The sequence below is a fragment of the Scomber japonicus genome, chromosome 3 (genome assembly GCF_027409825.1).
Source record: "Scomber japonicus isolate fScoJap1 chromosome 3, fScoJap1.pri, whole genome shotgun sequence".
NCBI classification, from domain to species: Eukaryota; Metazoa; Chordata; class Actinopteri; order Scombriformes; family Scombridae; genus Scomber; species Scomber japonicus.
Window position 1 is genome coordinate 8,563,146 of NC_070580.1, and position 144,179 is coordinate 8,707,324.

Below are 144,179 nucleotides of genomic sequence, written 5' to 3' on the forward strand. Positions count from 1 at the left end.
TTGTAATTTGCATGGATGGGGCATCTGCCATGACTGGATGCTAGAGTGGGGTGGTGAGACGGGCCAAGGAGCCCAATCCAATGAAGTTAGCCACCCACTGCATACTGCACAGGCAGGCTCTGGCGTCAAAACTATTGAGTCCTGAGCCACACTCTGTTCTCAGTACTATGGTGACTGTGGTCATCAAATCAAAAATCACTGCAGTCTAGTTTATTCGGCCAGCTCTGCAGGGAGATGGGCACAGGACAGGACAGTCTACTGTTCCACTCAGAGGTGTGCTGGCTCGCCTGTGGAACAGTGCCACAGCGGGTGTACATACAAACTGCCCTCAAAGCTGTGCAAATTCAACCAGAATGACAAGCCTACCACTACAACACTCTTCTAAGACCTCGAATGGATAGCACAGCTCACCTGTCTCACAGATGTGTTCAACTCATTGAACCAACTCAATTTGTCCTTTCAAGGGTGATATGCCTCTATCCTGTAGGTAAGATAGAGGACAAAATCAAAGCATTTCGTGGGAAAACGGAGAACTGGAGAAAGTGGGTGCCAAATAACATTACCTACATGTTCCCCCAACTCATGGAGGTTTTGGATACAAACCAAATACCAGCTGAGATTGAGAAATAAAAAATTGGTTTGCATCTTGCCTCCCTCAGTGACTATTTCAATAATTATTTCACTGACGCTGACACTGATGCCTGGGATTGGGTGCGTGACCCCTTCATTACCCATACATCAGCACAGGGTCTCAGTGGAAAAGCAGAGAAGGAACTGCTGGACCTAGAATGCAACTGGACATTGACAATCCGATTCAGCCAAGGGGCGCGTGTGGAGTTTTAGCTTCTGGGTAAATGGGAGTATCTGGAGCTCCCTGCTGTTGCCGTGCAGGTGTTGCTCCCCTTTCCAACCACATCACTGTGTAAGTTGTCATTCTCAGCACTGACCACCATGAGGACCAAGTACAGGGCTCACATGGGAGTGGAGAATGACCTACATGTATGTCTCATATCTATTTCTCCATGGTTGGAGAAATAGTGCAGCGATAGATGGGCTCATCCCTCACATTAATGGTAAAAGCACATTGTCTCTCCCTCTCTCTGTCTGTGTGTGTGTGCATGAATGTGCATGTGCTATAGAGATATCACATACGTTGCATTTATTGATTTATTTTATGTATGTCTTCATTTGCAGAAAGAAGCAATCAGCTTCAGGGACTACTCCTCATCAGTGTCCAAAGTCTGCTGCCAAAGCAAAGTAATGGTTTTAGATTGTAGCAATAATGTAGATATTTTACAATCCACTTGATACATATCTTGTAATGCAGGCATTAGTTTGTTATAGCCTGCTTTTATTTTATGATTACACTTTTATCAATCATTACCATTTCCATTACATGAACAGTTTCATAGGCCAATCACATTCAAGTCCCAGGATAGGCCTATTAGTGTTCTTTTTTATGTTTTTATTATATTATATGATTCATGTTTTGTTTTTTACAGTATATTTAATAAAAACCATAATCCATGTTTTATTTAGCCTATGTATGCATTAAGAGTGAAACACTTATCTCAGCTATATTCTGTGTTGAGATAGAGCAAATAGCTTTTTTTTATAGCTACTGTAATATCTCTCTAATACATTTCTCTTGTGTTGTTCTTTAACGAAGAATATAGAAGTTTACAAAATAGGTTATGTCCGATTATTCCAAGGGACATACAGGTTAAGTCAGTTTTTATTTATATAGCCCAAAGATCAATGTATCAATGCCCCCAGGGACGTCCATGAGGGGGTCCCTAGTATATTCTCTATGTGGTAAGGGGTTGTTGGCTGAAAAAAATGAGAACCTCCGGGTTAGAGTGCTACACATGTACTCATAGAACTGGAGTTACATCCATGTAACTACAATTTATGCTTAACTGGCTTAAACATCAAGGTACCAGGAGTTTTATCTACCCGTGGCTTTTTCCCTGACCTGTTTTTGGGGCTGGCCTTTTATTTGTTGTGCCCACCGTGCCCCCCGCCGTTGCCCAGGCTTTTACTTGACTACCATATTTTATTTGAGTAAATACTAATTTATTACTAATTATTTATAAAATGTTAGATAAACTGTTGACACAACATAAAGAATTGGCTAGCAGGATATTGTGAGTGCTGGAGTGTTAATGAGGAGGGTGGGTTTGGGGCTCACTGTGGGCTAACTAACATCATTAAGTCTCACTGCAGCCTGAGCTGATACAACTGTATACTTGCAGTCTCTCTGTATTCACATACAAATACAAACATATAGTTAATAAGCAGCCCCTCTCCAAAGTGGTTTAGTGCTACCTTGACCTGCATGACATTCCAAAAGTGGGTATCTACTCATATTCAGCAGCGTTCAACACATTGAGCTGAAATGGAGAGCAAAACACTGGAATAAAGAGGTGGCACTCAGAAGATATGGATTAAAAAGAAAGAAAGAAAACATTGAAGCAATATGTAGACAATGATTGTGAGGGTTTCATACAAAGAGAGAACAGGTCATGCATACACACACTTAATGATTCAAGACCTACTGCTGTCAAACAGCAATACTGTCTCTCACAGCAAGTGAATAATCAAAGCTGTGAAAACTGTCTATTTTACAAATTGAATGACTCATACTCAGTTTGAAAATGATTTATATTACAACTTAGACTTCCAGAAGTATACTGCCATGCAATGAAAGCAAATACATTTTCTAATATAGCTTAAACCAAGACAGAAAAGCATGCAGAGCAGTGAAGCAAAGAGGAAACACCAGAGGACACATGCAGTGTAGATTCAGGACTAAAACTGTGTGTACGCACAAAGACAGAAATATGCAAACGTATTCTTTTTTTGTTATTTTGAAGCTGTGTGTATGCATGGTACTGTTTTATAAATCTCAGTCATTGATCTCACTTTTGGGATTGCAAACAGGAACAAAATTGCAGAATTGCAAAAAGTAAGTTCCATGCAAGTTCTGAGCAAAGGACATTGGCAGAGGATGTTAAAAAAGGGCCAAAAAGTGCATCAGTCTACACAAAGAAAGCATGAGGACAAAAAGAGGAGGGCCAGCAACCTCTGCTTTATCTAGTATGGATCAACGCAGCGCTTCTATTTTGGGCCAGTCAGCTTTGTGTGGCATCGTTGATGACCACGAAGAAGACACACATGGAACATGGTGTGTTGGTTGTTTTATTAAGATGGTTACATCAAGCTCAACAGAATAGTTTAATAAACACAATGTTCCACAAATTCAGGCAATGTCCACTAAGGATGGGCATCTTTAGGATGTTATTGATACTGAATTGATACTGCTTATACCAATACTTATTGATACTCTTATTGATACTACTCTCTAACCCTAACCCTAAACCTAATTTGGTGCATAAAATAAACACAACATGAAAAAAGATGTGAGAAGATTGAATATTTATTATACTGTTACTGTCTTGCAGAAATAAGTTGGAATTGTGTCCTTCAATAATGAAAGTTGTGGCTGCTGCTTGACTGACGTTGTCTATGGGATAATTTAAGAACATGAATTGGAAGTGCTCAAAACTGATGCTTACTGTGTCTTCAGTAAATAACAACAGACTTATTTTTAATGCTAACGAATGACTTGATGAGTCATGAGAGACAGTCGCATTTTTAGTTTGCCAAATCCCATCAGCATCAAGGCCGGAAGGCTGAACTCTGGATGACAGTGAGGCAGCTGCTTTGTTCAAACAGTCAAACACACTGCTTTGTCTTAGATTTATAGAATGTTGAATTTTTAATTGTTTCATCAGGTTGCATTTTTATTAAATTCAGTGAAGTGAGTCTACATTAACGGTTTGCCCTGTTAGCCATGACTGAAGAGCACAGACTGTAAACAACGTCAAATGTTATCACCTGGCCTTGATATTTACCCAGCTAGCATGTCCATGTGGGCCCCACGTGGGTTAAATGTAGGCTACGTGGTTACTGAGTGGGCATGAGCTTGAACTGGAGAAATGTTGCAGGTCCCACATGGTTTCAGTAACATGGGTCCTACATGTGAAGCCCACATGGGCTGACTGTATGAGTCCCATAAGGCAGGCATGTCCAAACTATTCCACAAAGGGCCATGTGGCTGAAGGTTTTAGTTCCAACCGATCAAGAGCACACCATTTGACAAATCAGCTGTCTGAAGACTGAGATTAGCTGATTAAATGAATCAAGTCTGGTGTGCTCCTGCTTGGTTGGAATGAAAACCTGCAGCCACATGGCCCTTTGTGGAATAGTTTGGACACCCCTGCCATAAGGAATGTAAGTGGGCTAAGCGGGCATGGGCCCCATATTGTTTCAGAAACATAGGCCCCACACATGTAACTCACGTGGGTCCCACCTAAAACCCAGTCAGAACCCACTCGAAGCCCATATGGTCAAACATGTGGGGCCACCATGGAAGCTGTAGACAAACCCACATGGGACCCTTATTGCAGCCTAAATTGAACCTTTATGGAGCCCACATGGACATGCTGGCTGGGTAGGTGATTGTTAGGAATTTGAAACTATGTTAGAATGAATTAACGTTACATACATTTTGATCGTGGGAGCTTATCAATTTTTCAGTACTGTCCAGTCAGGAACCAGTACCAGTTCTCGAAACCCATCAGTAATGATCACAGTGGTTCCCCATGGACACAGGAGGTTGCGGGTGGAGCGACTGCATTACCAGTGCACATGGGCAGGCTACTTTCACTGCTTGTGTGCAATCTGTGCCATCACCTAACCCTACAAGTCGGTCTTGCGTGCATATTCTTCCAGATGATGTTGGAGTCACAGAGAGAGATTATGAATGCAATCGACAATGTTGTAATGGAGTTGATGGAGTTCAGGATTGTTATGTCTGACATATGTAGCAGTTTAAAATAACTGGTAAGAAAACACACACACAACTTGAAACTACTGACCTATGGTCAACGCATTACATTATGAAGCTTGGCATTAACCGTTATCCCCTATAAATGAGAAGCACAACAGATTTTGAATAGTAGACTATGAAAGCTCAATGTTAAGCTTGTAGTTTCACTGGAACAAATCTTACCAAGAAGCTGCCCATGCGTTACTCCAACAGCTTGCAGTAGTCTCCCAACACTGCTTTAAGTAAATATAAATGAGTCATGGGAGGGCTTTTGTAAGCACTATTTGCGCATCACAAAATATCTGGACATTGACATAATGAAAGTGTTTTCTGTTCACAAATACATACTGATCCTCCCGAAGGTGCCCATATCATATTTAGAAAATTGGAAAACAAATTCTATTTTAATGATGCCCTGCCCACTCGTGTCTTACTGGAATGTGATGTATATCTGATTTAGATTAATAATGTCTAATCTTCCACTGTGAGCATAACACAGCTTAATGTTCAATGAGAAATCCCAAACCTGTCCGCAAGCTCCTTCTGATATGTCTCTGTATATCCAAGTGTTGTGAAAAACCCGGAGACTGACAGGAATTGAATGCTTTCTTTGGGTTTGGAACTCTAAAGCTGGATCCAGTTCCTCACACAGCCTGAGAAGAACAGCCCTTGGAAGCCTAACATGACACTTGAGCCAATCATCATCATCATTATCCAGAAAATCAGAACGATCTCTGAATACTCGTTCCTGTCTTATAGCCACGTTGGCAAGGTACTCCAACGACGCCAGAGCCACCACCCTTTGCCACGCACGCTGCTTCTATTTATAACACCAATAGTGTCTGCATCGTCTGCAGTAATGTCTTAATTATCAGCAAGCTGAGAAATGATTAGGTCATTAAAATAGTATCGAAACAGTTTACTGAATACTTCATTATGATGGATAAGGATATAGGATAAAACAATGCATAAGTAAGCTAAATAAGACGAGATCTGATTAAATTTAGCACACAAGCACAATTATTTAAAATAAAGTTTGTGAATTGTACAAGTTTACAGAGGCTAAACATGTGTATGCAAGTTCTATGAAGTTGGCTATTCTTTTTTTGTTAAATTTAGTGTTAATTTATTTTTCACTTTCACTTCAATGTGTCACATTTGGCTCTAGGAAACTGTGTCTACACATGATTTACAGAATGCGAGAAGTGTGCACATTCTCACTGTATGTTCTATTGAAATGGTGCATGCATCATTTTTGTGTGAATGTATCGTTTATGCATGTGGCTCCAGGTGTGTCGCTGTATCAAAGAGTTTTTCTTTGTAGACAGTTCATATTAGAACATTTCAGACTCAGCTTGTCGCGCTCAGCTTTACTGTGTGAACAGTGGGCAGACCTGACTTTTATCAGCCTCAGAGGCACTTTGTTAGGTGCAGGTGTTCTTCCTAGGAGTCCACATCAAAAGCCAGACGTGAGCAGCATTTAAGCGCAATTGAAGCATTCTGTCCATTCAATCAACACCAACTCTGACCTGCGTTCAGCCGTCTCTGCCCACAGCTGTCTGTCAGCAGCAGCTCCTGAGGAACCGAGAAGACAGCTGAGGGCCGGACCGCCTTCACAAGGCTGACTGATTTTTATATAGGCTCCACAGGAAGAAATCAGCAGAGGTTGTATTTATTGATTCATAGGTTTTATTTCCCCGCCCACTGCAGCAAGCGAGGGGAATCTGTCTACTGTGAAACAGGCAAGCACATAGCCAGATTGGGAGCCTTTATCAGTCAATATAGATACCGTTAATAGATTCAGAACATATAACCAGTAGGAGATTTGTGTGATTTAAACAGTTGTCTGTGGAGATTACCAAACGAGAAAATAAACTAGGACTTGACAAATGCAGGGGTCCTGGAGTGACATGTGTCCCACATGTCTGTCTCAGAGTAAGTGTGGATTGATATATTTCATACAATATCTGTTCCATGAGATGTGTGACTGACGGACGTCAAAAACACTTCTAAGAAATGTTGACTGGCTGTCAGATTAAGCTGCGCTTTGTTCTCATAATAGATTGCTGATATGGTAGCATGTTACAGATGTGTTAACAGATGTTGTGACATCAAAACCAACATAGAAATTTAAAGTAGTAGTTTTTTTTTGAGTGCAGTGTCCATATGTTTTGTTGCTTTACAGCTGTCAAACTCATGCTTTTCATGTTAAAACCCAAGCTTGTCACGTTGCAGAGATAAAGAGCCCATATTTTCATATTCCTTTTGATTTTTGTATTCACAAAACCCACAAATACAGTATCCTGTCACTGCTCACACTACGTTTCTACATCTATGTAACAGTTCAACATTATGTGAATCTACTGTACAGTCATCAGCCGCGTTATTAGGTACGCCTGTACAATCTAATTCAATCCAATACAATCCAATACAACAGCTCTGCTTTCAATTTTTTTATTAATTATCTGACAGTTTTCTCTATCTGAAACACTATAAACAAATAGTCAGACCAGCAAATGTATTGTTAAAGAAAAGTACTTCAGCCAACTGTTTTCTACTCAGTATTTGGATTTTCCTCCATCCTTTGCATTGTTTTGGACCCATCATAGAGTGTGTAACAATACTGGTTTATTTTTCTTTGTATTTCCTTTCTTTTTTTAATCTACTTTTTTTCTCCACTTGTTCCACCTCTGACAAGTTCACCGTGAGGCGCTACCCACATCTCTCGTTGTTTTTTTTTCCTTTTTTTTCCTCTTTGCAGCACAAACCTAAAGTGCACCAATAAAACAAAGTGTTATTCTCGCCAGTGGATGTTGTTATACCCCCAACTTTAGAGAACTGGCAGTAACAACAATGAGAGCAGTACTGTATGCTGCCAAGCCTGGAGCTTAAAAAAACTCTCACTGGGAATCACTGTACAGCTTCAGGTGAATTTGGTCTTTCTGATCACTTTCCACTTTGTTTTCTTTTCCTCTAAACTTCTCTCCTCGTACAGTTTCCTTTCATAAGAGCAAATTCGACTCAGTATGAAGAGGAGAGGAGAAAGTGTGGAGCAGCAGCATGATCCTTTAATAATTATACATATTGCATCTTCTTTCCATGTGCAGAAGAATGTCAGTCAATCAGTTACAGAGCAGCATGGGATTCAGATTCATACTTAAGAGCAGCAAGCTGGATGCTTCCGAGCCTTTTGACCTCAGCCAATTTTCAGCTGATTTGCATATGTTTATGCCAGCATATGGCTTCTCAAAGAATTCCCCAATTTGGTGCAACAGCCCTTATCAACCCAATAGTTTGTACAGCACTTAGGAAGAGACAGAGCTGCTATTGGAAATGCGCTGCAGAGGAACCAGATTGATGAAATTTGCATCAAAATCCCCCCCCACCCCCACGCCCCACCCTCCTCTCAGAGTCCTAACTGACACAAATCGGAGCGTGTCAATCAAGTCAGTGTGACTCACTCTTTCCACTAATCCCTGTCTCTTTGTTTATCAAACATAAGCATCTGTTATATTACAAATCATAAAAAAGACACTATGCAACCTCTGCTCTTTCCTCATCCTCATTAAATGTAGATTTTTACTATCAAGTATCAAATATAACCCAAAGGATTCTAGTATAATACAATATTGATTCATGTTTAAGGTAAAAAATGGAGTTTGGGTATTGCCCACAGCTAATTCACTGGCTCTGTCTCCATTCCCACAAGTGGTATTTGTCAGTGGGTGCTGGCATGTTGCTGCTTGCTGTCAACAGTACCCAAGAGGTTTATGAGAGCAGCCTGGGACACTCTCGGTTAATGAGGCCATCCCGTCACTCACAAACATACAAACATGGCTCACTAAAAATCCATATGGTGTCAAAGATTTCTGCACAGAGAGAAAAAAAAAGTTGCAATAAACCACATGTACATTTTTAGAACACGTAGTTAAGGCAACACTGTTAGTATTACACTGAAAATTATGTGAATCAAAATGATTTATGTGTGTTGAACGGTGCTGGGGGAATCTTCCTGCTATGTTTTGAAGCCAGAAATTACAGTATGTAACAAGATCCTGTCAGTTATATGAGTTCAATAGAAAATTCAACCATACAGCATGACACTTGATGTAAAAAACATGTGCTAAAGAGCTGATGAAGGAATTAAGTTATAGAATAATGAGGCTCTGCTGCACATAAATACTAAATAATTGTCAAGTATATTATGTTTAATAATTACATTGATAATATTTATGTCATTATTAACAGCCTCATCAAGATATCAGTGGGTATTAGGTGAAACTGTGGATGCTCTTATTGTGTAGTGTTTGGATGTGAGTAATGATATTCATGTTAAATGCAGCATGACAGCTTCTTCATGTCTATTGATTCTCAGCTTATAGATGCATTACTGTCAACAGCTGGACTGCTGTGGCGTCAGAGCATTAGCTACATATTTTTTTAACTCTATTAAGTCACTGTCAAGCTCCAACAAGGATATGGAAAACTAACCCTGGCTTCTATCCATGAACATACACAGATAAGTTTTTGTTGGCTGTTTTTATCCTTTTATAAAAACTGCTGGATGACCAACACCAAATGCTTTTTCACAGTTGACCCTGACCACGATCATCCCATAACTTTAACCACATGGTTACTACGGTAACCACGATGACAAAGATTTCTCAATCCTTAAGGAATCAGTCACTTTAACCAAAATCATGGTCATGCTTTTTGTGCCTAAACCCTACCAATACATGGGCCACACATCCTAAAACATTTTTTCCTCTTTCACAGTGGACTGTAGCAGATTGAAGAATTTCTAATAGGCATAGACAAATGAAGTGGCCCTGCTGCTGTCAATAGGGTGTTCAGATCAGAAAAAAAGCTTGCATGAGTCATTCTGGAGTGCAGGGGACCAAGGATGTAGTCTGGCATTTAATTTGGAGGGCACATTTTTGGGGAGACCTTGTAAGGATTCTTGTTTTCTGTCATTTTCAAATGGTGAAATTTGACACGAAAAAGGTTTAGAGACTAAATGTTCACATATTCTTTGGGCATTGGGGGCATTTGGGCTTTGTGGCAAAGTATTTTCTTATTAAGATTCAGATTTAATAATAAAGGAGTTCTAGAAGTTTGTCATTCCTCCGAGACTCTCTGCAACATAAGCTCCCCACCTTAGTTATCTATGTATGCATGATGATTATTGGCAGTGGCGCCATAACTCTGCTGACCTTCAACTGTCATCTTTCCAAATACCGCCCCCCCCCCCCAAAACCCCTACCCACCCCCCTTCTCCTACCAACCACTCCACAACCAATAAGATACCAAATGACCTTAATTAATGGCATTTCACCTCCTCTATATTTTCCATCAGTCTCTCAGAAAAACCCCTGTGGGCTTCTCCTGTGCCCAGAAACATTAAATATTCATATCTTCATCATTTTAATATTTAAGTCAATCAAAAGGATTGCGCCAGATAAAACTAACAGCAATTATCTATGCAGTGATAGGGAGATTTATTTAGTGTGATGAGTGACAGTTGGTGAAACATGAGGCTGAATGTCTGCCTCTCTTCCTCTTCCTGGTGCTTATTTTTTATTTATTTTTATGTCTACTGTGCTTCTTCTTTCAAGGCTCCCCTGAACTTGAAAGAGAATCGCTGGCAGGGCTTATGAAGAGTTTTGAAAATGAAATAATCCACTTTTAAGAAGAAAAAAAAATTATACATACTCTTTTTTTAATGGGACAATATAATAATTGCAAACTGTAGTGCCGTCCTTTTTTAGATTGCCGTGGATAAAATGGATGATAAAGCCAAAGAGGAAGCTCAAGTTTTTTATTGAGATTTAATCATAATGAATTGCACATGTTTGATTCAGCTAGTACTCAGGAAGTTTGGATAAACACTCTTCCTTCACTGCACCCATATCAACCTCGAGTCAAGGCTATAGAATTTCCACATCTTAAATATCAGAAATCAAAGATACAGCAGGTAATTTAATTGTGTGTACTCCTGTCGAATCTCTCCGGTGGGAGAAAATCTTTTGTCAGTTGACCCCAAAATCGTGGCCCCTCAATCAATTATTCAGTACGATGATGAATTATATTGGTAGTCGGTATTGAATGCTTTTCAGTATTGATGGTGAAAGGTCTTGGATCACTTCCTTCTGCATATATCTCACAAATAAACATGATGGATATAATGAGAAATGTGTATAATATATAATTCTTGAGACCTTGATGTTAATGGAGATCACTTAGCAATACCCTGATACACATTTCTAGATACATTCCAACATAGCAGGTATAATAAGCGGCAACATATTGCTCTGAATCAGCTGGTATGACCCTTTAAGATCTGTGGTGGACTGTATGCTGCTGATGTGTGAAAATTTAAAGCTCACAAAGGATGAGAACATGTTCAAAGTAAAGCCGCGAGATACATTTTTAGGTGTAAATAAGTATGTTTGGAGCTGTTTGTATAGGAGCAATAAATCACATGTACATTTTTAGAACATGTGGTTAAGGCAAAACTAAGTTGTTAAACCAAGAATTATGTGAAACTCAGATCCTGTCATATTAGATAGAAAATTGAAGGCGCTTTGTTTTACGCTGTCCTTGGTGTCGTAATCCAGAGCTCATTCAGTGAAACTAAAAGAAAGATCAGTTTTTGTTAAAAGGAATGTTTTTTAGAATAGCTTTTGTGTTTCTATTCCATTACTGTGTAAAATATGTGTTTTCCTTTAGAAACATGTAGGTTGCAGTATATGATCTACAGCAATGATTAGTCTGTCTCTGAATGTTAATACCAGCAGCTTGAAGTGCTTGTTTACTGTTGGACATTATAATGGTATAACACTCATATACAGTACAGTTTTCTATGTGTGTCTCCATGTCACTGGTACTACCAAGACACTAACATAACTCTTATATATAGTACTGGACTGTGCTTGTATATATTATATATGTTCTGTGTTGAGGAAATCATGCACCAACGCCAGCAGAACATTTAAGACCTTGAAAAGAGCTGTGGAAATAGTCACAAAAACACAAATGATTTCAGATGCTTGCATCATGAAAACAATTAAATTGAAATCAGGTGACGCTGTATTTATAAACCTGCAGGCACTGAAGCACCTGTCCACGTGCCACTGTATACTTCTGGGTAAAGAGGTCCCATTCACACCCCTCAGAAAAGGCTCCGCGTGAGAAACACCGCACGTGAACTCAATTGGATTAAGATGATTATCGATTATTTGATTTTAAGTGTTAACCTCGTGAAAGCATCTTTGGTGATGTTTTATATTAATTGCGTATCACTTTCCCATCCATCCTCTCCTACTGCGTGCTTGCTGCAAAATTCCTGCATCAATTTCCATAAAAAAAACACTAAAAAAACAACAACAACAACAAAAACAACGTTTTCACTGACTGAATCTCAGAAATCAGGCTGCTGGTAATTATGATAAATTAGTTCATTTTCAGAGTGTCCCCTTGAGTCTTTCTTGCTTTCTTTTATTGATTGATCCAAAATATTTCAGCACATTTCCACTTTATCCTTTCTCTCCATGATGCTAAACATCCAAAGATCAAACGTGCACTCACTTAAAGCTGAGGAATGGCAGGTGCCCATAGGCTGGTGGCGCATTACTGTGTGTGTGTGTGTGTGTGTGTGTGTGTGTGTGTGTGTGCGTGCGCTGCGCTGCGATGGGTGTTTTCACGCGTCACCAGTGGGCGCTTCTTCCTGCGCACAAAGAGAGCAGAGCCCGGGGATGCGCACAATGTGAATCTCCGCTCAGAGGCACCGCTGTCCTCTCTCCCTCTCTCTCTCTCTCTCTCTCTCTCTCTCTATCCCCCTCTCTCTGCTTCTTGGCAGCATCTCGTGGAGTGTAATACGAGGAGGTCGAGGAACATCCTCCGGTGTACAGCCACCCCATCATCCTCATCCTGCAAAAAAATCACCGATTGTTGGAATTTACCGAGGCAGAGGCTATACTCCTTGTTAGTCACATCCTCAAAAGATCGAGAGACGCACTTATATAGAAACGGAGCACAATTAAGTGCAGAGCGCAAACACACTACTGGAGCACAGAACAACCTCTTCTTTTTGGCTTGTGAGAGGACAAGAGTTGCTGTGAAGAATGTTCTCCGCTCATTAGAGCCCGAAATAACACATCGGAACCGGTAGTGGAATTACAATCAAAGCAGTTTAATGAAGAGGAAAAAAACTGCATCCTAGGACAAGTAAGTATCCATCACGTCCATCAAGTATCCATCCATCATCCAGCATGCTTCCTCTGCTTTTCTTTTTTTAATACCCAAATAAACTGGATTGCTGCTGAGTTTGCCGCCTTTGCTTTTGCAGATTCATACAACTTAATACGACTCATGGAGCAACATAGTATAACCTCTAAAGCTATAAGCCCCCGGTGAGATGTCTTTATCTCATTCTCTATAATCGGAGGAAGGGGGTAGTGAGACAGTGTGTGCATGCTGATAGTGGTCACACATGCACGATGCTGATGATTGCGTTTCCACTCGAGCCTCAGAAATGGTTTGGAGGGTCCTACTGGGATTTCTACTGATGGGGCTAATTTCCCTCATCTAGGACAAAGTCCATATGGTGCTGCTCTGCTCAGTCACACAGAGAAGCACCATCAGGACTGCACGCCTGGAGAAAAAGCTCTCCCAAGTTGTTAAAGGCATTTTTTTTCTATCTCTGCAGAGTAGAATAGTTCATGTGGATTATTTAAAAACTGGTTTAATGTTACTGAATTGTAATTGTAAGCCATTTAATATCATACTGTTCTGATATTTGTCTAGCATCTTTCCAAAAATCCTCCCAGGATTATGATAGTTGCAGCCTACAGAGGAGCGTTATTAAAAAACATTATCTTAACAGCTGAGATCTGCTCACATTGCTCTGGAAAACCAAATATTTGGCCACCAGTGGTCTGCACACAACTATTCTTTTAATTTTTTATTTTCCCACCCAGACTGCAAAAGGGACAGACCCAGCAGCGAGAGGAAAAACGCTCAGCAATGCTGCATCTTCAAAGTATCCTACTATTCAGCGGGGATTGTAATCGTTCCCCCCTTCTATTCATGTTTATTTATAGATCCTTTGCACATATTTGGGGAATAACAAGCAGTAGCCAAATGAGAGGTGAAATGTGTCTTTGATGCCATGCAGCAAATTATTCTATAATGCAGCAACATTCAGCATGGCAGTGCAGGGATGAGTTTGTAGCACCATTTGCTTTGAAAACCCTTTTGATTGAAGCCGAGTGGCAATTACATTGTACAGCCAGTTTCTTTCCGGAAAGGCTGTGAAATTGATTGAATAGCAGGCGCACGCACGCACACACACACACACACACACACACACACACACACACATACATACATAAAAGAAAGAGAAAAAAAGTAAAGAGCCTGTGTGTGTGTGTGTGTGTGTGTGTGTGTGTGTGTGTGTGTGTGTGTGTGAGTGTCTCCTGCTCCTCATCCTTGACCTCCAGTCATGTGTTTGCGGCTGTATCTAGGATAAGGGACTGGGGCTGTGCCTGGCTTGATGATGGGGTTGAGAAATGGATCGCTGCTTCCCCTCTCTTTTAAGTGCACTTACTCCCTGCCCCTGCGTTAGGCAGCAGCTGAGGGATGCAGCCGTGTTTAACATCGGAGGGAGTCACTTGGGGCGTCCTGCTGTCTTCCAGGGATTCAGTGATTTTTCGCATGAAAATACACAGCTGTATGAGGTCTGAAGAGTGACCCAGCCAGATGTTTAGTTGTACCGTGGTGGACAGATATTTATTTTATTTTTTTAAGCTGGTGAAAAGAGGAGTTTGAAATGAATGGGGTATGGCTATATTTTATGTCTTATGTGTGAAAACAACATGTTGAGTGTGAAGTGCTTTAATGTCCCTGCTCTTTCACTGGAGTGGCACATCTCAAAAGAATATTTCTATCCATGGAGCCGCCTCCTATATTAAACATTCATACTTTACTATAGTCACAGTCCTAATCATGCTGTCTTATTCATATATGCAGTATGACATGTCAGACACAAGTGTGAAGTGGCTACTTTTTTTTAATTTATTTTTTTTTTAGCTTGGCTGTGGCTAGTGGCTCCTTGAAATGAAATAGAAGAAACATCACAAGAGAGAGAATATTCATTCAACCAGTTCTTTCATGAATGTTAATGTAACATCTGTTGTGATTGAGTTGGTGGTGGTAGTGTTGTAGGGAGGGGGGGGGGGGGGTTTAGGAGGAGAAAGACGAGGGGAAGGAGGGTGGGTGTAAATGAATGAAATGGCTTTATATTTGAAACCTTAATGCATAATTTGCCATGGGAAGCATTATTCACTCACCTAAGATAATGCATAGTTATGGCACGATCAATACGGAACAATTACTCCTTTGCTCTTCTTTTCATCAACTATTTTGCTGCAGCCTAAGCCGTGAAATACAGACATTAAGCTCTGCCTTTATTTGTTAATCACTCCACTTATTTCTTTATTTATTTTCCCATCTTCCCTGGCTCTTGTAAAATAGACTCGCGCAGGCCTTCAGTCACTTAGAGTAAATTAGAAGGCATCAGTATACGCTTGATTGTGAATTCTTCATTCATTGGCGAAACCACAGAGCAGCTGTTTGTTCAGATTGAGTCCGTCCCTGGTGGCAGATCCTTGTCTCCCAGGTTCTCATGCTGAGTGATTTGATGGAGATGGCAGCACATTGTCATAAAGACAATATCACAGTGGGAATGGATGCATCATAGTCAATGCATTATGCCACCGGTCTTCAATTTGAAAGGAGACTGAGCTTTTTTGCAATATCTGATATATCTGGTTCCTTCAGCTCAGTGTTGCTTGTGTGCTGCATGTGATCTGAATACAGACTTTGAGTGTGCACACCCCTATGATACAAACTCTCTCCCCTTTCCTCCATCCCTTATTAGATTCTTTCGCAATTATGCTGCCCTCTGGGGGGAAATGGATGCCTTTAACCACCTCTCCTATCAATTATGTGCCAAACAACAGCCCCACTAACCAAGAAGTCATCTCATTTACTCCGGAATACATTTAGCCAATGACTTCCATTAGGTTTAGCTTCTGTGGAGGTGAAAGTGTGATGCCTCATTACATTTGGCAGAGCAATCTTTTGTTCATCATTTCAGTTGAGAGAGCCAAGAAAGAAAATGCCACCTCACCTTTTATCGCCACAAAGCTCAAAAGGAGTTACTTTTACTTTTATCAGTGTCCAGTGCGTGTTTCTTTTTTGGATTTACCCAAGCTTCAGCTAATGAACAGTACTGCAGGATCTGACACCGATGCAGGTTTTGAAGGTCAAAAGTGCCACCCCCCTTTAAGACAACTCTTCATTGTGTTCCCTTGAATTATAACTTAAAACTGCGATTCAGCTGAGGCACACCCTTTTTAAACAATAACTGGAAAACTGGTATATATCAGACCATTTTAATGAAGCATTAATTAAGCAACAAATCAATTATGTGAAGAAAAAAATGTTCAAAAAATGAAAATGTCAGTGCAGGTTTTTACAGACTGCAGAATAAAGCTGTGCTCAAAGGAAAGCATCCCTTATATCAGTAGAGACACTAGCATGAGCTGTGTAACATCCAACTTGCAGAGAGTCTTTCTGAGGAGATTTTCCTCTCAGGATCTTGGAAGCTTCTCGGACTGATGGCTCGGGATGACGAGGTTGGATCCTCCAGAAAGCGGATGGTAGTTAATACTGCACTCAAACTGAAAAATGCAGCACACATTTTTTTTTCTTCTTCTTTCCCTCCAGTAGAATCTCAAACCGTGTAATCCAATGTGATGGGTTTTTAGAGTGGCAAAACGCCCCCTAAATTTTGAAAGACACCAGGAAATCCACTCTGAATCTCGCTGTGCCTGCAATTACACCAGATGAAGAACAATTACTGGCATCGGGACAGTTGAGCTAAGCCAACACTGGCCATTAAGTTATGATCAGGCAAATGGGATGATTTATCCCCCCCATGTAGACTCTCTACTGTGTGGCTGCTCAGTACCAATGATGCTGCCTCTTATTCTCCCCCATAAGATTATGTATCCATGCTTTTCATGTCAGACCACAGCCACAATCCTACAGTTACAAGTTGGTGAAACAAGTAAGTGGTGGTATTTAGGTCTGTTTCAAGTATTCCAAAGATAGCCCTGGGTTAATCTGCACAACAGGGGTAGTGTGTTGTAAGGATGAGGGGTTGGGTTGAATTCTTAATCCTGAGAGGCGTATCAGTTTCCACTTACTGTGATGTAGGTCAGAGCTTGAGCAAAGCCCCTCCTGTGCCACTACAATTACAGTCTTAAAGCTTTCGGTTCTACCTCCATATGAGAGAAGTTTTAAAGGCTATTTGGGTCATTGATTACCGGTTGGATGGGTTATCTGAAAGAATCCATTATCTCAAAACGCTCCACTTCATTACACCGATTGCAAACAGCCCAGTTCTTTGATTTGCAACATTGCCAACAATGGCAGAATACTTAAAGGAGTGGCCCAGAAATTTGAGTATCACGCTTCCACAAAGTTGGAGAAGTCACATCAGACATGAGCAGAAATAAATAATGCTTCAAATAGATGCAGCAGAGGCTGAGTTATTCTGACTTTGAGACCTTTGTATGAGTCAGACTCCATAATCAATAGATCTTGGTTGGGGAATTTATTCAAAAATTATAATTTAATGACCTCGTTCACACTTTTTAAATTCTTTGACAACTTGTTACATTATATTTAGAAGTCATGTAGTGATACATTTCTTTCTAAAGCCTAGTTCATTCAGCAACTCTGTGCCTGTCAACAACTGCCAACAACTCCAAAGCTACTATAGCCTTATGTAAACATGTGAATGCAACTCATGTAACTCCACTGATGTTCCATTCATTTGTGGTTTCTCTGCTGCTTCACCGGAGTGACAAGCTAATCATACTCTAAGGCAGGCGCACTTAACAAAGTCAGCAAGCACCCTAATTTCATGATGTCTCTGTTTGATTTAGATGTTACAATGCTACCTCATGCTCCTTCTCAGATGGTTCAGCATCAATATTATCCATTGGACACAGCTCTCTAGTTTCTTCTTAGCAATTTGAACAATAGCAATGTATGTAAAACATTAATTACTTTTAGAGTTTGAGTTAAGTTTGAACTTGAAGGTTTTAATTAAGATTATTATATATATATATTTATTTGATTTCACATTTAATGACCAACAGCTAGATTGCTCACGCCCACAAGTCCTGTCCTGACAGTGAAGCTGTGTGTGAAACCTGCTCCATCTGTGAACCTACATGCTTAAAATATCTCCTCTTTTCATAAGTCTCCACTGTCTTACTTGCATCATGTTGAAGTCACTAACGCTCACCCACAGACTCGTTCACTGACACGACATCCACCTACCTGAACTCCCTCAGACAGGGTCATGAGCCTTCTCATTCACTACCATCTGCAAATGAACGATTAGTAGTCTTATCTTCTCTACGAGGAGGGAAATCTCAATCCAATCTCTTCTCCTGTGTGCTCCCTTGCTTGTGCAATGAGTAATCTAACTCAATTCTGTCAGCAGAATCTGTTTTTGTCTTCAGAAATTGCTTGAAGACCTACCTCTTCTCAGATTACCTTCACTCCTAATATGCCTTCTCTCTTTTTCTCTGTATCTTTCTCTATACAGCTCCTTCTTTCTCTAAAGAAAAGGTAATTTGCTATACATTCATGTGTTACTAAATGTTGTGTTACTTATCCCTACTGTTGTCCATGGGTCAGTTTTGGCCTGGGAGGACAACATGTGTTAAGTCAAAAAAGAGGTATATAAGAGGTTTCATTTAAATGAGGCCTATTGACCATAATTTCCAAAAATATGTGTAGATCTTGTGGTAATAAATCTGAAGTTGGCTGAAAAGGTCTAAGACAGTATTGGGTGATAATTTAGACCTTATTTATACAAATTTTGACCCAGGAGGACAAAAGTTGCACAATTGACAGGAAGACATGAGGAGGGTTATTCTCAAAGGCCTCACCTTGATCCAGTGTTGCTTGGATTATACCTAATTTGTACTCTATGTCGGACAAAAATGTTGGACAATACAATTAGCCAAATGAAGAGATTTAAAGTAAAGAATCACCAGAATTTACACATTTTGGGTCAGCATAGGGGTTACCTTTACCCAGAACCCATGGACACCCATGGATACCCATGGAAACCCATGATAATAGATTGCTTTGACTTATAGTATAGTATGTGTGCTATTTTATGTAATATTGTTGTGTAAAGTACCCAAACTAAAATATGGCATGGGTCCAAACTGTTATAACTGAGCCGCATGTGTCAAATTGGTGGATTGCCTCTTTAAATGGATAGACAATAGTATTTTTCATTTATATTGCTGACGCCAATAGATGAAAATGGCGTTTACCATATTTATTGTTTCATTATGTGACCGTCTCATGTGTGCTGTTGATCTAAAGGAATATGATGCATGTGTACCAAAATGAAAACAGTCATTTTACTTACATTCAATCAACCACCAAAAACCCTTTGTTGAAGTATGTGGAGTGCTGTAATACACAGTCTGCCAGTTCCTATTAATAGTCAAATAGGGAGAGAGAAGTATCTTTTGAGGTCAATCATTTCCTTCCTCACTCCTTTTTTTATTAAAGCGGCAGAATTGAGCTTGTTAGGCGGGATGAGAAACACACGCACGCTAGAAGAAAACATACCCATTTAGCAGCTGCTGCTTCTTCTTCTGTGCCACCTGGTTGTATCCTCAGGTTTTTGTCAGCTGTTTTCTGCCATTCCTCTTCTCACTTCCTCAACATTCACTTCACGTAACTCCCAAATAATAAGAACCAATTATGTAACTTAGCAGTGCTATAATCGTGTTTTTTGCTGTTGAATGCTTGTCGTATTTGGATCAAAATGTCATATTTTAATCACATCCATAATTACTTTCCCCTCAGATTAAAATTCTTGTATTCAAGGGGGAGCATTCCATTCACAAGCAATTGGATGAGAGTCTTATTAGCCCTCGGCAACTAAAGATGATGTTACCATGGAAACAAATTGTTCTGCTATCAATCACTGGATGCCTTGCAGGTAAGATATTTAAACACGTATTATATTTGAGACTCGTAGCTCTTGTTGTCATGGTTTATGTCATGACAACGTCTCTGCTAATAAATGGGTATTTTTACAATGCATATTCATTACTGGAGGATATTAGTGATCTTGTTTTTCTATGTTGCTCCACAATGCCACAGACAAAGTGCATGTCTCTTATTAAAAATAACATCTCATTGTTAGTAAGCAGTGTTTCTATGCAATATGTAGTTTTATCCATTAGCGAGGAAAGAGACAGAATCAGAACAGTTGTAAATAACCTCTGAAACCTCTTCTTCTCCAACCAAAAAAGGTTACACTGATTAAGCTTGCAGTTATTACATGTACAGCATTCCAGTATGATGTCCTTCACCACTCCCTAGAGCAGTGTCCTGCTGTACATTTACAGTACACTGTCAGGGACAACTGGGAGTCCAATCCCATTCCTGTTTATGGCCTGTCCAGATCATTATCGGGATCCATGCAATGAATCCAGCCCCGCATTTTAGCACAATCTACTAACCGGCGTGCCTCACTCTGCCCTTGTGGCCACCTGGGATTCGAGCAGCAGAGACACAGACACTCCAGCAGAATGTCAACCCTTGTTCAAATGACATTGTAAATCCCAATGAATGTTATTCAAATTGGCTCATGGGTAATTCACACCCGACACTCGAGGGAGCGAGATCCGAGCAGTCTCACCTTCCTAGCGTATGGCACGTGTTTTTATTTTATTTTAAGCAAGGCTACTGTTACTACCCATAGGTGCTAGTTCTTATTCAGTGTTGTGATCGTACACTTGAAAACCCCTCGAAAATCACTGCAGCTGATAACAATCATTATGACATCTGAAGTGTCATATTGTCTGGCTCTGTATCCCGGGACAATGTGTCGGCCTTACAAAATACACTGGCAACCTTAGATGTAAGCCTGCGTGGCATTTTATTCAAATTCACATTAGGGAGAGGCTGTTGAATTAAATGAAGGCTGTGGTGAATTAATTTGATGTCCGAGCCATGATGGTGAGGCCGGTTGTTTGATCATTTATTAATTCTGCAATAATCTTTTCTGATAGTGTCAGAGTTCACCCAAATTTAACAATAATTTAGCTGTAAGTTGGTTTGAAGCTAATTGTAACATCTCCATACTTCTGAATAAACCACCAAGAGTTGCTGTGATTCATCGCTATATTTGGTTTCTCAATCTTATCCCACAGTGTGTTGATTGCTTGACGTAATATGACTGGTTAAAACCACGTGTGGAACTGTTAGCCACATGCTGCAATCTGTTAGCAGTAGATATTAATTAGGTCTACTCTGGCCCGTCTGCTGACTCTGCTTTCATTTACACCAGATTGTGTTCCACATCTTTTCCTTTTAAGCTGCTGGCAAATGAGTGCATCCTTATGGCCCCAATTAACCGGTGCATGTGGAGTATGACATAGAGGATCTAAAAAAAAAAAAAGATAACACTGCTTTATTTGTTGGATCTGTCCCTAACAAAGAATCATTCATTACTGAGGAAACATGTAAAAAATGACTTTCTACTTCAGTAGTCAACTAATTATAGACTTCAGCCCTCAAATTTAGTCCTCAATTTTCATTAACTATCACTTTGATACAGTTTCTGGCAACTTGATATGTTTAGCTGTATCACGCGGCACGGGTCAATGATTTTTTTTTGTGTCCAATGTCATTTTGTCAAATGTAAAGGGGTTAAAATTTGAAAATGAACATATGAATAACTTGCACACATTATTTTTTTGTGGACCCAGCATCAAATTTCTGCTCTTAATCCATTTTGAGAGAATATATTAGAGGATTATGGAAAAAATGTCTAAGTGGTGTAACCATAAAAAAAAGTAATTAAACTTGCTAAATTCTCAATAAAACAGCATATCAACTAGTTTGGCATGATCTTACATTATAACTTTTTATATTAAATAAAGGTAATGGAATACTATTGTTCTAAATATTACATTTAATCTGGAGAATAATGGAGATCAAGAACCATTTACATTTTTTTTTAAATTAAGTAATTATTTGTATAAGATTTAAATACACTGTAGGTGGATGAAATATTTGATATATATCATTCTTTTGTGGTTACACCATTTGACATTTTCAGTCTTACTAATGGTAAAACATGGTGCACATGTCATTTCAAATGACATAAATCCAACAAAAATACAAAATGTACATTTTAACAAACCTGATGCTGCTTTTAAAACTATTTTTTACAATATTTTTTAAATTGCTCATCTTGCCAACCCTCATTTGTCATGGACCCATATGTGAGCTCTGTGAAATTGCATAAAACTATTGCGAAACTCCTGAGACACTTAATATTTACACAGTAATCAAAGCATTATATGACATGTTTGCAGTAATATTATACAGTTGCATTCTTACATACATACATATATTGAAGCAGGGGATTAATCACCTCTTGCACGCTAGCAGCAATATAATGATTTATCATAATGATGAAGGGAGAGAGAGAATAATCCTAGCACCATGAAAAACAAGCGCTGTATGCAAAACAGGAGTATATACACACACAGCACATGTCAGTGTTGTTGTTTTTTTACCTTTATTATTTCAGGTGTCTGGCTCATCTGAAAAATGCAGGAGCATACAGTTAAACAGATACCAAATATGTCTTCATTAGCAGTTAAAGTCACAGATAAGTGGGATTTACTTTACTCACAGCGAGATAAACAAATACTGTACACATCACATCATGGGAATAGTCCTAAAGTATTTCGTAGCTTGTCGTTGTAAATAAAAACACTGCTCAGAGAATTGGAGTTGCACATACAGTATAGTATATAAAAAAAAACTATAAATGTGAGAGAGTGGTTGTATTTCAGCAAGATTAACTATTCCTCCTCCCACTGCCTATGATTTTACTGAATTCTTCCAGTGTTTTCTCTTAAGGTCAAACAGACAATTTTCTGGCTTGTACTACGACAGACTTTTCCCCCCTCTCCCCAGCCTGTATAGAGGATGTCATATTTCAAGGGCCAAGATGGAGGACAGAGCCAAGTGACCTCATTTTACCGATCAACTCCCCAGACCAGCAGGCTACCATCACGTGCGAGGCAGAAGGCAGCACTCCTCCACAGTACAGGTAAATTACCACATCAAACGTTACATCCCCCACGAGCCTCGGTTACAGTAGCCGTCTACCTGCTCCACGCTCTGCATTTGCATCACACGGTGAAAAATCCATCGCTGCTTAATTGCTTGTGAATCTTCATCGCTGCTTCCACGGAAATCAAAGATGGCACTGATAGTGTTGATTGCTATTGATTTGTTCAAGAACAACGTTTTCTGGACCTGAACGCTTGAGAGAGAGAAAGAAAGATTACGCTACCATCCAACAAAAAGACAGGCTTCAAAAGAGCGACTGCTTAATTGAGCATCCATTTCTAATTGAAAAAAGCTTATCTATTTTCAGCCTGAGCTGTGATGTAGAGTTAGAGTCAAGGGGCTGCTACTGTGGTTGATGAATATGCCAACTCCTCCGATATGAGTGAGGTTAACTTTATTAATGATAAGATTTAAGCCACTGTACTGCTAAAGCTGATGATTTATAATGTGGTGCATGGCTTAAGAAATCATTAGGAGAGAAAAGGAGATTCCAGCGGCTCATTTGCACCGCAGATCCTTTGATATCTCCCTGGCTATTCCCTGGCGGTGGAGGGGAGCCTGCTTGAAAATGGCAGCTGGCGGTGTGTTTTCTGTGGTAGATTGTGTTTCGGAGCTTGGTCAGCACCATGTAGATGCAGAGCAAACAGGAGAGAGAGGAGCAATAACCTTGTGAGTGACATTCTGTTAAACGCTTACATTTCCTATAATGCGTCTGTGCTGAAAACATGGTCCAGGCACAGCAGCGGTAAGGTGGGGAGGAGGAGGAGGGGTATCATGATTACTTGTTGTGCAACCGGAGATATCCCAAGGATGAAGTGGAAAGCATCACTTGCATTATTTCAGTGCAACTTAAGGCGTTCTGACATTCACTTGTGTTGCTCTGGAGGTTCTCTCATCCGGGTTCAATCGCTGGTGATTTCAGTATCATGTGCAGCTTTCCCTCCAGCTGAGAAAGCTGAGGTCTGATGTAACATTACAGGAGCTGTTACACTATGCACAGATTATTGTCATCATAAAGCTGCATTAGCCAATGTTTTATATGAAGAGTAGATCAGATGACGGTGTGTAATGTGGAAGGACTCTCTCATAGTGAACACAGAGAGAACTGCCATCGATAAAACTCTTCCATCCCATTGCTTTTGGTTTTACAACCTGCAACTTTAATTCCTTTAATGCTTTAGTTGAGTCTAACCACTCAGCACCAAATAGCACACAGGCATTAGTGACTAGCAGTTAAACATATAGCATTTAGACTCTTTAACAGCCATAGCATGTAGCAAATTTACATATTCCTGTCACAACCAAAACACAGCTAAAAGGAGTATTTGGCTCATTTTAACCTGAAGTAAACAGGTCTCCTAATTTATTCTGATCTTGCACAGTGTCTGCTGGATGCATAAATAAGCAATAGTTTTCTGGCGAATTAGCCGTGTTACTTAATGCAGCTTTAAGTTCTTTGATTTTAAAATCAAAGGCCTGCAGTACACAGTGTAGTTGTTCATTATAACCTTAAATATTTAAATGAAACCACACTACAAATTATGTACATCTTCTCATTGTCTTCTGGATAGTCATCAAAGTGGTTTTTATTATTCTTGTATTCAGAGCTGAAAAGATAAGTTCTTTAATCAAATAGACGATTGTAAGAAATGTTATCTGTAACTATACGTGATTAATTGATTCAGTTTAATTTCTTTTTACATTTGAAAAGAAAAACAATGTAACAACATCAGCTTACCTGTTAGGAAACTGTGATCATCATGTTTCTGACTTTTCATATGAGAAACAAACAGTCAGACACCCAATAACAGTGACATTAATTGACATTCAAATTAATTACAGCTCTTACTCTTTCTGTCGCTAGGATTTTAAATTAAATCCCTCATACCTCAACCTGCATCTGTCGTGAGTCTTCTGAGTGTTTTCTCAGAGTCGTACCTGGATTTCACACATTTTTTCATGATTTGGAGGAGACTCGGCTGCTGTTTGTAGGACAAAAACAACACATATTTCACACTGCTGATATTCATCTAGGTCAGCAGTTCCATTGCTCAGAGTCAGTGCCCTCAATTATGAATAAAAAAATCTGAAACCAGGTTTAGAAGGAAGAATTGGTGTTTGAGTGAGCAATCTCTCACCATCGTGGATTGACATTTCTGGAAATGCTTTTAAAGACACAAGACTCCTGCCCTTAATTTTACTTTGAGGTAGGAGTTATTTTTCTGAGCTTTATTTGGGTTGCATCAGTTTTTCTGACACTGATTGTCCTTGACTTGTTTCCCTTCGGGCAAGGACAGAACTGTTTTGTCCTGATGATAAAATAGAAAGCATACATTCTTGGCAATTTATTTCACTAACACTGAAATTAGAACCTCAAAATGTCCTGAGCTGACTGAAAAAAACATGCCTTGAGGAAGTGGTCATGCTGTGACTTTCACCAGAGCCTGAAAAACTATGTATGGGCCTAGACCCTGCAAATGGAGAGTATTTGTATAATTAGATATGCCAAGAAAGAGGGTATTACATTTAGAGCTCCACACTTAATTGCCTCAGTTACTGCAGCTATTAAGAAAAATTCATCCATTTGGTTTAATATCCATACAGAAAATTGGGCCAGGCAATATTGAATTTGTCAGAGCAGTTGATGTTAACCCTTCCAGCGAACCACACACATGCCTACTGCATCTACTGTAGCAAGGCAGTTCAATCAGAATGAGCTGTTTCAGCTTTCCTGTATACTCTATGGTTATGGATGTACCACCTTAAAATCCACCTTAAAACAGTTACTGCTGTTAAAATATGAGTTTAGTCATGTATGATCTGGATCTAATTTATTTTCAGAAGGGCCATATCTTATGTGTATTGCATAGTTTGTAGTAATACAAGATATGACTAAGTATAGTATAGTGTCGCATAGTGTAGTATTGTATCGTATCACATCATATTTTATTGTATTATATCGAATAGAATAGAATGGAATTGTATTGTATCTTATTGTATCATATAGAATAGAATTGTATCGCATCGAATAGAATGGAATCATATCGTATTGTATCTTATTGTATCCCATAGAATAGTATCATATCTTATTATATTATATTGTATAGAATAGAACGGAATTGTATCGTATCATATAGAATAGAATAGAATAGAATAGAATAGAATCACATTGTGTCATATCACATCAATTCACATCTTACATTGTATCATATAGAATACAATAGAATAGAATGGAATGGAATCGTACTGCATCATATCGGCACCTGTGTCATAATATAGGTGCCCAGTCCACATGGACTTAATTTTGTTGTTTAGACAACACGTTTGTAGTGTAGAGTACCATACAGTGCAACACACCATCTTTCAATTTGTGCTGCACATCATGAATATTAATGTTCTATACTGTACCTGTTTTGAGAAGTAGTCCAAGAATGGCCAGGAGTCAAAAAGTCATATTTTTCAAAAGGCTCAGTGAATTCCTGCAGTACAGCACTGTAGTTTCTAATAAAGATTATCTAGACTGAAGGAAATAGTGCATTTGTTGGGGACTATTTTTAGTCACAGACACATCTGATGCTCAATAGTGACTATTTACAGCAGGGTGCAGACTCAAAATAAACTACACTGTATGTTCACGGTTATGTAGGAACATGTCACTCAGTGCAACAGTGTTGATCATACAAAGGTTTTTTTGTAATGGAGCTCTAGGGAACAAAGGGATAAGATATATTAGGCTTTGGATACACAGACAGTGCTTGTTATAAAGATTAATTCCTCATTGATTTTTGTAGGATTTTTGTAGGATGCTTTGCAATAAGAAAAACAGAATATCAGCCTTATCCTTTAATTGGAGCAAATCATTACTGGTAACTCAGTGTTGGACTGTCAATCAAAGAACAAAATGCTTTACTGGCTTTACAGACTCATCAGTTTGCACTGATGCTCAGCAAGCATGGAAAAATCAATCATTGAATAAGACTCAGCAGACCAGAATGCAAGCAAGCTAGCATTATAGAACATCCAGTAAACCACTTACTGAAGACATAGATTCAGAAGAGTGAAAACAATATAAATTAAAAATAAAAGCTTCCTTAATTATTATTATTGTATCATAAGCTGTAGGGAGTTTAGTCGGCTTTCCTGGACACTGTGATGCTCCTCTCCACCTTTTAGCTCGCCCACACTGACACGGCAAATATACGAACGGGAAGCCTGACAGTTCTCCGGTTGACAAATAGTCCGGTGTAGTGCCAGAGCACACTCCAGGGCTCAGAGCTGTGCTTTATGAATACACCTGTCAATGTGTTTACTATGAATCTGCTGTAACACAGGATCAAGGGCACAGTAGTGATTGGAAAGGGGAATAAAAAAGTACTCCGGCTGGTGTGTCCTATCATGTAATGTGACTTTGGGCAGATGTATGACTCTACCTTTGTTTAGGGGTCAGCACAGGGTAAGAGAGACATAAATAGAACTGAGAGGATGATTCTAAGATATTGTTTTTTGTGTTGTGAGTTCAGTGGCAACATAGAAGAAGATAACAGCACAGAATCTAGAAATTGTTACAGATCAAATTTGACAAGTGACAAGAAAAGTGACCCATTTGGAAGGTCACTTATCTTGTTAGTCTCCTGGGTTTATGAGATCCCTTTAAAAAAAATCAACTAGATAAACTCAGGGCTGCTGTCTTAAATAAAAACTATATTTATCTTTTTTTCACTCATGGTTGCATGTATTCACTTTATTTTACTTTAATTGAAATAAAAACATCATATCCGGACTATAAATTGTAATAATAAAAGGCCTAATGGCAAATATTTGTGACTCAATGTATACATTGTGTGCACATGTTCTGTATATCTAGTAATGTTTCAGTAATTCCATAAGATTTTATAAGCTGACACACACAGATACACAAAACCACACACACACACACAGGCACAAAAACACTTACAATGATACAGGGCAGTTTTAGGAATATTTATTGTGCTACATTTAGCTTGAAAGTCAAATGAACATCAATCTGTTAAAAAGCAGGAGCACTAACCTACTAAACATAATTGTAGAGAGTACCCTGGTCAGCAGTTGAATCTCCATTACCAGCTCTAATCTCTGCACATGCATGTGCGTGTGTACGTGTGTGGATGTGTGTGTGCACAAGAAGGGTATGTGGTCTGTGTGGTCACTGTCGTCTCTGTGGGTGTCTGGCCTCAAGGAAAGCCAGGTGAACCAGTGCTGCAGTACAATCCCCAGTCTATTTGATGAGGGGAACTCATGCAAAATTGATGTGAACCTCAAGGTCAGGGAGAGTTCATTCAGAGCATGCTCAGATCAGCCTGCGCCTGCAGCAGCAGCAGCAGCAGCACACCGCAGCTAATGGGACTGTTCTCCTGGACTTACTGTAAGCTCCTCTCTGTCTGGTGCGGTGTTAGATTCAATGTGTCAGTTTGGGTTGCGCTGCCATCGAGACCTTTTGATCTGGCTGCTACACCTCGCTGTCTGTGAAGGAATTGTTAAATAGACAGAGGATGAATATTTCTCACAAATATTGGTAGAATGGCTGGAAACTAGTTATTGACTCTTGTTGTAGATACTTTGATTGAATTTCCCTCATCAAAAACAATAAGGTATTACCCTTAAATACAAAACTACACAAATATCTGCTTGGTGCTTTTTTTATTTTTTATTTGAAGGATTTTTTAAGGCCTGGTGAGGGGAATGTATTTGATATTTCACAAGAAAAAAGCAAACATTTGAGAATCTTTAATCATCTTGTGACCACTGAGGTGTCTGGGTTTGGAAGAACTGGAGTGTAGAGTAATGCACACAAAAAAATCAGTATGTTGATAGAAGAAGAACTCAATCTTTTATTCTTCGTCCACTAGATAATGAGTTCACCATTCATGTTGTCTGAATGTCTAGTGGGAAGTAATTATATCATATAGTAGGCTCAAATGATCCCACCATGTACAATTGATGGTCACCACCCAAGCTTCATCAGCACCACTTTCCCATAAAGCTCCTTATGACTGCTGTTTATCCTCCATCAGCTTGACTCTTTATCTGTCTTTTTAGTTCTTTAATTCATCATGAAGACGCCTTTAAATTTATTATAAATGATTAAACATTAACTTATTAACATTTATGACTGCAGACTTGGACTGCAATAAGAACCCTCTATTAAAAGCTTATTAAGATTAGAAAGTGAGAAACAAATAACCTGTTGAAATATTTAAAACCACAGACTTGATTGTATATTACATGTATACCCATTTATTAACTAATATTAATGGCATATAAATGATCCATAAATATATTAGTATAAAGACTGAATAATGACTAGTGTGTGTCAAATAGTTTTTTGATTTTGCCTTCTGACACACAATATAGTTCTCTGCACCACAGAAGTCCCTAGTGGGTAGTGAATAGTTAATAGTGAATGATTTCTACTACAGCTACAGTATAATCCCTTAGATTCATGGTTGTGGTTTTGCAAACAGACTGAAAATGAGACAGATATTTATCCCTTTTTTCCCCAAATTCAATAACGATGCTGTGTGTTGTCACTGCTGAGAAAATGTTATAACCAGTAGATGTGTCAAATTTAAACATATGCATAAAATTCAAATAGTAAACCAAACAGCAAAATAGCAGGTTACATTTCTCGCCAGTGGTGTTAGATTGATTTTTTTCCTTCCTGATTACAGACCACATGTTAAGATGATGTGTACAGTTTCTGCTGCTGATGTTGTTTTCACATGTTCTAAATGAGATGTTTCACGTTTTTTCCCACTTACTTCACACTGCTACCATGTGAGAAGTAGCCAATTGCAGGTTTATTCTTATGTTAAGTAGTCCGTAATGACAAAGACTGAAAAGGCATGTTTTTCACAAGAAGAATTATATATATTAAAAAATGGCACGAGGCAAAATGACACTACCCCATTAGCTCCTGTTTATGTTTCCTTCTCTGGGTTCATGTGACAGAGGTGAACACTAGCTTTCCCGTGACAGGTGCCTTCGATATTAAACTCACCATCCTGTCTGAGGTGTCTCTACTGCAATAGTAGGAAGGTGGCTTACTGATTGTGTCAATGGTGCAGAGACACCATCACGCCTGGCCAGCTGTCTGCTCCAGGGTTGTGTGATCTGTCCAGGCTACCCACCTTCCTCTCCCATTAAGTTCAATCATGCTGGTTGGCTGCAAGTATAACTAGTTTTCCATCCCTTTCCATTTAACCTCCTCCCCTCTCGCACATACAATAATCCTCCCTTCGGCACAAACAGACAGGAGGAGGACAACAGAGAATTCAAATCAATATGTACAAGAAACAGTGTAATAGTAAAATGTGCCTTTTGTTTTAAATACTTACACAGTATGCATTCTTAGGAATATGAGCTTTGTTATGACAAGTATTGGACATTTAAAAGTAATATTGTGGTTGGAACAGTGACAAAATCAGTCAGATTAAGTGACTGGCATAGACTGTTAGATGAATAATGCAGGCGACCAGATGAAAGACAGCTTTGTCTTTTGTAGTCTGTCAGGCAGGAAACTGGGGAGAGCCACAACTGGCTTTAAGACTGCGTGAAGCATCATTCTAACAGCCTGTTAGTTTGCCTGGGAGAAAAGAAATATTATTGATTTTCTTCACCTGCTTATCATTGGAATTGTCATTTTGTAGTCCTCTCTCTAAGGCAGGCTTACACACGGAATTCCGACAAAGCTTTGTCTCTCAAACTCTATAAGAAAAAGTTAGAGTAATCTATTTTGCTGCTAATGCTCTGAGATAAAGTCCTGTTACCCTCTCTCCTCCTATAGGTATCACTCAGTTCACATCTTCTTCAAATATGTCACCTTCAGGCTAGATTTCAGTAAATCACATCACATATAAAGTAGTTTCATTTTTCAGCATAAACATTATTCAGTGTTCTGTCTGTGTTGGAAGCTGTGATTAATAGTTGTCACTTCCTGAACTGAGCTCGCATGACAGAGTATTTTGTGACCTTTCTTTGAAGGAAATGGTGTGTAGACAATGCAATATGAAAGTGTCAGAAAGCAATAAGTCAAAAACACAAAACCACAAACATAAACTAATTAGAAAGCACTCAGACAGTGCATAACTCTGCCAAGGCGATGCAATTCTTTCCTTTTCTTTTAACAGTACACTATGTTTAGACATTTTTAATCTGCATTAGGAATCAAATCAACATCAAAGTTCATCCGGAAGAGATGTGTAGTTGTGAAATTCATTTTTCATTCACGTAGTGATTGATGAACACACAGAAAGAAGACGAAGAGTCTAGAGCCATGCCAGCAGCTCTGTGAGGGTTTATGACATTTATTTATTTAGGGCTGTGAGCTAAATGACAATGCTAACATGCTAATGTTTGCCATGTTCACCATCTTTGTTTAGTGTGCTAACATTTGGTAATTAGCATAGAACACAAAGTACAGCTGATGCTGATGGAAATTAGTTTTGGTTGCAAACTGAAGTTTTGGACCAATTTAAATTCAGACATGATGGTGCTAGATGAAATGATCAGTGTTACAATTCATCCTGACGAGAACAAGAGGAAAAGAAGGGATCACTGCAGTCATTAGGATTCATCCTCTAGTGATCATGTAGTATGTCTGCACAAAATTGAATCCAGACAATAGTTATTTTATACAGAGATATTTCTGTCTTGACAAATGTGGTAAACAGATAGACCATCCACTGAACCATGCTGCTACAATAGCATAGTTAAAAATAGCAAACATCCTCAAAATGCTCAATCTACTGTAACTATAAAACATCATTTCCTTGATATCTATCTGGCCTATGTTTACCCTACATGTAATGACGTCTGTGAACAAGTTATTTAGATATCCTGCCAACATTTCCACCAAATATCAATAAAATGTGTTAAAAATGTGTAAAAAACTGTTTTTTGAAATATTCTTCTAACTTACAAAGAGGATCAAAAGCATAACCTCTTTGATGATGGTAAAACTGTGATGAAATAGAAATCCACCTCAGTATGCAAGAAGGAAAATCAATACTCGCCACTGCAGATTTCCTCAGTTTTGGAATTTTGCCCAAATTAAAAGACAAACAAAATACTTAAAAATGAAGTGATGAAAAGTGGGAGCTACAGCTGTAAAGAAAACGCACAGCAGTCACCTTTCTCTGTTAATGTTACAGAACCCTGCTCTTATTATGCACCTTTTATCTTCTCTGCATGACGTGGGCGGACCGATCCAATCGATCCTCGTGATAAATACTGTGAGCGTGCATCTCCAGGGGCTCAGCTACTGATTGTGTTTGCGTTTTTCCAGATGGTCACTAAACGGAACACTCATTGATCTGGGGAATGACTACCGGCGTCACATGTCTGGGGGCAACCTGATCATTAGCAACCTGGACAAGGACCAAGACATCGGGATGTACCAGTGCACGGCTTATACCACGTGGGGGTCCATCCTCAGCCGCAGAGCCAGCCTCCAATTTGCATGTAAGTGATCCTACAGTTGGTATCATGCTTTTGGCACAGCTATGACATTCTGGCATCTCTTTGTATCTGCTGTGTATGGGCCTGACATGCATGTAATATGGTTGTGGCCCAGGCTTTCTTTCTTTCTTTTCTTCATTTGCTATTCCGATTTCTCATTTAGATTGCCTTGGAATAGATTTTTGAGAGGGGAAATGGTAATCGAATGAAATGTCAGTTGCAACAAACACAGTGGGTGAGGCAGCTTCTGACTGCCTCTGAACTCCATTGATTCTCATTAGTGGTTCCAGCTCTGACAGCATCTATGCTCAGTCCAAATTGACTCATATTTTGCCAAGTGATACGCCATCTCTTGTGATTCAGACTTTAAAAGAAACGAACACAAATAAAGCTTAAGAAGTGTTTGTATCTTTATAATCATCATCCACTCTTTTATTTATAATATACGGCAGGTTTTGAGTGGATGAGACAGTTGACAGGCTGCTTTTCTGCCAGTCTGCTGCCTAAAAACACAAAAGGGGGGTTGAAAAAAGATACTGTGGAGTGGGGTCCTACCTTCCAGACAGGAACTCTAGAGGTACCGCTTCTCTCTTGATCAAGCCTGCTGACTATTGATCATGTCCCAAGGATAGAGAGCCTCTCACTTCCTCTCAGGAGATGGACTGCCATTATCCCTATCCTGGTAATGAATCTCACTTGTGGGGACCGGGTGAAGAGCAGAGCTGCTTGACATTTATTGTCTTGCCTAATGCACAGTGAGGGAGGTCTTAGAGATCAGCATGGCTGATACTCCGTTTTTCCTTGTAATGAGGCCACTGCCCTGAGATAGAAATGCTATGCCTTCTTTCCGGCTTTGCTCGCCTTCAAAATTCAGCTGCACCAACTATAAGTTATCATCCTCCCACAGCTCTTATTAGTAATAAAAACAACCGAAATAATGTGTAGAATTATACAAACTTGCAACATCAATATACAGTACATATTAAAATTGATCTTTTCACACTGCCTTAAAGGTCAATTCTGGTTTTAAACAATCTGGCTCTTACTTTTATAGATTAGACCACCATCATCAGTTATGATAACATTGTAATCACCATATTAAACTATGAGATCTAGGAACACTGCGACACTGACACTGACAGTGCAAGACACTGGACCACTCAGATGATCACACAAGCACTCATCAAGACAATCAGTAAAATGATTATCCAAACTGTCTGCTTTAATAATACATCACAGTTCAGTTTGGATGTATTAGTAGAACTGAATACCGGAATCCGAGACAGCACCCATCCATTAGAATTAACTACTGGGCCAGCACATTAACCAAAAAAGTTTCTAGTCTCTTGGTTTGATTCTGCATTGAGCAGCCCACTATATGTTTCTCTCCCAGGCCCCCATCCACTCCACCCATTGACTTTACATTGAGGTAATGTTATGGTAAAATGGTAAATGGACTGTACTTTTACAGCACTTTTCTAGTCTTGTGACCACTCAAAGTGTTTTTACACTACATGTCACATTCACCCATTGACACACACATTCATACACTGATGGCAGGGGCTACCGCACAGGGTGCCAACATGCTCATCAGGGGGGAGCTAACATCCACTCACACATTAATACACCATCATTAGGAGCAATTTGGGGTTAAGTATCTTGCCCAAAGACACATCGACATGCAGACTGGAAGAGCTGAGAATCGAACCACCAATGTTCTATCTCCTGAGCCACAACCTACCCAGATGATGGCTTTGGGAAATTTAACAAATATGAGACCTTCATGGTTTAATATTTTAAAATACGAATACTAGAAATTGACCTTGTTTGCAGGTAAAGGTGTCCTGTCAACAGTTTTAGACATCTTTTTTACAATGGAGGTCTATGGGGAAAAAGCTTTTATGGACATAGTATTGTGGTCGGTCATTGAGGCAAAATATCAATACAAAGCCACATTCAGGTCTCTTTGTGCTTTTTGCTGTTTACTGATTGGCTTTTCTGCTTCATATAAAAAACGCATAGCAACTTAGAATAAAGAATAATAGCCAAAGTTGCGGCACCAAAATAAAACCCAAGAAGTTTTATTACAGCTGTATTCCGTTGCCTCTGGAGCAGGTAAAAGTAGATTTGCTCAGGCAGTCTTCTGGACACAATAAATAACAGAGAATGTCTATACAGCGGCGCCATTGCCCAGACCAATCATCTTGGAGCTGTAATGGTTGCTTTCTGTAATCTCTAGGCCAACCATTCATGTACAGCAGAGACTGATTCTGCTCACAAAGGAATCACTGCAGCTACAGTGAGTTTGGCCTCTAGCTCTCAGAGTTACAGTGTGTGGTCAGTTCACTCCAGTGAAGCCCATTATTCTTCTACTGAGAGGCCAGAGAAAGTGTATCCCCTCCAGCACGGAGTCCAGCTACATCTCTACCCTCCTCTGTGCCATTTTGCGCAATCCGGGTGAAGGAGTCATCCTTTCCTCGTCCGCTAAGTAATTATTAGTAGCTCTCTGATTCACCTCCCACTGCTTCAAAAGCGTTGCTGTTATAATTATCAACTGCAGTTATGCCGGGCTTTTTCAATCAGTCGTGTATGTGAATCTCGCTCCACCTCCGCTCCTCAGAATCATAAATGTCTTTAGGAGACAGACTCTGTATTTACTAAGACGGCCTGGCGAGATCAGAAGGACATCGCCTCTGTCTGTATTTCAAGTCAGCCATCTCCTCCTGTGGCCTCCTCAGTGTCCTGCCGTGACTTGGCTCTGTTTGATTCCACTGCGGTCATCAGAGAGCTGCTCATTAATCTTACCAACACTCTGTCCCACTTCTCTCCATAATCTTCCCTCTTCTAATTTCCCTTATCGGTCACACTGACTTCTTTTGTTTGTGTTTGGAAGGCTTACTCTAGGCTGTTAGCCAGAGGGTGCAGACAGAGTACAGAGCGGACTGCGGCAGCTTCCCTCCATCAGTCATGACGCCAGGGGTGGTTTATCACCCCAGGTTTAGGTTTTGTCTGCCAGCAACTGCTCATTCATTTGCAAGGGGATAGATTGTGCTGAGAGTATTGATGGGGAAGCTAATGCTTTTAAGTGCAAGATTACACCACATTTAATAATGATGTTACTTATTGCTGCTGGCACTGCAAACTGTCATTTGTCATGCACGCTTCTCCCAGTGTTTGTTCAGTTCATGCACAGTGTCACCCCCCCCCCCTTCTTGCCACACCCCCTCGCTCATTTTATCCCATTCCAGCCTAATCTCTTCCTCGTGCGAAAAGTGTAGCGTTGCAGGGTAAACGTCACCAAGTCAGATCTATCTACGCTATTTCATCAGCACCCAAGATGCCTTTGAAAGCTTCACAGGCTGTCAGGAGGTGTCCCAGGGCAATCAATGATGCCCTATTAAAGTCCCAGCGCTCAAAATGTAACATCAAAAACATGCCTCAGTGAATCAGTGAAGGGAGAGGAGGGAAAACTTATGTCCCCTAGTTTCAGAACTATCCTTTTCAAAGAAACCCTTGAGAATATACTCTATCTAAAAAAACAAACTTTCAGCTGTCAGATATTCACTCCAATACTATGAATAATTAACTTTTTTTATCCACAGTCTAATTCTATTTCAATATTATCTGACTCATCAGATCTCGATATCTTCAAAACCCAAACGGTGAGAAGTGCTGTTAATGTCCGCGAGGGCCAAGGCGTGGTTCTGTTGTGTGGGCCGCCTGCTCATTCTGGAGGTAAGTTTTACCACATGCCACTTTGTGTGCCTGTCTTCTGTTATTCATGCATGACTCACAAGAATTAATATCAGTTGTTTCACGTTGCATTTTTACTGGAGGAATACTTCCCCACTCCAAACTATGTTTACATATGCTCTTAATAATCGTCCCCTTATGAAGTTCATACAGAATATTATTAAACCAATCCCTACTGGGATGTTTTGTTTGTGTGTTTGTTTCCGTATCCAGACTATTTTTCGAATTAGAGCAGTCTTACAGGAATAGCTCAACATTTTAGGATATATATATTTACTTTCTTGCAGAGTTAAATGAAAAAAAGTGTGGCATAAAGACTGGAAACAGGGGGAAACGGTTAGCCAATGTCCAATGGTGACAAAATCTGGCCACTCGCACCTCTAAAATATCCTGATATCACAATGGGGTACACTGAAGTATGAAAAGTCATGTAGTGGTTTTACAGGGGTCATATCTTGGCACCAGTTAGACCTACACCTGGATGTAAGACCAGACTTGAGACAAAATGCACCTGAAGCCCCAAGTAGAATTATACCTGTTGCACCATCTAGGTGTAGTGCTATGTCTGAGACTAAATCGTACAGTCAAAGATAGGTGTGAAGTGTAAAGTCTTGCAACACAGTTGTTTTGCCCCACGGTTCACATGGTCCTCCACCAGGCATGAAGGAGTAGCGTTAACCGGCAGTAAAACACTAGATTTTATTCAAGTCAACTCAGTTTAGTGAATTTAATGTACGTCAAACTGTGAGGTGACTTATAATGCTTTATTCAAAGTTTTGCATACTGAAAAAGATTTTAAAAGAGTCTGGTTTGACGTTCCCCCAATACAAAAAAAATGGGGACAGTTTTGTCATTGTTGTCATTGTTGCTAGCTGTCAAATATGCTGAATTTAGAGGACTTTAGATATCCAATTTATTATTTATTTAAATTTACATCAACAGATACAGCAGGATGAGATTTTAGGAGGGGGTCCCACACCTGGGATTTCTGAGCAGGCTAGAGTCTCTCATGGCTGCCTGCAAAAGTCTTTGCAATTTTTCGCCGACTGTCCGACTTCCTACTCCACCCTTTACTTTATTGACTGCCGCTGTTCTCATTTGCTAGGCATCTTGTTCTTTCTTATTAGTTACGGCATTGCTTTGTTTACAAACTAAAATATGCATACTTACTGTGCCATAATTTTTCTTGTATCACAATCTGAGTAATTTAATTTTCCTTTCTTCGGCTCAGTAATCATATCTAATCTGTTTCTTGGTGCCAGGAAATGTACGTTTCTAATCATAGTAACGTGAATGGCGTGGCAATTATCACGTGTCAGTGTAGATGATGTACATCTACACTGGGAATAGCTGCGCCTAGTTGTAGTTTTAGATGGTGCAATAGATGTTCATATTTATCACCAGGCTGAGTGTAGCTAAGCCAGGCGTAGGGGTTACACCCAACTTTCATCAACATCTAACTGGTGAAACCAGCCCCAGGGGTCTCATCGTCACTGTGAGGTTGCCAGGCAACCACTGTAGAGTAAGTAATTGCCGAGAAATGGTCCAGCCTCCCCCTATGTAAAACCACAACCTGTTGTTTGAGCTTTAGAGGTGCTGGTAGGTGGATTTTGTCACATTTGGTCTCTCTTAATAAGGAAACCAAAAGATGCATTTTCCAAAATGTTAAACTCTGTATTTGTTGAATGCCTTCCATAAAAATGCACCTCCATTAAACCAAAACAAATGCTTTTATTGTTCAACTGAAAAGCTAGGCATGTGTTCTTTAAACAAGAGGCTACAAATAAGAGATAAAGATGCGTACTTTTCTGTCCCGCCTCTCTGAGTATCTGCAGAAAGCTTAGGACATGGACAATGGCTGCTGTCTAGCTTGTCTCCTTCCTGATACAGTAGCTTGCACATTGGAACAACCAATTTCCTTCACAAGAGAACAGTTTGTAGGGCAGTGCATTGTATAGCTGGTCTATGGGATAATTGGTCGGAGTACTTTGTGTGAAATACAGTTTTACAGCCTTCCTCTCTGACATAGGCTTATATGTAGTTGGCTGCTGTAACAGTAGCGCCATTGTGTTTTCACATTTTTAGAAGGGAATGAAAGTTAAAGTAGTGCGAGCCCGCTGTCCCTTTTTTCCTCTTTCACCCTGTTACTCCCTCTCTGGCTCTCTCTTTCTCTCCATTTCCGTCCTCTCTTTTTCTTTCTCGCTTGCATTTTGAAAGAATTGATGTGCTAAGTAACCTTGAAACTCAACGAAACTTCATCTAACATCTATGAGGCGCCCCTTCTGGTTTTCGCTACGCTTCATTAGCTTTGGCTTCTGCAAAAGCCTTCTCTGCTACCGTATTAGTTATCACATCACACCGATATGACAGATTAAATATAGTATTGTCACAAGCGAACATACTGTGTCACATCTGTTCTCCAAAATAGATGTTTGTTTACTCTGAGGGATTTTTTTTTTCTTGGCGCATAAGTCACGTTTTCTATTGTGTGCACTTCTGATCTTCACTTGACTTTTAATTGCTTGACAATACTCTATCACCACTCATTGTAGCCACATTTTTCACATGGAGGTTATGGTGGCAACAGATATGATTGACAGTCACAGTGTACACCTTTTTGACTCAGCTCCTCACCTCCCAAGTGGTAGATTACACAGAGCACCTCACACCTGCAAATCTCTGCAGCGTGCGCTTCCTCCAAAAGATACAGTGATTCTTTATGGCAGGTCTCCCCTTTTTTTATGGGCGACCTGCTGCTTGTGAAGGGGCATGACAATATATTTCTACTTCTGTAGATCAGTTTGTCCATCCACCCGTCCGTGCCGCCCACTAACAAAGTCACTCAATGACCTCAGGAATAGAGGGCATGTATCAGGGGAGATCCACTGATGCGACGTGATCTATTTTGTTTTGGTCCCTTTACTTAAGCCTCCTGTTTCTTCTTATTACATTTGCCACATCTTTGTATTTCATCCCAAGAAAACTGAGATAAGGGGAGAAAAATTATCATATATGCTAATATTCTATAAGTTCAGTACAATAGGCTTTGTTTTGTTTGCTTCAGCCATCCAATTCATAGTGGCTGATCAATATAATATGTGTAGAGTCAGTGGTGCAGAGAACAGTACAGTTACTATTTACAATTTCATTTAGCAGATGTTTTTATCCAAAGTAATGACAGTGGGCCAATGCAAAGTTCAATGGTTTCCTTTCTGTTCCAGAGCTGACTTTCGCATGGATCTTCAATGAATATCCATACTTTGTCCAACAAGACAGTCGTCGGTTCATCTCTCAAGAGACCGGGAGTCTGTATATCGCCAAAGTGGAACCCTCAGATGTGGGCAACTACACCTGTGTGGTTAACAACAGCATCACGAGGGAGAAGGTGCTCAGCTCTCCTACACCACTGGTCCTCAGAAGTGACGGTAAATGTCTTAAACTACAGGGCTCTTTTACTTTGTGGCCCCAACGGTTCGTCCCATTATGTACTGTTAATTTTATTAAACTTATTGAGCTGTGTGGCATCGATTCAAAAGAGATGTGGTAGAGGCGCACGTGCAGAGAAAGAAAGAAAGAAAGAAAGCAGGTGCTGGACCAAATAACAAGAATATAAGTAATAATAGCAAGAAAACTGGGCTTAACTGTTGTTACTGTTGTTCCAACAGCATTTCAGTATCTATTTTAAATTCAAGACCTGCTTTATACTCATTAATGAAACTCTGCCATGTAGCCTTTCCTCCCCTCCTGCACACAACTAAGATCAACAAAAAGGATTAGGGATGTCATGGGGTGTGGGTATGTGCAAGGCCAGCTTAGTAGCACCCTTTCATCAATTGGGAGCATTAACAATTTCGCCCACTCAGATTAGCTGTAAATGTTTCATATGGCATCATCAGACAGGGAGAATAAAGCTGGTATTATTATATATGTTTTATATTGTCAACATATTTCATGACAATTTCCCCACATGAGCCTGACTACCAACATGGAAATACATTTATCAATACTGTCTGATTGCCCTACCTATTGTGTTGCTATCAGTGCCACAAGCACAGTACCAGTCAAAGGTTTGGACACACCTTGCCATTCACATGATTGAGAGTTTTTTTTACTGCTCAATGATTCCATAAAACAGCTGGCCATTGTAATTTTACTGGCAACGGGAGAAAGGAGTGCATTTGTTAGGGACAATTTTCAGCTGTGGATTATAGTGCCAGGACTCTTTGACGAGTTTCTATTTAAAGAAGGAAAAAAGAAACAATTAATTTGGTGGCATACACAAAATGTTGTTAAAGGAACAATCTAAAAATTACTCACTACAAACAATAAATGATAAGTGGAATAAAGATTAGCATTTTAAAGGAGCCAAGACAAAATGGGAAAAAATGCTCATACAGTCTCTTACACATAACACTACTGCAATTAACAATTTACAGTTAATTCAATACAAATTATACTATACTAGATACAAACTCTTTCAATTAGTGTGTGAAGTGTGGCTCTCATCTCTCTTTTATGCACTCCTTCTGGGTTTGTGCAAAAAGCCTGTAATGAAAACCAAAAATGGATATCTGTTACCTCTAAAACTAAAAAATCAACTTACAGCTGAGCTGTGTATTTTTCAGGCTGCTGAAAAAGTAAGATATCCTATGGGATGGCAGATTATGTTCTCCTCCCTGGTTTACAGGAAGCTCATTTTAAAACACTGGAAAAAACAAAGGCACCTTCTTTACAGATTTGTAAAGAGTTGATGTGATATTATTTGGACAGAGACAAGACACTGAATGAAGATAATAACTAAATGAAGCAGCTCAGTGAGGTTTGGAAGTACGTATATATGAAGCTGTATGAGATTAAAAAGAATTTATAGCAAGGCTGGTAGGGGAAGGGGAGACTCCAAAGGAGAACACAAAGCATAGTTAGGCGTATGAGTGTGTGTGTATGAGCATTTTATGTTTTAGGATAGTTGGGTGTTATCTGAGGTATATCTATTATTTGAAGATGAATGAATGTGATAGAAATGTATCTCATGTCTTATATTTTTCATTTTTGTGTACGTGGATGGTTTAATTATTTATGTATTATGTATTTATGTATAAAATTGTAGGATAGGATAGGCCTATATTATATTGCACATCAAGGTATTATTGTATATCTATGTTGGTAATAGATTGTAAGCAAAGTTTCTTGGTGGAAAGCATGAAAGTAAATGGTTGCATGTAACCTTAGATAAATATTGGCCCAGTTGTAGACTCAATGCTTAGGTGTTGTTTGACCTGCACATAAAACCCTAAAATATCAAAGCCTTCATTAGCTGAGTTACTGTTGTGTTTTATTAATCAGAGACCTTTCCCTGTTTGAAAATGCCACCAATCATTACTAACTAAACACAGAGATGATCAAAGTCTTATATGTAGAAGATGCACTTCCATATTCTGGGTGTTTTCCAGTTTCTGTGTAAGACGCTCACACTTATCACAGCTTCTCAAAGTCTCTAACCTTTCATCTCTAGACTAAAACATTGCGTAGGACCGAATCAGCTCTTGGTGCCAGACTGTGAGGCACACTACTGTCTCTGTGAAGGAGTATTTGACCTGCTCTAGTGATGTGAATATAAATAAAGTCATAAATGAAGTCAAATTGCCACTGGTGATAAATCCCTACTAAGCAAGTAATTTCCTTGATGTGTTCCCTGAATCTTTTATAAGCCATCTCTGGTTTTTTCCCCCTCTTTAGCATCCTTACTCTTGGACCACACCACCTACCTGAGCAGCATGTGTGCTTTTCATTTTCTGTGTCTATGTTAACATGTTAGAGCAGCCACACAGCTCATGTGACGCCTGGCTCAGTGGCGTGTTACCTGGAGTCTCAGAGTTGAGCCTTTTTTTTCCCTCTGAATGATACACGCAGTTTTCAGCAAAAATAGACAGTGAAAATGATCTGTTGATATTCACTTTGACATCCTGCCAGAAATATTAAATATTTGACACCTTTCACGATACATGTTATGTCTCTATCTATAGAGTATGTCACAGAAGTGAAAAAATATTTATAGGACGAATTGAATGCCACATGTATTCTATGTACCATATTTCCTGTGGAGCATTCAGAGCAAAATATAAAGCACTATGGCTTTGCTTCTGTATACAGCTTGCACTAAAACAACACAAAAATACCAAGGAATGAATGAACCATATTACTATTATTTATGTGAATAGACAGGTAGCCTAAAACTATTTAAAGTAACATTACATATAGAAAGGAAAATTAACTGGTAACAGGCTTTTAAACTGAGCTAGACCAAGTAAAGAGGAATTGATGTATATTTTATTTTTATCATCATTATTATGTGTTTTTTATTGTTATTATGTTAATATGAAACTAAACATTATCTTATTGATGGCCACTGTCAAAGGTAAAATCAATGTAGAAAGGTGGTGATTCTCAGTCATCCACATCATGGTTATTCAAGGAGCATCGAATCAAAAGCAACTGGACTTAGTTGTAGATATTAAGACATTTCACCCCTCATCCAAGGGGCTTCTTCAGTTCTAACTGACTGGCAGGGAGTCCTAGGTATTTAAAAACCTGGAACTCCCCAGTGTTGTGGTCATTTGCAAGGTTATTGAGATACCAATTGGTTTGTTAGTGCTCCACACTGTTGTAACGACAATTGTTGGAGTTGTAACATGGCCAAATGTGAATGGTTGTTAAATCTCCTGGGAAGCACTGTAGGTGGGGGTTAAGTGGTGTCATGGACCTCTTCTGTTGAAGGATGGTTTCTCTACCATGATGTAGATAGCTTCCTTTTCTCCTCATTTAACCCATCTGTCCTCCCTATCCAATATATGTACGTTGTTGTCCTCAAAAGAGTCCCTTATCTTTAAGGTGTGGGTCTTTAACTGCTGAGTCTTGACCCGAGGAGTTGGCCTTGCTGTGTTGGGTCATGCGTTTGTTTAATGGTTGTTCATTTTCCTTGATATACAAGTCTGTAGATGGGGGAATGCAACAAACGCATGGTTTAACACACAACACCACGTATCATCCACCTACACCTACTCTGTTCTTTCATTCCTTTCCAGGAGATTTAACAGTCAGTCACATTTGGCCTCATGTGACATCTCCAATGACTGTCATTTAAACTTTGCCCCAGGTGACAATCATTGTTGAGATAGCCAGGAGCACTGACGAACAAAGTGGTATCAATGACCTTGATTACAACCCCGCAGAGTTAAACACCTGGGACTCCGTATCAGTCAGTTAGAACTGAAAAAGCTTCTTGTATGATAGGTAAAATGACTTCAAAGTATCTACGACCAATTCCAGTTGTCCTTTATCCAACCCTCCTTGGATATCAATGCAGAGAGAATAGGGTTGGCCGAGGCGGTATCAGCGTCACAGCAGCAATGTTATCTGTGTGGACACCACATGCGTGCAAGCTGCAGCAGTTCAACGAGGTAGCTGTCACACACAGGTAAAGGTGGGCGGTGTGGCTAGGGCTCTTCAGTGGTCTCAGTGGTGTCACCGTTTTCTTTTTGATGCAATGTGAGAGCCATGTGTGCTGTTAATCAATGGTGTAAAAAGCTTGTCATCTTTTGTCTCCCTTTTTTTTGTAGGAGTGATGGGTGAATATGAACCCAAAATAGAAGTTCATTTCCCTGATTCAGTTCCAGCTGCGAAGGAGTCAGTGGTGAAGCTGGAATGCTTTGCTCTGGGAAAGTAAGTCAGTCTCATTGTGTATGTGACATAAGCTGTGTGCTCATTCATGCATGAATGCGTGCTAGTCAAGATGATTTGAGGATGCACAAGCGTAACACTACTCATACTCAGATTCATCAATCCATAGGAGAGCAAGGGTGACAATATGACAAGACAAGGGAGCGGAAATCAGAGCTTCTCAAATCTGAGCAATCACAGTTATGATTTGTAGGGAACAATAACTCATAACACTTTTGCTCCGTCTCCTTTTCTTTTGTGCTTGATCACACTTTGATCACTACGACTGACAGCTGGGATCATCATCATAGGAACTTTTTGTCCCCTCTCTCTTGCAGCCCTGTACCAGAAATAAGCTGGAGGAGAACCAGCGGGGTCCCTTTCCCCAGCAAAGTCAAAATGAAGAATTCAAACGCAGTCCTTGAAATCCCCAATTTCCAGCAGGAAGACGCTGGGACATACGAATGTATGGCGGAGAATCGGCGAGGCAAAAATGCGGCGCGGGGTCGTATTTCATTCCACGGTTAGTGAACCATTTCAAATTAAATGACAGTTGATCCATAGAGACGCAGCAATCAATGTGTGTCTGGAACAGATATACACATTTGTACATGAAACATGCATGTGACCAGCAGCTTGAATCTCATTTGGTTGTCAGAAAACCTATTTTGTTCATAACATGTAGGGCACAATGAAATGACAGGATAAACTGTGGATCCTGCCTATGAAAGCAGAAAGAGAATATAAGGAAAAAAAGAATTCCCAGTCAATCTTCAAGCTTGGCATTGTGCTAAGAACATTGTTAATACTTTTGTTTACCAACCTGTATTTCTCATTGTGATGATAATCCACTTGTTGAGTTTAAACTTTGATGATTTAATGCAAGGCTGCTTTTACAGCTTGTGATTTCTGATACCGTTATTTACTAATCCAGTGCTTCTATAATTAAAACACATGTTTGAAAAAGTAATCCTCTCTTTTTTTCCAAGCTAAACCTCACTGGCTTCAGACAATGGCGGACACAGCTCTGTCCATCGAGGAAAACCTGTTCTGGGAGTGTAAGGCCAACGGAAAGCCTAAACCGTCCTACAGCTGGTTGAAGAATGGGGAGCAATTGATGGGCGAGGTATGAAGATCTGTTGGATTTGTCATACTATTGCACACAGAATTGGCATAGAAACATAACAAATGCAACTGCTTCCATAAGTGTTCTGTGATGGAGGGAATATCTTTTGGACGAATGATGTTCATCCCTCCACTTTTAAAGACTTGTTAAATTTATGCTAAGGAGTACTGAAGCAGTGATGAAGGCTTTCTGTGACCCAGCACCTTACTAAGACACTTAATGTTGGTTTTTCCTTTAAAGTCCATGTAAAGCAGTAATGAATGCATTCTGAGTTTGTTACACCACATCAGAAAATCATGTAATTAACCAGCCAGTACAATTTGAACTTGCAAACTATATAATATTAGGTTTCAAATTGTGGGAAAATAATGAGGGCATGTCAGCTAAAGGCGTTGAAAGCATAACCTTCTGCGTTAACAACACTCACACCAAAGTCACTTATAAAAATATATGATTTAAAATAGGTCTGGTTTGTAGGAGTAAGGCAACCAACATGGATGAGTATGTTAAAAGATTAAGTAACGTTAGCCATTGTTTAAGTCGGCACATATTTTGTAGGTAAATGTCGACTTGTGTCAGTAAAAATGACTTGTTAACAAGCGACTCTTCACCAATCAACAGTATATTAAATTGTTGTTTTTTCAGTGGAGTTTGGTGCATTAGTTTATGTCATCGAGCCACCATTTCAGGCCTACCAAAAAACCTGAACACAGAAATGCTGAAAAACAGTTTAAAGCTCTAACTCAACAACTCAGTACTTCATGGTTCATAGTCTTTGTTTTTATCCTGTATAATGTGATTTTCCTTTACATGGACTTTAAATTTTTGATGCTGCTTGATCTAGTCCAAGCCTTTTAGTACAGACTTCCTTCAGTCTCTTAGTGTCTGTCATAGTCACAATTGTTTTACTTCCCTGCATTGAGCAGTTCTCTTCTTTTTTTTCTGTCTAGTTTAATTTGTCACCCATCTGTACATCTGGCTCATCTTCTGTTGTACTCAAATTGTCTCTCTCTTTACACAATTGGTGTTAAAGTCTTAAATTGCCATTGTCCTGTCTTTTTGACAGCTTTGGTATTGTCTGTACTGTGTTTATGAACTAACACAACCACTGCTAGGTTAACTGAATCAAATTAAGAGAATGAACAGAAACAGTTGCAAGGATTGTTTTGACATTTTGGGAATACATATCTTCACTTTTTGGCGGAAAGCTGGATGAGGATTCTGAATGAAAACCACTTAAGTATTTGTTACACGATATTACACCTTGTTTGTTTAATCCATACAAACTCAAAGTGTAAAAAAAGGCAATGAGCCATTTTACAAGGGGTCATGTCATCATTTCTTGGCTGGGAGTGCTAACTTGGGCTGTTGCCTGGCAATGTAGCCAAGCTAGCTGCTCCCCGTTTCCACGTCTTAGTGCTGAGCTAAGCCAACAGTCACCTGGCTGTAGCATTGTATTTAATGGACAGATTTGAGTGGTATCCCTTCAAACTCGTTGCCAGACAGAGAATAAGCATATTTCCAACTGGCAACTGAGCCAGGCTAGCTGGTTCCCCTGTCTCTATGTCTTCTTGCTGAGCTAAGCTAACCGTCACCTGGCTGTCACATTGTATTTAACAGATAGGTTTGACTGGTTTCTCTTTAAACTCTTCGCCAAAAAGAGGATAAGCACATTTCCCAAAATGTCAAGCTTTTGCTTTTGAAAAAAATGTAGAATTTATGCATGTTCTGTATGGCAGCTGACTTTTGATGATGACGTTTCTTAACTTATTTTCATCAGATGGTAAATGTCTACATCTTTCATACATCACACTTCCAATTTATAGGGTTTTTGTCATCTACTTATTTTCTTAAACAGACAAAACAGAAGACAATAAACAGACTATTTTTCAGTCCTCTCTAGAATCAGTGGGGTGTCTACTTTAAATCATTAGGGAAGCAAAAATATAAAGTAGAAGCTTGCAAAATCCATGCAAGATCATCTTCTTTGTGAAAGTCAGCAGTGTTTACGTGCTAAGGTGACTTTGCGCCTCACTAATGTGCTCTATTTTACTAAGCTCCACCTCTCATCTGCATCTGTAATTAAGAGTGCACGGTGAGAAACCACACTCGCTGCAGCATGGAGGATCTCTGAGCAGCTAATCTGGTTAAAAATCTGTCTCATCTGAGCTGTCATCATAGTTTTTCCAACCGAACAACCCCAGAAAATAAATGGCTTTTTAATATGCTACGGGTGCTATTGTCAGCCTTGCTTCTTTCTGTGTATGTAGGAAGCAGGTTAGCAGTTTTCTCCACTGCCTCCTCATCTTCACCCCATTCCAATCTGAACATACCACAAGGCTCTTTAGGCTTTTTTTCCCCCTCTTTCTCCTCCCCTCCATGGTGTATCAGTAATTGCTGCTGTGCCTTTGGACATAATAGACTGGCATTGCAATGGATATGCAGAACTGTTTCTCTTTTCTCTGCAGGGCCGGATACAAATCGAAAACGGGGCCCTTTCTATAGCTACGTTAAACCTGTCAGATTCTGGGATGTATCAGTGTGTGGCTGAAAACAAACATGGCATTATTTATTCCAGTGCCCAACTAATGGTGTTAGGTAAGATTGCCTCCTTCCCTTTGCTTTTATCCTGCTTATCTGTCTGTGTGTTTGATCATCTCCTAAGATAAAAACCAGCAGCCTGCTATAGCTCTCCTCAGCAATCAGTCTGCACACTCATTTGATGTCACTACAGGCTCTGCCAGCAAAAATATGAATCTGATGGAGTGTCTCATTTTACTTTCGGTCGTTTCATCGTATTGATTTGAATACTACAAACACGTTACTTTGTAGCATTGTGCATGCTTTCTCATGTAGATGGGGTATTGATTTATTTGCAAAGCTTTGATGATTTCCAACTGAGTGGCTCGATGAGGAATTAAATTCTGTCTTGATATATGTGATGACACTTGGGGGTCCAAATCACGGCTGACAAAATGTGATGATGAGTGCTGACAATGACTGGAACCTCTGCAGGTTGGATGCTCGGTGAAGGTGGAATGTGTTTGTGTGTGTGTGTGTGAGATGTAGGGGGTGGGGAGTGGGGCATAGCCTTGAGCCCAATCGGCATTTCATCTTTGTTCATGCTGAGATTTTGAGCTGCAGACACTGAAAGCACGAGGAGAGTTGATCTTAATACAGCAGGGCTGACCTGCAACGGTTCATGTTGCCTATATGTTTCTAATCTCACGCCTTTTTCTGCTCCCTCACACACAGCTTCACCTCCCAGTTTCTCCAAAAGTCCGTTAAGGGCCTTGCTAAAAGCTCGTTCAGGCAGCGAAGTCACTCTTGAATGCAAGCCTCAGGCCTCGCCCCCAGCAATTAGCCTGTGGAAGAAAGGGAATGAGATCCTGCAGAGAACTGAACGGTAGGATGAAAATCAAAAGTGCATATTTCTAGCAGCTTTCATTCAAATTCACTGCAAGCTGACTTGTTTGAATAGTGTATTTGGCATTTGTGCAGATCCATAGAAGGAAAGGCTAATGAGGAGAATGAGAGCAAGGCACCCACCAGGAAAATTGTGCATGGCTAATGTAGTTCGTGCACCCTCATGTGCAAATAGCTTGGTGTGAGGGATGAAGATGCTAGCTGGTCATAACAACACTGCATGCATGAAATATTTAAGAAGATAAAAGCAAATGGGGTTGCTGCTGGAGACGCTGTCTGCTTTTAGATAGAGGAAGGAATTAAAAATCTCACTGAAGCTCTTGCACCTGTAATTATGGGAGGTAATAGTGTTCTACATTATCATGACATACAAATAGAATTTGATTCATGCAGTCACAGAGGGTGCGGGAATTAAATCCTTGTAGATTAGAAAGCAGACGTCTCACCGGGCTGGAAACTCACACCCACAGACGTAATGCAGGCAATGAGCAAACTTCAAGCACCTCTTAAAGCAGCATAAAGTGGTGCTTAATTTAGTTTGTTGTCCTTCTTTGTCTGATTTCTCATAGAATACGCCAAAAGCGGAATTTGAACTAAAAAAGATTGCATACACTACCAAAGAGGCAATTAAAGGTGTAGAAGTGTATAGCCAAATCGGCAGCAAAACATGACAAACTTCAATCCGTTCACAGACTTTTCATCACCCCAACTGGAAGGAGAAGAAAAGCTTTGCACAGTGACTAAACCTCAGCGCTCGCACACAGAGAATTCTTCGCACACACACACATGCGCAAAAGACAGGACAGACTGAATAACAACAAGTCAAACACAGGCTTCTCAGCGCAGTGAGGAAACGCTTAACTTTGTTGTTTGAATCGCTCCCTAGCTGCTTATTCAAAAAGAGGTCTGAAAGAGAACAATGTGAGCAGAGCATCTTGTCAAAACAGCACTGAGGCTCCTTAGTTGGCTCCAGACGGGGAGCTGCATCTATAGCTGCAGAAAATTGGTAAAATTCCCAAGTTGACTGACATTTAGCACACTGAATGCGAAGCCCACATAGTCTTTCAAGGTACACAACACTTGTATGCAGACGCTGGATGCGAAAGGTTGTCTCATACATGTAGGCATACTGTAAATTGGAGCAGTGTTTAGACAATGAACTGTGTGCACATTTCGTTGCTAAATACTACATCAGTTAAAGGGTTTGTTGTGCCCAAATAATGAAAATATATTTTTTCAATACCTCTCATGGTATCTTGTCATGCAGATAGTATTGGTTTAATTTACCAAGGTCATTGTTGGTTAATCTACAGAGCACACTGACAATTTAGGGGCCTTTTCTTTGAATGAGAGGAACCCCAATGAACACTGCTTGCAGTAAGCATGAGGTCTGCGGTCTATCTACAGTAGATATTGTTTCTAAAAAGACACATTGCTGCTGTTGTGGTGTGTATTTTTTTTCAATGTACTTTTTTTTTCGTTTTAAAAAACAAAAACAAAAATCCATTCAGCTTGATTGTATTGGGGATGGAGGCAAAGCTCCAAGGCAAATACCTTAGTTCAAAACCTGGGCAAATAAAACATCTCTGCCCGGCTAGATGCAGCAACTGTCAAAATATTTGTCTGCAAGACTATACAACCTCTTACAGCTTGAAAAGTTGAACTCCTAATCAATCAAACAAGCCCTCGCTAGACTCAATATACTCACAGGCTTTGCTAAAGTCTTACTTGGCCTGATTTGACTAGTTGCTATAATGTTAGCAAACTTGAGACAGATGTTGCTCTACTGTATAACAGACATCCCAGAGTCAGTTCAATGACTTTATTTGTGCTACTATTACACTACATTTTAATATTTAAGATTCTGTAATTGTCACTTAATGCTTTTCATTTTGACCCTTCAACATAACAAAATCCAATGCTTTTTTTTAAGTGGATGGTTTTGGTCCCTTTTCACAGTAGAAAAAGCACATGTGTATATAATAATAGTATTAATGATGGCTCCATTCCATTAATTGTCCCAGTATGCCAGTGATTCAGCATGCCCAATACCAGAGACCTGGAACTGGCTCACCTTCATGGAATGCAGCCATCATTGATGTTGTTGATTCTATTTCTATTTTTCAAGCAAAACATTGCTGTTATTATATTTACAAACTGTATAAGTAGTAACAACACAATATTAGTTACATCTAGTTTTATTTCTTTAAAATTCTTTAGGAATTGTCTTTAAAAATGTTGGTCACTCTAAACTTTGTGTAGGTTGGCTTATTCAGCTCTGTTATATCATGTCTTTAGCTTACTGAAACATACTGTATAAGGCTTTTACCAAATATCCGGCTGGTGACCTCCCAGCATGGTAGGGGTTCCTGTCTGACCTTAGTAACATAAAGCCTGTAAACCACATTTTATTTATTCATTGGTTATTCTGTGATGCTGTTCGTAAATTATTTCTTTATTTCCTAATGTGTTTAGCCTACCACTGTGACAGTAAAGATGGGTCATCCTGCCTGCTGCTAAACCGCCTCAAAGAATTTCATTTTTCTGAGCTTTGGTAGAGAGCTTTAAAGTACCACAAGGTTTAAAGTGCTTTTCTGAGGATATTCCGCTTTGACAAGAATACAATTGCAGTAGAAACGCCACACAATAAACTTACTACATGGAGAAAGTAAAGAAAAAATAAATAAAATGGTCACTGCAAAAGAATGACTACAGGCAGATTCAGTACAAAGCTCAGTTCTTGTAACTTGTACACTCTCTGTTGCAGTCAATACAGTGCAATACAGCTGCTTTATTTCCCACAGGATTACTCTGCTTCCCAATGGAACTTTAAAGATTGCCAATGTAACCAAACGGGATGCAGCCAGCTACACGTGTGTCGCTAAGAATCGGTTTGGGACAGCAAGCACAACAGGAAGGCTGCTAATCACTGGTGAGTCGTCTCGATTAACAACCCAGTAAAAACAAATTGCCCATGACTGACCCTTTCCTAAGCTCTGGCTCCCTTGGTTACAATTGCTTTGTCTTTTCCATTCTAGTACTGCACGTATGCACTTTGTAATGGTAATGTAGGGTGATTTCCCACTTGAGATTTGTGGTAATATTTGAAACAATGGGTCCTTGACTTCTCATTTGACTGTTGATTTTCGCTGGCTGAAATAACAACTGTCGCTGGCAGATTTAGTCAGCAGACAGAGGCAGTAGATGTCAGCTGTAGTTGGCCTGCTAACATTCATGCAGTGAGATGATTTTAAAAGGTCTATCTCTGGGTGACTTTGTTATTTTTCTAGCTGACTCGTATAAAAATGAGAAACATGCAAAAAGGCCCTTAAATTTGCATTCAAGCCAAACAAATGCACTGGTTTGAAACATACATGAAATCATAATAATTTAGTGTCATAATAATGCAAAAAAGACAGCAGTGAGAAGAGAAGCAGGTTGATGAGTTAAAAGAGTATCATTGCTGTTACATAATACTGTAGTTAATGGAATTAACTCATGTACAAATATCTTGGTGTGATGGATGGAGATGCATGTAGACATGTAAATTAAAGGAGCATCATTGTTCTTTCATAATAACGTAGTTAATGGAGCTAATGAAAGATAGCTAATGATATTCTAACTCGTGGCTTTGAAAGTGATGCTAGCTTACTCTTATAGGCAACACCCTCATTAGTCATCCATGCTACTGTTTGCAGCTTATAGTCAAAATCAAACATCTTTTGCTCTTGTGTTTTAGGTATGAAAAATAAGAAATAAACTCTTAAGATACCAAATATCACTGTTTATACAACCCTAAGGACACTGCTTCAACAACCAGTTTCAGAAATGCTGTGCTGAATTGGTTTTGGGTGTGATGCTAGCTTACTACTAACACCCTAAGTAGCCTTCCATGCTAACATTTGCAGCCTATGGTAGTCCAAAGTCAAACGTCTTTTGCTCTTGTGTTTTTGACTTTTAAAAGTTATGAAAGACATTCTTAAGATACCAAATATTGCTAGTATACAACCCTAAGAAAGCTGCTTCAACATCCAGTTTCAGAAATGATGTGCATGGTTGACAAATTTGGTTAGTTGTCAACCATTTCTAATGATTCTATGGCTTGATAATACCATCATTTCTATTCCTTTATACTGTAAGGCACACCTTGGCATTAACCAAGGTTATTGCCAGATTAATGTTGCTAGTGTACAATTTGCAAAACAGCAGTTAAACAAGCAACAAAACATTATTCTTTTATTTAAAGGTCATTATTTATGAATGCAGTGGCATAACACGTTCATGTGGCCCTCCGGTGTAATCTATTGTGTGTGTGTGTGTCGCCACCTGACTTATTTTTTCTCATTAGCTTTTACTCCTCTCATGCGCTGACAGCTGAACCATTTAATGCCATAGAATTTAATTACTGTGACCTTTCCTCAACATACTCTTAATGCTTCCAATTCAACACAGTCACCAATGGGAATGTTACCATCTCTGTAATCCTGTTTCAAACGTTTTCTTCCAAATTGATCTCCGAAAATAAAGTGCGAACTGGAGATGTCATTAAATGTTGCTAATGGACAGGCTTGGAATTTAAGTGCTTATTAAAATCAGGAAAAGCACACAACCATGGGTAATTTAATGGTGGCGGTTTGAGTTAGCTGTGATTTGGAGTGAGATGGGGTCACCGTGGTGTTAAAGGTTCCCGTGGCAGGAATATTAACATGTGTACGCTGTCGTCTGTTGTCTGGCCAGAGCCCACCAGAATCACCATGAGGCCTACTAACATGGAGATTATTGTTGGCGAAAGCATCGTGTTGCCCTGCCAGATTGCCTGCGATCCAGCTCTGGATGTCTCTTTCTCGTGGGCATTCAACGGCCAGCTCATCGACTTCCAGCGAGACAGCTATCATTTCGAGAGAGTGGGCGGGGTGAGTCATCTCAAGCATTAAACTCAGCTTCATTCCGGCTATTCTGTGATTAATTGGGACATAGCCTACTGTGTGATGTGCAAGGGTATGCTCCACTGCCCTGCTGAGGGCCTCTTAGACACCAATAACACCCAAGCAGAGAAATTGATGCCAAGACATGTCCATTGAAAAGTTTCCTTGCAGTCAGTGGTGGTAAAAAATGTAGATTAAGAAAAAAAGTTATTTCATTCATACTCTGTAAAAGCCTGAATGAATTATACTATCAGGTCAATAACAGGGATCCTTACCTTTTTGAATTGGCTGTGTGAGCTGCCATATGCTACACTTCTAAAAATATATTGTTGAAATGCCATTTCAGTCATACAGAGGTCCTCATTTTATACTTGTAATCCCTTCAACTTCTAATTTCCTTACCTCAAGAGAGAACATTTTCTTATCATCTCCCTCTGCCATGATTGAATTTGCATACCTATTTATGAATCTTGAGCCCCTGAAATAATTAAGTAATGAGCTGGCTGGCATTCACCAAGGGTAGGCCTGGCATGTATAAACGTTCATTTGAAATCCTTATGCCTTGAAATAATGATATGTGACGACTCTTTGTTGAATATATGTTCCTTTTGATGAAGGGCAAAGTCAATTGTTCAAAGCCTGTCAGTATAAAATTACTTTATACGCTGGTTTTTGCTTTTTTATTGCGCCAATTTATCATCCAAGGTAATAGTCTGATCACTGCCATTCACATCTTAAAGGCTGACATCATATTTGAATGCCTTCACAGTGTTGTGGACATGCCAAATTAAAATCTTCATAAATGCAAATGGAAATTACTAATGACATGGTACTGTGTGTAGGAGCACAATGAGGTATATTTTCATAGACTAGGTTTCCCCTGTCAAAGAGAGACTGTATTTCCTCAAATAAAAGATGGTAGTCAATTAAAAACTGGGTTTCTGATAATGGCCGGGACCGTGGTCAACACAAACAAGTAATGACATGGGGGGAAAAACAAGGGTGAATAAACTCCTGGTGCCTCTTTATATAATGCGCTTGTCATTAAAGCATAAATAGTAGTTACCTGGATGTGACACCAGCCCTCCATCTGGTGTCACAGGAAGGGGAAGGTGATGGAGGTAGGGTTGCCAACAGTCCCTTGAAAAAGGGACTGTTGGCAATGTCTTGCTCAGAGTTTTACTCTGTAGCACTGAAAAACAAACAACTCCTAACTGCAGCAAAGCTAAAAAGAAATACAAATGGAAAAAATAGGCTGGCTCCACATGATGTAACATTAAGCTTTAGAGTTCAAGAGTTCAATCTTTTTTTTTTCAACCCCACAACCTCAACCTTTTTTCTTATTTACTACAACTGTCCAGTCATGGTCTTTGAGGCACAAAGTGTTTATGTTTACAACTTTTCCACAGACTTTTTGTTTGCACTTTTCTTATTGCACTAAATGTGCATGATTACAAGAATTTTCAGCTTTCTATTGTTTTCTGTTATTTTATAATCTGTTTTCAGTTAAGCAGTACAGTTCTGTTAAAGAACGATTTATTTTATTCTGTTAAGTTAAGCAGGACTGAGTTCTGTTGGAAGAAAGATTTATTTTATTCTGTTTAGTTAAGCAAGACAGATATCTGTTCAAAAGATTTGTTATTTTGCACAAAAAAATAACTTGTTGAATAATAATTTGTTTTCCATGTATTCGTAGCATTCAAAAACATGCATCAAATTAAATTCAGGTTCGAGTCAAATAATTTAAAAATCGTTTCACACACACACAAAACATTTACCAAGACCTGCCAACTCGGTGTGCCTTATTTATTTTTCAGAGAGTTGGCAACCCCAGATGGAGGTGACACAATTTTGTTTAAATACTGGGATAACGATGCATATTTGAATAATAATGACAGCAGCAACATTATGTGAACATGGGTAACCAGGGTAACGGAGAGCATACATCCATGAGCATGCCACTTGCATGCTACAGCGAAGTGGTGCACTGCAAAAATATTCTGGGTGGAAGAATGTTCTGGAGAGGTAGAATTATTGTTCCACATGTTGGAGGAAGTGGATTACCGCTAACAAAAATTGAACAGAAGTCAGAAAACAAGATGGCTTTGTACTAAAATATGAGCAAACATACTTGTCAAACAGAAGGAATTAGAAGTAAAGACCTCTCTCTAATATAAGCCTGCTTCCAATAAAAGGCCTTGTACCCTCTGCAGGCCACTGCTTGTGAAATATGGTACCAGCCCCCTACTCAACAGCTTCTGATGCATTCATTTACATAATTAAAGCTAACCTGCCTCATCACTTCCTTCCTGCCAAGGCAGAACACCTTGCTGCTCACAAGATCTCGGGTAGGCCAGGTGGTCGCTGACACTGGAGAGAGAATTAGACGTGGCGAGTTACGCCTAAAATCTGTCAGGTGAAAGAAGAAGAGATGAAAGGGAGGGGAAAAGAGAGCAGGAGATGTAGTCTCTTTACCCCCGTAGCTGCAAAGAAGTCCCATTCTGCTCAGCTCTGCTTTGTCAGGTGCCTCTGAGAGGTGGAGATCCACGGGTGTTCATGTCCAGTCGCTGCAGAGTGGAGCTATGATCACTACCCGCTGGGGGTGATGAAATCTGCTACGACTGCAGCAAGCCTTACCTGGGTCACCCCGAGGTGACTTGTTTTCGAAAGCAACACCCTGCTTTTCACAGGCTGACATTCTTTGTGACAAGTGACTTCAAGAGGTGACTTTCAGTAGGCAGATCTCCATGAAGACACAAAATGAGAACAGGATAGCAGTGTCTACACAGAATGTGTTAATGCAGCATTTTAAATGGCTTTATACCCCTGAATACCTACTGTATGCCAATGCAAAGAATAAAGACGGAAGATTTTACGTCAATTTTCTGTCATGAAAAGACCAAAACCAAGAATGAATTGATGCCACTAAAGGATTATTTCCTTGCGTATACACTGTGCAATCCAACAGTTCATTGCATGTCACACCATGTGAAATTTGTCTACTATAAATCTTTGTTGCAATCTGTGTCAGCCTTCACTATATCACCTTTTTAATATGCCAGCTTGTTAAATGATTGGTGAATTTTAGTTCAACAACATGTCATGTATTGAAAATGGAACAAAATGCAAGATTTTGCAATAGAGCTTTTTAAAAACTTACCATAGATACGGCAATGTAATATCCATGTTTATATTTCCAAGGGCATTAACAGTGTGGTGTTGGCCTGCATATTCATATCATGCCACATTCTGATTTGACGCTTTGTAGACGTGGGTCGTAGCTAACAATCGCATTGTCAGAACTGGGTCCTTCTGACTGTGTGAGAATTTCGACACAAGCTGTTTTTTTTTGTTGCCAAAGCTCAAAATCAGCTGTTGTTACTGTGTCTCACAGCGCAATTCAGAAGCAACATTTTGTTTTAAGGCTCCATTGTTGTCCAAAAACGATTAAAATTGCATCAATGAGTCACGCTGTTGCATGGGGAGACATGTTCTTTCATTCCAATGAGCGTGGGCACTGTTGTTGGTTTTTGGATTAATCCCACATACACTGGGCACTGCTGTGAACACACCAAAAATGTGTATTAATCCACAGGTGAAAATAGTCCCTCAAAAATGACAATTTATTCCTGCTTGACAAACTTTTGCAAAAAAAAAAAAAAAAAACTACAGTGGCTTTTGGGAAATTACTGAGCCTTAAAAAATAAACTATACACTGTATCTGTTATTTATTTTTAAGATTTTTCTTCAGTAGAATCGCCGCAGTAGGAGTACCACTGAGAGGGTAGGGAAGATGTTAAGAATAACACATTGTTGGTTTCAGTGTTTTCATAGGATTTGTCGACAGCATGAAAAATTCATAGTGAAACCATGCCTTATGCTTTAAAATATCCCCGTCATACAGCTACACATGAAAGTAGTGTTCTTACACAGAAGAGAGATTGTACAATATTTGATGTGATGTTTTGCTCTATTCCCTCATGGCCATCACATGAATGCAACTCATGTAAAATAATATTTGTTCTTTACACTGGGAGTTACACTTACATCTTGCTTGATCTTATGTAATTGCAGAATAATTAGGATTTTCTTGCCAATTAGCTAGACTATGTTTGTTTTGTGTGTCCTGTGTGGAGCTGGTAGTTGTTTGTATTGGGTTGAAGGTGGGGGCTGGTTGGTGGGGTAGCACCCGAAGGATAGCCGATAGTATTATTTTTGTAGAGAACATCTGCCTTTGCTGTTGTTGGTGTTTGAAGAGATGCAAAAGTCAGTGGTGTGGAGAGGCTCAGTTGTGCAAAGCATTCTAAATGTTAAAACATCTCAGAGCCAAAAGCTGGATGATGAAATGAAACTACATCTCTTACTTTGCCTTATTTCTTTTCATTGATCATATTCTCTTCTAGACTATATCAGGGGATCTGATGATTCGTAACATTCAGCTGAACCATGGAGGGAAATATGTCTGTGTTATTGACACGGATGTGGAGAGCCTGTCCACCTCTGCCATCCTGGTTGTCAAAGGTAAGAGAACCTATTGATTAAAGGAATTCACACTAGAGCATGAATAGACTAAAATGTGGATTGTAAAATAATGTGGCATTGAAGTGTCTGCAGAAATAATGAAGATCGAGAGAAAACCTCTGAGGCTTGCTGTAAATATACAGTGCAGGGCAACATGATATCATAGAATGGCGTTTAAATAGAATACCACTTTTTAGGACATTTTGCGTGTTGTGTCTACTTGTTTTAAGCTTTTTGTGTGTCATTTAATGCTGTTGATTAGATTTAGGCACAAAAAAACAATTATGTTAGGGAAAAGAAGGCTAGAGTTAAAATGACCAGTAAAATGCAGTAAAAATGTCCCAAAGAGACTATTTAAATGTCCACTTAGTGATAATGAACAGTGCTCTCCTGCACCCTTTGCAACTATCTAACCATCCACCCAACCCACCTCCTCCTAATAAGCCAAAATCACCTTATTACAGAACAGAGAGAATCACATTATCTTTCCTCACTTCGCAAACTTAACAAAAGGTTGTTTTTGGTGACTGAATTTACAACCTCAATTGCATAAAATAACCAAAAAATGGGTTGTCATAACATGTGAAATTGGTGTGTTATTCATACGCCATTTGATGATAACAATCACATACTGCATCATTTGATGTAGCAGGTTAAATGTGACTCTAAAATGATAAATATGCAAACAAAAATGTATAATATCAACATTTTAATCATTGCTTATTGTTAAATCAATCAATCAGACTTAATTGCTGGAGTGCTTTTCATACACAGTGACGAAACGTAATGCTTTACATAATAAAATGCAAAACAATAAAGCACCCAAAAAACAGACATACCACCCCCTCACCCCCAACACACACACACACACACACACACACACACACACACACACACACGACAATGGCTGTTATAAATAATGACTCAGTAAAAACAGAAACTGAGGAAACGCTATGATAACCAAGGTAGGAAATAAAGGCAAAAAATCACCATAGCCAAATAAAATACTATAAAATTTTAGAAATGTAGCTCACTAATAAGTATTTTCATGTGTGTGTATTACACTTTTTTTGTTTCTTGGCGCAATTTTGTTTGTGGGCGGTCACCTATGTCGCCTATAGGAAGCACCCCGTCCTCCCCTGTTTCCTCCCCTTGGTATTCATGCCCTTAACAAACTGTAATAGCTGTCCCAGGTGCTTTGAGAAAGCATGGTTTACCACAGAAAATGACTATAATTGGCTCATTTACACATCAGCAAAAAATATCACGGAAAACATTTGAATAATGGAGCAGCAGAGCAAACAGCAGCAACATCGTAATGCCACAATGTGTAACAGTCACCAACCCTCTCTTCTCTCTTTCTCTCACTGCACTGACTTCTTTTATTCCTCTTTTGTGATGTCCCCTCCCCACTCATTACCTCTCTCATAAATGATCCCATCCAGTATTTCTTTTCCAGTGCAGGTCTGTTCGGTAATCACTTTGTGGCCCAGCACATCACACACACACACACACACAGTGAATGAAAAGTCCCTGCCCGCACGCACACCAAGGACGTAGCTCTTAATTAAAGGGAGTGTGATGGCCTTGATAAGTTTGATGAGGGGTGGCTTCTTGGAGCGGGAGGGAAGCTCACCTTGCTCATTGTCTCATTGATTTAGGTCCGCCAGGTCCTCCGGACAAAGTGGCAGTGGAGGAAATCACAGATAGTACAGCCCAGCTTTCTTGGACTCCTGGAAGAGACAACGGCAGCCCCATCACAGGCTACATCATCCAGGGCCGGACTCCTTTTACAGTGGGCTGGCAGGTTGTTGACACAGGTAGCGCCAAACACTCCCCTCCTATATCCCCTTGTAGTATTGATGTGGCTCCTTTTTATTTATTTATCATTCAATTTCTGCCCTGTTGTGCAGAAGCGTGATTTTCAAAAGATTTAATATCCAACTTGCAGTCCCTGAGGTGGTCAACGGTAACATGCTCACTGCAACAGTGGTGGGTCTGAACGCCTGGGTGGAGTATGAGTTCAGGGTGGTGGCCCGGAATAGTGTGGGTCTGGGAGAGCCCAGTCCAGCATCACCCAAGACCAGGACGGAGGATGCCAGTATGTAAAACTTAACTCTTAACTGCACACACACACACACACACACATGCATGTAGACAATATGTTTCAGGTATTTCAGTGATGGATTATGATTGCTCAGAAAGTGAAAATGAACCCCTCACATTCACTACAGAGCTCAACTCTTCATTAAAGTTTTTCAATGAAAAAAAAACCCCAACACAGCACAAAGGTCGACTTCAGACTATTGGATTATACGGATTTAATGACACATCCCTAGTTCTTCCGAAGTTTTGCACAACCATGATGGAAATTAAATGTTTTCATAGTGACTCTAAGCTGACCATCACAGAGAAGGAAGGAGGATTGGGGGAGATGCAATATCATTTAAATACAGTGCATGTCTCCTGGAAGGCAGTTGTTTGTTCACATGAAATATAAAGCTGAGTCGAGAATGAGAAAGGAGAGCTTAGCAGGAGAAGTTGAAACCCTGACTCCTTTCTCACCTCTTCACAGCTTGTCAATCACTGCGTGTAGTGGGTGTGAATGGTGGCTTGTCCATTCTGTGAAGTTACAGAAATGGTCACCCTTTTCTCGCTGTCAGAAAAGTGCAGGGGAGGGGGCTATGATGGGCATTTACCATTGCCCAACAAGCCTCCAGTAGCCAACTTTACCCTGATTATATCATGCTCTTTCTAGGATTTCACGCCATGAATGAAATTTGATTTTAATCACAGAGCTGCACATAAGTAATTATAGAAGATGTTTATTCTTATTGAAAGATTTTTTTCTATATAATTGTTTAATCCTGCTGCTGTGTAATTGCTACATGTGGTAGTAAATTCAAAGGAAAGTCTACAAACTGAAAGTTAATACTGAGGTTACATTCAGTGACGTGACATTATTGGTAACCTCAACCACTACAGACTACACCATAATAGCACTCAAAGACACATTTTAAGCTGTAATAGACATGCATGAAAAGGTATTTTGATTTTTTTTTTGTGAGAGCTCTGTCAGTGACAAAAATTGTGACTTTTGCACAGCTGTGTACAAGAGGCAGCTTATATGACTATATTTTCTTCCACCCAGAGACTGGCTTTGTCACTTCCTCTTATTCGGCATCACATTTGTTATTGCAGTGTGAGAGCAGGAGACAGAGCCTGGAAGTGTGAGCGTTAGCAGCCCTGCAATGGTTCTAGATAGTATTTAACACCTATATTACAGCAGTAATGGCATTTCAAGGTTGGAATATAGCCACGCTAGCTGTTAACATTAATGAGGTTTGAAAAGGCATCTTTGTTTTAGTGCATAGACTCCAGTATGCAAACACACACACTCATACTACAATTCACAGTTTCCTGCAGGTATTTTTTCTTGTGAAACAGGAGCAGATTTTGGCAAGAATTCCCAGGAAATAACAGGAAGTCAGTTGTCGGTATTCAGCCCAAATAGACAAGCGTACACACGGAGCTCAACGTCAGAGATAAATGCTGCCTCAACCCTTTGCTGATATGACACATTAAATGTGATGCTCCACTTACTTAAAGATACTTTAAGGATATGCATGAGTGCTCCTCCACCTACGCTATCAGTTTTGCCATCACACTTCAGTGCACAAACAGCTGAGCGGGAATAGGAGTGGAGTGGGTTGAATCGGATGTCATTTGCAAAACCGTACAGATCTCGGCCCGCTGTTTATGCACGCTGACATTTCTGCAATATTGGTAATTCACTCCTCTATGGAATTTTTGTTTGTTTTTTGCACAGTGTAGGGGGGTTTGTGGGGTGTAAAATAGAAGATGAGTCTCCAGCAGCCTTGTCATAAAGCTACAAGTACAGTTGAGGCTTGGCGTTGAGCTTTGTAAACTGTGTTCTAATTGCTCCCCTCTGGGCTTTATCCCTCTAGTTCCTGATACAGCTCCCACTGATGTCGGAGGTGGAGGCGGCACAAAGTCTGAATTAGTGATAACATGGGAGGTAAGTCATCTGTCACATTTTACTGTTCTCTCCATCGCCGAGTAATGGTTTTTGGTTAATTGTGCAGAATTGAATGGAGCAATTTTACGACCCACATTAAAGCGAGACACCTATCCTCCAAGCACAGCCTCCGAGTGCCGTTTCTCCCTCCAAAAGCAGGGACAGAGAGCATTTCTTCCCAATTTTTCCTTCTTTGTACTTTAGTCACAAGTCTATAGAGCAAAAGAGGAGGGGAAAAAAAAGATAAGGTAAAAGGTGATTCTGGAGTGTTCTGGGTGGCGACGGTAAAGAAAGGAGCTGTCGGTCCTTTGTGGAGGTACAGCGCAGAGACGGGCCTGTCTGTTTTTTTGTCTGTATGCGTTTTAATATCACTATAGTTTTGTGTTTTGCTCCCAGCCTGTCCCCGAGGAACTGCAGAATGGAGAGGGCTTCGGCTACATCATCGCCTTCAGGCCGGTGGGCACGGTCACGTGGACTCGAGCGGTCATCTCCACGCCCGGCTTGTCGCGTTACATCTTCCGCAACGACACCATCCCTCCCTTCTCGCCTTTTGACGTGAAAGTGGGGGCGTACAACAATCGAGGGGAGGGGCCTTTCAGCTCTATCGCCACTGTGTTCTCAGCCGAGGAAGGTACGGTACAGGAGAGAGTGATGCTTGAATAAACTATAATCTCTCTTCTTATGACCTTGAATAGTTGTGATGAAATTTTTTGTTTTGTTTTTTTTTATCAATGCTGTTATTCCCCCTCCCCTCAAATGCTGGGAATGTCAACTTGATATTAGTTATCATGCTGGTAAATTACAGGAAATCCTAGCTGACACTTACCACACTGCGCTGTCAGGGAGGTATCCTGTTAATTGAATTTGCTGGGCAGATAGTCTTCCCTTATGTCAGTCACAGATCCCATTAAAAGAGAGCGGGGGAAATAGCTTTTCAGTGAAACTACAGGTCTATTCTGTTCCTCCTTCTTATTGCTATTAGTGTGTATGTGTGTGTGTGAGATAGTGTTGGATGAATCTCAGGGATTCTCACCAGCGCTCTATTTCTGCAGTCCCCAGTGTGACTCCTAAGAGGGTTAGGGCTCGGAGTGTGTCTGCAGTGCAAATTGAAGTGATCTGGGAAGCTATCCCCGCCATCCCTGAAAGAGTGCTCGGATATGAGGTATGTTACGACTCACTGCAAAATCTGTTTTTTCTACTTCTTCTTTCAAATAACATGATAATTGAGCTTTTCCCTGTGGCTTGTTTATCACCTCATAACCATCCTTTTATTGTTCTTATAATTAGTTTTTTCTCTCTATTTTTCTTTTTGCTTCTACTCTATCTTCTTGTGTATCTCTGCAGAGATTTTGTTTTAAGAGTAATAATATCAGGAGGTGACCCCAACACTTAAATGCACCAATGGCAAACCCACAAGAGGAGACTAAAATCCCTCATCCTTTCAAGAATGCAAAGAGGGCTTTGGTGTTTTTCTCAGCCCCCCACCCACCCCCCCTTTTGGTGCTCTTTCAATATCTGTCACCTCTGGCCCTCGGCACAAAGCTCTGCAGTTGCCATAGCGCTGGCCACATTGTCCTTTTAGAACAGAGCTCATTTCTTCAAATGCAGTCCTGAAGTGGATTTAAGCCAGTGAATCTCAATGGGCCACCAACAGTATAGATCTGCACATGTATGGCACTCAGCCTTTAATTGGACTGTGTCTGGACTACAAATACAATCCAGTTTCAGTTTAATGTAATCATTTAGAACTGCTTGAAAGATTGCATTACTGTAAACTGAATTCTGGTGCTTATCATGCACAACTTTAATTGTTAACAAACATGAAATACAATAATTTATGGATGATGGAATATCGAGACATCCCCGAAGACAGTCTTCACATTTCACTTTAATTATTTATTGACTTAACTCTTATGACACTTACATGCATGAATATTGAAGATGACCCAAAGCAAGCAACAAATTACTCTGTTTGCCTTATCAAATATCACTTCACCTGCACCTTTAATTTGAGGCTAATAGCCTGAAGGGAAGCTAACGCTGCGTCTTGTTTTACAAGCAGTGCAGAATCTTTTTGCTTGCTGTCGAAAGTGGTGATTTATTAGTAGGGATAAAAACATTTTAAAATAGACTTTTTAATATCCATCTTTCTCAGATAAAAGAGTTATTTTCATGAAGAAATTAGGCAATAATGATGACTTTTTCCTTCCTGGGTCACTTATCATACAGTGTGACCCACTAATGCTCTGTTTATATGACCAGGGTGACTGAGAGGATGTGCATCAGTAATTGAGACTCCACTAGAGAAATATGTATTATTCATCAGCGCTCCCTCCCTCCCTGTCTGCAATACAAACAGCATTTCAGATTTCATGCTGGAATATGAATTTCATTAATGCAGTGAAATGCACCACTGAAATCTGACTGTTTGTGCATGTGATCGGGACTGCTTCTATTCCCCGCCCCATCAGGTCGTGTACTGGGAAGACGACACCAAGCCTGACACTATCGGCAAAGTGCGCATATCTGGAAACTACACGCTAGTTAACATCACGGGGCTGAAAGCGTACACAGCATACTACCTCTCTGTGGCGGCTTTCAATACAGCTGGCCCCGGGCCGCAGTCAGCGCCCATCAACACCACCACAAAGAAACCACGTGAGTCCGTCCCTCAGGAGGGGCATTGAAATCATTTCTAAATGGCACTTGTTCATGAACCGTGTCAGCCAGCTCAAGTGTACGTCCTTCCGTCCTCATGATAGGCGTAGCGTTTCTCTGCTTTGTTAGTTGTGCCTCTAAAATTCAATTTGACAAGAAGGCTTTCCATTTACCGTTGGAAAAACCATGAAGAGAGAAAAAAAAATCAGTGGGTTGAGTGGAATGTAGCTGCTGTGAAAACGTAGGTGTTAAAAAGGGATGTTAAAAGTGATGTGATGTTAAAGCTACACTAGACATCTGCTACACAAGCCTACAGTAGGTTCTTGAAATTTGGGTATTTCAAGCCCATTTTTAGACATCCAGAAATATGAGTAAAGAAAATAGACACTGCATCCTTCTGTTTCATGGCACCAAGAGGATCAAAGAAGCCAGCTTCCTCTGGCTCTATCAGTTTTTCATTTCCTGTGGCAAGAGATTTGCCACAAGTGACCGTCTAGCATTAGATGCTACAATTTTATTTAGGAATATAGCGAGGATCCACTCTTTCTCAATAAATGTGGAGGCATTGCTGCAGCCTCAATTTATTATTCAGACTGATAAGATGAGTTTTCGTGTCAAATCTCCAGCCTGGGAAGTGCTCTATTTATGTGCATTCCTTTTTAGAAAGACAATCAGTATTACAGTATCACAGTCACAATCTTTACTTCTCGCTCTTCTTCTAGCACCAGACCAGGCTCCACTCAACATACAATGGACCATGATTGGCTACACACTCACGCTGCACTGGGACCCAGTAGTAGCCATGGAGACGGAGTCAAAGGTCACTGGATATTTGGTAGGTCCCAATATGCTGCCGAGCTCTTGATTTATCTTCAGTATCAAGGATGACGTTTTCTGCATTAGCTCATTTTTCGGCGTCACCCTTCCCCTTGCTTCAGGTGCTGCTGAAGAGACACCGCTACAATGACATCAACACTATCCTGACAGACAAAACCACCGTGGAGCTCAGCCTGTCCGCCAATGACAACTACCTTATTCAGATCAAGGCCATGAGCGAGGGCGGCGAAGGCGTGGGCAGTGAACCCATCCACATCCACAAATTAAGTGAGTTTACTGTGGTTTTTCCTTTCTCATTCCATTTCCTTTTTTGACCACTGATGAAACTTAAGTGAGGATTCAATAATTCAGAGAGAACCTTTTAATTTGGCTTCATTGCATCCCTTTCCAACCATGTGTAATAGACTTATTTCGAGTGCGAGAAAAGCGACCTTTTTAGAAATGCGTGCGCGGTGTCATCCATCTCTGCCATTGGGTTATTATTCCTTGTTGACTGGCTGCACAGCGCTGCAGCATATAAAGCAGTTCTGTGCTCCCATACCACTGCTGTGCAAAACTGTGAGACGGCCCAGTTTGCCCTTCTCCTCTTTGATGTGATACAAACTTTATCTCCTCAGGATACTTTAAATAGCCTCTTCTGTTAAGAGCAAAGGCACAATATAGATATGGAAAAGAAAGCTCACTTGGCTTTTGATTTATAACAGAGAGTGTATGTTTCTTGCTTTTGATCGGGAGGGGGTTGTTTCTGGTTCCTCACGAGCTGCTCTACTGGTTTTTGGTTGCAGGCATGGGAGCGCGGGGCTCAGGAGCGAGCCGTCCAAGCCCATTGTACCTCTCAGCTATCGTCATCAGTGCGCTGCTCTGCTCCGTCTGGTGATTACAGCCTATGGAGCACCCTCCCTCTCACCCGTCCCTTCGGACAGCCTGTCCTATGTTAACCTTCACTGGATTGGCAGAAAAAGTGGCAGGACTGGGAGAAAGACTGGAAAGGACTGGACTGCGCCAAACTCTTAAGGGACCACACCACTAACTTTAAAGGACCATCAGATAGAGACGTGATGATTTGCCTGCATGATATCTTTCGGTATTTCTTCCAGCGTCATAAGTGCCAGCGTGCTCTAGGTTTCATTTTAGAAGTTATGATGTCTACACGACTTATCTTTTTAGTATCTTTTGGAGATACTAATGCCTTAAAATCCATTTTTTACACATACAGTCCATACCAAAGTAGGTGACAGAGGCTGCTTGCTTTATGGTTTTTTAGAGCTATTTAAAAATGTTTTGCAAAAAAAGTTATCATCTCAAAGTCAGCGTTTCAACAGAAAGATTAGCCTGTAATCATTGGTTGCATTCATATTTTATTGTTTGAAAAAGGAATCATAGAGGTTAAACTAAGCCAATTTTATTAAATAATATCAGCACTTATCCCATTTTTTTTGCAGCTTTTCCCAAAAGACACATCCGCTGCATGCTTCTACCCAGCTTTGTCAGATATACAGTATAATGGATGCATAGCAAATTGATCAACTGTGCCTCAAACCCACTAATCTCTGCATACTGAAATAATATTAGATCTGTTCAAGAGCCACAGGCTCCTGAGCTTATGGCTGTCTCTACAGTTTCCTGATAGATCTTGCCATTTTGTTCTCTATCTCATGCTCCTCTAAATAATAAATGCCCATCACACTCTTCATTCCCAGTCTAGCGAAAAAGCCAGGATTGCAAAGAAAGGAGATGTGTGGTGTTACTATGTCAAGCAGATCCCATGTGTACTGTTCCTCCTCTACATTTAGACAACCTCTGTTCTAGATACGTATATCATATTACAGAACATGTACCATCTACACCCTAGATGACCAGCTGGCCCAGTGCACAATGGACTACAGGATAACAGTGCCTTCACTAGAGCTCACTCTTTGATTTTTTTTCTTCTCCCCTTTCCTTTTCAAATAGCTGAGAAAGATTCATGTTGCAGAGGAGGTGTTGTTTGCTTTTCTTTCAGAAGAAATTAGTAACGAAGGACAGGAAACTCTGTGGCAGAATGTAGAAGAAGCCCATTATTGAAAAGGGTATGTTGATTAAATTTTCATTGAGACAAGTACCCCTGGAGCACATAGGACAAAAAGGGTTGGAAGCTTCAGGAAAGCCGCAATGGATTGAGATATATGGTGGAAATTTTGGTCCTAGTATTTATGGTCTGTGGTATAATAAATGTATGACTCCATTTGTGGCATAATTTATGGGCTATTAAGGCATCAGAATAATTGATGCCAATACCATGGTGAAAGAACCCTGACTGGAAATGGAGCGAAAGGCACGGCTGTCATTTCACCCCCCCGCCCTATCACTGTCTATTGGACACATACCAGACTGAACAGTAACAAAAGAACATTGCTGCTCTGCTGAGGGAGCTACTTTTCACGCCCTTTTATCATGTGGATGAGTCTGTCAAAAACCACCCAAGTAAGAGCCGAGGTGTGATTACTGGGGTCTTGACAATGTTCATGTGGATGTGGAAGGATACAGTCAACTGAACTGCTACACATTACTGTGCCTTTGCCGAACATGGGGCTGTGTACGGTCATTAGCTCGGAGGCTGTTGTCGTCTGTATTTTGCACTCCCCCCACTCCCTCTCCAAAGTCGAATGAAAGCACAAGGAATTGATGCAAGGTGACATGATGTCCTCACTTAGCCATCTGAACAGGTGTGCAGACCCCAGAGGCCTCGTAAAAAGTCCAAACGGCCGACATAATCAGGCTGTCCTATCTGTTCCTTGACTGGTTTCATAAAGCCCTGCGCTTGTTGATTAGACTGCTGCAGACCAATCAATGGGATATTGATTTTCCTGCCCCATTATTACAGCTGTCATAATTCACCTGCTTGATTGACTGATGGCCACGTTCTTATTGCACCCCTTCTATTGTGTTACAGTCAGTGATGTTTCAGATGTCCCTTACTTCTCTCCTTAACAGATGACTTCACAGGCGTTATGATTTTTTGTTGTGTTTTGGATTGGTTTGAACAGAAATCTCATTGTATTTGCTCAATTTTTCACAGATTTTTAAAGTATTTTGTAGTGTAGTGGTAGATAGTGACTTTGAATTGGAGCATTGACCTGAAATTGACTGGCTAGTTGATTCTTTTGAGTTACACGTCGAACACAACCATTGTTGGGTTGTCGTGCTCCATTGGTAGTGCAACTGTATCTTTCTTTCCAAAAGCATAAAAGCCCAGTCACACCAGCATTTCAAATGGTGAGCTTTCATGGCATAATCAGTCCAATTTAAAGGAACTTCGGAGATTAAGGATTTCACTTACAGGGCGAGGCAATTCTATTACATTTGTTCAATCTGTTCAATTCAATTTTGGTGAACTTTGGCCTGCAATTTTGTGCTATTGATTAACAGAAAACCATTGTGACATTGCTTGCGGGCACCTGGATAATCCAAAATGCAGAAAACTAAGATAAAATAGCTTATTTGCTGTGTTGCACTGTCCAAGTTTAATTACTCTAACCCATTTCTGCTCAATTTTCCTGTCCACTAAAGAAGAATGAGTTTTAGACAGTTGTGAGACAGGAGTCACTGGTAGAAAAACATCTCATGACTAGTGTGTGAACTTATTTTCTCATTAGCGACCAAACAAGCTTTGCAACAGTCAGCAGGCTAGCTAACTTGGGGAGTTTTTCCCCCTCTCAGTAACTCTGTTGAATGCCAGGCACACAAAACGGCACAATACAAAGAAAATATGAAGAAGCTTGAACTGTTATTGTGACTAACTAGTGTTTGCATCTTCTCAGCTGGCTAGCATGTTAGCCATTAGCTTGCCAGCTTTAGTAGTTCACCAATAAGCCCTGCAAGTATTCCTTAGTCAAAAAGGCTCCATGAATCTAGCTATGTCTCTGGTGTGACTGGGCCCTAAACCAGCTTGTGTGTGCAAATACTTCAAAGTGTTGTAATAATATTTCTGTTAATATCCAAATAAGGTAATCTCATCGCCAAATAGCCAGCTCATAGGTTATTAATTTTCAGTGCTTGATTGTGTGGCAGTTTCTCCGAGCTTTTCTTTTATTTAGTTCATTACATAGTTGTAGATCTTACCTCTGCTCATGCTCACATAAAATCATGAAATCACTGTTTTAGGCCTTCTGCATAAATATTTCAGGCCTTCTGCACATAAACTACAAAGTACAATCTAAATAAAAATGAAAGAAGTGGAAACCACCAGCTGGAGTGGTTAAAATACTGATCATAAAACAACGTATCTATTTATGTTCACAGTTCATTTGGTTGGATTGGTTTCTGTGGTTGTTGTTGCTAGAAAGGAGTGTAACTGGTGCAGTGTAAATAGCTTGCATATATTTTTTAAACATGGCCATCCAAGACAACCTTATTGCTTTTATATAGTGTGTTCTCCGACCTTAATACTGGTGTATTAATCAATGATCTCTGTGAGATACTGACATGTAGAGTTGCATTTTCATATTGAAAAGTAACTGTTTTGTCTTGTATACTAAAATTGTGCATGTTAGTCATTGTTTGTGAGTTTGTGTTGGATTTTTCTAAAACTATAACTTAATAAAAATGTTTATTCCAGCCAGCAGTCTGTTTTCTTTCTTCTGCCGATCTTATTGACACACAACCCAACCCTCTTCCACAGAGGATATGAAATATTTCCTCATACTTGTCTTTGATCTGATGTAGTGCTATTAGGCTGGATTACAAAGCAGACAAAAACTCCAGGTTCTTAGATCCCCAGCAGTTATTTTCCTGCTATATATATCACAATATGGCAAAGATATACTAAGTTCCATGATACATACATTTTCATGAGACACAACAGGTACAAAACAAATCAAATTCAGCTTGTTTGGAATCTGTAAATTTGGACGAGAAAGACCCTAGAATGGATGAACTGAGACCAACTCAAGACCGAATTAGCTCAAAAAGTGCACACATACCAAATGTAATGACAATTGAAGAATTTAGATAATTATCTCTGCGGGAGCTCTAGGCCCTTAAGCATCTAATTATGCATAGAAAATTGACCAATTAATGCATGCAAACATACTTGGATCTCTGTGGGTGAAAACCCTCAGTGATTGTGGTTCTATGTAGAAATGACACCTAATATCAGTAATATTAACCATTTTAAGCTCTACATAGTACATTTTAAAGTACCAGGGGACTTATAGAGCTATATACCCTGCTGTTGAATAATTCAAAACCATTAATTGCAAAGACATTATAGACAAAGTGAAATGTATGTAAATGAGATGAATAAACCTGTAAATGGTGACATCCACAGCCATGCCTGATTGAACTAAAGGTGCCTCCTTCCATAATCTGAGGCAAGAACGACAGAAAGCTCCTCTGCTTGTGGGATTCGCACATCAATGGAAAGCAGGCCTTTTTAGTCAGTCAGATCCAAGCAGGATTACTTTATGCCACAGCAGTTTGTAGAGCAAAGGAGTGTTTCAGAATATAATCACCCGATTCATCAAAGCACGGTCTTGCACTGCCTCCTCTGCTGTGCATTTTACCCATCATTAGCCCCACACAGGCGGAGTATGTATGAAGAAGAGATGTTTCTTTCGTTCTGACCAGAGGTCGTCTCTAAGTAATACACCAATACACATGTGATTTGAACTTGCGCTCATGTGTCAGAAAAGGTTGCTCATTTGCTTTCCCACCTTGTTGACCTCCTTGTTTGGCTTTTACGATACCTGTGAAGAAATGCAATCTATTATGCATGCAAATGATCACCACTGAATTGTCCTGTTCTAATGAGAAACGTATAAAAGCTTTTCTTTAAACCACTGTTCATGCCCCTGTTATCTATTCTATTTTTTTAAAGTATGTGTGCTTCTTTAGATTTGCAGCATGTCTCATAGTTTGATCTCCACCGTAGGTCATTCACTGTCCCTCAGGTTGTGGCATGTTGATACATACTGGGCAGCAAGATATGCTCTGTCTCCTTCTCCTGGAAGTATTTTTAATCTTAAAAGGTCACTGAGCTCTTTGAAATCTGAAATTACAGAGTCGAGCTTTTTAAACTAAAAGTTTCATGTTTCATTGAATGTTTGACATTGTAGGAGCTTATTATGGTTTAGAAGTTTATGTAACTTAAGGTTATTTTGTACTTTATTTATTCCTTTTACATATGTTTATCAGTGGTTTATAATTAAAGTTCTCTGATGTTTTCACACAGAACGACTGATGTGCTATTGAAACTGATTACAAATTGCTTCAGTTACAAAAAGGTTTTTTTATTTGTGCTATCTCAAGAGTTCACTCCCTCAGAAATGTTTCATTTTTCACAGAAAATCACAAGAGTCTGTACTTCATCCCATGTAATTGCTTTTTTATTCAAAATAGTGAGATAGAATGCCGCAGCTGCTTTAAAATATTAAAGCCATGTATTGACACAATCTGACAAGTACATCGCTCCTCCTACAATTTGCTAGAAATTCGAGTAGTAAACATACATTTGTTTCAAACTTGTTCAAAACTTCGAAGAAAACTATCTTAAACGAAGTAGTTCATTATTTTAATTTGATGAGAAGGATACCACACTCTCATACAGGAGTGGTTTTGTACTTCATGCCCAACTCTCGGCAAGAAAGCAAATAACTGTATCCACCGAAATGTTGGACTTTTCCCCTAATATGCTAATACTGCCCCCCATTTAAAGGTGCAGTGTGTAGGATTTAGTGGCATCTAGTGGTGGGGTTGCAGATTTCAGCCAAATGAATACCCCACCCACTCCCTTTTCAAGCATGTAGGACAATCTACGGTGGCTATGAAACTCTTAAAAAAAATGAAAAGGCCTTCTCTAGAGCTAGTGTTTGGTTTTACTATTCTGGGGTACTGTAAAAACATGGTGGTGCAACATGGCGTGCTCCACTTCCTATGAAGATAGAGGGATCGTTCTAAGGTAATAAAAAAACGACAATTCTTATTTTCAGGTCTACAATAATTCCCAAGAATATTATATTCCATTTCTACCTTGTTTGTTCTAGTACTAGATGCCAATAAATTCTTCACACTGCACCTTTAATGTCATGGGGCTTAGTTAAAATACTCTCCCTACCTTTACAGGTAGGGAGAGATGACAACCCTCATAGAAATGTAGCCAGTGCTTATCTTTGGATGTAATAGAATAAAATACATAATTAGTTCAAATTATAGTGACTTGAAATATCCATTCAGTAAGGTCAGTACATTCACATCTGTTAATTGTTATTGTGGTGGTAGACTAACACAGTCAATAGCAGTAGTGATAGTGAGAGTACCAGTAACAGTAGTAGTACAACCCTTGAGAAGGTAGATATAATATTAGCTGCTATATTTAGCAATTGTACACTTCTGTTGAGTGGATATACTATCAAAAGTGAGCAATGATTAAAATCGGCTTGTGTGCTAGTGTCTGTTCACCACCACTGTTGGAATTATGTGCATATTTGCATTCAACCTGTGTTTTGGGACCAAGTTATTCTTATCACAAGGCACCAAATGTCACATAATTAAGCAGGTGAGTGACATTGAGCATTTTACTAATTAAGGAAGAAAATGTCAAGCTCATCACAATGTTCAGTGTGAACCACAGACTTGACTGGAAAACACTGATGATATTTTTTTTTATCAACGACTCAAATAGCCAAAAAAAAAAAAACATACAAAAAAACAACCCTAAAATCCTGGATATTGAGCAAATACATTCTCAGGGTACATCAACCTGACTTGCATTAAAGGCTACAAACAGATGAAGATTCTGCTACAGTGACATTCATGGATTTCTTTTCAGCACCAGCAGTGCTCCTTAGCTTTGTCCCCAGCATTATACTGTAGATGCTCCATCAGTGTTCACTAATTAGGAGGGTGCATTTTTTTAAAGACGACAAAGGAAGGGACACAGGAGGGATGTTTGGAAATTAATCATGGTGGTTTATTAATGAGCTGGTATGTGCCCCGTGTGGCCGGAGAACAATATGAGAAGGAGTGATCAGAGGCGAACGTCATCCGTCACTCTGGAAACTGTGTGAACACACCGACACAGCAGAGCTTTAGAGGCAATCTTTAATGTGGAGAATAAGGAAAAGAAAATAATCATAATAGCATATAATTATTTAGGCCACTATGGACCTCAGCTATTAATGCTTGCTATTGTTCAAAAGGCGAATGATGTGCATACATTGGGCTTGAGTGATCCTGAATGGATTTCTGTTTTAAAAGCTCCTGAACACTACATATATTTTCAGGAATGCTTGTAGTACCCACTAATTATACATCATGTTGCTTTATATCATTTGTAGAACACCGCATACATTTCATATAATCAGATGATGTTTGACACATAAGGCTGACTTCCTGTTGTTAGTGGGTGGCGCTACGACTATCCCCCATATTAACATGTAGATGTCAATATGGAGATACTGTGACCTTTCCGGTGCTATTTCCACCCACAGTGACATAAGCATTTAGAATTCAGTCTTTATAATTTTCTGTTTCTGAACTGTTGGATACATCCAGGAGCGCCACATTAGGCACAGAGGGTACATGCAATATATTTTTTTGAATGGGTTCCTGCTTTTTTATGACATAACAAAATGTCATCTCCCCTGCAAAAATTGCATTTTAGATTAATTCTTGCTCAATTCCAGCTTCGCCTCTCTGTAACATCCAGATAACACAAAATCCTCATGGTTACATATTACACACTGTGCTATGACCTCATCAGCAAGGGTCTGAACTCACATAGACTGTCTCCTACTTTGTGATTTTCACATTGGCAGCTACGTAAAAATGGGTGATCCGTGCTCAATATTTGAGCGACCATTCAGCACAGCTAACAATGGTTAAAAAAGGGAACCAACCTGTAGTATTTCTGTACAGTTTAGTTATGTGTTGAGTGTGTCTTGTCATTGTTACAAGGCCAAAGAGTTTCTTCTTTATGCTTCAAAATACTTGTGAACCTACTCACAATTAATCAATCACTGTGTAAAAAAACTGGCTGAGATTGTTCTTTATAAAAATATGTATGTTTGAGAAAGTGTCTTCTTTACATAGATAATGCACTAGGGATTGCCATGGGCAGCAAAATGTCTCCTTACTTAAGTCATTCATATAAAACATGTTTTGAAAATGATTATGTCTCCTTTGAAAATCCCTTTCATAACCACATCAAACTATGGAAGTGTTATGTGGCTGACATTTTCATGGTTTATGATGGTCTTGTTGATAGTTTACTGCGTTTTTATGAGTATCTCAATCGCTGCCATGAACACTTAAAGTGTAACTTCACCCCCGGGTCTAAGCCTAATTCCACCCACTGCATAATTTTGAAAAATGCTAAAAGCAGGCGAGGAACTGAGAGAAGGGGGGTTGTATGTGGGAGGCAGGAAGACAGGAGTTGCTGAGTGACATCCTTTGCCCAGAGAAAAAATATGATAATAATAATAATAATAATAAGAGGAAGACAAACAGAGTGAAGACATTTAAATGAACCAGAAATAATTTTTAAATAAACCTGTCTCTGTTTAACTTGGTTTATGTAGACAGTTTTAGCTTCAGCAGCTAACAGAAGCACTAAAATGCTGGAGGAAATCTCTCCATCTGTGAATGTCCACGGGAGGAAGAGCTGCTGGCAGCCACAAAAACAACAGAAATCCTCTTTGCATTTCGTCATGTAGCTCTTCAACTCTCCAGCTGTCTGCTTGGAAAATCTTGTTTTAACATTAAGCTGCTGCTCCGCATTGGACAGATTTATTAACGGTGGAGATCCGGTTATGCCACGATTGAACGTTTTAAAACAAGTGTCCAGCATAGTGTTATTTAGGGCTGGGCAAAACTATTATTTTTTAAACGACTAATCTAGCGATGATTTTTTCGATTTCCTAAACGGTTATTATTTCGATTATCGATTATTTTCCCATTATTTGATTACTATAGCAATTTACACATTATGAATATCAAAAAACGTTGATTTCTTATAACATTTCAATATTTATTTAACATTTCTTTAATACATCCCTTCAGAGTATTGCTCCCAAAATCTCTCCAGATAGATGAGACAAACTGATTTTGACCTGCCTTTGGAAGCATTTCCTTCATTTTACATGCTTAGCTACAGTCGTGTTTTGGCCTCTGAGCACTTCCAAAACGTGGGTGACCTATACTTAACCATGTACCTGAACACCTCCTGTGTAGACACTCGCTGTCTAGACACAGGGTCAGAAAGTCCTTTCTTGATTTAAAGCTCTGTTTTCACTGTCTACTTTTCTCTCTTTAGAGCACTTTTCTCTGACGCACACTACTGCTACACGCTGCCACTACACGCTGCCACCATTTTTTGTTTCGGTCCTTCACGTCGACGCAAAATTTTCGCATCGACGTACTGTATTTACGTAATCGGCGTAATCAATACATGTCAATACAGCTGAGGTCAGTCACCAGTTTGTCCAAATTGTCCACCCCTGGTTTTACAATCCATTATGATTTTGGGTTTTTTATGCTCTTGACCACTATGCAGCACACTCATGAGTACCACATTTTTGCCTTTCTTTGGCAGCCTTGAACACAACCTTAGATGAATTGACTGTTCTGTTCTGAGGTGAGACCTCTGGCTTGTTTATTTGTACTATTCCTATCATTGTTACCTTCTTCTTTAGGAGTAAAAAAGTTATCAAACATAATGTTGTGGCCACAGGGCCCCTGCAAGGACAATTTGCATTCCTTGGTTCTTCTTAGGGGCTCCTCCAGCTGGCTTTCCCATATACACTTGCAAATTCCACACAAATGATGACAGGCATCACACATCTTGATTCCATATTTTGCAGATTTATGTACTGCTAAAAGGAGATGACATAAAATGACATAAGTTGCTCATCAACAGCAACATTGGGCCCAGAGTTTTAAAACAGGTGAAGATGATCCACCCACTTGTCCCACACTGACCTGATGGGAGCTATTTTATCTCTCTACCACTAAGCTAGTCTGGTGTTTTCAAAGACATTGTTGCACTGAAAAGTTTCTGTAGCCCAGATTCTATGGATTCCCCATTATATCTGAACATACCAGGGATAAGAACCTCAAAGTAAGCTTGTGAGTGAGTTTGGTCCATCTCCTTCAACCTCTCTTCTAAACCACATCTTCCCAGCAAATTAGTTCAGTCCAAATTGATTTCTTTGGTGGTGTCTGGGATGAAAAGATTAAAAGAGGACTTTATGTCCTGCACATGAGTAAACGCCATTCGCATCAGTCCTGGTTGCATCCTTATCACATTGGCAGCCATGCGTGGTGGCTCATTCTTTGGGCAACTATTCACATTTTTTTGACATCCATATTTCTTGTCCTGCAGGCTGCTGATGGGCTAGTCCTGGGCCTGAGGGTCAATATCATCCTCTTTTTCAAACTCACTGTCAGACTGAAGTGACAGAAACGTGATACTCATATTCTGAGAACTCTTCATCTTCCAAAGCTTCTTTCTCTTCTGAAATCATTTCTGAGGCCTTCTGAGCAAAGAGTCTTTTTTGTATTTATTTGGTGTGTCTCACCTCAAAGTTTCCATTGAGATAGAGTGTGAGAAAATATAGAATGTTTAGAATGTTTTGAAATAACTTTATACAGATTCCCGCAAGGCATTTTGTAGCTCCACACACTGCCGAGATTAAAGAATGTGGCAGAGCAGAAAGGTTTTTGGTGCTATGCTGAAACGTTGTGTAACGTGTGTAAAATGTGTGTGTTTGTGTGTGTGTGTTGTCCATAGAGAAGCTGGAAGGTGACTTTTGAAAAGAAAAGAAGTTAGAATCCTTATGGACTTATGTGTGTTGGGGGTTGTATTGGTAGAGTCTGAGTGGGTGTGGAGGACAGCGAATCTATGAAGCATGTTTCAAATCTAAAGGAACCCATGCACACATACACAAACTCACACACTGGCACATTCTGAGGTCCAATCCACTAGTGTACAAACACCTCTAACTTGAAACATATGCTAGTTAAATCAGATTTTATCTTTGCTAAGAATACAACTATTCTTGTTCCTCTACCAGGGATTAATCTGCGTAGTTCATGTACCCAGGGGAATTTTATATACCACATATACTCAGCTGATAACAGGGACATCACTGAGTAAAAGGCACTATATATTGTTCCACAAGAAATGTAATCTATCTAATCAAATACCCATATGGTTTAGCATCTGTAGAAAAAACACAAAGGGCCAGTTTCACCAGCTGGATGAAAAAAAATTGAGTGTAAGCCCCATTCCAGACTTCACTAAGCTTAGCACTGTTATAAATATTTACATCTGTTACACCATCTAAAACTATGACCAGGCACAGCTACACCCAGCGTAGACAATGCACCTCCATGCTGACACATTCTACTGCAGTGATAGTTGCCATGCCATTCACATTGCTTGGTTACAAACTTGCATTTACTGGCACCGACAAGTAGATTAAGTATAACTACTGAGCCGAAGAGACAAAAAAAATAAATTACTCTCCGATTGTGAAACAAGAAAAATTATTGAAGTGTACAGAAAGTGTATGCATGTTTTAGTATGCAAACAAAACAATGCCGTCACTAATAAGAAAAAACACGTCTGCAGATGATAACAGCGACAGTCAATGAAGCAGAGGGTGGATTAGGAAGTCAGACGGTTGACGAAGTAAAGAAAAAAAAAACTAGCCTGCTCAAAAACACCAGCTTTATAGGCGTAATGGAAGAGAAGCAAGTTGAAGCTGGAGAGGCCTCAACTTTTTCTTCCATGCTAAAAGCAAGTTCATCAGATTACAGTTATGAAAATAAAATGGGCTCTTAAACATAGTAATAAACCTGTTTCCACTGGGCGTACACAAATTTATGAAGCAAGTTTTATTTTGATGAAGCTGCATCTCTTTTGGAGTCGCCCAACCCTCCTTCAGCACCACAGACAGCTCCAGACACCACAGCAACTGTTCCTGCTTGAAGGGCAAGACATTGGGACTTCCAATTTGTATTACTGGAGAAAGAAATTATGAGAGTGGAGATGGAGACAGAGAAGTTATGGGTGGTAAGAAGACGCTTGAGCTTGAGCTGTCACATCCTCCTCTGCGGCTTGTTTTCTGACTTGTTCCACCTAAAGTAGCAACTTCTGGGGCTGAAAAATGAAGCCAACATGGAAGTGTCAAAAACTGCAGTTCCTCGAAAGCCAATTTGATGCTGGCTCCAAAAGCGAGCTGCTTTTATAGACATAGCTGTAGCTGCTACAATGTTTATTTTGGGCTCTTTTTTTGCCTTTATTTTGATAGTAACTGGCAGAGATGCCAACAGGAATCAGGGAGAGAGACAGGGGGAAGGACCAGCAGCATAGATCCCTGGCCAGATTCAAACTACGGATGCTGCGATTATGTGGCATGCACTCTAACCACTCGACCACCAGGGCGCTCCTGTACATTTTTGTTTTAATGGTTTTATGCTTGAATTTTTGCTTGTGAAAATTAACATTACCATTATCACAGTTAACCATAAACTATAAATGCACTGTGCTAATGAAGCCAGTAGCTAGCATTAGAATCAGTTCCACCTTCTCATCCAAATATGGTGCACACCAAATGCACACTCAAGACTTCAAAATAGGAGTCCATAAACCAATGGGTAACATCATAGTAGCTACATCCATTATTTGTTACTGTCTGTAGTTCCACTGGTCCCAAAATTCTCCATTGGGTGTATGCCCTCTCTGACCCTATCCTAATTTACCTGTAAAATCCGTAGAATCTAAATAAACATGGTTCATACTTAATCTAAATATAAGCAGCACATACCTGCACTTGAGCACTACTATGCAGCACTCAGTGATCAACCTGGTTCGTGTGCACATAGTTATACTATCTTTCTGCTCCATCTGAGATACCATGACAGGTGTCATCAGCCACTTCTTTAAGTCACTGTCTCCAGGCATTATGTTGGAGAGTCGTCCCTTCCTCATACACTCTTGCCAGTGTGCTTTCCTTCAAGCTGTGTGCTTCATGGCGTGATGACCCTTGGTGTCATCTTGTGTTTGAAATGTGCTTCACATGTCTTTCTGCTTTTACAGGTGATCGAATGTGGCTGTTGCTAGATCTCTGCTCTTTTCAGGCTCTCCTTGGTTTTGGTTACTTGTTTTGCTTTCATGCAAAACTTACACATACACAGACTCTCCTTTCATGCATCCCAAATGCTATTAACATCCTTGATTTCTATACTCCATAATTATTTTTTTAACTTTGACATGATGTGTCTCCCTTTTGTTGTGGCCACATCAGTTGTGTCATAAGAAATGGGTGATTTTCCATTAGGATTGCTTTGTTCAGATGTTAGTGCTTCAGGTAGCAGCTGGGTGCATGGTTTGATTGTGAAAGTGAGGCCATTCAGAAGGAAAGTGTTACTGTTTTGATGTGCTTTTTCTTCCCCTGTTAGATTGTAGTCATGATTCCACTTTGGATGTTGGGTTAGTGTTTCTCTTGTAGTGTTGTGGCAACGTGGTTAAGGTTAGCTGTTTTCAGGTAGTTGTCTCGGGGGCCACATCTGCAGGATTTTGCGGGGTTACCTGCTTACATGTTACAAGTCTGCTGGTTTTCAATGCATACATGAAGAGTTATGAAGGGTTTTTAGCAAGCTTTAATTATAGTTGGTCATTTGCCCAGATGAGCATGTTATTGTTGTTATTATTGGTAATTTGCAATTATGGTTTCTTGTCAGGATTATTTGATGCCTACAAGAAGCCATAATGTGCCTTTCATGGCACTTGTAAATCACTCTAAAAGGAGCAGTTAGTGCAAATAGCTGACCATTATAGCCTTGTTGTTGCAGAGAAAAGTCATATAGAAAAGCAGTTTTGTTGTCTTTGTTGCAACTGAGATGATAACTCATCAATTAATTCAAACAATTGAGCCCTACTGAAGTGAAATCTCTCAATAATGCTGTACTTCCACATATTTCCAGAGGATTGGTGTGCTCTCTCATGCTTTCACACAGTGACCGTGTTGCCTGGATATTAGACTCGTCACTGTATCAACGTATTTACTGTCACCTTGGAAACTATTCAAGACATTTTACACCTACCTTTGACTAGGCATAACATTTAGTCTGAGTCATACCACTGGGCCTGGACCTGATCAACAAGCATAAATATGTAGAAAAGTATTATTTTCAATTGCTTTGCCCGCAGTGACCCATCCTCCAGCTAATCACATGAAAGCTGTCTGTATGTTTATCTGAGTTTGCCATGTATGGTAAAACTTGGCAAATTCTTGTAAATTTAGCTGTTGGCTGATACAAACCAGCCCTTCCTCTCTACCAGCAGTACCTACAGGCAGTGAATCACATCAGCAGCAGAAAGAGGAAGACAGAAGGGAGGAGGAAGGCCTCTTGAACTGGGTTGTGGTGACAGATGGATTGTATGCTGTGTAGATTGTGTTTCATTGATGATCTGGTAACTTGGGTAGCATCAGACAAATACATAAATGTATGGATCTGCAAGTAGGACAGTTATTCAGGATAAAGGCTGAGGGCCTTGTACATTACAAGGGTTTCTAAGGAGAAACAACCAAACGGGAGCACAGTGGGAGAGAGGTTAAATTACAGGAGAATCCCCGGAAAAGTCGGGAGAGTTGGCAGCTGTGCAAATCACCCAGTGGCCTCTCTCAGATACACTGGCATTAAACACGTTAGATCCCAGAGAAGAGGAGGCAATTTGAATACCTTCCCACTACAAAGAGAGAGTTGTTATATTTTCAGCTCTTCAGACTCTTACACCTAGAGGTCTGAATCGAGAATATGAGATTAAACATTTTCTTTTAAAATATAAAAACTGTCGGTCGCTTCATGGTGACTATATTTTTATATTTCTAAATCCTGACATTCACATTTGAAAGTATAAAAATGTGTCGGTTTAATCAGTGTATCAATTCACTCAATGTTATTTGATCTAGTTAATAGTTTATAGAGTAGTGTTAAGGCCATCTTTTTGGACAAGATATTAAGGTTCTTTTTTCTGTCTTAAAACCTTATGTTGTTGAACATTGATTCCGATATATGAGATGATGAATCTGATGAAATGTTTATGTATAAGATGTGTATTTTGGTATTTGTGATATTTGTGATGTATTCTCTCAGATGTAGTTTATGGCATTTATATTATTGAAGTATTAATTGCTTTGAGTTGTTTATCACCCCAGGTGGGTTGGATGATTAACCACATCTTTCATCATACTGTAGAGCTTGTCAGCCTATTGGTGTGCATGATGTATAAAAACATTTTTCCATTATTATAAACATCCTGGTCTGATGAAGATCCGAGTAGGATGGAAACCTTGTCCAGATTAAATTCAAAATGTTCACATGCTGATCTTTAACAGGTAATGTTTATGTTCATCTTTGTTTAGTGTGCTAGTATCCAAACTATTCAACAGCTAATGAGTTATACAGTTTGGATCAAAGTGGTGGACCGACCTACCATCTGCCATTGCCATCCCCAGAGCCTGGCTTCAAATAGCTCAAACCAACAGGGTCCCTGGGTGTAAAATCCCAAGTACAAATGACACACAAAACAGGCAACCCATGTTAGCTGTGGGTGGGCCTTGATGCAGATGGTTGATATTTGCAAATTTGACACTTTTTATCATTTTCAAAAGAATCTGAAAAGAAAGATTTTAGTTGTGATGATACATTTTTTGGTTGCCATTTATGTTTAGATGTCAATATATTTTACAGTATTTACAGTATAATATAAATATAGTAAAATACAATACAATAAAATATTTTGTACCAGAGAGAGCCTGGAAATATCTTCAGTGCTGTCCAGCTACCTGCAACCAACAAATGTATGAATGAAAAAGTCTTAAATATAAAAACAGTATGGTTTCTGGTTTCTATGGCTGATTTCATAACCACTGGTAAGTCCTGCTGTTGGTCTCAGAGGAGAGAGAGGATGTTCGTTATTGTTGTAAAACAGATTACTGTTGGAAGTTGTATTGATCTGAGCAGTTGACCACAGGAGTGTAACACATTTTTGACAGTTTCTGTCATGGTTCAGCTGGGCTTTGGGGTTTGTTTTATTTTTTCTGTTCTCCTTTGTGTCCCCTCCTTCCCTGTGTGTATGTATGTGTGGGTGTGTGTATCCTGGGCCTGGTTTTTGGATCTGTCTTGCCTACCTGCACACCTACTGGCAATCAGCTCATCACCCACTGCTCAAAAACTTTGGCTGTCCCTCCACTCCCTTGCCAGACTGTTCAGTCAGCAAAGTGGTACCTGCCTGCTCTCGGCCACTCTTACTTCAGCAAATCTAGTGTTGCTTTGTTCACTGTTCTCATACATCTCTGTGTGTCCAGATTTCCAGAGCCAATCTCCAAACTCCAAGGCAGCCTAAAGCGGCATGCCACTGCAAGCTTGCATTCCACCAACTCACTGCAGCCTCCCACTCTTAGTCCCTCTCCCTCACTGTTCCATTGAAACTCCCTTTACGACTCAATCTGTTGTCTCCGTGTCTGCTTCTGGGTTCCCAAACAAACTCTCATCATAACACTTTCTATTGTTTCAAATTTCAATATCAAAAATAGCTTTGCACCTTAAAAATCGCAAGTGCTTTTTCTTGCACGAGGGAAAGGTTAGACAAGCAGGTTTCTAACTAAAAGGTTTTCACTTAAAATCCAAGACCAGCAGGGAGAATCTGAGCGTGGAAGGCAAAGAAAGTTTACTTGTACAGCACATTTCAACAAGGTAATCCAAATTGCTTTACATACTGTAAAACATAGAAGGCACGATAAAATGTAAAAGGTCATATAAAAAGACATTTAAATATATATTTTTTAAAGCTAAAATAGAATGAGGCAGAAAACAGGGTGGTAAAAGTTACATTGCAGTGTAACATATTATCAGAAGCCTTATATTTGATTTATTAAAAGACCAGACCAGCAGACCAGCAGTTTTCTGGGAATGTGTTCCAGATATGTGGTGCATAAAAGCTGAATGCTTGCGTCTTCATATTTTCTTGACTCTAGGAACAAAAAAAAGCCTGTCACAGACGCCCTTAGAGATCTGGATGGTCGATAATGTAGGAGCAGATCAGAAATGTATTTTGGCCCTAGACCATTCAGTCCTTTATAAATCAACAGCAGTATTTTAAAATACATTCTTTGACAGACAGGAAGGCAGTGTAGAGACCTCAGAAATGGAGCGATGTGATCCACTGTTTTGGTGAGCACTCGAGCAGCGGCTTTCTGAATCAGCTGTCGGATCAATTTTTTTAGAAAGACTTGTTTTAGTTGAGTCTACTGAAGATAAATGCATGGACAAGTTTTTCCAAATCCTTGATATATTCTTCAGGTGATAGTAGACTGACTTTGTAATAGTCTTAATATGTCAAATTGAATGAAATTCAGGTTTGTAGTTTTTTACCAGATGAAGCTGAGTGCTTCCTTGTCTCCAAAACTATTCATTTCTGCCACATTCAATCACTGATTTGTTCAATGCACTAACTCAGTGTTTGTATGTCCCCTGGTGATACGCTTATGTAAATTGGTATGTCATCTGCATAATTATATATACATATTAAATGTATTTTGTTGTTTTCCATAATCCAAGGTCAATGTTGAACAGAAAAGACCCCAGATTGGAGCCTTGGGGAGCTCCACAGGTATTTTTTTTCCACTGAGATGTGTAATTACCTATAGACACAAGACAAAGTCCTTGTCCTTGACCAGTTAAGTATTGTGCCAGAAAGTCCCACCTAGTTTTCCAGTCAGTATAGTGGTATGTTGTGGTCGACTATGTCAAATGTAGCTGCTGTTTGTGTTTTAGTGGATGTCACTGGAGACCTTGACGAGCAGTCTCAGTGGTGTGGTGTACACAAAATCCTGACTGCAAGACATCAAAACATTTTTTTAGTGCCAGAAGTTGTTCATCTGTTGGAGAACTGCTCTGTCAGTGATTTTCCTTAAACAGAAGGTTTGGTATGGGCTTATATTTGTTTATTAGCAAAGTGTCTAGATTGTTCTTTTTTAAGAGTGGCTTGATTACTGCAGTTTTGGGGCCTCTGGGAAAAAACCTGAGAGAAGAGACGTGTTGACAATTTGTAGAAGATCTGAGGACTTGCAATTAGAAGCATTTTTGGAAAAGCCTGTTGGCAGAATATCAAAGCAGCAGGGGGAAGATTTCAGATCTTGTGTAATGTCCTCCAGGTTTTTATGGTTGATTGGATAAAATTGTGTCATACTACTTGAACTGATTTTAAGTGAACACAGGGACAACACTTCCTGTATCTGATATAAAGGCGCTGACTGCTCGCCTAATTTTCTGAATTTTGTTAGTGAGGAAGGAGACAAATTAAATGCAAGTCCTTCAGATACAAGCTCAAAGGCTACTGAGGAGGCGGGGGGGGGGGGGGGTTGTTAGCCTGTCGACAGTAGCAAACAAAGCATGTGCATTGTTGTTGTTTTTGGCAATGATGTCAGAGAAGAAGAAACACCTTGCATTTCCCAGGTCCACATTATAAATGCAAAGTCTCTCTTTATAGATGTCATAATGAACCTGAAGATTTGTTTTTCGCCACTTGCATTCAGCTTTTCAACACATTCTTTTTTTCCTAATCTGACCAGCATGGTATTTCTCCATGGAGATCTTTTCTTACTAGAGACCTCCTTCACCTTAGTAGGTGCAATGGCATTTATAACATTTGTAATCTTGAATTGAGAGCCTAGAGAGGCTGGTGTGGAAGAAAAAGCCTGAATAAATATTTCACTCATGTTATCAAGAAAACAACACGGTTCTTCAGTCCCTCTGTCCTGGGGCAACATGGAAGTTAAAATCACAAACAATAACCACAGAGTCAAAGTCAATACAGATTATAGATAGCAGCTGAGCCAAGTCCAGTCAGTTTTATTTCTATAGCACCAAATCAGTAGTTATCTCAGGGAGCTTTTCATACAGAGCAGGTCAAGACCATACTCTTTAATTTACAGAGACCAAACATTCCCCCATGACCAAGCACTTGGCAACAAACTCCACTTTTTAATGGGAAGAAACCTCCAGCAGAACCTGAGCACTAGGTGGGCGGTCATCTGCCTTGACCGGTGGGTTGAAAGCGAAAGAGGGAGGGGAAGAAAGGGGAGAGACTAATAACATCAATTATAATAATAGAAATATGATTAATAATGGCAGCAGGTGTTCTGCAACTGAAGGTCACCTGTGAGACAAGAAAGCACAAACCTCCTGGGAAGATGCCAAGTAACATGCATTAAGGAGGGGAGATTGTGCATTGTGGAAGTCACCAGGCCTATAGCGGCATAACTAGGGGCTGGTCTGAGGCAAGCCTGACTGGCCCCTAACTACAAACTTTATTAAAAGGGAAAGTTTGAAGCCTACTCTTGAATGTGAAGAGAGTATCTGCCTTCTATTCTACTTTTGGAGGCTGTAGGAACCACAAGTAAGCCTGCATTGGGAGCACAGTGTTCTAGTGGAGTAATGGGATACTATGAGCTCTTTAAGATATGATGGTGCCTGACCATTAAGGGGCTGTATAAGTAAGGAGAAGGATTTTATGTTCTAGTCTGGGTTTAACGGGGAGCCAGTGCAGAGAAGTTAAAATATGAGAAATATGAGCAAAGTCATCCAAAAAGATTGCACAGTATTAGGTGGCCTGTAGATTTTTACTGTAGCTCCATAAGGTATGTTCTTGCATTGGAGGAAACCATTACACAAAATGGCAACTTCACCAATTCCTTACTTATGCGCTTTAGCTTCATTCATAAACCTGAAAAAACGGACTCAATAAGAACAGCTGCACTGTTGCACTTAAAAAAAAGATTGTGCTTGGGTGATAAAATCATTGATTCCAAATGTTCTAGTTTAGTGTGCTAAAAGCATTATTTGCCCTTTTTTTTGGGACAGGCTGTGGCTGACAAGGAGTAAATGCTACGTTTGATAAATTTGCAGAGCAAGTTTAGTGCCTCCTGTTTCTTAGCAGATTCAACACTGATTCTTTTTCTATTACTTACCAGCACACCAGGCCTTGGCTTGTCCAGAGAATATTCATGAGTGCCATCAGCCTTGTGGTCTGGACTCAGCAGATATCAGTTTGCTCTATTTTGTACACAAATAACTGGACGTGCTGTGCTTTTATCAGGCGAAGGAGACAGAGGATGATTCTGATGCTGTCATGGAAGGGAAGAGGGGAGGGGAACAGGAGGGTGGCATAACTGTGACGAATGTGTCAAAACTGGATGAGGACTTAAAGGTGGACGTGGATGCCGGTAGGGGGGAGGGTTTAAGGGAGACAGCAGGGCAGTAGGGCGGGGAAGGGATTGGGTGTACCAGCAGGGAGAAGCTCTTTCATCTTGTCGGTAAACTGCATGAGGAGGGAAGATGGAGAGAAGGAGGGAGAGAAAGGGTGACTGGAGAGGAGGGTGACCTCGATAGAGTTTGAGGAGGGGGTTGAAGGAGGTGAATCCTCACAGGTAGTTGTTGGTGAAGGGGATGGAGATGCTTCTTCTCGGCTCTGGTGTCTCTAATGATTAAGGCTCTGCTCTTCAGGTGGGGGCTAGGGTGGCTCTTTCAAGGTTTCTGCCATGTTATTATGCCTTCTTCTTGTTTCTATTCCTCTTGTCCTTGGCAGAGGGAAGTCAAATATTATAAAAGGAAATAAGGAAAGTGAACATGACATGAATGAGTTTTTTTTTCTTCCCTCAGCCCCTATATATATAATATACACATATCCCTCTTGATATAGGCACTTAACTCCCATTTGCCCTTGTGGAGCGGCTGTGTGCCCAACAGCAGAGGACTGTGACTGTGCTGCCAGCTCTGAGCTGTGAATGTAACTGAGTGAGTGGGAAGCGTTGCATTCACCATCTACATAGATAAGAGATATCAAATTAGAAAAACAAGGTTACCTTATGCCTCTGAATGCTAACAGTGTTTTACTTTCAAAGGGTGACCTAGATCAGATAAATTGATTTTTTTCATGCTCTGAATATGACCAAAGAAGGACTTCAATGTTAAAGGGATTGAAAATCACCTCTGTACCTTTCTTTTATGAATTTCTAATGCAACAGAAATCTCAAAAAAACTTAAAATCACAGGCAGAAACTTTTGAACTCAACTTTTACTTTAGAAAATAACTCCATTTTATTATAAGTTGCATCTTGAGGCTGAAAAGTAATTTTGGAGCTGGAGTTCACTCAGTAGCTGTTCTGAAGCTTTTGATTATATTAGAAATTTTAAATATTAAATAGTTTAGTCTGATTGTCTAAAAGACTTTATCAGAGCAGAACTGCTCCAATTTGACTCATCAAGGCTGATTTCCAGGTCTTGGGGAGCGCTACTGGATTACTACTGCATACGTGAATGAAGCTGTATAAAGTCTTTTGTGGTTCCTCTGTGAAGTCTGATTAATAGACTTAAGTGACATAACTTGAGTCAGCATTGATTGGGGTTGAAGACTACAAGTTTGAAAATGAAAAAAGTTAGTGGAGTGAGGCAGAAATTAGGTTACCAGGTCTCTGTAGCACACTCCTCATCTCTGCTTGAGGCTAGTGGCTCCAAGCGTAACGCGCCCACATCTCCAGCCCAACTGATGGCTACATCTCCGGTGATGCTACATTTATTCTGATCCTTTTAACTATCCATCGTAAGTGCAACCATATTAGAAGTGGAATGATAAATTGGTGGAGTACTCTTTCAATGGAAGTGCACCCAAAATGTTGGTACAGAAAGTATGTGTGTGTGTGTGTGTGTGTGTGTGTGTGTGTGTGTGTGTGTGTGTGTGTGTGTGTGTGTGTGTGTGTGTGTGTGTGTGTGTGTGTGTGTGTGTGTGAAACAACAATGACTATGATAGGTCAGTATAGTGGTCAATAGTCCTCCAACCTAAGTGACAAAAACATGTTTGTCATTGCCTAAATGGCCATATGAGCCACTTCCAGATTACATCATTTGTCACTACCCTGCAAAACTATTACAAATGACTGTTTTCAAGTGATTCATATTAGTTTTTCCTGTTCTGCTACCTCTGTGGTTAAAGCTTGGTTTGTTTTTCGGCAACTACTTGGTCAAGGTTAAAAGACAAATTTGATCAGAGTAAAAAACAAACACTAGTGACTGTTGGTTAGGAGACAGGATATGAAGAGCGGACTTAAATGTCAAAGTCACATACTTTTTGTTGACCTCAACTATCCACCTGACCTTCTTTTGCTGCGCTACAACATCAAACTACTCACACAGCTACAAGAGATCCTTGTCAGGAAAAATGTAAATGTTTGTTGCTCTGTCTTTGCTCAAAAACTGCACTCACATCATGTGTTATCTGAAATTGCCTGCTTCACCCCCTCTCTCTCTCTCTCTCTCCCTCAGCATCTCTCGTCTCTTTTCCCTCTTCTGTATGTGAACGGCGTCCTTCAGCTTCGCCTCTTGTGCGTAGTGTTTGTAGAGTTTGTCCTCTTTCTAGGTCTTTTTTGGTACAGAGAGGTTTTTGTAGCTGTGTTGCTTCTTTATATTGAAATTACTTTATACACATGGAACAAGGATATCCTTTAATTCAGTTTTCTATGTCAAACTCATTCATATTTAAGAGTTCTGCTATTCTTTTTTAACTGGTGGAGTAAATATCACTGAGCCTGATCAGTATGTTTTTGTTGTCGGGTTTTTCAATGACAGAATCCACCTGAGAAAGGTAATTAATTGAATGAATCAATTTCATCAGCCATTATTGCTGTAAGTGTTAATCCTCTGAGTCTGGATTCACGAGCAGAAGCATCTGCTATTTAAAACTGTTCAAATAATCCAACGTCTCGGTTATATAATATGTAACAACAAACAGGTGCACATGTGCTTTCTTCCAGATTATACCACAAATGTCACCGAGCGCTGCAACTGAACATAATGTCAAAGTGTAACTGTAGATGAGGCTCATGAGGAAAGTGGCTGATATTTCTTACATATAGCCTATGATGCTCCCCTCCCTTTTTTTTGTGAACTTGTCCAATTGCATTTTGGTGAACCTTTTTTGATTCATATTTTATTGCCATTTTTATTGCAGAGCATTACATGGCTGCAGATTATACCAGCACATGCACCTTGGTGATCAAGACAGTGATAGATGATCTTTTTCATGCTTTAAAATTTGTCCCATACCAACTGCTTAAACGACTTAAAAGGATTATGCGAAAGCTCAAATAATAAACCTTAATGATAAATCTTCCCCTGGGTCCATGCAATTCGGTGCTAAAACTAAATTATAGATAGATTAGTAAACCTTACACATAGTATACTTGATATACTGATGAAAAAAAAAATCTGTTTCCAACTTGAAATCCTTTGTTACTGTAGTTTCTCCTGCTCTCCCAGCTTGTCAAATCTTTGAAGAGTTAATTAGAGAAGTACACATTTTGTATTTTCAGGAAATTTTGTATTCACAAGGACAATTATAAGTTTTCCTCTTCTTTTTTTTGCCAGCTAATCGGCGTAATTAAAGATTGATCACATCTACTACAGCAAGTGCCAAGAAGTGCTAATCAGGCAAGCGTAGAAAATTGCCAGCCGTGTAACACTTTCATTGGATTGTGTAACAATTTAAATGTTTAAAAGTTGTTGGGTACACGTTGGAGTACATGTTAGTTAGACATGCAATAACAGTAATAACCAACATCGCACTTTTCTTCATAGCTTTTCTAATGGTGATGTTCTACAGATTTTTTGAAAATTATTTGCACAACACCATCCCTGAAAATTTACACTAGCTGATTATTTTTCAAATAAGTGATAATGACATCAACACTTGGGTGAAATTATTATTGCCAATTACCTGTGTCGAAGTGTGCAGTATTCCAACCCTGGATACATTCACCCACTGATAGCACCACCACAACACTAAGCAATGTGTTTTTATCATGCTCTATCATACATACTACCCACAATAATCATGGTAAAGTAATAATTATTGATTTTGCAGGACCTGCTGTACAAGCTGTAAACATACAATTTAAATGATGTCATTATAAAGATAAAATGGACAAGCATACAGACCAATATTTACATTCATTTGGCTTTGGCTCAGTGTTTCCAGCCACCTGGTTGGACGCAAATCCCAATACCAATCTACATTTAGCTCTGTTTTGTCCAACATACTCCTTATAAAATATCAGCTTATTTAGTTGCAAATATAACATTCACCAGCTAGTATCTAACTGTCTGCTGGAGGTTCTAGACAGATAGTGTACTGTGGGTTTATGAGAGCTTTTTTTTCAAAAACTCCTGCTACTCCTGCTGGAAACAAAGCTGATTAGTAGTAGAAGCTGAAAGACACTCAACCATTTTGTAGAGCTGAGGAGAAGTGTGGAGTTGGGTGATCAGGCTCTGAAACCACAGAGCGTGACGAACCCCTTCAGCATTACACATTAGTCGTTTGATCCACGGTTTATATAAAATGTTGATTTGTGCAGCTCATAATTCTTTCATCTGAGTTGTGATACAGAGAAACAATGGTAAAGGGTTGCCTTGTTTAGCTGTGTGAAAAGCAGACTGCCAGGCCTGTAAATTGACAGCCATAGTAATTGTGTTCTTTCATTCACTTTGATGGGTAGCGCTTTTCAAAGCAAGCAGAAGTAATGCGCAGTCGGCTTTGCTTACTGAAAAGGAGAAGACTATAATACTGAGCCTTTCTTAAATTTTACTCATGTTTACCAAAAAATCAATATAGTGCCGCACACCGGGATGTTAAGATTGACACTTTTATTAACAGATTACATTAAAAACAAAAAGGTCCTTTTCATTTTTTTAATGTAATCTGTTCAATTCCTAGTATCCTAGTGTGCTGGAATATTGATTTTCTTTATGTTTTAGGTTTACTGTGGTTTACCATGGACCAGCTTGCACCCTGGAGAGAAGCACCGCTGTGCATGGGGTACCTTTAGTTTCTTAACTCATGTTTCTTTATAAACAGTTTTCTCCTGCATCAGAACCTTGTAGGAGAAAACACAAGCATCCCAAGATGGCCGATCTAAGTTTCTGTGGCCTCCATATGTGTGTGTTGCTGCTGTGGCCCACAGGTTTGGTTAGATTTTTGAGAAAAGGCTACAAGCTTATAAAGTCCTAAGCTTTTAGAGCACAAGTACAGATCCATCCTATTATCTCCACATGTAGGCTACATCTGGTACATCTGAAAGAGCTTGGTAAATGGGCTGAAATGACTTGCTTGTGATTATATGCAGGACATATAGTATTACCCTTTGAGTTGCATGCGTCATAGGAGGCCATTTACAAAATCTGGCAGTCAGAATGACAGCTTTTAAGAGTCGTGCATGGAGAACTTGAACAGGCATTGAGCAACTACCATAAACCCAGAGCGTGGCAGATGACATATGTTAATATGTCAGTTCTTTTTCTGCACCGTAATTTGTTCTCTTGCACACAAGCCTCGAGCAAATTAAATATGTATTTGAATTATTTGAATTATACATTTGTATTAACGGCACGCTAAAGCAATGGATGGTGTGGTGATTAACATTCTTAAACTGCTGTTACAATATGTAAAATCAACCTGTGTGTACACGTGCAATTTCATTTATATATTTTTGAACCATCATACGTGTTCAATGATAAATATCTTCCAGGGAAATTGCCATGTCTCAGCAAAGTATTAGCAAAAGAATCACATTAAGTCATTTGTCACAGTTCATACATCTTGAGTCCTGCTTGTAGCTTGGAGTCCTCTGGAACATAATTTCTTCAGTCTGTTCCTCGTGGTTTGTGTTCACCTGAGATTTCCTGAAGACTGGGGTGCCAATCATGAAGCCTAGTTGTATAAATGAGGTCTGACTCTGGGCACTAGAAATCCCTGAGCTGGATGTAGCATCCTGCTTCTTTATTATGCCTTAATTAAGCCACTCAGACACAGATGTTGAATGTGTATGCTGATGGTGTTGAAATTCTAACTTAAATATACTCACAGGAACCTTTTCACTGTAAGAGGGACAGGGGGGCTTTGCTGCTTTTCTACGCATCTGCCAAGATGTATATATCAGCACAAATATCAGGCGGATGCTGCTGCTGGTAATTGTTGTGAGATCCAGCTGCAATGGGTCGGATGAACCCACATGTCTCTCCAGGCTGTGGCAAAAGGACAGTGCAGTGTGATGTTGCGTATCATTACACTAATTTAATCCCCAACAACCCCCCAGGGTTTAATTTTGATATCGCTGAAACACGATTTGCACGAGAAAAAACACAGTGGAGAGGTTGTTATATGTGTCACACATATCTGCTCAGTTCTGAATAAGCCATGAACTGAAAAGAAAGTTTTTAATTTTCTCTTTTTATAGCGTAAGAATTCATGCACAGGCACATACTGAACTGCTGAGGAAAGCGACATACCAATTATCGGTGCCAATATCATGTGATGGGGAGGCAGGGTGAGTCGATCATTGCTAATCTAGTTCATAGCACAGTGGCTCTCCTGTGGTTTCAACACAGGGCTTCCTTGATCAGACGCCAGCGTTTCATGGCGGGACCTGGATTTAGTGAGGCCTGTCGGGGCAGGAGAATGTGAATTACGGCTCAATGTTCCTCGACAGTGCTGAGCCGGTGGCTTCATCTGTTCTGACAGGCTCTTGACTGTGTGTGATGATGAGAGACAGCTCCGGGTTGGCGCTCTGCACAGAGTCTTCAGCTGACAATATGAATTATGGAGACCCGAAGGAGCAGGAGCATGCATCAGCAGACCCTCACTCCTATTAATCCATCCCTCAAAGGTTCCACCGCAGAGACCCCTGGTGTACCTCACTGTGGCTCGCACGCACTTCACACACTGGCTGGAACATGATGGGGGGCAACAGACCCAAGTGGTCCATTGAGTTCTGTTTCAACATATCTCTTATATCTATATGTAATTCTTCAATGCATATTCTGTTTCCTTTGGGAATGAAACACTTGCCAGTACATCCAATAGTTGCTATATTAATAAATGATGAGCTTAGAAATATAATATTCCCTGTTTTTATCCACATATGAATAATTTCAATATTTCTTTATACTACTGCAGTATTATCATACACCTCAAAGTGTATGAATGGTGACATCATTTTAGAAATAATCACAAATCAATTACTAGACTTTTGAAATGTCATTTTACTTATTGTACTTATTAGTGTTAATGTTGGCTTTACTATCAAAATGTCCTTTTTCAAAAGTGTGTTTTTAATGTAATAATAGAATTTTCCCTTTTCAGTTCATGTCACTTTTCATGACAGTGAAGTTGTCACCATTCACCTCCCCCTCAGACATTCACGCGCCCCCTGCTTCTTTTAAACAAGCAAGCTCAGCAACTGCCAACACATTTTTTTCCAGCTAGCTCCTGATTACAGCCATGTAATATGTAATATGTAATATGTAACTCTGAAGAAAGCTATTTAAAAAACACGGACACATTATATTTGACAAAAACAAACATTACTCAACCAGCTGACTAGCGAGGCTGGGTTATACAGAAGCTTGGTTTAAATAGTAATAACCCAGGTTTACAACCCAGCCCGTAGTGTGCCGGCTAGTAAGGTAGCATGATCAGTCTTGTATCATTGTGTCTGTGTATTGTGTTTATGTACAGCAGCAACATCCTTTTTTCTTTTTTTATTTGCTTGCATTGTTGCATTTTTAGCCAACAGGAGCTAGGTGGTTAAATATGATAGCAGTTTTTAAGCTTCCTTTTTTAAATTGAAGCGTGATTGGGTGAAAAGTGAGGGTCAGTGACTTGTGGCAACTTCACTGTTATGACACTGAAATAAAATAATAAAATATATGAAATGAAAAAGGGACATAAAGGAAAATATAATTATGAAATAAATTTTGCCATTTCTAAATAATTCAAAATAGTTAATTCATTCATTCATTTATTCATGTGATCACTTGTGTCATGATAACATTCTTATTAATTCATTTTGGAAAATTTGGGATTCCATACACTTTATTTTTTATTAGATTGAAAGCACAATTTTGTTCATCTACAAATTATATATTCCAAGCTCACAAAGTCAAAGTGTGGTTGTTTTTTCAGCTTACAGAATGTTTTCTACTGTAGCTGATATTTTAAATAATATCTACCATGCATTTTACATGTATTTAGAATCAACTAAAATAACAATCTTGTGATTCCAATCATTTGTTGAACCCTAACGCAAGCTTCGGTTAAAGAAGATATGAAAATTGAGCCATTCTAGAGAAAAAGATAAATCTTGTTGCATGTTCCTCACTAATCCTCCCTTTGGACAGTAAATGCATCGCAGAGCTTAGAAAACACACCACCCAGGCTGAACTGTGATGTACAAGGAGACAATAGAATTGGAGAGTGTATTTTCTCATCTCATGTCTTTGCCAAGTTCACATGCCCACACACACACACTCCAGTGCCAACTGCATCCCTCCCCCCACCCTCAGCCTTCACAACCCCTCCGCCACCGCATTCCACCATAATATGACAAATTTATATGCCTGAAGGTATTGGTAGGAATATATGAAAACAAGTACACCTTATAAGAAGAATCTTACACTTAGTGACAGCTTTCTGCACAAATCGAGGTATTAAGTACTCAATCAATATCCACTGATATTGTATTTGCTCTTATCTCTTAATCCATTGAATCCATTTAAAATACCTGTTAATTCAATGATAATGTGAAAGCTAATGGGTGCTACATTACAATACTGGAAGACTATTGGAATCTTGCAACAGTAAATCTGACCAGCATGCAGACTGTGCGATGAATGCTTTGCAACAGGGACTATCCTGTTGCACATATGCTGTCAGCTAATCTCATTACTTAGAAAGAGCAGTTGGCATGTTGTCTAAGGTTAACACACACACACACAGAGAGACAGAGGGAGAGAGAGAGAGAGACAGACAGACAGAGACAGAGAGAGAGGGTGTTGTTGTTGTTGAATGTATCTATTCCCTTTCAGTACATTTGTACGCGTTGAACGATATCTTTGCTTGACTCTAATGAAGGCTGCAATTGATTTTATATTCCGGGCATGTTGTGTTTTCCAGACGTTGGATGGTGATGTTCCTGCATCAAAATCTATATTGTTGGACTAATCAGTGCATTTGTGTGAACATTTCCTTCCTGACTGGAATTTGTAAGTGTATAACATCACAGAATGTATCCCATTAATATTATTTATTTTGCCTTTGCTATGAATCTTTACAACTTTTATGTAACCACTCAAAAAACTAATTCTCCCTTTTTCCCCATCCAATTCAAACTAGCTAAACACACTTTATGAATGTGCATATATATAGAACAACAGTTTAGGAAAAGCAGCAGACATTTATTCCTTTCATTGTTTTGTTATGTGTCATTTACAGGCCGTCTATCCTGACTGTCAGGGACAATTAGATTTGTGCAGGAGAATTGTCAAGTCACATCATTGGGTTTTAACCTCTGCTAAATTGAATAAGACTCTGCACCGATATTGAATTGACAGCTCCATACTAGTTTGAGCCAAACCTCTTCCCTTTATACAGCACTATATGCATTTGATTCCACAAAATTAGATTACTTTGATATGAGTCACATTTCTTCCACTCAGTGTTTTCACACAACATCAGCATCATCTTTTATTATCTGCCACTACTTTGGAGGTCCTCCGCTGCACTCATAAATACAGTGGATTATTCAATTGCTGTCAATCTGTCTGCTACCTCATAAATTTACTGCCACCCCAAGAGGGTCATTGAATTCAAGGGGACAGCTCCTGAATCCCAGTTTAATTTTTGTGTGCAAGAGAAGGGGTGTGGCACAGTATAGTGTATGTGAATCACTCTGCAGCTGCAGGAAGGTGGTCACATAGATGTCACCAGCCTTAGACAGGTCATTCCAATTAATTACAGTGTAGGTGGGAAGATATACAAATAATAGGTTTTAATGCATTATAATGATATAGGTTGGCAGCAAATAAAACAATATTGTAACAAATAACTCATTACTATTATTCAACCTAGTGTATAAGCAGTCAATGAACTATGAATAACAGTTCTAATTATATTTAATGGTTGCAAACATAAATAAATCCTCATATTCTTTTATAAAGCATTCATTTTGTACAATTCCTCAAAGCATTCATCATTAACAGTATGTAACTGAATACTGTATGTTTTAAAATGAATACAAATACTTTTTACAATTTCATTCAACTGATTTAAAAAATTTAAAAAATACATGGCAAAGTCAAAGCATGTTTTGGTCTCGCTACCATCAGCTCATGTTTCTAGAGACCGGTTGAAAATCTCAGTGCCATCATGAAGAGTAAAAAAAGAAAGAAAGAAGTGCCAGAGGCAAGTTGGGACAAAAAAAAACTATTTGTGAGTATGATTGTTGCAGGTTTTGACAGAAAAAGAAGAGAATGGTTTTTGACCCCATGAGAAGAAGAAAAAGAAACCTTTTACTCAAGTTTCTTCCCCTCCAAGAAGTTAGCATAGTTTTACAGTGCACTTTCATCTAGAAGGCAAATATGATCAAACAGCCTTACTGGTATACACTTAGATGATGCAATACTTGCAGTGAATATCTGTGTACCTACAAACTACCCAAGATAGTTGAAGAAAAACACTGTCTCATGCGGTTTCTCTTCTGTGAGTGTGGCAATCAAACTGATTTTCGCTGCATGCTGGAGGGTTGTGATGTAACCATTTTGTTTCAACAGGGACTATAAAGGACTTTGTTTGTTTTAAGGACAAGATTCTGGCTACTTTCTCATGGTCCTGTCAGTCTATTGCACAGGTGGGGTACAGGTGACAGATATCTTTAATTATGCTGTATAATGTTAAGTGCTGGCAAAGTCAGCAGTGCTAACAATGCCTTCCTATTCTTGTCTCAGCAGGAAATCTGATCATCTAAAGGCTAAAACCTTTCAAGAACTTGTAGTATTATATAATATTCAGGCAGAATGAGAAAGATACCTTTTTCTTTGAACTTCTCGTTAATAAACCCCACAGAGAGCATAATATGGAATGAACTGCTTTCTTACATGTGCACTTTTTTTTCTTTTTCTTTTTTTCTTTTTAGCTGTTGAAAACTAGAATATAATGTTGGAGAGTTTGGGTGGAAAAGTAAACAGTTCATCCACAGGTCAATTTTGGGAACTCAACTGTGACACAGATTGGGCTTTTATGTCTGCCGGTCAATTGTCTGTTCCACAAAAGAGTTCCCAAGGTCAAATAAAATGGCTGCTGCAGAAACTCAACACATTGTACTCTATTGTAATGTGCTGCTGTCTGAGACTGACCTCAAAGGACTTTGCTGCACTCAAATTTATTCCATATATCATGCTCAGATGGATGTGTCAAAAGTCAAATTTAGAGCTTGGAGACATTTGAGATTATTAGATAAAAATGTGTGCACTAAACAAATATATTATAAAGCTTTTTCCCAAAAAATGTCATTTGGACTACAGCATTATCTTTGCTGCTCATTTCACCTCTCTTGTTTTTAGGATCTTTTCAGAGCTATACTTTTTAGTTCAGTTTGGTTTGTTTTTTCCCTTGGTAAGATTCATTTGGGCAAGTTTGTACATAGTAATCACACTTGGGTGGGGACCAAAACAACCGCACCAAGACCATTTAGATGTCGTGGTCTTATACCAGTCCAAAATGAACTCTGTGGTGGAAACATGATCTAGATCTGGTCCAACTATTAGGTTTACTAGATTTAGCTCCTGTAGTCAAGCAAGCTTTGCAAAGTGGGATGTGGATGAAGGAATCTGCAGTTGCTAACAATAGCCAGAGAATGAATTGAGGCTGGACCTGGCCTAGCTCACCGTAATACATTGTGCTTTGCCAGTGGACCACCTTCAGGACTACCTATGTTTACCTTCTTGCTCCCACCCCAGACACATCTGACCAATGAGTAAAGTGAACATTCTCATCTGGCTTGTTAATCATGCTCACTTGGATTCCTCTCTGTGTGAAAAGAAACCCAACCAAGGGCAAAACCCACCAAGTTCACCAACTCATCAACTGATTCAGACCAGAGCAAACGTACAATCAGTGTGAAAACGCTCTTAGACTGAGCTGAAGACTTTGGGTAAACATGTGCAGCTCTCAGTCTTTTTCCATTGGACTAAAGCTGAATGTTTGTTTTGCCATGGCCTTTCCCCCCTTGGCAAACACTGCTGCTGTCACACAGGGTTCCTGAACCTTGCTGAGCTCTGAATACAGACATGGCTTGTCTATTAAAAAGGCTCAGTCAGCACAATTCCTGCAGTGCAAAGAGACTCCATCCAGAGGCACCAATCCCCACACCATCCCTCCACCCCTCCTCACCCAAAGTATTCTCTAATAGCACTCCACTTGATGTGTGAGAAGCACAGCTTGTGGTAGACCACAAAGCATTGAATCATTGTTTGCTGATAAAACACTCAACACAGTGAATGCGTACAGGGAGTCCATCTCCAGAGTGCCAGCAATGACTGCAGATGAGACCGAGTAGCCCATGCTGGTCGATTTCATTACAGGCAGATATAATGGCATTGTGTTTACCAGAGAGAATGGCAACTTCACTGGATACTGTTTCCCAGGTTTCATTTCATATTTCTTAAGCCACCACCGGCAGGGGTTATCAACAAATAGGATTGCCGAGGATTTTGGCCCATGAGTATAAAAGGATAATCGCTTGACTTCTGCAACAGTTCTCTGTGAAAGGCTCCAGTTTAGTAATTGGACCGGCTTCCCAAATGAGATGCAGAAATAGAGGATGAGGGTTGAATGTTTGATGCAATGCCCTGTCTCCATGTATCTAAGTGTTTGCCATCTCTTGAAACACCATCCTCTACTGCATTCTCATTAATCAGATACAAAATGATACAAGTGTTGTGACCTTATTTTATTTAACCACATCATTATTGCACAAAAACATCCCCTCCTCACAAAAAAAAGGGTTATAATGCCATGCGAGGCTCCCAAAGTCTGATAGGGATGCAAAGAAGGGTTTCAACAATTACCTATTAACAAGAGATGTGCACTCAGATAAAAATAGCATGCAATACACACAGAGCTTGTTCTGCTGACTGAGAACCTGCAGGCAAAACAGGCTGAAGTGAAGACTGTCAAATTAGGCACCAAATTATGCATTAGATAGCTAAGGAATGGCTGGTGACTGGTGTGCCGTAGAGCAGCACAACTGCTCCAGGAGGTGAGGGCGGAGGGTTGTCTCTTGCCGTAATGGAGCCAGACAATGATCTGTAAAAAAAAAAAAAAAAAGAGGGAGAGAGAGAGAGAGAAATAAAAGCAAATCCTTTTACCTTTAAAACACCAAATGCCTCAAATTAGTTTTTTAATCCTCCTTGTTAGAGTCAAGGTTTTAAAAGGTCTATTTGCAGTTGGATTCATTTGGTTCTGAAAAGGCAGTAACTGTAAGCACATATTAATATCTACAACATAACAATATAGCACGGTTCATAAAACATAGTTTACAGTTAATTCTAACATTGCCAGTCCTATAGCCACAATATTGCTATGTTAGCCTTCAAAGCTTATTACATGCCTTAAGAAATAGAATTGATGATTTTACAATTTTGTTCTATATTTGTCATCTAGAAAGATGGCCCAAAAGAAAAAACAAACATATATAACCTCAGCTAAATGGTTTATTCTCCTGACATTTAAGAATATCTGAGATTCAGGTCAATGTTCATCATTGTGAGATCTACTTTGACAGTAGCACGTTCACTTAGCATTCTTACATGCCAGGTTAATGTTATCATGTTAACATGCTTACAGTTAGCATGATAATGTGCTAAAATCAGCATGTTTGTGTAACATGCTAGTGTTTGCATATTAGCATGTAGCCCCATTTGTGACCTCAGCAGTCCTTTCCGACTCTGTCACATACGTTCATGTACAAAACATACTGTAGGGTAAGAACAACACATTTAATCATTAATAACATGTTATCCAGCAGCAGGTTTTATCTTCAAAAGTATTTTTGTGATCTCACAGTCTACAGTGTGCCTGTGGCGAAACCAATATTCAAATCCAAAATTTCTATCTCAGTATGGAAATGTTGGATTCAAAAATGTTGGTTTTGTCCCAAGCACACTGTTTTCATTATTGGGATCACAAAAATACATTTGAAAATGCAACTTTCTGCTGAGTAATAGATAAAACCAACATTTTGACTTTTTCCATAAGGTTTGGGTGGGGAATGCTTAGTAGCTTAGTGGCTAGTTAGCACATAATGTTCGCACTGATCACAAGTGCACCCGAGGGTCAGTGAAATTCTGGAAGGAGGTATTCAGTTGGTGGTGCTAGGTCACAGCAGTAGTTTGGATTCATTCTCTAAGGACTATGCTCAGTATGTCTCTATTGCATGAACATTCACTGTTGTCAAGATTATTCCACTTTGGACTCAAGTGTTGGACCAATAGATCAAAAGACCAAAACTGTCATCCCCAGAGCTACTAGTGGCTAAAAATACATGTGTATGTGATGAAAGCACTGGGTCCATTATCACCTTTCTCCTCTGTCTTCTGTGTCACTTTTTTTTAGGTATTTTTGTTGAATGTGTCATCGCAGCTGTGAATTTGTGCTTGTCATGTGTCATTGTTACAAAGTGTTGGGGATGTTTGTCTGGCAGTTCTTGATTTTTAAAATAAGTACAATGTATAGTGCTTCTATCAATATCCATTATCAATACATCAATCCTTAAAAGAGCATATGATGCACATTTTCAAGTCTATTTGCATGATTTACATTTTTAAAAACTCCTTATTTATCTCATACTGGCCCTTTATCAATCTAATCCCACATGAATATATGAAATGTACATGACCTCTTAACACCACATTACATGATAGTAGCATGTAATATGGTAAAATTACATCCTGGTACCATGGAGACAATGCCATTGGAAAATCAGTAAGGCTCCTTTGTCATGGTAGACACACAAATGCACCGACTCAATGAAGATTGATGCAAAAGATGGTGGTTAATGTTGTTTTCTAGTCTAGAAAACTTTATTGTTATTTGACTGAATTTATTATACCCGACCCCGGATAGTGGCAAGAAGATGGATGCCTTAGTTACGCTTTTTGTTCTCTAAAAACATATTAGTCTGATATAACTGTCACTTTGATATGAGTTGCCAAAGCTTCAGCTGTGTCAAATAGATTGCTCCCTTAGTTTTATGTTTTTAAAAAAGCAATTATATTCCTCCTTTATAATTTACCCTAATAATGATAATTAAAAAATAAGAAGACTACTTCCCCCACATTGGAATGAATAATTTGTTAACTATGATATGATGACAATGCTTACCTCTGGTTTACATGACTTTTCTCTTTGTGAATTTGTATGTTATTCAGATATAGTCTCTAAAATAATAATATCACTAATAACAATGAATCAGAAGAGGATCATTATTATAAGATTCAGTCATTACCATGGCAACATTACATGATACATGGTTCTTACCTACTGGGCTTTTATAGATGTCCAGAGCTACTGTGCCTGCTGTCCATTGACTCCAGTGTTCCAATTTGAAATGGAATGAAGCCTACCCACAGTAGACAACCCAAAACATAGTCCAATACACCAAGTCCACCCACAACACAATTCTCTTCCTTAACCCCAACTTGCATTTGCACTAAATTACAGATATCAGATCTTGAATCATGGCCGTGATATGATTTGAAATTGTGTGAATATAGGAGTTCCACCGTCATCCATGTTTTTCTTTCATAATAATAATTATGCTAATATCAATCAATCAGAATAATATATTTGTAAGATTCAGCCATTACCACAGCATTATCATGTGATGCAAGCGTCTTACCCTATAAAAGCTTCTGTTCTTTCATAGATGCCCAGAGCTATTGTGTTTGTCATCTATTAACTCCTCCGTTAAACCAACTATGGTGCTATAAGATGCTTTGCACATCTTTGCCATTGCAGAACTCAGGGTGAGAGGACCCACCATATGGTATTTTTTCTACTGTCATTTCCACTGTCATTTCCCATGTTACGGTTCTTTTAGTAATGACAAGATATCCTCAATGTTTCTCAACACAAAAACACAGTTCTACATATTTCAACAATACAATAGGTTAATGGACATGAAGTCACAATTTCTGTCACGGGGACATCCCCAAGATTTGGTAAACAAGCATAAAACTCAGCTCTAGAGAAATCCCGCCATGACCTATTAAGTAAGAGCCAGAAGAAAAAGAAAAAAGTGTCAGTTACACCTATTACCACCTGCTATCCTCAGAGTCATATTGTGAGAAACACTGGCATATATTAAAGTCAGACACTGAACTCTCTCAAGCCTTTAATGATCCACCTCTATTTGTCTACAAATGGTGGCGAAATGTAAGAGATCGTCTAGTGCATCGTCTAGCAAGGCCACTTGAGTAGATGTGCTGGTATAACAGCACATCTACTCAAGTGGCCTTGCTTATATTGATTAAACCACTAGAAAATTCAAACAAAGAACAAGCAAACATTAAGGTACGATCCGCCAACAGGATAAAGATTATCCAGTTGTAGTTCATCCATTGAAATGAAACATGATGTAGCCTCCCTCTGCTTCTGTGGTATTGAACGAACATTGACGTTTCAGCACCACCAAGGAGAGGAGATCATGACTTGTTAAAAAGTAAGCATTCCGAATATTCACCTTACAAACTCTGTTTCCCAAGGGACGGAAACATGAACTAGTACTCAGTGTAATGTAACTTTTTCTTACTGAGATATTTTTTTACAAAAGCCTACATATGTTGAATACTACTAAGATAAATACCCACTGTAGTTGGTGTATTTGGGAGATGTGTTTTAACAAAAATATCACACATATATCACATAATATCACATATCACTATCTTCTATTCTGTACTGTTTTTTGTGACTAATTCTATGACGGTATTGTATATATTTATAGATGATTTGGCATTTACACCTTTATAATTGCACTATTTACGATTGTACATGCTCAAGCTGTGCTTAACATCATTTGGGGATAGGCATGTATAGTGTTGTGATGCTGCCCAGTATATGGCTGCCGAAGGTCGAATAGACTGAAACAGTTTGATTCAATAAACATACAGCAGTAAGCAACACAGTGTGTGGGAGCGTTTTCATTGTTTCGTCCTTCGATTCGGAGAGATTTTTTCTTGTCAGTTTTAGATAGCAGAATCATACATTACCCAACATTGTCAGTCACCGTTGCTATAGAGAAGAAGCCAGTCCACTTTGCATGACAAAACTGTAATTACAGAATTTATTCTGATCAAACTGATCTAGAGTTTTTCTGCACCTGATTCATAGAGTCCACACCTTCACTCATACACACACACACAACGTTGGAGTGTTTTATTGGATGACATGGTTCAATATTAATTGAAAAAGACTCAATGTTTTAAGAAAGATGATTTCCTATTAAATATCCTCAGCCACATTTTATTGGAAATATAAAATGAAATGAGGAACTTCACATTTTACAATCACAGACTATAAAATGCCTTTTGTTATAGAATTAGTGGCATTTGGATGTGAGATTGCTGCCGACCGGCGGCAATTTGAAATGTAATGAAGCCCACCCACAGCAGACAACCCAAAACAGGAGTCAATCGTGCCAAGTCCACCCACAGCACAATGCCCCTTCACTAACCCTAACTTGCATTTGCACTAAATTGCATCAAATTTTCTATCATGGCCACATGAACAGGATGAAGGCGGGGTTGAATACGCTGTGTCATGCTGTTATATAATCATAAGCCAAGAATCATAATGAGCCATAACATCTGTGTAAATAGTAGGCTAAGCATTCCTGTCAGAAGAGTACTGGATATGATTATGTAGGACACACTGGCCTTTTTTCATCTACATGCAATAAACCCTTCTTTAATCTAAAATTGAGGATTTAAAAATTCCACAGACAGAGTGCCTCACCCCTGGACCCCAAACTGGCGTCTTTTCCAAGTGGGGGTCTGAGATTGAACAGATCTCCTGGGAGACCATTTCTGACCAATAACTAAATTGTGGCCTGAACTAAAACCATAAATGACTTTTGGGGTCATTTGAACCAGGAGATTGGACCAATAACTCAACACCCATGGACAGAAAACCCCTCTCCTTATCTACACAGACCAGGGTCATAAACTCTCACTCACATTCCTGAAGGACATTCATGCAGTCTCTCTACAAATCTGAGACGAATCTGAATGTCATGCGAATTAAATGTGCAAACATGATCTAACTCATGTAATGTTGATTGTCATATAAATACATGAAGAATGATGTAGCTTTGATAGCTGTGTGGTAATTTATTGAGGATATATTCATTTTTGATTTTATTACATTTTACAACATGTGACAGTGCAGCCGTCTATTGGTAACGTTAGAATTTCAAATTTAATCTTTTGTTTTAAGAGTTAATGAATATTTATACTGTAACGATGTAATAAGTAGCAGCATTGAAAGAATTAAATTACAAAGAGCTATGTTCAATTTATAATATTTATATTATTGGAATTGTTTCTGAATGTTTCACTACTCGATGTTTGAGAAGGTTCAATCAATGAAGGCTGAATATCTAAACATCAGGAGAAGTGTTAATATGAATGTTAATGTTTGGTATGTTGATAAGAAGGACTGATTTATCATGAAATTAATGTATAAAACTGTCTATTTCTGAATGATTTTATATATTATATTAATGTCTAAATTTGGGTTTTTTCCTGAATGATATTACAATATATTGGTTAGAATGTAAACTGAAGGATTACAAGAGTACTTGATGGAATGTAGCTTTAAAGGGGACAGCGAAGATATCGGCCTGTTTGCTGATAGTAGTGCGCCCAATTTGGAGTTAAACTGACAACTGACAAGGTTGAACCCCTCTTCCCCATGGTTAAACACCCTTGTACCCACAAAGACTTGCCCACCGCCAACAGTTCAATCTTGGCTTTGCAACTAGCATCACCGGTGACTCTACACCACAGCTAACTCAAGCTCAACTCAAAACACCACCGGACCTGGGGTCCGTTCCATAAAGCAAGCTCAGGAAAGCGATGCTTATTGTCAAACACCTGACTTGAATGAGCCTAACAAATGAGATCAGGCTAAAGCGGTTCCATAAAGGCCAATCCACGTTCACACAATCAAACTAATTCAAGACAGGCTCGAGTATTCAGACTAACTGTGTGTGCACACCATTCACATGCAGCCCATGACGTCGAACACAGATCTATATATGTATGTATATCTATATATAATGTATATATATATATATATATATATATATATATATATGTATGGTAACTGAGCTTGAATTATGCTGAGCTTGCTTTATGGAACCAAATCTACTGGAAAATGAACCAGACTAACAAAATATGGAACAGGACCCTGCTGATACAAATGAAAATACAGCAAAACCTGTCAACAGTAGGTCAGAACATGGCGTTGTGATCAAGGGTTGTTACCCCTTGAAGTGTGTAACGTTAAATAACATTACACACTTCAAGCCACTTCCAACTAATTTTCTTTATTGTGTTATTTTAGTATTATTTAAAGACCTTATTATTCTTTCTTATTATCTTATGCTTCGTCATGTATCCTCAGTCTGTTTAGTTGTTAAATAAATAAATATTTCCATTTATCCTAAGAATTTGTCTTGTTTCTTAGGGAGAGCAGAGTAAACAGAGGTCAGCTTTTAAAATTACTTGCAATTATGGTACTGACTAATTGACCAAATTGAGAAGTGAAGTTTTAATGTTTCCTCTGGTTATTAAAGATTTAATATACAGGAGATGGTGCCCAAAGGTTAGCCTAGGCATCTTTCCATCCTAGTTTCTTTCCTTAACAGTAATTAAAAGTGACCTCACAGAGCACACAGGCTGTAAACAGTAAAAAATAATAATAATATGTGCAATTAAGATACAAATCTATATCTTACATCTTACAGTATGTTTCATAAGCAATATATTACATTTATGTGTAACCCGAAAATGCATCAGGATCTATTGGTATCCATATATGATTGGTCTCTTTGTGTTACTGAAAATAAGCAAACAGTACTAAGTAAGTTAATGATTTGTGCACAAATCGTATTATTATTTTTTACAAACCTAAATCAATATTTCTATAGTTCTCTATTGAATTTTATGAAGTTTCAGTTCAAATCCATATGAAATGTTGAGGAAAAGATACACAAAAAAGAAATCAATCAATAAGAGTGTGTGAATGTTTATATTAAAACAATGTTTCTAGTATGTATTTGTATTTATAAGCATGAACGGTCACAACACAAGTGACAGGTAAAGCACTGTTATTAGAGCCACAGTGAACCAGAAGAGAAATACACAGTAGATGTGAATTGTAGCCTGTATAGTTATTGTGGGCTTGTTGTCAGCTCTGTATATTGCAGTACTGGCTCCCTTGTGTCACCCCACACTTTGCCACTGTTAGAAAATGAAAGAAAAACACATACCTAGAATTTTTAGGTTGAATTGTGTCCTCTGTATATGCCATGCTACAGACAATTCCATCTTTAAGTGAAAAAAGTTTCTACATTATATTGACTGGCTTCTGCACCATAGCAACAGTGGCTGAGGCTCATGGATATTGTTGATCCTTCCACTATCCAAATTAACAGACCTGTTTAATAAACATATGGAATGCAATATGTGCAATTCAGATACAAATGTACTACTACTTCTAATTGTGTGCATGCTTTGCCTATACCATTGCCAGTTGTCAACATAATGCCATTGGTTATGTTTTCAAATTAGAAATGTCAGTATCAGTCTATAAGGAGTTATGATCACTTTAATTATGGTTAAAGGAAGAAACCAAGCTGCAAAGAGTCATCTGCGTATATCCAGCAGGCTTTTGACAGGAATTAATAGGCTATTCACACAACCCTGGAGATTTTTTGTATCTTTATGAATCTTGGTTTTTGGATTATATGTCAGCATGACACCGCCCATTCAATTGGAATCTGTTTTAATAGCCAATGTAAGCATACAAACAGTTGTTGTTCGCTTCCAGAAATGCAGCACAGAAGGATAAAATAGACCAAAGTAAGATATTAATAATAATGAAATGAGTAAGTAATATTACAATTAAATGGAACTTTTAAAATCTCTTTACTGAATTAAATAGTAATAGTTTTGAAATGGGAAATAAAACTTGAAACAAAATATTCACCATACAAAGGAAATATGGACTGTGCTGTGGACAAAGAAATGAGGTGTATGAAATGTATGAAGGTGACAAGAGAAAAAATTAAATGTGACATGCATAAGTAATTCAATTATGTAACCGTGTAGGTTAAATGCAATGTACAATCTTGAATCCAGTTTGATGAGATATAGGAAAGTGACAAGTGCAAGGATTAAATGAAGGATGTGACATGTAAAATCCAGTTTGATAACCCTCGACTCCTGTTTAAATAAGGCCATGGTACAAGATCTGATATGCTGGTCAGGGTTAAGGAAGGTCATTGTGTTGTGGGTGGACTTGGTGTGTTTCATTACTGTTCCAGGTTGTCTTCCGTAGGTTGGCTTCATTTCGTTTCATATTGGAACATTGGATTCAATAGACAGCAGGCGCAGTAGCTCTGGGCATCTGTCAGAGCGCAGTGGCTAAGAAGCATGCGTCATGTGATGTTGCCATCATATTAACTGAATCTTATAAATATTTATCCCCTTCTGATTCATTGTTATTATTATTAATATTATTATGAAAGAAAATATATCTGCATTACATGCATATTCACAATAAAGGAATATGTCATGTTAACCACGGGTGAGCATTGTCATATCATAATTAACTAATTTGTGGGGGGAGTGGTCTTCATCATTATTTTTGAATTATCATTATTAGGGGAAAATGATAAAAGAGGAATATAATTGCCTTTTAAAAAATGTAAAATGAAGGGAACAATCTATTAGACACAGCTGAAGCTCTGACATTCCCTCAAAACTACCTCATTATATCAAAATGACAGTACAATGTTTTTAGAAAACAAAAACCACTGCATTAAAGTTCTCTAGACTAGATGTTGTTGAGTCAGGGCATTTGTGTGTCTACCATGACAATGGATCCTAATTGACTTTCCATTGGCATTGTCTTTGTGGTACTAGCACATACCATGTTAAGAGGTCATGATCATTTCAAGTATATTTCTGTGAGATCAGGTTACCTTTACCCAGCTCATCAGCTCAGCTTCTGTCTGTCTCCTGTCAGCTCCCACTCTGTTCTGATTGGTGATCTTCCATTGTTATTTACTAGGGGTGGGCATCTGTCCAATATAAGACAATCTGATATGTATCTACAGTCAAGCCCGAAATTATTCATACCCCTTTTGGACATGCCACTTTTTGTTCAAATGTAAATAAAAGCTGACTGAAATATTTTTTTTTACCACAATGATGCCTTTTGTACATCGTCTTTTTATCTTCTTGGAGACGCCTGTGTCACTTCCGGTCAAAAAACAACTTGCTGGTTGAATAAAAGTAACTTTAAGTCAAAATTTGCCTGGGGTATGAATAATTTTGGGCTTGACTGTAGATACATATGATAAGATCAGATACAGGAATGATACATTTTAAAATGGAACGATTTCGATTCGATTCAGTAGGATTTGATTCAATTCGAAGTGATTCAATATGATTTGAACATTGTAAAACTGCTCTGACAATGAAAACAAACTTAATATTCAATATTCATTATTGGCACAAATTACAGTCAAAGAACCTAGTAAAACTTCAAAACCTGCAAATACCATTTTAATTTTGGAAACAAACAGACTTGTTATTTTGCGCCTCTCACCCATGGGTGATCTCTATACATTGGTTTGTCTCTCTTTATTCTACAAAGATGCTGGAACTTGGTCTCTATTATAATGTAAAAAACAACATAATTAGCAATTCATTAAGGCTTCAGATCTTGCTTGCTTTACACCGTTGTTTACAGGACTTTAGAGTTCATAGTGTGGATGCTCACATCGTTGGGAAGCGTGTCTATGTTCCGACAGCCGTATGTTCCCTCAGCACTATGTTCCCTCAGTTTAATAATAGAATAAAGAATTTCACCTGTTGTTCAAGGCTGGGGACAGTGGGAACATAGGGATGACCCCCATCGTTGTCGTTATAGTTATTGCTGTTTTACACTACTTACATATTGCAGCAGTGTTATCTAGTGTTCCCTTCTTCTTGTAAAATTCAAATGTCTTCCAAACTGGATTTCAGACTTCAAGCTGCATTGTAAAACATGCCAGTGTTGTTAACGTTACTGTGACGAATCTCGTGAGAGTTTTATAGGTGAGAGAGAGAGAGCTGCAGACAGGGAGCAGCCGGAGATTTCAGCGGCAACATTAAACCGATTCATAACTTTATAATCGGACCATCGGCCAGTTCATGTTACATTTAGACCGATCCAGAGGTCTGTGTACCGATGCATTCACATCTTTTAAATCAAATCTTTAAATCAAAACCGATTTTCTGACTCAGATCAGTTATTTGGCAGCTGTGGCTCAGGAGGTAAAGCGGTCGTCCTCCAATTGGAAGATTGGCGGTTCCATTCCCGGCTCCTCCAGTCCACATGTCGATGTGTCCTTGGGCAAGACACTTAACCCCAAATTGCTCCCCTTGCTGCGCCAACGGTGAATAAACGTGAATGAATGGTTAAAATTCCCCCCTGATGAGCAGGTTGGCATCCTGCGTGGTAGCTCCTGCCATCAGTGTATGAATGTGTGTGAATGGGTGAATGACATGGTGGTCACAAAGACTAGAAAGGCGTTATATAAGTACAGTCCATTTACCATTTACCATTTGTTACACCCCTATTATCTACCTAACCATGTAACAGTCTAGAAGCAGGATTTCACTCCTTTTTTAAGTTATTCTTTACACACATACATCCATACATATTCAAGCCCAAATCCAATCTATATAATGAGAGTGGACAATGCAAACCACATATGGAAAAACCTTAACAACAACCTTAGCAACCAATGCTATGGAATTATCATGTTGACAAGATAGAACAATCTGTCACACAGGAAGCGTTCAGGAGAGATTGAAGCCTTGGCTTTTGACTTGCAAGGAGCATTTCTATATACTTCAATCTCATATTTTGGAACTGATATCCTAACAGTATATAGATATAGAAAATCACAAAAAGTGTGATATGTTCCCTTAACCAATGGCTTTATATATAACATTGAATTCACCATTCTGTTCCTCTGCTTTGGAAATGCTTTACTGTTTTTTCCACAAGCAGCTATTGAATATATTGCCATTTCTGCCCAAGGTTCATAAAAAAAGTAGCAAACTGATTAGTTTACTCTTTTGAGCAGTAATAGTCTCTGAAGAAATTTCAATCTGCCTTTCATGCACCTCATAGCAGTGAGACAGCTCCTCTCAAGGTGATGAATGACTTGCTTTTAGTAACTAAGGTGGAAAATCCTGTTTCAGTTCTCCTAGATCTTAGTGCAGGTTTTGACACAGACGATCATTCACTCCTACTCTCTGGGTTGGCATCACTGCCACTGCTTTAGGCTGCTTTCTCTCTATCTTCAGCGCACAACTTTATTTGATGCCATTGGAGAGTTCAGGTCCTCTGTGGGTCCATTCCAGCTTCTGTTCTTTTCCTAAAATATACATTATGTTTACATTATGTTGCATGCCCCCGGGATCAATAACAACCTGACTTCAACATATACATTGAAAATATCTATGAAAGCAGAGTAGAGTTGCTTTTACTTGTGAGTCTTATGAGCAGTATATTGAAGGTTATGTTAAAAGAATGCCGAACGTGGAAATCAATTTCAGAGTCACATATTTATTTCTATTGCCAATTGTCACAAGTACAATCTCAACAGGCATGTCCACATCACAAATTAATGTATTCAGATTCAGAAAATCATGTCTTTTTCTTTTACATTTATTTATTCAGTCAAACTGGCAATAATAATACTTTTTTTGTTCACCACAATGACATATATCATCTTTTTAAGTCAATATGAAAAACGTGTTAGCAAACAGTTGCCTGTTTACACATCCAACAGTACTGTAACTCACACTACCGTGGCATCTTTTACACTACATCTGATCCAAAACGCTGCTGCTTAGTAACAAGGTCCAAGAAACAAGACCCCCATCATTGCATCCATATGCTGGTTCCCCGTTCATTACAGGATAACATTCAAAATTCTCCTAATTGTATGGAAATCTCTGCATGGTCTCACCCCCACATGTATCTCAGAACTTCTCACCCTTTACAACACCAACAGATCCCTCAGATCATCCCACCTTAGCATGTTGGTAGTGCCCTGTTCATGGAAAAAAAAGGCTGGGGACAGGGCCTTTACTGTAGCAGCCCCTCAGAACTGGAACAGCCTGCCGGAGGCCATTAGACTAGCTGTCAATACTTTTAGTTACTTTTACTCTCTGGCTTTTAACTGTGTTTAATCTGTTTTGTTTTATTTTATTTATCTGATTTCTTTGGGTTTTAAATTTGTGCTTACATTTTGTTCTATTGTAATTTTATATCTTTTATGCTTGTATGTGCATACATATGCCTGCCTTTGTGAAGCACTTAATTTGGAATTCAATTGAAAATTGGAAGTTTGATCTGATAGATATAAGTCTAATATTCAATATAGTCCACATATTCACCAAAAGCAGCTAAATGCTCCACTATGTTCACTACCTCGTTGCTAACTTAGTCTGTTTTTCTCTAAAAAAAAAAACTAGGTTAATGAGAGCAAACAGGCTCAACCAAAACAGGACAGTTGAGGTTTGAAAACAAGGAGGGAACTGCAGTCAGGTGATAACTCTCTGTGGGTTAATCTCTACCAGCAACCCCCTTCACATACTAGTAGTCATGCAATCCGTTGCTAATTTAAGAATATTAATTATAACTGCTCATACTGTTTGGTTGTTTTTGCCGTGAATTTTAATTTAAACTCAAAGGCCTAAATGCAGTCTCACAGCCTCCAGCACACTGCCAGTATGTTAAAATATGTATTTAATTTTTTATATTTATTGGCCTAAAGATGTCTAAATTAAATATTTTGAGTATAAAAGCAATGTACCACCAACATAGAATGTAACTTTCCCTCAAAATCTTCAAACCAGAAAAATACAGAAGAGATGACAATTAATTAGTTAATCTGATTTAGTAAAAAACAAATTGTTTTTATCATATCACAGCAAAGAGGACTTTCTTACAGTCTATATAGCACCTCAGTTTGTGCTCCATACAACTGAATACAAAATGTAAAAATGCTGTTCATGGTCTCATTAAAAGAATTTCACCAAGCAACTTCTCCTGATGCCATCAGCAGTCAGCTTAATGGTTTCCCATCATTGCCTCTTTCTGTGTATATGAATTGACATTGCGATGCACTGAGAGGGCTGTGGTATATTTATTGAATCACCCCGCCTTCGTGTTCAAATCAATACTCAGATTTATGAGCAAGTCAGCGACCTATTTTTACTCTCACCTCCAGACTGGAGGGCACTTTAATTGGTGAAATCTATTCCTCTGATTAGACATAATTCACATTGGGCATTGTTTAATTCACTTGTAATTAAAGAGCCGAGTAAAGAGACAGGGCTGTTTAATTAATTAACACTCTGATGCCTCACATGTAGATAAAAATCAGTGGCACGTTCCTTCATTTATAATTCAGAGACAGATGTGAAAAAGTGCTGCATGTACCTAAAGTGATAACATTAACTCAAAAAAGACGCAGTGTCTCACACTGCAGTGCATGGGTTTGATATCATGTGTGAACTTGTCAAGTGAGATGATTGGATATTAAGTCATATGGAGAAACAGTCTGCACATCCTTAATTAAAGTTAGACAAATTTGCATTCTGAAGCAATCTTAACATGAACCACACAACCCAATTTAGAAACTCTTTTAACATGCAATCTGTATTTGGAGATGTTATCTGGATAAAAGAAAATATATAATGGATGAGTAATTCCACTGTGAATGCTTTGCAGTTGGAATGGGATCGGATTGGTCAGATCACATCTGGCAGTGGTCTGACTCACACTGTGATCCAATCTTGGTACTGCAGGTTTAAATGCAACTTTGACAGTGACCACATTTTCAAGAAAAACAAACAGTATGGTCAACATCATTCAACAATTATCTAACTTTGTCTCTTCATGCTGTTTGCCAAAGGAAAAATAAACAGCTCATACATCAGCAATACATTAACGGTCACTCAAGAGTTAACGTGAAAAATCATGTAACCATTGGGATAGTTGAGGTAGCACTAGGACTGGCAGATGTCTTCACTGGCATTTATCACCTCCATGCAGAAATATTCATGTTAGGCTAACATATTCTCTTGCCTGCCTTTTTCCATCACATGACTCACATGATGTTTATTTGGCCCAAAATAATACCAATTATAATATTTGAAAAGAGTTTTTCAAATGCATAACCTTGGTCCATGTATTTGTCTTGAACTATTCAGTACAGGATGTTCAGTTTGGTAAACAACTTTCTTTGATTTGATATGATCCATTAACCAAACAGTTATTGTCAAAATGGTTTTATAATCCACTCGCTCTGACATGTAAAACATTAATTCTAAAGCGCAAGTTCCACCGAGAACATTTTGGCAGTGCACCACTTATGATGTGTCATGCTCATGGATGTTTGTCAGTTGACTTAGCTAAATTAGCCTGGTAACCCTGGTTACCTTGCTCATGTATTGTCACTGCTGTCAAAGTATGCCAAAGAAGTCTAGAGCTGGATGATCCTTCCATGACAGACTGAATGCAACGCTCATGACTGCCTTTCAGCCTTTCAGACAATCTGAAAAATGATCCCTTTATTTAAACCATATCACAACCATTGTGCCTGAGAGATGGACTAAAATGTTATTCTATAGCTTTCCTTTGTTTTTTCTGCTGTACTGATAACACACAAACCTTGACCCAAAAACTGAGGTAGGCCTACATACTGAACTGAGATCATTACAACCCTATGAAATAATGACAAAATGTATTCAAGTTTTTAACAAAATACAGCACACATCCTTTGTGTCTGTAAAATGGTCCTTTTGACCTTCAACACTAATAAGAGACATCTTACTGGTCAATGTATCTGTTAGTAATGTCACAACTAGGACGCACCATGAAAACATGCAGGCTAGCATGTCTATGTATAAGGTAAGCTAATGGTAATGTAATGTTACTGTGGTTGAGAGTAGCTTAATGTTATTTCCAGTCTGTCATCTTTTGCATTTGCAGGCCCAGAAAGTTTGTTTAATTAGGTTTAATGCACTGTACGCTATGATCTTTAATCTGTTCACTAAAGGAGCAGTTTTGCATTAATGTTATTTTACATTTTTGCTGCTCCTCCCAAGCTAAACCCAGACTATCAACATTATGTTTAGTGAACAAGTGCATGAATCCTGAATCCTTTGAATCATCACACTGTTCTACAGTGGAAAGCACAGCTAGCTGAGAATGGACAACTGAGAGTGAACAGCAAACAGTCAAAATTTAGGAGTAAAAATATAATTCACTGAGGAAAGGTAGACTGTTGCATTACTGTATGTGTACTGTGTGTATGAACCATTACAGCCTGGTATAAAAAGGCAGACGTTGCATTTTCCACTTACCTCATGATTGACAAGAACAACAGCTGTATTAATGCCTGCAACAGTGGCAAGTTTACTGTGCATATTAAAGGTGGTGTCAGCTGTTGCTTCAGAATTCATAGAAGACTTGAAAATGTATGCAGAGCAAAAAATGAGCCCACAGCCCACACATATGTTTACAAAATGATAAATGACAACAGTAATGAAATTACTAAAGTGTGATTAAAGCTCATTTACATTTTTGTTAAAAGACTCAAACTAAATCAAAAGCAGGTGCCTAAATGAATGAATATCAGGTTATATGCATAGTCAAGAGTGTCCAGCATCTCTTTCCCTGGTCCTCAGATGTTTATTATCAAGTGAGCTCCATCTACTTAATTGGCATATTGAGATCAAATCATAATTCAGCAGAATGGAGATAACAAGAAAGCTTATTGATACCAGGTGTAAATGCAAAGGCCCTTTAATTAGTTGTTATCATCCCGATAATGTATCCAGATGCAGATTGCATGTTCATATTAAGTGGAAATGGAGTCTATTTGCAATACAGTCTGTCTCAGTAAATAAACATGAGAGAAACGTGCAAACATTACTGATAAAAAATGATCACAGCATGATGCAGAAGCTCCCGAATCTGATAGAACAACAGAATTAGTCAGAGCAACCTCTGTTTGTTTATATTTATGTGGTTTTAAAAATGTTCTGACAGCGCACTGAGCACATTAAATGGCGTTGTACTTTTGAGAGGGGAATGAGAACAATATCATCATTGTCCTTGATCTGAGCACACAAATAGCTCAGTTATAAAAAAATATGTGCTGATTTATATTTATGTGATTGTGAAAAGGTTCTGACAGTGTGCTGAAAACGTAAGATGGGACCGTACTATAGAGGACAAAGGGAAGGGGGGGGGGGGGATTTGCCATTACCTTTTGAAAATTGATTTTTTTTTTTTTTGGCTGTAAATAATTTAATGTGAAATAAGCTTCTTGAGTTTTAAGTTTGCCTCTGTCAGGTTCTCACTATCTGCCTTGGCTCAGTTTGCCCTGGTGCGGTAACAACGCTTATCCAGACACTGATGACGGCCACATTAAAATGCTCAGTGAGGGTTTTAAAGTCGGGGGGGTAGTGGAGGGGATACAGAATCAATCCTCAGATTATTAACTACTAACCATTTTCAGAAGCAGTGAGCTGAGCAATGTGCACTCAGAGAAACAACGTGTCCTTCATCTCCAACTTAAAGAGCCCATTATACTGTATAAAATAATAAAGACAGCATATTTACTAAATGATGGATGACTGCTCATACAGTAACTATATTCTGGTATGAAGGGGTTAAAATGATGATTGAGGCAAAGCGTAGGTGGCTGTGACCTCTTAATGACGCATTTGACTGTCCATGCTGAAGCAAGACTTTTCATTACATCATCATTGCTGCTTTCACTGATTACTGTCAAACACGGTCAAGCTTTTTCTCCCAAACACTGCATCTCCATTAGGCTTGTGTAATGCTCCAGGGACTGCCTTTTTCTAATCACATGTGTCACACACACCAGCACATATTTTTTCATGCATAGTGCACCATAAGCCCAATGTTTGTGCATTATGCTGTTAGCTCCGGCATGCATTAGGATAACTGGTATTCCGTAAATATTAGTCTTGCTGCACATTTTCAGCTTGAGTGACTCTGTTCATATTAAGAGGTGACAAACAGATGGGATGTGCAAAGCTACAAAAAGAGGCAGGCTTAAGGCTGTCAAATCAATTCTGGGAGAAGTTGTAATGCTGCCTATGCTAAACGATCCCTTAATCAAATACAAAGACTGATGCAGCTCCAACTTTTCTGCTTTGAGAATATAAGGGAAAGCATCCACACACTTAAAAAGGCTCTGTATTATCACCAATAAACAAGCTGTGTTGGATAATTTGAATTGAATTTCATAGCAACAATGCAAAATTGCCATAGCAAGGTGTATCAGCAGAAAAATTGCTTCTGATTACTGCATTGTTAAAGCTGTAGCGTTTTATGAATTCAGCAACTTGAGTCCAAAGTAATAATAATAATAATAATTGTATTTACTTTTCAAGCGAGACGTAGAAAAATGCTTTTCAGAGTAAGGGAAATAAACTGCAATTAGAAAATATGAAGTACAATAAAAACATCGGCAGCACAAAAGAAGTAAAAACAACTTTAGTCACAAAGAGCAAATATATAAAAAAAAATCTGTATAAAAGATATAAAAGCAAAGCAAACAGATGGACGTGATAACATGACAAAGTGCTATCGTGAAACAACAAAACAGCTATTAGTCATAACAGGTGAATCCATAAAAATATGTTTTGAAGTGAGGTTTAAAACACAGACTGCTTCAAGGCTCAATCTGACTTTAACCTGGACTTTAACTTACAACTAAATGGCCTAAACTGCCAGATTCGAGAGGCCTTTTGAGATATGATAGAGTAAATGGTTTACTGAAATAATCCATTGCCAGGCCATGTACTGTAATGTGTGGTATGTAATTTTAAAGTGGATTCAGAGAGAAATTGGCAAGCACTGCAAAGAAGTCGAGGCGATGTAGGAAAAACGTCTTAGTCAGTATCCTGACTGTAGAATTCTGCCAAAATTGGAAGCTGAGCTACGGCTTGATTGTTAAGGAAGGCGAGCAAAAAGCTACAAAGGTTAGGATGTAAGAATATAAAGGCATGAATCATTTTATCAGCATTGCCAGATGACACAATTACTGTGATGTTTGAGATATGCCAGAATTTGACACAAACATGACTGGATAATTTTTTATTTGTGTGCTGTTCAAAGTTTAGTCAGCCGTCAAAAATAACACCAAAGTCCTTAGAAAACATGCTTGATGTCTGGGGAAAAAAAAGAGGAACAAGCAGTTATTTTATGTGAAAAAAAGGAGGTCAGGGCCAATGATTAGGACCTCTGAGTTGTCAGGATTCAATGATGGAGCGTTCTCCTCAGGAAAGCTGTAACTGTAAGTCATCTGCAGAGGAGTAAAAGAGGGTATTATGGTGATGCATTCTACGTCCTAATGATACAAACCTGTCTCCGAGATGATTTTTGAATTAATTTAACCAATTATGTAAAAGTTGTTTGGATATCATAGGGAGGTGGTCAAGCTTAAATGATAACATCTACAGCACAAACAGAACTGAGCAGTTTCCTCTGAGAGAAATCTGAAATGAGTTTTAATAACTTGTTCATAGTGAAGTCTGTGGATTATCTTCAGCACACAGGACATTGCTCCAGGAAGATATTTTGTAGCTTTATTTCAAATATTCCCTCATTTGTGGTGCTGGAGACCTGCTATCTAAAGTCTGGTGGTATGGATAGTATTTGAAGGTAATTGCTGGGAATTACAGATCAGGTCTATACAAGTTGGTTCCAGAAGTCCAGAAGAGTTTCCTTCACTTTCACTGGAATAACTACATTATAGCAAGGAGCAAGGCAGTTAGTCATTGGACATGGCTTTTCAAATCCCAGCCTATTCTGATAAGAATGTATGTATCTGTCTTCCATTGAGAAGCTTGAGACATTTTAATGTGCAATAGCTGGAAAAGCACAGGAGGAACTAATTACATTAATGATGGCTCAGTGAGCCGTTATACACAATAGAAGAGCCTTGGAACTGGCCAAACTAAATGGGATGCAGCAGATGTTTATGTTATTCAGTGTAGCTAATAATGCCCAGTAACCATGCCGACTTGGGCTACAAAGTTTCCAAACAATAACTAATAACCTGGTGTATAGCCAGAATCATATTTTTATGGAAGGTTAGTTAATTACAAAGGTCTTTTAAATTAAATAGCCTGAGTGTATGTACTGTAACAGCAAGAAAGAAACAAAAAAAATCTTTCAAATTAAAACATTGATTGTTATTGTTGTTTCTTTTTATATGGGCATATAATTGGGTGTGGCTCTCAGTATAGTTACACAGTTCTTGACTTAGAAAAAAGGCTATGCATATAATCTTGGATTTATTGTAAAAACAACCGGCTGACTGAAGGTAAACATTAACATAAACCCGTCTTCATAATTACAAGTGCATATTCAAATTCAATCCTCTATCTTGCAGGTTTTAATTGGAACCGTCTATTCAGCAACTATTGTGCACCTGGGACTCCAGGTGAATGCAATTAAATATGAAATATAAATAGAATATGAAACCTAAATCCTGGGTTGTGTTGACCAGAATGTAAAGAAAAACAAGTATTTATAATACTTACATGCGTATAACCCACTTACTGATTACAAATGCAAGTGAGTCTATGCTTCATTTCAGATACAGAAATAAAATCAAATATTTAGTGTGTGGGTGTTCCAGCAAATTAGACAGATGCATGCTTCCAAATCCAAATGATCCAAATTATAAGTGGTTTTAAAGCTAGTGGAAAGTTGGCGTTGTGACAATGGAATAAAGTACCAACACTCAGAGCTGTAAAAGTTCATTTTCAGCTATAGTGGCTAAGAGGTTGTTGATTTAATTGGATGGTCAACATCATACATAAAATTAAGTTTAACCTCTCATTCATTTCACTTTCACGGTGTTTGTACTGTTCTTTTTTCATTCAAGTCAGAAACATTCAAGAGCCCTGCCACGATAGCATGGCTAAAAATGTACCCTATAAAAAGATGACCCCTCATTAATTTCACTTTGATAATGTTTGTTCTGTTCCTTTTTCATTCAAGTGAGAAACATTAAAAGGATATTAAACTAGCACTAATTTAGCATTGAATTGAAGTTATACATTATATTTTACTACAGTATTTTTTTTAAAAACTAGACTGCTGCGCCTGTAAGAGTGTACAGCCATGCTAGCCATGCTGCTAACATGCTCTCACTTCTGATGTTTGGCAGATATTCTAACATTTACCATATTCACCACATCAGTCTAGCATATTAGCATGCTAACTTTTGCTAATTAACAGTGAATGAAAAGTTCTAACAGTCATTGGCATCCCAAGCGCCCTGCCGTGATAGTATGGATTTTGGATTGATATATTTAGTTTTTCTTATTCATTTGAGGATCTCTTTTTCTATTAGTTCCTGATGTGGAGACATTTATGTAAAATGTACAGTATAAGTTTGTAAATATTCTAATCAATGACATTCAAGTAATGTATGATACAATTACTGGTACTTATTAGTAATTTGGGTCTTGAATAGATTAACATTCATGTAATGTGAAGACATCAATCACAGTATGTATCACTGGTATACTGTTAGTCCTGTGAGTTACTTAACAATTTTCAATTTCGTAGACTCCTGAACAGAATAAGAGGGTTAACAGAATAGACGTATGATGGATCTATAACACGTACAAATCCCCCTCCATTTTTCAGATTGCCTACGGTTGCTTGGTGACAGATGGAAAATGCATTGAAGAGGTGCTTTCCATTCTGCTAATTATATGCTTCCTCCCATCCTCACTCCATCTTAACCTATCTTAACTGCTATTACTTTTTTTTATGTGTTCTATGTTAATTAATACGGTAGCACTGAGTTTCACTATGAATGAAAAATGCGGTACAAATCAATTGTTATTATAATAATGATTATCATTATTATTATTATCAGTTGTAGTAGTAGTAGTAGTAGTAGTAGTAGTAGTAGTATTCAGACCCATAATCCAGATATTGATTCCTGGCATTATTGGCACCCAGACAGGAACTTGGCCCACTCAAGAGAAATAAGCAGCAGATGTTTTAATGCATGGGCTTACCGGGGCTCAAACCCCAGGTCTGATGGTGTCAAAGGGCCCACGAGGCTCAGGGAAAAAAACTAAATAAAATTCACTAGGAGGAAGAGAAAACAATTTTTTTTGATGTTGCCTCTACACTTTGAATTTCACATTTTAATTCGTTCTGTTGTCTCTTTCTGTTTCTAATAAGCTCGTTTAACCCTCTGACCATCTGGTCCTTTTTGTTTTACATTATGTAAATTGAGTGGTCACCAGCAAGAAAAAAAATCACATTTATTCACTTATTTTCCTGAAATCTTTTTAAATAGCTTGATTTAAATGATGAATCTCATTGTAGTATCCACACTGATGGTCATAAGTTAAACAGAGTAGACTGGTCATGTTGTGACTGTATAGCCACAAACTCTACTTCTAGTCTGTGTACAATCATGAAGCACGTTACCTAGTTGAATAGAAGTAATTTTCTGATTGAGGATTAATGATATAAAATTACAAGATAAACTGTAACTGCGCGTTTTGCTTCCCACCTTATAAGAAACATCACAAGGTGAGCACAGTTTAATTAAATCATGTAAATGGTTAGCGTAGATAATTAACACAAATGAGTATGTATTGATTAAAGTAAAATTGGGCTTTTAGGAGCCAGCTGTCATCATGAGTAACCACGTTGTATTTAGCTGGATGTGGCCAGTTAACATGGTCACTAGTTCAACACCTTTTAACAATCAATACATTAAACCTAACTTTTGGTGATGCAATTTCTGTATAGTACATGTATTCTTCACTATGGGATTATACTATACCGCAACATTCTTAAAATTAAAAAAATAAACAGCAGTTATGAGTGATTGTTGATGCATTATAGTATGTTGCTGATGTTTGCACAGATTGGGTGGGTGGATGTTAGTTAAGTTAGTAAATCATGGTGTTGTGAAAGGTGTTGGGGGGGGTGTTGGTACACTTGTACAAAAAACAAATGCCCGGCCAGATACTTTCCTCTGATGCTGGGACTGGGATGTTCATCATCATCAAAGATTTTTCAGTCCCTTTAAATAAGTTTCGGACGAGCTTGGAGTGAGGAACCACAGGTGTATACTAGGTGAATTAAAATGAAAGCAGTTCACTCTATAGTTATTCATATTTATTGCTAAAATAAAAATATTACGTGTGTAGAATCTGAATCAGGAATGAATCATGAAGACACTCCTGTCACTCTTTTCTTCTTTCTTCTTTTCCACTCCAAGTGCATCTAATTTGGGAAAACTAGACCTTACAGCACCTAATACAGCCGCTATCATTATTACTTCTGTAATATCAGCTTGGGCCTGCACCTACCTGTGCTCTTTCACTGGCTAATAAGGCTATATTTTATTCACAACATGTATAGCTGATTTTATTGCTCCCTCACATCAATTCAAGTCTTTTAATAAAGATTTTTAGAATATGCTATTGTGACGATCAGTCACAATATGTGACACCACAATAGATCCATAGTCAGTATTGGAGCACCAGTTATCAAGCACCGGGTGTTTGCTTTTTAAACTGTTACTGTTACATTTTTTCTTACACATTTGACAGTCAAGGTGTTCTGTGTCATGCTGTCTCCTCTGAATTATGCTGGAGTGAGTGAGGACATCTCATTCGGTGAAGTCAATTCCTCCGTCCCCTCATCTCTTCCTTTCATCTCTCTCTAGCATCCCTGAAGGAAGGAGGTGAGATATGAAGAGATGTGAGCGAGTATAGCTAGAAGCCAGGTTAGCATAGGTTAGGTAAGTCTACCATCCTTAAAGGGGCTATATTTAAGAATTGTAAAGCAATTTAAATGTATTTGTTTTCTTATTGCCACTGCGTGAACTGAATGTAAGAATGAGATCTTTCCGAACTTGCTCAGTTGCCTATGACGCACAGTGGACTGATTTCTATGTGAAGGACTTGAGCTGTTTTTTTACAAGAAAATCCAAGGGATGGGATGTTTTCACACACTCCCAAGTGCATCAACAAATGACTGGCACCCACGACAACAGAATCTGTGCTATCTGACTAGAAACTCCCTGCAGATCAGCTCTTCTGCTCTGTTACCCACCAGGTTGGCTGGTGGCAAGCCTAACTATGCCAACTATCACTGTTTCTGGCTACACTACAGGGGGCTGATTCACTGGGAGTGAGAGAAGCTTTGCTGAAGCAAGGGGCAAAACACAACGCTAGAGCTCTTTTATGTTTTTGTAAGAAGTGTGAATGAGGAAAAAATTCAATACATTACCTGCAATAGTCACACGTACGGAGTGTGAGCATGAGCAACAAGATGCTGATTGTAGCTTACTTAATGCCCACCAGTGTGAGAGTGAAATTCTAAAACTTACACATAGAACCTTTAAAGAGACATAAAGGTCCACAAAAGTAAGAGAGATGTATTTTGAACCCCCTTTTGCCTTATTTCCTAGTTTTCTCCTCATTCCGGTTCATCCCCTTCTTCTTATTCAACTAACCAACAGATGTCCAACTGATAGATAAAATAAATATATAAATTACTAGGAGGTGTGAAGGCTCAAGCTTTGGTTCTGTCACCACAGATGTATCCTCATTCACTTACAGGGATCTGTTTTGGCAGTGGTGGTCTAGTGCTCAATGGGTAGGAGTACTGAAGTCTCTGATTAAAGACTGGAGAGAGAAACAGAGAGAAGAACAGCTCTTATCACTGCGCCGGCAATTAATCCTTGTATGCTGCACACCCACATATACTGTACAGTGCTCCCGTGTTGCACCCTCTAATTTACAGGCTGAGAGACAGCAGGTGCTCAGGACAAAGTAAACAGAGGGGAAGTTGGAGGGAGGGATTGTTCGACCTGCTCCAGTCTGCTATTATGTGGCTCCCCGCTGGACTGAAAACAAGACGGCATCTCTCTTGGTATGCAAAACCTGTTTAGCCCTCCCTGTCTAAGTACTAGGCCAGGGCCCAAGGTCACACTTCCAGGGTAGGCTTCGGCAAATGTTGTTCTACCCCTGAGGCATCAGCCAGCGAGAAAATTAACAGGCACTTTGTGTTTTGCAGCGTGTTCCTGTGGGAGAGATGGCTGACTGCCACACTGATCCTGTCTTGATCTCCTCAGCTAAACACTCCAATATTCAAAACAACAGTTTACCCTCTACCCAAAGTTATGTCGCAGTATAAATAACCTGCTCCACAATGAAAGCTCTATGTGACAGCTTGGCACAGTAACATCACCATGAATAAAAGGTCCGAATTTCGTAAGCGCACTCGTTAGACAATAAACAGGTGAGATCTTTTTGCTGATTGCAGATTATGTTAGATCAAGAAACATGTGCCAAATGGTAACAACATTTTTATTGTTTATAAAAATGCTTTTTGTCAATTATAGATAAAGAAAAACATAATTTTATATTGAATGCTACACTAACATACAAGCTATGCCATACTATATATTTGATTAGGCGATACGTAAAAGTTTGAAAGTGGTACACCAACATTTTAAGACTGCATTTGGGAGGACAGATTAAACAAGACCAAAGAAGATATTCACTTTCACCGGATGCAGGGTGCGAGCTACAAGCCAGGGGGAGCTTGGCTTGCCTTAATAAGACATAAGCTCCCCTGAAAACGCGTTTTGTGAAATTTTGGGGGGTCTCTAAAATACTGATAATATACTCTTTTTGCCACACATTTCTATTTTTTTTTGCATTCTAATTATCATGAACCATGCATAAAATGAGTCCATTATGGATGTATGATTCACACAAGAAGGCTATTTATCACTAATTCACTTTAACAAATACTGTATACTGGCATGCACACTATTCTTGCCATCACCACTGAAGTGTGGCGGTGCTATATCATAAACTTCAACCAGTTTAATTGAAAGATTAGAAAAAACAAAACTTCAGTCAGTCACTCAGTCTGCACACAGAATCAACATTATTTATTTATGGGGTTGTCAGCATACAATGATGTCAAAAAAATCCATGTCAATTGACTTTGAATACCAGAGCCAGTGGCGTCATCTGCCGCAAATGTTAATGACAACAGACACTGATGTTTTATGTGTTCATTAATTAATTGTCATATATACAATGTCAGTCTTCTCTCAGCCCCCCCAAGTCATGATATATTCCACACACTGTTCTGGTGCAGCTCCACTATCAAGACAGGAAATAATGCATTATTTGTTTTTTTTTTATCTTGCATTAAAAATTGTAGAAAAAGATTTAAGACATGGTTCTTTTCAAGAGCTATACATTGTAGTGACAATGGTCCCGTTTGGTTTAAAGTACTTAAACCTGCAGTGTGGAACTTTTACATAAATGAATGTCTGTTACATTCAAATATTTGCCAAGCATGATCATACTTTGCTGATCTAGCCTGTCTCTAGCAGGTAAATTTTCACAATATACAGAATTTTTAATCTGGTGTAAGGCTTGACATTCCAGTGCTGGCCAGATGAATGCATACTGAGCATGCTATATAATGGGCAGAGCATGTGCACTAGAGACTTCCATTTAGCTATCTGCAAACTTGAACGAAGATAAAATAATTGAATCATTTGGCCCTTATAGACTTTCTAAATGTTAGCAGACTGAATGGACCAAATTCAGCTAAATATTCAGCCATGACTTTGAAAATCTTTTAGATGACACTAAGCTACACTATATTTACTTCAACATGACTCCTCTCTGAATGTTTAGCTGATTTCAACAACAACTCAACTCTCAAGAGATTTCAGAATGAGACTTCGCCTTGAGTGAGACTTAGACACAATAACAAACAGACTGGATCAAGATGAAGGTAAAGAAAAACATCTTATTACTCTGTATGCTACTTTCCATAATGTTGTCAGACACTTGTAATAACAATCAATCTGAGTCTGTCAATTGCAAAAAGAAGCACTTTTAGTGGATTTACATTGACAGGGTGCTATTGCTCCAAAGGGCCCTGGCTTCCAGCGGCAGCTCTCTGGCTCAATACTGGACCAATTCCAAAAACTGTTGGCCCAATTATTCACTTAGACACAAAATTACGAGTAAATAGGGTCAGGTTGAAAATACTGAAGTTGCCCTTTAAGTCAATTTCACATACACTAAGCACACTTTTCCATATATGCTGTATTAATATAAAGCTATTTTTGGCATGTTTCTTATAGATCAATAGTTATACAGGCAAGAGTCTTTAAAGGATGTAAATACAACCACAAATGTGGTTTATGTGTTCAAATAAGATATTGATTGTAAGCTTTTCATATTAAATTCAGCGGATCAAGTTAAATAGTCTGTCTGCAATTTATGACTCAGACATTGCAAATAAAAGGAGAGCAGTGCATGTGTTTATGCCTGTGACAGAGGAAGAGAGGCTTCAAAAATATAGTCTTTTAAGAAGTATTTGTTGAATCAATGAGCTATAGGCTATATTTGTTTATTAATCAGTCAATAAATATCGTACATTGACAGAATAAATCAATATATTCAATATTTAATATAAACAGCCTATAATTATTGGATCAATATCTATTGTTATATTGGCAATCATTTACATGCTGAGAGATCTATATAGTACATTTAAAGAATTCATAGGATACTACTGTTACTGCATTGACAGAATGATTTGATATATATCACTGACAAAATCACATTAGACAGCAACATGTATTTGCCGTGACAGCTGATAGTTTTGTGGGTTTTTTTCCTGACAGCGGAGGTATCGTCTTGTGTGTTTTGTTTTATTTTGGTGGCATTTCCTGACCTGACAGTGGAGCTGTCCTGAGAATAGAGCCTCAGCTGGAAACGTCCCCACAAAGGAGGCCTGCAGGCAGACTGTCTTGACAAAATTTGCATGGCAATCCATCAAATAGTTGAGATATTTCAGTCTGGACCATGGCCGGATCTACCAAACAGGCAATCTGGGCGAGTGCCCAGGGGCCCATGAGCAGAAAGGCGCTCTAAATGATGGGAGAAAAAAAATGTGTGAATTTTTTTTTTATTGTCGGGCTCAACAGAAATATGACAAAAGGCTTGACTCATTCTGTTGATGTTGATCATTATGGTCACTGTCAGAAATCTAGTATGTCCAAAACAAAATATGGAGTAACAAGGTTTCCACTCAACAGCAGTGTTATCCGATCAGAATAAAATAAAAGTTGTTTGGGGGCCATGACCTTCAGTGACCATCCCATGGCTTGTGTGAATAAAACAAAAAGTCAAAATCAATGGAGCAAATATCCACACATTAATTTAGTTGGTACACCCAGGTCTTTCAAACTCTAATATAGACCCAATTTGAAACACAGACTTTCATTTAAATGCATTGTCTAAAGACTCAAACAGAGCAAACTTTGATGACATCGCTAAGGTAATTATTGTTATAGCCCTGACAAAGCTAATCCAGAGCCGCACACAGGCTGAGTAGTGTTGAGTAGTGCTCACCATGATGGGTAAATTGATCTTGATGCTTAAGATTGATGGAGTTTCCCCTTAAGTTAAATGAGATACTATGGAGTCATCTACAAAATGGGTGAAAAATGACATGTTAATATCACATTCAGCTTCATTTGTGAAACCTCTTGAGTATAGAGGCCCCGTTGGGAGCTGTATGAGAGCACTGCAGTGGTGTTGCAGCCTCAGCTGCAGTAGCGGTATAATTAGCATGCTGTCAGATGTCATCCAGTTGGCCTCCAGACTTGTTGCAATGACCTTTAACACTGTTTGCACTTTCTTTCACTGTTAAACATATTCTACATCGTTCCATGCTGCTATTTCTTTAGACACATTTTGGCTGACATTTCCTCGCAAATCACTCAGATGTCCATTTGACCTTTTTTCTTTTGCTTCTTTATCTTATTCTGGGAAGCATACCAGTCCTTCTTGGTATTTCTTTTCTTACAGTGTAACAAAGTGATCTGCTTTCTGAATCATGACTCACTTTTTTGAAACTGACTGAAATATCTCAACAACTATTGGATGGATTGATATGAAACTCTGTACATTCATGGTCTCCAGAGGATTTATCCTACTAACTTTGGTGATCCTCTTTTGGATTTATTGATTAAAATTCGTTATTGACAATATAAAAATGTTTCATCATAGACAAATAAATATGTAAATAACTAGAGATGAATAAATAACATAAATAATCTTAGATGTTTAAAAGGGTATTTTATTAAAACCAGTTAATTTGAATGTTTAATACAGTTAATATTGAACAGTCAGATAACAACTATTTTATTGTGTTAAGTTAAGTTCATTGCAATCGAAGTAGTTTGTATGCTGTACATAGTTAGTGCATAACATAGTCTTGGGGCATGAGATTGTCCATCTTGATATTTCTTTAATTGCATTGGTTGTTACCACATCCGCCAATCGGAAAAGTAGAGGGGCGGGATGTACAGGTAACCCCGGTAAAGTGAACCCATGGTTATTAGACAATAAACAAGAGGAGAAGCTCTGTGAAAGTCTTTAATGCTGCTGGAGAGTACTTTTGTTCATTTCTTTGCTGGATACAGAGTCTTACCAAGGAGTAACAGACATATTGCTACTTAAAGAAAGGTAAATATCTCTGTTTGCGTGTCACCTCATCATGATGCAGTGTGTAAAAGCAGATGCTAACCGCGGTTAGCACATTAGCGCGCTAGTTATATTAGCACGTATTTCACTGCAGTAGAAGCTAATGTTGCTAGTATGTGTCGATGTTGTGAGCTAGTTTAAAGCTCAAAATGAACTCTGCATGACAAGTAAAGGAGCTTTAGGATGAGTGAAGTGACTGACAAACACTGTCGTGTATATTTATTAGACTGAGGACCAGGAAACACTGCTCCTAGTCTATGAGGAGTAACTTTAGACGTGTCCCGTTCAGCTTCACTTCATCAGGACTGTTGCCTCCTTCATCATGAATCTGCCTGTTCCTCATCCGTCGGCCATGTTTCAGCTGTGAGTAACCACTAACCAGTTTACATGCTGTTTTATTTGGTAGCATACATTGGCAAGTGAAGCAGTCATTTGTTTTAGGTCCCTAACAACAACTCACGCCTGCATGGTTTAGTTTTTGGTTTTAAGGACAATATTTTATTTTGGTTGCAGAGTGAGTGTGCTTGTGTGTGTCCTTCAGTTAGGAGCTTTACATTTGGTAAGTATGATAGAGAAAGGTCATGTTTTGAGAAAGTTAAAAGACAGAAGGGAAACACTTTTGAGTTTTGTTCAGGATTTTATACCTGCCTTGGTATAGTGGTTAAGTGGTTAAATTTAAAAAAGAATAGTACTTAAAAACATTTCTTATTGGGATTCAAAATGAGTGATTCATACCATGTATAGTCCTGCTAAGTGAAGGTACTGTCATATTTGTAATTCATAATTAGGTTGAAAGTTAAAAAGCTGGTCATTTAATTTCTATTACACAGGTTAGCACAACCAGCTACAGGTAAGAGTACTCAGGACCCACACATAGTACATCAACACTTAGTAGACAGTTACTGATTAAATAGCTACGTGGGTCAGGTCCTACACATACACATAACTAAATAGGCATCATATCTTTTGTACTGTAGTTGTCAAAAGGATACAACACAATATAACCAAGAGCTTATTTTAATTGTGGATATTTGGGGGTAGGTGTGTGTTTGACTGTTAGTGTGAGTTAATTTGTGTGAGTGTATGCGTGTGTATGTCACCCTGAGGTTAACATTTGTTTTGTTCTTTTGGTAAAATGTCTTGAACACTATTGAATGAATTTCAACAAAATTTGGTACAGATATTTTTCATATCCAGAGGATGAATCTTGGTTAATCCCCTGGCATAAGCAGTTCAAAAGTGTCTCTTAGTTCATTACATTTCTCAATATTACAGAAAAGGATTTACTCAAAATATTTACAAAACATTGTAATTCCAAGATAATGTGTCCATTTTACTCTGGCAAGGTTTCCTCCAGCTCCATTAAGACATTGAAATTTGAGGTTTTAGTGAGATAATTCTACCACTATTAAATGCATTGCCATTAAACACATGACAGATATTCATGTTCCCCACGTGATTAATTGTAAATACTTTGGTGATTTATTAACATTATATAAGTATATATTTATATGACCAAATACCTGCAAAACTAATAACGTTCCAATCAAACACAGCTTTGGCATATTTTAGCATTCTGTGCTAAACTGTGACGATGAACATGGTTAACATCAGCATGTTGGCCATTAACATGGCTGTAGACTGTTATTTATTAGAGAGAACAATGCACTAAAGTTAAAAAGCACTGCTTGTACAAATTAAACATCCACATTTTTTTTTCTGTCTAGTATTTGTCCAGTGTTGTCAAATCATGTCACATAGTAAACCGCCAAGAATGCTTTCCAGACCAGCAGCTCTCCTCAGCCAGTCAACAGTGGCCTCATTGTCATTTCCAGCCATTGATGTTGAGGCAACGGACTGTCCAAAGGGATCTTCTGTAAGCCTCGGAAATAACAATGGCTGAATGGGAGCATGGGGTTGAACATGATTATGGGGGCTGTGGGCCAGAGCTGTGTGTAGAAAATACAAGGCTAGCAGAGGGTACTCTGTACTGCTAACAGATGGTATGAATAGGTTTATAAATGCTTGAGTGGGCTGTCAAAATGATATGATCTGGCATTTAACCATTTGTGATGTATAGAGGGAAAAATATGATGTGATAACCAAGGACAGTGCTATCTGTTCTGTGGCACTGAGCAGAAAAAGAAAAAAAAATGGATCTAGAAGTGTGTATTTTTTTTGTAAATAATGCCTTTCACAGCGCGCTCAGATAAAGCGTCTCATTTCGCAGATGTCATATGTTGTGATCAGCGGAGACTTCTGTACGCCGTTTCCACCCAAAAGATGCCTTTGTGATATGCGAGCCCCCGCCACGCCGCGCTCTCAAAGATCCCCGCGCCTCCTCTTAAGCAAATATTTGCATTCGCCACACATCTGTCAGTGTATCAAATCGTCCTCATGCAAAAAGCACTTCTCTGGAGGGAAAAAAACTAAACAAAAACATCTCTGGCAAGGTTGATTTTTCAGCTCAAGGTTGTGAACCTCTTCGACCTCAGTACACTTCCAATAAAGATGAACTCCATCATTCATTTATGAAGCAACGCAGAGCAAACCCTCCTCCGTTTCCCATGCCAAGGATTTTTATCAATTATCATCTCATAAGTGCTCTTTGCAAACATGCCTTCCCAATATAAATCGGAGCATTAGGGATATGAAAATTCATGTTTAATGATCTTCATACTTTATGGGGCTTCATAATATTTTGTGTGCCGCGGAAATTAATGTAACAATACTTTTTCAAGGTCATTTAAATGCGAGATTCAGTTAATGCTCATCGTGTGGCGACAGAATATTAATCGTCTCATGGGAGGGTGTTTTTAAAAAAAAAAAAAAAAAGCAGGAGCGTGACATGTTGTAAAAATGACAGGGTTGCTGTTTACAAGAATGACCTTAAAACTTAAAAGAAGGAGAGGAAAAAAAGAAAAGAAAAGCTATAGTTTTGGTGTCTTAAGCCTCAGTGCTCGCCCTCTTTTGTCTGTGAGTTAATTGGGTGTCAAGGCCTCTGTACAACAGATTTATGTTCTTTCAGGCTCATCTGGAGAATGACTTTGACTCTGGTGCCTCTCTGCCTAAACTGTGCCACGGCCTCTCCTTGTGTGTCACCACCTCCCCAGTCCCACCATGCATGCAAACCCCTGCCTCCCTCTCCAAGTGCCATGAGCCTAAACATGCACTCAATCCATTCCACAGAGCAGCTGCACACTTTACCCCGCCGTCACTCTCTCCAATAGCCAGACTGAGACCTTAAGTAGTTTCTCTGCTTTTATGCCCACTGAGATGCATTTAAATCAGATATGTGACAGTTATGCGTATACGCACACGCCATGAATACAAACACGGTGAGCGAAGCAGCTGAGGAGTGGATGAGAAACAAGAGCCTTAAGATAGATATGAAACATAAATGTAAGAGGGCCGACATTGGAAATGCTGCAGGAGCTGTAACATCTGAGAAATGTCTGAAGCAGATAAATATGAATTGATTAGAAGTGAACTCCCACAGTGCCATGTGCCGTAGTGTTTATAGTCAGGTGCAGATACAAAGTGAAGTGCTAGGAGCCTTTTGAGAAACGTACAATCTCAAGAGTGGCACCTTTTCAGAACAGTTGAGGATTGCCTTCTTATAGGATAGTGATAAAACACAGACAAATGTAAAGGGGACGATGGAGTGTATTTTTTTCCTGGTTTGTATTTGAAATAGTGGAAATATGAACTGTTAAGTTTACACGAAAAAGTAATGGTCTTTAATAAACTGTGTCAGCATTGAACTATAATTTTATCTTACATGCTACAATTTGCTTTATTACTATACATCATACAAATAGCTGTGTGTGGTGTTGTTGTTGTTGTTGTTGTTGTTTTTTTTTAAAAAAATGGCTCCTTCAAGATAGAAAGCAGTCATGCTAATTTGTTAATGTCAAAATCACAAATTTCTTATAGTGGCTTCAAATAAAGAAAAAATAACATGTTTTCATTTATAAAATCATGCAAACATCAGTATTATGTATTAGCAATATGTTTTTTTCTGTTTCTTTTAAAGCAAGACCCCCAAAATGCCAAAATGTGTAATACATAGCATTAATAAATGTACTGAAATAGGCTGTTTGCGTATGGATGCCTTCACTTTTCAGCTGCCATTCAATTTACACAGCAGCATCAGCTCATGCAGCTTTGCCAGACATCGGTATAAATCAGCATCAATTGGCGCCGCACACAATTTGACCCCATTGAACAACTGTTGATATCACAAATCCTCCAGAGAGCATTTCATTAACTCATTAAAAAATAGTTAGAGATTTGGGGTTAAACCGTTATTTAGGTGTTAAGCATCCCGCTAAGCATAAAAACTGGAAGCAGGCGGAAACAGCTAGCTTTGTGTGGATTAAACAAATGAGATGTAATGTGTTAATTAGTGAGCTTTAGAGGTGCTGGTAGGCAGATTTCTTTAATCGTGGGATAGAACCAGTCCAGCTGTTTTCCACCCTCCTGCCTCTAGTCTTAATACTAAGCCAAGCTAACCGTCTCCTGGCTCCAGCTACATTTGGAACAGACCATCAATCCAGTCATTCAACTCAACTGCAAGAAAGCACAAATGCAGCACAAACAGGTAATAACAGGTAATGTTAATGAGGTTATAATGTGGGAAGTATATGTGAAAGGATGTCAGAGGTCATTACTCACAAATTCTCTTAAATGACTCTCCATGACACTAAAAAAGTACAACATTTTTCTCACTAACCTTAATTAACCCCTGGTGTAAATGAAACTAATCACAATGCGTGAGGTTGAAGTAGAGTCTTCAGACTGAGGAAGCTCAACACATGGATACCAGCTCCTGTTTTAAACAGCTGGCTTTATTTTGCTTCAGTGATGACTTCTATGTGAAATATTGAATGCTGGGACTGTTTTTTAAATAGTTTTGTTATGCTTCATTTTGCCCCACACATGGCGAGAGAGCCCAGTGTCCCCCTTTATTCACCACAGAAGTGTTTCCAATTAGATTTCAAATGCCATCGCAACTCTTGTCTCCCCAGGCATTATGTGAATAGAAGTCTCCCACGGCTGCAGGTATTATATCTCATTACTGACAGCACTGGTCACCTGGGACTCCAATCAGAATATCTGAACACTTAAGCAATTGGCTTCTCTCTCTGCGCCTCGCCGAGATTGATTGGGTTTGGGCTCCCCGAGCACCACTTTAATGTCAAACACATAATACATTGGCCAGAGTTTACGAAGAAAACATTAAATCTTTTCATACATTTCAGCTAATGTTATTGTTTTTTTTAAATGGGATGCAAATTGAGAAATAGCAAAACAGGTTGAATTTACATTCCGGTAAAGTATGGTTGAGTTATTTTTTCATTTATAATTTTGAACACTTTTAAAATAAGTATCTGCAACACAGCACTCAGCACCAGATGGTTTCCTAATTTGGATAATCTTATCATATGTGTATGGGATAGATCTTAGCACCAGAAGTGTAGAGTATGACCACAGCCATCAATAAAAAAAATAAAAAAAGAGGAAACTTTAAAATCCCAACTGGAGTTTAATACAACAGATTAGTTATCTGGTTATGAATGAAAAAGGGATTCAATATTCTTTAGGGGGATTACTAAAGGGTGGCCAAAACATTGCCTTCCCAAAAAATGGCGATAGTTAAAAGTACAAAAGGCTTGCATAGGGCAGACAACTTGGCTGTTTTTCCAAGACAACTGGGAAAACTGAAGCTGGCTTACTTCAGATACACACTGTTCTATCTCCAGCTCTCTTTTTTTATCTGAGTGTATTGGATGTGTATAAGTGAGAAGAGCACACCAAGCTGCATGCTTAAAATGGGCATTTTGAATGTTTTCCTTGCTCATCCAGAGACCTCAGTCTTGCTTGAAAACTTAAGGTTGGGTCTTCTCTAAAGCATTCAGGTAGATTTTATCTACTCAGCTGCACTTAGTCTATGCCTCTGTGTCCTGACCTTCAGTGTCTACTTACAACCTTACCTCTGTCTGAATTATGTTCACTGACAATGTTTTCAATGTAACGAAAAAACACATTCTTGCATCATGCTCACATTGCAGGGAGGTGGTCGGGGTAAGTGTAGCATACAAAGTGAAGAACTTAGAGTCAACATTGTCTCCTAGTATTTACATTTATATGCTACTGAATCGTTTTCTTTACATTGCTTAAACACACATTACTGTTGAAATTTAGTATAATGCAGAACGAATCACTGGAGTAAAACTCAACACTGGGTTAATTTAACCTAGTAACAATCTCTTATTTTGACCTAATGTTAAAACACAAGTTTCAGCTAAAAGTGGTCACATGATTCTGTACAAAACGATGTGCATTTTGACATTCAAATGATAAACAAGTTATTAATAATCAATAACAAACTGTGACATGTAAGTTTCAAATGAGTAGAGTAGATTTTAACAAGCTTTAGTTTGGGTAAATAAGCCAACAGTGAAATAAATAACAATACTGGATCATACAATCCCTTATTTTGATTGGCTTTCTTGGTACCTTTAACCCAGAATTGTGTTGGTAATATATTGACCCAACCTTCGTGATTTTTAGTGTATTTAAACATAATTTGTATTAGATGGAGTTGTCAGAGAGCAGGGTTTGTGTACTGTGTTTAGGTTAGTTAATCACATTGGTTGAGGGTAGGGATTGTTAATATTATGCTTTTGGTTAAATATTGAAAAACTAAATATATTCTGTCTCAAACTTCAACTTGATTTTTTTGTACATTTGACCAATAACTCCTTAAAGACCGTGTAAAGTGAAATCAGACATTTTCTTCTAAACACATTAAATAGGTCATAAATGTATTTCTAAAAAAGGTGTAAAAAGCATTTCAACCATTTAGATTTGAATTGTGGAGCTAGGCTTCACAAACTGTGTTTCCAGATTTCTGTGTCAGGATTTAGTAGGCGGGTCTGAAATCAGGGCCGCGTTACGTAACGCGGCCCTGATTATCATAAACCCGCCCCTGCTGCTGCTGCAGTATAAATACATTCAGCGCATTAGCCTCAGTCGTTTTCCAGCTCGCTCTCGCGTTTTGGATAGCATCAACTAAGGTAATTTTCAGCTAGCTAACTAGTCATGACGCCTCCTCGTGTGTGCATCTTCACTGGAAGTCTGGATTTTTGAGCAGTCCATTGTGTCTGGTTAGAGGTGCCGCACCGACCGCCTCCCTCCCCGGCTTACGTCCTCTCGTCCCGCCGGTGCTACTGGCATTACGTGCCCGCCACCGACCGTCCCCCTCCCCGGCTTACGTCCCCTGTCCCGCCGGCAGCAGGTGCTACTGGCATTACGTGCCCGCCACCGACCGTCTCCCTCCCCGGCTTACATCCTCCCATCCCGCCGGCAGCAGGTGCCTATATCACCGCCACCAGCCCGCCACCGACCGTCTCCCTCACCGCTTACATCCTCCCATCCCGCCGACAGCAGGTGCCATCATCACCGCCACCGGCATTATGTGCCCGTCAGAGAGTGTAAGTAACGTTATGTGCTTATAAGTTATAATACTGTACATTTAGGCAATTAAATGCATTTTGCTGAATGTGCAAATCCTGAAAGTGATTTTACATCATGCACCCTGTCATGCCCGTGTAATGTTAGCATGCATGTAATCGTGACATAATTTGGCCTTATTCCCTGAGCGTCATCCATCCGACAACACAATGATAACCGACAGGTAATATTTTATGTGCACCAATATAGCTATGACAAGGAATTATATGTAGACTGAGGTTTTACGTTTGTGTGTAATGTAAAACATGGACCGAGGGACACCTAAAATGAGCGTCAAAGTGGCTTCCGAGGTACCCACGAGGTATGTTGTGTGTATGTATGCAGTGGTCATGATGACAGCCTAATGTCTCTTTTCCTTATTCCTGTTTTCTTTTCCCATGTACAGGTCTCAGTGTCTTCCTCCAGCATATCTGGCAGCCACTGTTCCTGTGACTTACCTTGTGCCTAGACTTGGGCGGTATATATATTTTTTTCAAGCCTTCATAGCTTCCAGACATTTACCTTAGTGTATGGTATTTATTACACATTTCTGGAGACTAATTTCCGTGGTGACTAAAACATTTGAAATTAAACCACTATAACAGTATGAAGCACTCAGAAAGCACCTTGGTATACTGCAACACCTTTATACCGCCCAAGCCTACTCCTGCCTCAGCCAATCTCAGGACCAGAGCTCCACCAGCCTCCATTGTAAAAGAAGTAAGTTGTGACACACACAAATATATCATTACTCAATAATACATTTATTTTACATTGGACACATTTTATAAACAAATAACAATATAAGCAAGCAATAAACTATAAATAATAAAACAATCTAAAGGGGAGGTTTAAAACCTGTGTATTCCCCATCTTCATCAGGGTACTCCTGATGAATGCGGAGGACAACACAGGAGGGGATGACAACCCGGTTGTCCTTTCCCAGGTATCCCCAGCACCAGGACACAAAACTCCTGTAGGCCAGATAGCGAGCACGCCTGTAATAAAAAATGTAGAAAAATACTTTGATTTATATTTTTATGTATGTTTCTTTTTGGTATGTTGTCCTCTGTGTAATCAAATTTGACACTGGAGCTGTCTTTCACAAAACATTATTGACATGTGTTGTCTTTTAGAAGAACCTATCCCAAACCAAACTGAACTTATTTGTTTGATTGATGTAATAAACAAAAGCCTTTCCCTCCACATTTTTGTCATGTCTTACAGATTGGGACCTCGGAAGATGAGTTTGATTCATCAACCTGCAGTCTACCTCATCATATTGGCTAAATGGATGGACAAGAAAATGGACAGCAGTTTTTTTATTCCAAAGAATTTCCACGACCACACAGCTACATTTTCAGAATTAATAATAATAATAAACCTATGATTGCTTGTATAAATGTCCAATCATGTGCATTCAGTTTATACATCTATATATCAAGGTGATGTACATGTTGGTTGATTTACTATGTAGTGAAAAACAGCTAAAGAATGAACCAGTATTTATCTGTCCAACATGAGAGTTTATATATAGCTCAGGAAGATGAAGGATTAAAATGGATACAGTCAAGCATCACTCATGTGCTTTAAGTGTAAATGAAATACACTGTATACATTAGTCAACTATAATATGATTGTATAAATGATGTAAGTTTATTCCCGGGTACTAAACCTTACCTCTCTTTGAAAGGCATGTCATTTGATCAACACAAGTGTAATTTATAAATATCCGAAATCAGTAAAACAATTATTATATTGTCTACGTTACCCAGATCTTTCCTTTTCCGCCAGTGGTCCATGATCTGCCTGATAAATGTTTAGGGCATTCTGCAGGGAGTAGGGGTTCAGGCAGACTGGCTCCAAGCCTGGATGAAGAGTCATGCAGCGTGGCTCTTCAGGCAGCTCTCCACATCTACTCTGAACCTATAGGAATATGTGTAATAGGTGTTTTAGTGCTAGACATCTAGTATGCTGCTGCTTATGTATTCATTATTTGAATTATTATTGTGAAAAACAGTTTTCATTTACATACAGCATTCAGCTCCTTGCAGCAGACATGTTCAACCTCTGTGGGCATTGTTCTGCATTCTCCACATGTGCACCTGCACAAGTACATTTTTAATCACAGTGTGACAAATGTTAACCATTTCAGTTGTCAGTTCAGTATGAAGCCTGGTAAAGCAAAATGACCTAATCAGTTGAAGCATATTGTCTTATTCAGCCTGTGTGATGTAATGATGACATTCAGCAATCCACAAATTAATCAGAAGACACAAGTAAGTAACTGACTAAGTGAAACTGGCTAGTGTTATATTTTACTTTTTTGTAGTCTAATTAGTTACCTAATGCGTTTCCCCACATTTGTTGAATAATGTGATCTGAAAAAACGAGTAAACTGCCTCCTTTCAAAGCTGGACAAACTGAATTTACTTGGATTTACCACCCACTACACTCTAAAACAAATACTAGTACTACCTTTATTAGGTATAAACAAAAGGAGTAATTAAATTAACGAAACAGTAATAAAAGTCAAGTGTTGTTTAATCTGTGAACAGACAAAACAATCACAATTCTTCATTACATGAAACCCTAAAGTTTTTGCTAGGCTATAATAGTCAGTGGGAGCGTAACTCGGTTGCTAGCTTGGCGGCTAACTCGGCTAACTGTAGACTCCCATAGTCAGTAATACATATTGCTAACTTGCATAAATAGGAGAAATACATTACCATTCTGTTGCAGACTGTGAGGCACGAGATTGTGCATGTTCATTGTCTGACTCCGAGTCAGTATCTGGCTCTGATGGCTCAAACATGTAGGGCTGGGTCACTGCAATGCTGTTATTGCGCTAGCGTCCATTGCTACTGTTGCTATGTTACACGGAGGCAGCCCCCTTCCGCTCGTGGGTGTGTTTCCAGCGCCTTCAGCAGACACGCCCCCAGCGTTTGGCAGCACAGAGAAGTGCTTGATTTTTCATGATTTTAAAAGATAATTTTACATACTTAGACAATTTTTCTAGCATTCAAATTTGGAAGGATGGTTAATAACACATCTGTCTGTGATGTGACTAACTCAGAACACAAATATATTTTCACTTTACACGGTCTTTAACCTTTTCCAAGTGCTTTTGCTGCTGTAAGCAGATACAGAACATTTTGAATTTGACACCATGTTTAAAACATAGTTGCATAATAACATTGCTAATGTTACACATATGAATTGAAATGTTACTCTGTGTCATATTTTAGAAAATATTTTTTGTTCTAAAAGAATAGATGACAAATCCAAGGGAAATGTTGACTATATCTCTTTACAGGTTGGGTGGGGGTAATATCTGGTCTATTTACAATGTGAGTTGACAATAGTTTTTTTTTTTTTTTCAATTTGTGTAAGGTGTTATACATTTACAGATCTTACAGATTACTGATCTCAATAATAATTGACTACAACCAGATGTAAAGCACAGAAAAGTTAGGTTTATTATCACAGTTGTATCCCATCCACTTATCAAGACACGTTTTACTGTCGACTGTTTTTCATAATGTGCTAGTCACCACTTTACCTCACAGTTATATTACTTTCACCAGTGAGAATGATCTGGTAATGGATCACAAGGCAGAAATGTTGACCTGAAATGGTCCTGTTACACTTTAACACATGTCAATCCTAAAGACATATTTTTTAGGTAATATAATAGTACCCTAAAAAATGAATAAATATTGTAGGGTAATATTGTATAATTATAATGTCCCCAAGTAAAATAATTTTATTTGTGTCCACAACCACACAACAAGATCTGACAAGGTCTCACCTTGTGTACTGGAGTGAGATTACTGCCTGGCTCTCCTTGAAGTTCAAATAAAATTATTCTCCTAAATATCAGTTGGGTTTTTTTTTTCCTCCACTCTCTCCATTGCTTTCTCAAAAACTACAAAATATTTGCTTATTATCAGCTGCAGCGAATTGGAGAGGACACAATAGTGAAAGTGCAGTTGCAGAAGCCATAATGTAGCTGTTGCTGGGTATTTTCTGAAATTCACCAGTGATTTGCAGCCTAGCTCAGTAGTGGTTTGCTTAAAATAGAAAGGTCTTCTTAAAAATATAGCTAGAGGTGCCTTAAAGGAAACTGCAGTCGCTATCTTGCTGTGCACACTTACTCCTGAGGCTGGTCTGCCTTGGGAGGACAAAATGCTTTATGATTCTATGGAAGGAACTGCCAAATTGTTGAATTATTTCTCATTGGTTTGCAGTGGCTGTGTACCTGTCAGGCAGCATGAGCCCACTAAACGTTTATACGCTTCTGAAGATTTCGTCAAGCATATCTCTGAAGCAGCCAGTCCTCACATGAAAACGAGTAAAATTTAACCAGCAAAAATGACCTGAAGTTAGGTTTACACTATATAGCGGCCGTAGTAATTGTGACCGGAGGTAACGGTGCACTTTAGATGACGCCAATATAAGGTGAGAATGGTTGGATGGATGGCTGAATAGATAATGCTATTTGCTGCATGAGACCACCATTCGCTTCCCACTTCTAACTGCGAGTTGGGACAACAAAAAAACAACTAATGTTGTGGTGTTAACTGTTGCCATGACAACAAAGACTGCATGATGAAGTGAAGTTTTCCTGCCTAAACCTAACCAGACTTTAACCAACCAGTGTTTTCACAACATAAAACATCATTATTTTTTAACAGATTTGTAAGTTTTAGAAAGCTAGACTGCTTTTCTGCAGCCACTAGATGGCGTAAACTGTAGCTCGTTTTCACTGGCCTGAATTTTAGACCTATTCTGACACTTTTTATGAGGATGTGCTGCTCTGATGTGTATTTTATACAGAGCGGAATATCACTTTTGCCTTTTTCAAATAACATCTTGCAGAAAATCTATTTTTAAATTTCCACTTTTCGCTTATTTTCCACTTATTTTCATGCATTATGGATGCATATGCCTGAGAGATGAATCCTCTGTTTATGCGGTGGTCATGTTGTGAATTCAGCATCAAAGAAGCCTTTATTTTCTCACCCAAATTCCAAGGTTACAGCTCCGGTATGTGACCCACATTCTAAACACTTCACACAATAATGGCTTATGTCAAAGCTTGGATACATTCACAGAGATTTGCACTGGGGGGGAAAGCCACTATGGCTGCTCATGAAGCCTTAACTAACACTAAGTATTGTTGGTGAAGACAGGACAAAAATGATAGGTCTCTAATATTAGAGGGATCTACTCACCCTGTCATTGTCTTTTGCTTCTCTCCTGCTGTGTTGCTGCCAATAATTAGCGCGGAGGGGACATTATGCAGACACCCCTACAGCAGGTGAAAATGAGACCACTTCAGTCTTATTAAATATGTATATTTATCTTTAATTGGGAGGTATTCACTTGCAACTACAACACCCCCCCCCCTGTTCTGATTTTACAGTGCACCTGCTTTCAGTGGTTGTATGGAGAGCTGCTGACTGGGTTGAAGCAAATAGACTGTCAACACTCCTCACAGGGACCCTCCATTAGGCTGTCTCTATCAGCAGCGCACACCCTCGAGGCTATGAAGCATTTTGCTCTCTTACTGCCGCACATTGCCTCTCCTTCTTTGTCCATCTAAAGAAACAGCCTCTTCACTTTCTACAGCTCAGTCTCTGTCTTTTTATTGCTCTAGCTTTCCCCTTTTCCCAGGAACAATATCGTCAGCCTGTTTTTTATTTTTTATTACATCTATAAAGTAGAATTTATATGAATCGCAAAAGGGCTGGAACTAACAACCAAATATGAGGATTATGGTCATAACCACAGGACAGAAGTGTATTTCTCAGTTTTTTGCTGAATTATTCAGATAGGTGAAATATATAAACTAATGCAGGTGGCCTCATCATGTAGAGCAGTGGGTGAATAAAACGTTTGCAATTTTGCAGATAAATGTTTCCAGTTTTCAGTTGTATTTGCTAATATAAATAAATAGTGGTTTAGGGTTGTTGGCAGACATTCTTTTGGTAGCAAGGATTTGCACATAGACATTTGGTCATGCAAGAACCTCTCATACTAATGGATTCTTAAATGGTTTGTACAAGTAATTTATGAGAAATTGTGAAATTCACCATTTCAGCATTTTCTCCTTCTAAGAAGGTACAAATTAAATGTACACTTGTTCAAGACCTGTTGTGTGTCGATAGTCTGCCTCTTGTTTGACCTAAGAGTCTATAATGCCCCAATCTAAACAAATTTCAACTAAAATAAAATATATTGTTAAAAAAATTAAAGACTGGTCTTTAGTCTTTTCTTCAAGATTGATGGGGACTCTACAGATTAGAGTTTGGTAATTTGTTTTACTATTGGGGAACTACAGAAGAGACGAGTGTGGCTAGCGACTAAATGCCCTGTTCTGGGGTTGTGCCAGTACTTTTCATTGGCAGAGTGTGGTGAGGGGGAGGGAGTGTACACCCGAATGAAGGAGTTCAGGTCAGCAGGAGCTGTTTTAGTTGCTGTTTTATAAGTGAGTGTCAGGGTTTTGAATTTGATGCAGGCAGGAATTGGGAGCCAGTGGAGGGATAAGAATATGAAAATGTTTTGGACGCGGCCCAGTGTTTAACTTTAACTGGTCACAAGCCAAAAGAGGATTTAAGTGATGCCACAGACCTAAGATAGAAAATGCTGTTAGCAGATTGATTGATTGATTGTTTATTTAAGTGTAAGGCATCTTTCTATAATCAGGATGCCCACATGACAAATCATGATATACAGTTCCACAAACTAATTAAACAGAACAATTCAGAGCATTTAGTTAATATAACAGAAATGTCCTGTTATGATGGATATAGTGTTCTCTGGTTTAGCTGCCAAGCATCTCTAAATCTCACCAAAACAAAAATTTGCACAACTCAACATGTCAGCTTCAGACAAGCAAAACAAATCAGGATTCTTCAACTGTATCTTTTCAAACAAATAATTCCTCAAGTCACTGTGCAAGGGGCAATGGGATACAAAATGAAATTCATTGTTGACGACACCAAGATCACCAAAAACACAAATGCTGCTTTTCAGGAATACATGTATATCTGCCTACCTCAACAGGACCCGAGCCTTCAATGTAAATGTAATTTTATATATGGTTTTGTGTAGCGGAACTAAAAAAAAGAAGATTGTTTTAGTGTTGGAATAGTTAATGCATTCACATAATCTCAAACCCATTTCAGGACAATGGGTAGGTCATCAAAATATCAGGGTTAAGCACCCTAGACTGCTGTCCTTTTCCCATGAACCTGACCAGAATTGCCCCCTAACATCAATCATGTAGTTATTACTGTAACAATGATGATGAATTTTACCACTTTAAAGTTACTACAAGGAACTTTAAAGTGGTTATGAAACAATAACAGTCTCATGATGCCCCTGATGCATTTAAATAACCTACAAATGCAAATGAGACCATCATCATGAAGACTGACTATTTTTAGTTATCCTAAATGTCTGCCACTGGGTCTGATTCCCCACAATATCAAACAAAGCTATTTACAGCATATAGAGTCCAGGTTTACATACTATATACTATATGCACTGCAGCATTAGGGAGTGCAAAGCGATTACTGGGACAAGGGAAGACATTTCTCTTTGTTTAATAATGTTAAAAGTAAATTTAGGCTTGTCGGTTTCCCAACTCATTTTAAAAAAGGCGACAGAAGATGAGAGAGAGAGAGCAGCGGTGATCGAGTAAGCCAGAGAGTGAGAAGCTGTGTAGCAAAAATAAAGGAGATAATCTGAGAAGTAAAGTGTCATTTTCTTATTGTTTCATAGCAGTTACATTCTAAAGCACAAATAAACATGCCTACACCTCCACACATCACTGATGGAAGGTGCAACATTTTGTGTGAATACAGCAGTACATGTAAGTGTCACAAAAAGATGCATTAACAGCTTAATAGTAATAGTTGCATCTTTCTTCCACTCGCTTCCTAAACGAATGCACACACTACCTAGCATCCTTAAGACATGAGGTGGCGCTGCTCATGGGAAATGCAGTCATTTCACTTTTGTCCACAGTGTCGCATCCTAAACCTAACCTTAACCACAATGTCATCACATTTAAAA

At 39.0% G+C, this 144,179-nt stretch overlaps 1 protein-coding gene across 1 annotated transcript; it reads left to right on the forward strand.

Moving 5' to 3' along the window:
* The first annotated feature begins 19,948 nt into the window (after positions 1 to 19,948).
* On the forward strand, positions 19,949 to 66,534 carry cntn3b (contactin 3b). The gene is made up of 22 exons (XM_053315321.1): positions 19,949 to 20,003; positions 23,003 to 23,138; positions 32,484 to 32,659; positions 36,293 to 36,391; positions 39,631 to 39,834; positions 44,026 to 44,128; positions 44,464 to 44,648; positions 45,115 to 45,251; positions 47,720 to 47,849; positions 48,507 to 48,657; positions 51,482 to 51,609; positions 53,415 to 53,590; positions 58,006 to 58,123; positions 59,785 to 59,943; positions 60,075 to 60,224; positions 62,092 to 62,162; positions 62,559 to 62,793; positions 63,215 to 63,324; positions 64,634 to 64,820; positions 65,543 to 65,655; positions 65,759 to 65,924; positions 66,443 to 66,534. Exons 1-22 carry the CDS (start codon positions 19,949 to 19,951, stop codon positions 66,532 to 66,534), a joined length of 3,081 nt encoding a protein of 1,026 aa, XP_053171296.1.
* Positions 66,535 to 144,179: the final 77,645 nt, after the last annotated feature.

What these genes read in the sequence shown, in the direction of transcription:
- cntn3b (XM_053315321.1), top strand. Translation starts at nt 19,949, where the DNA reads ATGATGTTACCATGGAAACAAATTGTTCTGCTATCAATCACTGGATGC. An exon ending in TGCCCAACTAATGGTGTTAG is followed by an intron (nt 47,850 to 48,506) that starts GTAAGATTGCCT and finishes CCTCACACACAG; the next exon opens with CTTCACCTCCCAGTTTCTCC. An exon ending in AAAGAGTGCTCGGATATGAG is followed by an intron (nt 63,325 to 64,633) that starts GTATGTTACGAC and finishes CCGCCCCATCAG; the next exon opens with GTCGTGTACTGGGAAGACGA.